This window comes from Ursus maritimus, unplaced genomic scaffold (genome assembly GCF_017311325.1).
Source record: "Ursus maritimus isolate PB19 unplaced genomic scaffold, ASM1731132v1 scaffold_6, whole genome shotgun sequence".
Taxonomy (NCBI): domain Eukaryota; kingdom Metazoa; phylum Chordata; class Mammalia; order Carnivora; family Ursidae; genus Ursus; species Ursus maritimus.
In genome coordinates this window covers 69,367,173-69,511,351 of record NW_024426774.1, presented here as the reverse complement: position 1 = coordinate 69,511,351, position 144,179 = coordinate 69,367,173, and the positions used below count along the sequence as shown (strand labels likewise).

Below are 144,179 nucleotides of genomic sequence, written 5' to 3'. Positions count from 1 at the left end.
TCTCAGATCAGGTCACTCCCTGCTCAGATCCTTCCCATGACTTCCTGTCCAAAGTCTGCCCCTGTTCTCATCTGTTGCCTCTCAGTCTCATTTCCCAATACTCTTTCCCTCACTCACTCTACCGTAGGGATGCTGACTTTGTTCTTCCTCAAGTTCCTCCAGGCATTTTGTCCTTCAGGGCCTGTGTGCTTGCTGTTCCCTCTGCCATATTGTCCATGGCATTCCCATAGATGTTAAGACCTAGATATCTCACTCTTTAGATATTAAGCATCACCTTCTCAGTGAGACCTTCTCATCTACAATTTCAAATCTGCGTTTGCGGTTTAATTTTTCTTCCTTAGCACTTTTCAATAGTTAGATAAATACATCATGTATTTACTTGTCTTCATTATTGTCTACACAATAATGTAAGTTCACGGGGACAGGGATTTTCATCTGTTTCATTCACTACTGTATTCCTATTACCCAATGCCTGACGCATAGAGAGTACAGTAAGTATTTGTAGCATGAGTGTATGGATGAAAACATCCAGCTCAAGGGCCAGTATCAAGAACCCAACCTGGATGCTGGGTCCTTTCTTCTCTGGGCTAGTGAACATCTTTGATTGTATTTACTACACTCTAGAACAATTACTTGTTTGACAAATCTGTTTCCTCTACTAAAGTGAGCTTGATTCATTTTTGTATCCCAGTGCCTAGCACACTTCCTGGCATAGAACAAATTCTCATTTAATGTTTCCTAAATGAATGAATAATTCTTTACTTTTCAAGAAGATACTTCTCAGAGATTTATTTATTTATTTATTTATTTATTTATTTATTTATTTTGAGGGGGTGGCAGGGGGGGCAGAAGGAGAGGGAGAATCTTAAGCAGGCTCCATGCCCAGTGGAGAGCCTGATGCAGGGCTCATCTCACAACCCTGAGACCATGACCTGAGCCAAAATCAAGAGTTGGATGCTTAACCCACTGAGCCACTCAGGCACCTCAGATATTTATTTAAATAGTGAATGATACTTAAATTGGAATAGGATTTTTTTTTTTAAACCCACAGAGGTATTTAGGATCATGCTTGCTTTTGATTCTGAAACCACTGGAGGCAAGCTGGAGGTTTTAATGAGATGTAGAACCATATTCTACGTATTATAGAGCATGATACTAGAGACGGGCAGCTTAAAAATCAAGGTGCGGTTCCTTGCCTGGGGGTGTTGTGGCTTACATCATTGCTTATGCCTTAAGTTAAGACTATTGGTACGTGGAGAAAATACTTTTATTTGTTTGTTTTCAATCAAGACCTGTAAGACCTGCTAATTGGTGAAGTGGAAAGGATTAACGATCCCTGATCACTGTTAGAATGAAAAATGCCCTTATTGTTTTCCTGTCTCTAAATAACCTTTTTCCATCTGTGTTCAGGAAACAGTCACAAGTCAGCTAAGTAAAAATCTTTCAGTTGTTCTTTAAAAACAAGCATTTACTGGGAGATCATTGACTCCAGTCTGGCTGCCACACTCAGCGAGAGCTGACTGTGGGGGTGAGGGTGGGGGTGGCGGAGCGGTGAATTTGCAGGAAGGTTGGGCAAGCACAGTAGCCTGGGAGAGAGCCTGACCTCAGGCACTTTGATATTCTAGTCTGGGGTCACTAGTAAGATGAGATTTGGATTTATCATTTTGCATTCTCCTCCTGGTGATTTCATGTACATTTCCTTATTTGGGTCTCTCATATACATGCGAGGTAGTGAAGGCATTAACTCTGAGAAAGAAAAGTGGAGAAAGTGAGGGCAAAAGGCGAAGTGACTTGGCTTGTCAGTTTACTGACCAGAATGAGAACTCAGGTATTCGTGCAGTGCTCCTTCCATTGGCCCTTTCTTCCAAACTATCTGCTTGCCTCAAGACTTTTTTTAAATTGCATGTATATACGGAAAGAACTAGAAATGTTTTAGATGGCAGTGACATGGAGTGTCTGCTTTGTGCTCAGCACTGAGGTAGACACCAAGAAATGGAAAACACTGTTCTGTCCTCAAAATAGTTACAGCCTAGCCGGAGGGAAAGAACATCTAAACAAAACAAAACAAAAAAATAATAATACTGTAGGGTGAAAAACATCAGGTTACAAAAACGTGTGTGCTAACAATACTTACAAATTTTTATTCCTTTTCCTGTATTTCATTTGCTTAAAATACAACATCTAGAGTGAGGACACTGCTCAGAAGCTTGGGCGGGTGGCTTCTTTACTTGTCTTAACTCCTCTAATCTTCACACACACTCCCACCCTTCCAATTAAAGTTATCTCAGTCTCCTGGAGATTAAATAGTTTCTCAGGGTTTAACAGTCTATTTTGATTTAAAGTGGTCTCTATCAGGCAAATATTCATCAATTCAAAGTCCAATTCCCCCAAACAAGGCTGTTTCTCCCCCTCCCCCAGATGGGGGCTGTGGGAAGATGGCGGTGGGGACACTGGGGAAGCCGGTCTGGTCGAGGCACACTGGCTCCTCCCCAACTAACGCTGAGCTGAGTTTTAGATTTCCCCCTGGAGGGGTCCCTTCTAGGTCACAGTGAAGCGAAGACCAGTTTGGGACTGCTGCTCTGCCTTATCTATCCAGCCACAACCCATTGTTCTGCTCTTGCTCCACCCCCGCCCACAATGGCATGGGATCTCCCTGAGCTGCAGTCTCCTCCCAGGTTTCTTTCGGTGGGCAGGGCAAATCCCCTTGGCCTTTAGTTTACCGGTCGATTTGTCCAACACACTTCCCCTCCAGGAATTCAGTCCAGAGAGCATCGCTCAGAATACACCTGTCTACCTCCTCTTCTCCCAGTTCCTTCTTCCCACCCCCCTACCTAGCCCCCATTAACCTGGAACCAAAGTCGTCCCTCTCCCCCCAGTACATGTCCCTCATCCTTGGAGTTTCCCTACTGTTGGCTTTCAGGAAAACTTTGTATCTCTTAGGCTGATGAGAAATAAAAGCATTTAAAAAAATCTTGTGTGTTCTCATCTTTGGGGTTTCAAAACTCTTCATGTCTAATCAAAAATCTTATTTTAGAAGTCAACAACTGGGGGCGCCTGGGTGACACAGCGGTTAAGCGTCTGCCTTTGGCTCAGGGCGCGATCCCGGCGTTATGGGATTGAGCCCCACATCAGGCTCTTCCGCTATGAGGCTGCTTCTTCCTCTCCCACTCCCCCTGCTTGTGTTCCCTCTCTCGCTGGCTGTCTCTATCTCTGTCGAATAAATAAATAAAATCTTAAAAAAAAAAAAAAGAAGTCAACAATGAACATTGACTCTTTTTCCACTCTTTGCATTCTTGCCGTAAGAATCCAATGGTTTAAGGAAAGAGGATGCTTGGTACAGAATGATGGGTGCTGACATACAAGGAAGTGCACAAGAGAAAAACACATTAATACAGTTCTAAAATATTTTCCCTGTTACATATGCATAGAAAAATAATCTGGAAAAATGCACACCAAAATGTTAATAGTGACCTTCTCTGGGTGGTGGTTTTTTCCAAGTTATTTTATTCTTTATGTCCTCTTGTATTTTCAGAATTTTAAAAAATGCCCATGTATTGCTTTTGTAAACAGAAAAAGCAATAAAAAGATCTCCATTGACGTGGGGGAGAGGATAAAAGCATAGAACTCCACACATGAGAGAGATCTCAAGACTATGCCCCCAAATTAATTATCAAATAAGCGATCAAGCCATAGTTGTGATGAATCCTTTTTGAGTCACATCTTTTCTTTTCCCTTCTTTTAAAAATTAAGATATAATTAACATATCATAAAATCCACCCTTTTAAAGTACACAACTCATTGGTTTTTAGTCTATTTGCAAAGTTTTACAACCATCACCACGATTTAATTCCAAAGTATTTTCATCACCCCAAAAAGAAACCCCATACGCATTAGCAGTCTCTCCCTATCCCTCCTTCCCTCAGCCTCTGGAAACCACTAATCTATTTTCTGTTTCTATGGATTTGCCTATTCTCCACATTTCATGTAAATAGAATCATACAAAATGTGGCCTTTTGTGTTTGGTTTCTTTCATTTAGCATAATGTTTTCAAGGTTCATCCATGATGAGTCATATTTTTCTTGATCTCCTTTTCTGGAAAGCTTTTCTCTCAGTGCTGCAGTAATACTCATACTGGTCCCCAACCCTTGCTGTACAGTCCACACAATGCAAAAAAGTCAGACTACTTCTTGCTCCAAAGTTGCATTTTCTGCTCTATGGATAGGCTCTGTGGAATAGAAAATTAATCACAATTAACCACCAAAAAAACCCCTATATTTGGCTCTGGAATATAGAGCCAAATAATATGGGAGTCGTGTGGGAGGAGGAGGGGAAGCAGGGGTAGGGTGAGGCCCAATAACTTAGCTTCCTTGGAATCTGAGGTTGACATTATTAGAAGTTATTGGGATGGACACCTGGGTGGCTCAGTCAGTTAGGCGTCTGACTTCAGCTTGGGTCATGATCCCTAGGGTCCTGGGATCGAGTCCTGCATCAGGCTCCTTGCTCAGTCGGGAGCCTGCTTCTCCCTCTGCCTGCTGCTCCCCCTGCTTTGTGCTCTCTCTCTCTTTCACTCTGACAAATAAAAAAAGAAAAAAAAAACGCTTATAGGGTAAGGAGCCCTATAGATTGGACTCCATATTTTATTGTAAAAATAAACTTTCTCAGGTGTGTGGGCATTAACAATATTGGACATAGAATATGTATATATCCTCTTGAATCTTTCTTATTTCATATTTGTTAGTACTCCCAGATATTGGTCCTTTCTTCAAGTAGGAATGAAGGCCAAGACTGGGGTTCCTAATCCTGAAGTTTCCTGTAATCCTACAGGGTAGAAACACAAGAGTCACTCCAAGTCAGTGGTCTTTAATCTTTTGGTTTAGTCTTTTGAATCTCTGAGAATTATGGACCCTTTTCTGAAAAACTGTTAGTTATAATTTCCAAGGGTGTGTAAGTCCCTTGAACCATCCAAGGTATCCACAGTGTCTTAGCTTGAGCTGCTCTTGCAAAATCCCATAGACTGGGTGGCTTTAACAACAAAAATTTATTTCCTCGCAGTTCTGGAGACTGGAAAGTCTAAGACGAATGTGCTGGCGGACTTGGTGTCTGGTGAGGGCCTTCTTCCTAAATAGGAAGATGCAGATGTCCACCATCTTTCTGTGACCTCATATTAGGGGGGACATGGTTCTCTTGTTTTACCTCTTATAAGGGCATTAGTCCAATCATGAGGGCTCTGCTTTCGTGACTTACTCTGATTCCAATTACCTGCCAAAGGCCCTACCTCCAAATACCATCACACTAAGGATTAGGGTTTCAACATATGAATTTTGGAGAGACACACACATTTAGTCCACACCACAGAGATAGCCCCCAGATTGAGAACATCTGCCCTAGGAAAATTCCCACTTTATTACTCACTAGAGTTTCAGCCTTAGGTCCCAATCTTGTCTCCTGTTCTGATGAACTGGGTGGGACAACATGGACTTGAAGACCTCTTGGACCTATAGAGAAGCCTGTATGTCTTCTACTGAATCCTGCTCTAGGGATAGGAGGCACTGTTATGTGCCAGTTCTAGATACATAATCCAGAGGAGGAAGTGAGTGAATAACAAAGAGAATGAGAATTTTTATATCACTCCTAATACAGTCCCCATATTATGTTTTACATATATCCTTGATTTCATCCTTGCTCCTCGTCAGAACTTCTCTCCTTTGAGAATGTGGGAAGTAGACAAAAGCATTAGCTCCTTAGTGTGGGTTGGAGAAAGACTTTTGGTAAGCAGTGGATGCCTCCAACCAGATTCATGAATAAATTGAGGGCACATTCAGGGTCAGCAAGAAGGAAGTGACTCTGGAGGATAGGAAGAAACATCTAGAAGACATGGACTTGAACTTGAGCAGCAGATCTTTCTCAATGGATGCCTCAAGTCTTTGAATTTCCTGTTTCAGGGTCTGGCAAAGCTCAAATTTGTTAAGTTTTAAAGCATTACTTAAGTTAAACATTTGTTTGGTGTTTCAGGGAAGAGATGAGGGCATTTTCTCAAATAAAGAGAAAGAGTTCTGTTTTCTTAGTGACTACTCTTCTCTGTCCTTTTATAAGTAGTCCTCTCTGCCTCACTTTGGTTGGTTTCTAGGAGTGGCTGGATGAATTTAATGTCCTTTCTCCTTGGTAATCAAGTTGAAAGATCCTTTTTCACTCCGTCTCAGAGAGGAGGTCCCACATAGTTCAACGTCATCTGCAGGCAGCTCGGTCTGGGACCAAATCACCAACTGACCTTGTTCTGACTATTGAGTCGTGGGTGATGCATGAGCAAGACACAGCAGGATCGAAAACTTCTAATGGGCTCTGCTGTCAAAAGGTGCTATTTTTAACAACTAGACATTATTTTTAATATAAATAAATATGATAGTGCCTATCAATAGAAAAATCTCTCTTTAACACACCTCAAGAAGAGTTGTCAAGGAAAATGAAGAACTACATTTTGCTAAATTTGATGATTTTTCTTTAGTCCTTTTCTTACCTGACCTATCAGTAGTATCTGACAGTTATTATTACTGTCTTCTGGAAATATTTTTTGCACTTGGCTTTGGGGATATTCCACTTGTCTGGTTTCCTACTATTTCCTAGGCTGTTCCTTTCCTCTTTCTTTTATGGTTTCTCCTCATCTTCCCATGTTCTAAACACTTGGTATATTTGTTAAAAATACTGGTGCCCAGTCTCTACCCTAAGAAATTCTCATTCCATTGGTCCAGATTGAAACCCAAGTGTTTTTTTTTAAGATCATTAAGATGACAAATTTTATGTTATGTGCATTTTAGGTGATTCTTATTGGTAGCCAGGACAGAAACTTCTGGCTTATCTGTTAACAATACTCCAATTTGTATCTCTAGCCTGAACCTCCTCCATGCAAGCCTGAATTGTCTGTCCCACTGACAGCCTGACACTCTACCTAGATGTCTAATAAGCTTCTCAAACTTAACTGAACCAAAACCAAATTTCTTATTACCCATCCCACACCTGCTCCTCCCACAGTTCTCCCCCAAATCCTTGGAGTCCTTGTTGACTCTTCCCTTTCTCTCACATTCCACACCCAAACCATCAACAAATCTTGTTGGCTATGTCTTCAAAATACATTCAGAATCTGAAAATCTTTCACCACCTTTATTTCGCATTTAAGCTGGCCAAGCCACCATCATCTCTCGCTTGGATTATTGTAGTAGTTGCCTCTACCCTTGCCCATAAACAGACTCTGTAAAAGTTAGAACCGAAAACATTTTTCCTCTGTGTCACATCCTTTGACTAGCTTCCCTTCTCACTCACAGCAAAACCCAAAAGTACTTAAAATAGTCCACAAAACCCACCTAATCAGCCCCTTAATCTTTACTTCTCTCACCTTTCACCACATTCTGCCTACTCTGTGCTGCGGGGACTGCGGCCACCCTGCCCTTCTCAGCATGCTCCCATCTCAGGGCCTTTGCTCTTCCTGAAGCCGCCGAGGCTTCAAGTGATTGACTTGTGCAATGTCACAGAACTAATAAGTGGTAGACGTGGGATTTGAACCCACTTCTCATTCTAAATTCAGTGTTTTTAGTGTTGTGCCGTGTGGCCTCTCTACTGTGAACAGTATTTACTCAGTCGTTCAGCAAGTGCTTTGGGGATGAGGTATAGCAGCCAACAAGGCAAAGTCCTTAACTTCGTGGAGCTCACGTTCCAACTAGAGGAGATAATAAACAAGTAAATTTAAACATAGTGTGTCCAATGGCGTTAAGTGCTATGGAGAAGCATAAAGCAAGGCAAGGGAGATAGAAAACCCAGGGCAGGAGTTGCTATTTTCTGAATCCATGGGAGGTCTCAGGAAGGCCTCACAATCAAGTGACATTGGAACAGAGACCTAAGCAGGCAAGGAAGGGTAGGGATCAGCCATAGGCATAGAGCAGGGGAAAGCATTCAAGTTAGAGAGTAGTCAAAGGAGTTCACATCTCCTTCTGATTTAAGTTCTTTGCAATGTAACTATTAACATACTGAACTATTTCTAAACTATGGCTCACCTGTGTTTTTGAATGTTTTTGGAAGTGGTATCAATGGATTGCTCTTGTCCAGACGTGCTTGTGGCTGGGCAGCTGGTAGGGGTTTAAGTCTGCTACTGAAACAAAGTCCCTCTGGCTTAAAGAAGCATATATCGAGTTGCTAAGAGGATGGGCTCTAGAGTCAGAAAAATCCCAGCTCTACTCTGTGTACCATTGTATAACCTAAGACAATTTACTATCTTATCCTAAGTCCCAGTTCCCAAATCTATAATGTGGGGATGATCACACGAGGTCATTTTCAACCACTGTGCACCTATTCTTCGTTCTAATTGATTGGTCATATCAGTTGTCAATTATTTTCATTTATTTATTTATTTATTTATTTATTTATTTATTTATTTATTTCGAAGAGCAAGTGTGAGCAGGGGGGCAGGGAAGGACAGAGGGAGAGGGAGAGAGAGAAACTCAAGCAGACTCCCCACTGAGTGTGGAGCCCAAGGTGGAGCTTGATCTCATGACCCTGAGATCACGACTCCAGCTGAAATCAAGAGTTGGTTGCTTAACCAACTGAGATACCCAGTTGTTAAGGATTTTCGATATCATTCTTAGATAAGGGTATTATCTTACTCCATGGGAGACATTGTGATAATTGAATGAGATAAATACTCATTATTATTATATTTATCATTATTATTATAGTCTAAATCAAGAGTCAATGAACTATGGCCCATAGGCCAAACCTAGGCTTTCCATCTTTATAATATGATGTCCCCAATGAATTCTGATGTCAAATTTCCAGAAATAAAAAACTACATATGGGCCCATGATGTTCAGGTAGGCAACGAGATGTGTAAGTGTGTCCACTTTCTGGTTTCTCCTTGCTCCTTAATCTCATATCCTGGTGTTAGCCTTTACCTTGCAATACTAGATTAAGGCAGAGGACAGAGGGGTGCTTCCAGAGAAGGCAGAAGGAGGATATTTTCTTTGCTAACCTGGGTAGGGCTTAGGGTCAGATTTACTTTTCACAGCACCTGGGTCCTTCAAAACATTATTTGGGCTTTACTTTTGACTTTGCTTCTTTAGACCAGTAGGTATTTTAGGAATTTTAGTATTTTTTACCTTTTATTTTTTAATTAAATTAAATTAATTTATTTATTTTAAAGATTTTATTTATTTATTTGACAGAGACAGACAGCGAGAGAGGGAACACAAGCAGGGGGAGTGGGAGAGGGAGAAGCAGGCTTCCCGTCGAGCAGGGAGCCCGATGCGGACTCGATCCCAGGACCCTGGGATCATAACCTGAGCCAAAGGCAGACGCTTAATGGCTGAGCCACCCAGGCACCCCAAGAATTTTAGTTTTTTTTTTTAAGTTAATTTATTTTGGGGCATCTGGGTGGCTCAGTTGGTTAAGCGTCTGCCTTAGGCTCAGGTCATGATCCCGGGGTCCTGGGATCAAGCCCTGTGTCGGGCTCCCTGCTCAGTGGGGAGCCTCCTTTTCCCTCTCCCTCTGCCTGCCCCTCCCCCTTGTGCGTGCTGTCTCTCTTTCTGCCAAACAAATAAATAAAATCTTTAAAAAATAAAGTTAATTTATTTTATCCATATTTCTTTAAAAAGTGGACACAGTTCTAAGCCTTCAAATAAATCACGCTGAGCCCAAAGGAAATCAAACAGCGGTCACAAAATTATAGAGGTCAAAACTCAAAAACACCAGAGGTTCATATACTCCTTTCTATTTTTCTTTAGTTTGATTTGACTCTGGTGGGAATTTATGACTCTGGGAATGCTGAGAGTAACTGAGCTCTGGTAATGGTCTCATTTTACTTCAGCAACATGCAGCAGACTAAGAGGGATGAGTCAATAAACACGGTTAATTGATTACTATTAAGTGACTACCTACTACGCACAAAGCATTGTCTTCACCCAGGTATTTTAGAGGGCCTCAAAGACTTTTTGAACCTATGTGCAAAGTTGTATTACTCTGTGTCCATAATTCAGCTAAACTCAAAAAATCATGACTTCAGTGTTTTGAAAAGAGAAACTTGAAGTGTTTCTTAGTTAATTAATGTTTATTTGGTTTCGGGAGAAGATCAAATATATTTTCCTCTTATTTAGGATATGATTAACTAAATGCCTTTATCTTAGTTTGTAAATATCTAATATCTTGTGATCTTTGTTTTCCAAGAAAGATCTGATTTCTAATCAATTGTTCATAGAAGATCAGTCAGAAAAGGTGAGAGAAATCATTCTTTCTGATGGCTGAGTAATATCCCATTGTATATATGGACCACATCTTCTTAATCCAGTCATCTGTTGAAGGGCAACTCAGCTCCTTCCACGATTTAGCTATTGTGGACAATGCTGCTATGAACATTGGGGTGCATATGGCCCTTCTCTTCACTACATCTGTATCTTTGGGGTAAATACCTAGTAGTGCAATTGCTGGATCACAGGGTAGCTCAATTTTTAACTTTTTAAGGGACCTCCACACTGTTTTCCAAAGTGGCTGTACAAACTTGCATTCCCACCAACAGTGTGAGAGGGATCCCCTTTCTCCACATCCTCTCCAACATTTGTTGTTTCCTGCCTTGTCAATTTTTGCCATTCTAACTGGTGTAAGGTGGTATCTAATATAACAAAATAAAACTTATAAAAAAAAGAAAAAGAAAAGTTGAGAGAACAAGTTTCATGAAAACTCCCCTAACAGTGGAGCAAGTGTATGGGGTGTGCCTTTGCCTGGATCAGAACACAAACTAGGTCCAAACACTTGACCTGCGGCCTGAGGCCTAGGAATTGCTGAACAGCTGAGCGGCTGAGCCAGGGGGAGGTCCTCACACAGGCGCTGGGAGCCTCAGGCTTTCTCTGCAGAGACTGCGCAAGAGAACTTCTCAGTCTCGAGGGACCCTGAGTGTGTCTCCTGCCAGGAAAGGTCTCCTTGTGTCCCATTTCCAGAGTCTTTCCCTTCCCAAAATAGGGGTTTCAATCCTTACCCCAACTTTCTCCTAACAGGAAAAAATCACTTATCCTGTTGGAAGGAGAAAGGAGGCATAAAACAACAGGGTATTTTTGAAGTACGTGAGCCTGCATTGTGCCTTCTTTCTGCTTGTGGCACCGGTTCTGTGCCTTCTCCCTGCTCCTTCCGGCTTCCTTCTCAGCCCCCTCAGGTGAGATTTGCTCCCAGCAGAGTCTGTACCTTTTTCCCGTCAAAACTAGCCCTGGAGAGTAGGCTGGGTAAAGTCATTCGTGCTGAGGTAGCAATGATTAGTATTAACTTTGAAGAATATTTGCATTTTTCCTGGGAAAACCTCATTAAAAGGTGAAACTCTGGTATGAACTTACAGGTTTTAGACAGTAGATGGGGGACTCATCTAAGGGCAATAGAGCTTCCTCCTCACCATTAAGGTAACAGTCGACAAAGGCTGCACCTTACTGCAGTTAATCTCCAATATGAGAGCGTATGTGAATATATGAACATAATTTAACATAATTTGAAGAGGGAAAAAAGCTGTCGCCATCTAAACTGGGTTATTCTAGCTTTTCCAAAAGCTAGATAGAGATGTAGAGTCAAACAGCAGAGCCAAAGGAGATAATCATCTTTTAGTCTTTCAGAAGAAGGTTTCAATCCCTTTTGGCTTTCCTCCAAGGATAACCGAACAGGACATTAAGTGGCTGAAAAGCCAAAGTTTTCAATGTTTCATAACTGCAATCAGTCCTATGAACTAATTTTGGGGAAGGACTAAGTTATGAAAACTTTCATGTTGAGGGGAGCAGCTCTATGACTCCGTGGGTTTTTCTTTTTCTTCTCCTTCTTCTCCTTCTCCTTCTTTTTGTGGGAGGAGATGAAAGATTTTGTTTTAGTTAATGTTTTTGTTTTTGTTTTTAAAATGATGAAAAATAAAATGCTTCACTGGCACACAGCAAACTTTCCCATAAAACTCTCTTTGGCCATGGACTGAGTACACACATACTGCGGGTCAGTGGGTCAGCGGCGGGCGGGCGGTTATGGCTTCCATTTTTTCCCCTGCGAAGAAAAGAAAAACGAGCACAGGATCAAAATAAAGCGAGAATGCAAACCATATTTCAGCCTCATCATTTGGGCTTCTACTCTGCCTCTTAATAATCACTACAAGGATTTGGTTTCGTCAAAAAGAAATCAAATAACCATATTACCTTTCTTTCCGTGCTGGGCTTCCAGAGCAGGTGCAAACACGGGGAATTCTGTGAGCTGAGCTGCCACTGCTGTGTCGGTCAGGCATATTTATAAACCTCTCTGATTTGACCGGTACCTCCCAGGAAGCCTCCCGAGAGCCACATGACGGTCCTTCTGAAGACAAGGACGCTGCTCTGTCCTCGCAGGCTCTTCGTCACCTGAGTGCTGATCACTCAAGGAGCAGCAATCCAACCAGCAATCCACTCTGTGTGTTTTTTTTTTTTTAAGATTTTATTTATTTATTTGAAGAGAGAGAGGGAACACAAGCAGGGGGAGTGGGAGAGGGAGCAGCCGGCTTCCCGCTGAGCAGGGAGCCTGATGTGGGGCTCGATGCGGGGCTCGATCCCAGGAAACGGGGATCATGACTTGAGCAGAAGGCAGACGCTTCATGACTGAGCCACCCAGGCGCCCTGTACTGGTAAGGGATTCTTATATAGCAATAAGAAAAAAATTCCCTAATATCCTGTTGTAAAAGTGGACAAACAGGGCAATCTTGAAAAATATGCCTGAAGGACTTACACCATTGTGATATTGGCTCAATAATACAAAACCAGTCACCCAATGGAACAGAATGGAGAAAGAGAACGACATATATATGGTCGCCTGATTTATGACAAAGGCAATAAATATTATAGACAGAGGGTAAAAGGCGTTCTTTCCATTTCATGATGCTTGGTGAATTGACTATGTGTATGGAATAAACTGTATCTGGACCCATACCTCATACCACACACAAAAATCAATTCCAAATGTATTACAGATCTTAATATGAAAGAGAAAAAAAATAAAACTCTCAGAGGAAAACATAGAAGAACACTCTCATGTTCTTGGAATGGGCAAAGATTATTTAAGCAATCACAAAAAGCATTAACCATTAAAGAAAAAAATTGATAAATTGACCATTTTAAATAAAAAACTTCTGCCATCCAAAGATATTACTGACAGAGCAAAATGGGAATCCACTGACTGACAAAAGCTATTTAGATGCATGTATATATCCAATTTACTGGACAGAAAGAAGAGCAAAGATTTGAAAAGATACTTTGCAAAATAATGTATCTAAATGGCCAATAAACATATGAAAAGGACCTTATATCAGCCATCAGGAAAATTCAAACTAAAACTACAACGAGATTCTGTTACACACCCATCAGAAGAGCTAAAATTGAAAAGACTGATGATACTAAATGTTGGCAAGGATATGAAGCGACTGTAACTCTCATACATGACTGATGGGATATAAATTGGTATGACCACTTTGGAAAACTGTTTGACAATATCTATTAAAACTAAATACACACACACACACATATTCAGCTCTATGTATATCATATACATGTTACATATATGTATAGCAATTCCAGTCCTATGTAACTATCCAGCAGAAATGTGGACATACATTATTCTCCAAAAGACATGTCATAGCAGCACTATTCATAGCAGTAGCAAATGGGAAAATGCCCAAATGCTCACCGATGAATAAACTGTCATATATTTACACAATGGAATTCTATTAGCAATAAGAAAAAACAATTTACAACTCTATGGGACAACATGAATGAATCTCACAAACAGATATTGTGGGAAAGGAGCAGGATGTGAAACAGAACACACCTTGTAATTCCATTTATATAAAATATAGAAACAGGTAAAATAATCTTTTTGTTGTGCTAGTGTGAGTAGAAATCACCCATTCTGAAAGGTGGTTTTGCAAAATAACAGAATGGATCAAGGATCTTAAAAAACTTCCTGCCTGTGGACCTTCTGAACTCCATCCTAAGGAAGGAATTGCAGGTGCCCATGCAGATTTACATTAGAACATATCCATGCTGGAGTTCTTATAATAATAAAAAGTTGAAAACTGATAAATATATATAATAGAGAAGTAATTAAACTTTTGTATATCAACATTGCTGAAGTATTATCCAACCAATAAATATCAGGTTTTTGAAGAATATTTAATATTATCCAATAGTCAATGATTTATTTATTTAAGATTTTATTTATTTATTTGAGATAGAGAGGGAGCACGCACACGTGCCTGTGCATGCACATGTGAGAGGGAGGGACAGCGGGAGCAGGAGAAGCAGGCTCTCTGCTCAGCAGGGAGTCCAAAGTGGAGGGGGGCTCCATCCCAGGATGCTGGGATTAACCTGAGCCGAAGGCAGATGCTTAACGGACGGAGCCACCCAGGTCCCCAGTAGTCATGATTCAGTGTTCAGTAAAAAATGTAGAATAGAAACCTATTCATATAATGCAGCCCCAGCTTTATTATAGATGCACGCACATACATATATACATACATAAAAGAAGGAGGGAAAAATGCCGCCAGGTCAATAATGGTAATTTCTGTGAAGAACTTTTACATTTTCTTCTTTAAAAAATTTTCCCTACTAAGTCCCTAGGGCTAACTCCAAGGTTCTGTCATGGCCTTGAACCTATCACTAAACATGACTCAATACCTCTTCCATTCCCCAGGTGGATTACAATAGGACCAAATGTTGATTTTTACTGAAGATTCCGTAGGAAAGATAGATGAGAGTTTCACACTGCACAGTTCAGAGCAACTCAAAGATACCCTTTGGGTGTGTCTTGGGATGGTTAATTTTATGTATCAACTTGACTGGACCACAGCATACCCAGATAGCTAGTTAACATTATTTCTAGGTGTGTCTATGAGGGTGTTCCAGAAGAGATTAACATCTGAATTTGTAGCCTTTGAGTAAGGCTGCCGGCCCTCCCCAATGTGGGTGGGCTTTATATAATCCATTGACGGTCTGAACAGCAAAAGGTGAAGGAAGGGGGAATTTCTTTTGTCTGCCTGACTACTTGAGCTGGACATGGTATTATCCTGCCCTCTGGAACTCACTCCATTAGATCTCTGGTTCTCGGGCCTTCAAACTTGGACTAAACTAGACCATCAGTTCTTTTGGTTCTCAAGCCTTTTGACTTGGACTGGAACTACATCACCAGCTTTCCTGAGTCTCCAGCTTGCTGATGGCAAGTAATAGGACTTCTCAGGCTCTAGAACCATATGAGTCAAATCCTTATGGCAAGTCTCTTTATATATATCCTACTGGGTAACATACGTATCACTTTACATATATCCTATTGGTTATATATCTCTTTATGTATATATCCTATTGGTTCTAATTTTCTGGGTAACCCTAATACATGCCTCATCTCTCAATTCTCTCCAGCTATAAGCCACACAAGGTTTCCTCTTTGTTGTCTTTCCCTGGGTAGCACCAGACAGGCTGGTTTCTGGCTTCTTCAATTCCAGAGCTTGCCCATCCCAGGCAATTTCTCTCCCTTTCTTAGGCAGAACAATTCACTTCTCCAAATATGCATGCAACCATCACTCACTCGGCAAAAACAAACAAAAATTCTTGTTAGTTTGCAAGTTTTCTACAATAAGTTTGTAGTACTTTCAGAATCGGAAAATTCTGAAATACCCATAGCAGCTCAGTAGGGGGAAATTTTTCTCTAGGAGGCACCAGTATTCATGAAAACATGTAATCTGCAAGATCAAGTCCAACTGGTTAAAATTAATCTTAGGGCCAGAAATTCCTCAACCTAAAAAAATATGCATATCAGGTACAAATTTGTCCGATAATTTGAATTATCTGTGCAGCCACTTCTGGTGGTGACAGCCGAGATTGAAGAACTATTTGTATTAGTATTAGCCTTATATAACATGGATCAATAACCAGATGAATCAGTTAATTCTGGACTCAGAGAAAATAGTGGCATGAGCAAACATAAGAATTAGGTGGTTCAAAGCTGATTCCTGCTTAGTTTTCTTAGTGGTAGCATAATTATCTTCCTGAAATCTCTAGTGTCCTAAGAGGCTTAAATTATTAATCTAGACCTTTCTCCTTTTCTAATATATGAATTCAATGCTATAAATTTCCCTCTTAGCATTGCTTTCACTGCACCCCACAGATTTTGTGAAAGTGTATTTTCATTTAGTTCAAAATATTTAAAACATTGTTTGAGACTTATTCTTTGACCAATGTGTTTTATATAGAAGTGTGTTGTGGGGCACCTGATGGCCCAGTTGGTTGAGTGTCTAACTCCTGATTTCATCTCTCCCTCTGCCTGAAGCTCTGTCTGCTGTGCTTGCGTGTGCTCTCTCTCTCTCTCTCTCTCTGTCAAATGAATAACTAAATAAAATCTTGAAAAAAAATGTTTGCCCTAAAGTTTCCAATATACATTTACAACTATATCTAAGTCTATTTTAAAATAACATTGTATTGCTCATTGGCAGGATGGGTACCTTATAAGAGTATTCCCAGTTCTGCCCTCTTGTCTCTTATAATTTGCTGTCATTCATTTCACTTATTCATAAGCTATGGTCACCCAAAACATTATTGCTAATGTTATTCTTTTAAACAAGCAGCTATATATTAGATTAATTAAGAATAACAAAAATATAAGATTTTATTTTATTTTCGTTAGTTTCTTGCCTAACATCCTCTCTCTTTGTAACGTAGATTCGAGTTTCTGGCCTCTATAGTTCTCCTCCTCTGTGAAGAACTTCTAACATTTTTTCAAGGGCCCATCTACTGGTGACAAATTCCCTAACTTCTCTTTATCTGAAATAGCCTTTATTTCTCCTTCACTTTTGAAGACAATGTCACAGGATACAATTCAGTGGTTTTTAAATGTCAACACACTAATTATTTCATTCCATTCTCTTCTTGTTTGTATGGTTTCTAAGGAGAAGTCTGACGTGATTCTTATCTTGTTCCACTGTAATTAAGGTATCCCCCCCTCCCTTTGGCTTGCTTCAGGAATTTTCTTTTCTAAAGGCGAATATCAGATAGATTTGTCTAAGCAAAAATAATAAAATGTTATATGATCAAGAAGGACAAAGCAAAACGAACACCACAAACAATGATAAAGTTAAAGGACAAACAAAAAAAATAGTTGCAAAGGTGGGAAAAGGGTTAATAGTCTTAAAAAATAAAAAGCTTACTTATAAGATAAAGCTTAATGTTGTAAAAGAAAAGTAGGCAAAGAACATGAAAAGGAAACTTGCAAAAGAAGGAATTAAAATGGACAATAAACATATGTAACAAAAGAAAATCTTTGGTAACTGCAAATGAAATTAATTTAAGAAGAAGATAGATTTTTTTTAACCTCTCAGAGGATTGACAAAGATGTGACAATGTTTGCTGCATCTGGGAGAGGGTACTATCCTAATCAGCTGATGGCATGTATATTGTTATAATTCTGGAGGGCAATTTGGTAAATTTTATTAAATTCTTTCAAAACATCCATTTCTTTTGATTCAGCAATTGCACTTCTAGGAATTTATTCTGAGGAATGAACTGGACAAATAGACAGCAATGTATGTATAGCGCTGTGTATTATAGTAATGTTTGTAATAGTGAAAAATTGACAAAATCTTAAAGGTCTAAAAAGTGTTCAAGTTGATTTAAAAAAACAAAAAGTAAGAGATGAGAGATAAGAGAGAAAAAAAAAACAATTTAAAATAGGCAAACAGGTCCTTATGTCATAAAGCCTTGCCTTCCTAAGTGGCAGTCCTTCGTAGACAGAGAATGGGAGCAGCAGAATGTAATGAGACATCCTGTACGTATGGTGTCCTCCCGTGTCTGGAGGCCCAGAAGGTTGCACCCCCTGACAAGAGGGGGCTTACCGCCTTGGTTCCACAAACACACATCACTCTGTCCTCAGGTTCTTTAAATAGCATTGCCCATCACTCCCTCCGAAGGCTGGAAATGTAGCTCCTTCATTCAAAAACATCCTGTTGAGACCGGAAGAGAGCGTCTCCAGCTTTATCAGTCCTACCTGGGGAAAACTACTCACAGCAGAATGTGACTTCTCTGGGTCAGGAGGTAAGGCAGGGAAATCAGAATATAGGTTACCCAATAAATCCTTGGATGTAGACAAGGCAGCCAGGACACGATGTCAGCATGCCCAGTTCCATCCTGGCCCCACTGAGTGGAATGGACTACCTACAAATGAAGGGCATGGAACTCAGAGCAAGGCTCAAATACCTGGAATTTTCCCATATCACTTCCCATTTTGTACCAATTCCATTACTCATGGCTGTCATGTTCTCAAATCCTCTGACCTTCCTTTGGCTCCTGACCTAGGCTCCTGGGTCTCCTCTCAGGTGCCTTGGCTATGGAGACTGTTTTCAGGAAAGCCACTCCAGCCTGGCTGGACTACCTGGCCTCCTGGCATCCTGGCTCTCTCAGTAACCAGGGAAACTAGGATGTGCCACTTCTGTGCTTCTCCCCAGTCTCAGTGGGCCCGTACACCACATAACAATCTCTCCTCCACCTCAGGAAAGAGGGATCAGAAATGAAGGGATATATTTATTAGATCAAAGAACATCAGTGTTAGAAGGAACGATATTCATCATTTAACTAATCTGACCTCATTTAAGGTGAAATGACTTACTCATGGTCACACACCTAATTCCAATGTAACATGACATCTGGCTACCAGGCTGGGCTTTTTTACTTTATTTTATTTAAAACAAAATCTTATTTATTTATTTATTACCAATTCCTATGATTCCTGAGATCTGTAAGTCCACCTACCTGTGATTCAGCCTAAGTGGAAATGGACCATGGGTCTAGTGCATGTCTGCGATCCTCTTATAAGGAGGAGGGAAATGTGCCGTGTCTTTTTCAAAGCTCTCTGCTCCCTGATTGTTGGACCCTCCTTCCAGGAAGAATGAAGCAGGTCTGGTGGGGTCCCAGCCTGGAAATTGATGCGCAGGGTGGCCAGGAGCAGAGAGAGGCAGAATGAAGGAACACAAACATACCTGAAAGAAAGTTCAGGGTCCAGCCAGCAGAAGCCCCATCTCTTTTTGAAGGGGAAACAGGCCACAAAGGTTAAAGTCCAAGTAAATACAAGAACAGTCTTTGGTTGTTGGGGCTGGGGGTTGTGGAGAGGAGGGATTCGAAAGATGTAAGAGGCGAATTGAAAGGAATTAAGGTGTGGTTGGTGAATGGTTGAATGAGGCCAGAGGACAAATCCTTCATGGATGCTGAATGAAGGTAGGGGTGGGGTACAGCGGACTTAACTGAAGATTACAAAGAGGGGAGGTGTGGAAAACCACCCAGTTATGACCTCCCACCTGCAGTCAGAGAACACAGCCAGTCCTGGTAACCCAACTGAATGTCTCCCAGAGTCCAGTTTTGCAGACAGTCATCAAGTCTGTACAGTCAGTGAAAAAGTTCTCCAGAATTCTTCCCACTACTGTCCCAGCCACATTGCCTTAGACGGGTACAGTTCTCCTATAATCCCTAAGGCATTGTACATCTCACCATACTTTCTGACTCAACCATGGAAAATCTGTAATTATTTTTTCCTGAAAACAGATTCCCTAAATGTCTTTACCACTAGTGTTAAAGTCACCCTGCTCAAACCTTCCGAATCAGCTATGACTTTCTTCCATTCATTCATTCCGCAAATATTATTGAGTCCATCATGTACACTGTGTGTGAGGTTCTGGGGTATCCGATGGTCTATAAAACAAACTGTTATTTGCCTCATGGGACATACACTCAAGCCCTCACCAAACTATATTGAATCTGTCTTCATAATGATGGTCATATTAATTCTTTTCCTCTACCACCATTCCAGTCTAGTATTCCAGCACCCTGAACTTTTCCAGTAGCCTCCTGTCTGTCTCCCTGTTTGCATTATCTCCTGCCCTCTGAGCTATCATATACTTTACCCATTCCTAAGTATGATAGAGCATCTGTAACACATGAGATTTACAAATAGAAATTCCTGGATTCGAGCCCAGACCTACTGAATAAGAAGGGTGGTGGGGTCCCAAGAATCTATAGCATTTTTAAAGCTAACTCTAGGATTCTGATGTACGTCCAAGTTCAGGAGCCATTTTCCACATCACTATCCAATGCAATTCCACTTGCTCAAAATTCTTGAAGAAATTTTTATTGTCTACAGAAGAAACTAACATATTAGCCTGGCATTCAATATTCCAACCTGTCTATTCCAACTTGCTTTTGCTAAAATTCTAGTCTACCTTTAATTACATAACCTTGATAGAAATCACTCAGATTGGCAGGTAAAAAAATCAAGGACCCAGTCTTTATTATCCTGTGCTACAAAAACTCTTCTGCAACTAGTTCAGTAAAAAATTTGAAGTAGTAATGTATTTATGTTCTTTGCCAAATACCATTGTGGTGATGAGTTTCATGCCCCATTCTCTGTTCTTTTCCTCTCCTGTTTCCATTCCTTTCTGCTTATGGTTCTCTTCATGATTTTTTTCTCATTTAAATAGTCATACTCACACTTGCTAAAGCCTACTAGTTCATTCTTAAGTTGTTAATCACAAAGTAATATGTGTTTGTTGTAAAAAAAAAAAATTCTAATTACATGGAGGAAAAACACAAAAAGTAAAAGTGCCCTCTCCCTTCCACTCCAAGCCCACTCTTGAGAGGTATTGCCTATTGACAGCTTGGTGATGCAAAGATCTTTAATTTTACTTGTATTTCCACTTTCCACAGGGATTTTGCACCTGCTCTCTGAAATGCTTTTACCCTCCCCAACACCTCTGTTCCTGTATCGGCTCAGATCAGGTTTTCTCCCTGACTTCAGCACCCATCCAAGTCCTACATGCCCCCTGAGGACACTGAGGACAATTGCTCCTTTCCTGTACCTTCTTTCTGACTACAGCAAAGAGATTGACTAATAATGCACCATTATTTTCCTGGCTTCCTCTCAAAAGCTTCTTAATTGCCATTAAATCTCTTTTTTCTACCATCACCTATTTTGGGGCCTCCTGTTGCGTGCAGGATCGTGCCTTTCCCCAGCACATTTTACCAACTGGCAGACAAGGTGACTAACTACAAGAGATGGTTTCCTGAGTCCTAGAAAGATTTCCCATCACCCTTTCTTGCAAATATTTCTTCCGCTAGAAGCTGAAGTTTGGAATCCCTCCAACAATTTTTTTTAGTAACAGCTTTTATTGAGATATAATTCACACACCATATATCTAAAGTATGCAGTTTGATGGTTTTTAGTATATTTACAAACTTGTGTAACTGTGACTATAATAAATTTTAGAACACTTTCATCACCCCAAAAAGAAACTCATACCCATTAACAGCCACTTCTAATCCTCCACAACCCTTCCAGTCCTAGGTAACCACTGACTAACTGTCTCTCTTTATGGATTTACCTATTCTGGATATTTCACGTAAATGAGAAATCATACAATATGTGTGGGGTTTTTTTTTTTGTTGTTACTGGCTTCTTTCAGTTAGCATAATGTTTCAAGTTTCAGCCACACCATAGTGTGTACATGTATCAGTACTTCATTCTCTTTTTTATGGCTGAATAATATTCGGTTGCATAGACAGATCACATTTTATTTATCCATTCATCAGCTGATGGGACATCTGTGTTGTTTCCACTTTTTGTCTATTATGAATAACGCTGCTGTGAATATTCATGCACGAGTTTGTATATGGACATGCTTTCGTTTCTCTTGGGAATATGCCAAGGAGTGGGGTTGTTGGGTCGTATGGTAACTCTATGTTTAACATCTTGAGGAACTGCCAGACTGCTTTCTAACATGGTTACACCTTTTCACAGTCCCACCAGTGTACAGTGTATGAGGGTTGTAATTTCTCCACATCTTTACCAACACTTGTTATTTCCCATTTTTAAATAGCCATCCCAGCGGGTGTGAAGTCGTATCCCACTGTGGTTCTGATTTGCATTTCCCTAATGACTAATGATGCTGAGCATCTCTTCATAAGCTTATTGGCCATTTTAATATATTCTTCAGAGAAAGGTCCATTCAGATCCTTTGCCCATTTTTTTTTCTTTTAAAGATTTTATTTATTTGAGAGAGAGACAGGGAGCACATAAGCTGGGGGAGGGGCAGAGGGAGAGGGGAGAAGCGGACTCCCCGCTGAGCAGGGAGCCTGACACAGGGCTCAATCTCAGGACCCAAGATCATGACGTGAGCCAAAGGCAGATGCTTAACTTATCGAGCTACCCAGGTGCCCCCATTTGCCCATTTTTAATTGGGTTATTTGTTTTTTGTTATCGAGTTATAGGATTCTTTACATATTCTAGATACAAGTCAATTATTAGTATACTATTTGCAAAATTTTTTTCCATTCTGTCAGTTGTCTTTTTTACTTCCTCAAGGGTGACCTTTGAAGCACACAATTTTACGATTTTGATGATGCCCATTTTATCTATTTTTTCTTTTGTTGCTTGTGCTTTGGTGTCCTATGCAAGAAACCGCTGACAAATCCAAAGTCAAGAAGATTTACACACATTTTTTCTTCTAAGAGTTTTATAATTTAGCTCTTACATTTAGGTCTTTAATTCATTTTGGGTTAGTTTTTGTATATGGGATGAGGTAGGGGGTCCAGCGTCATTCTTTTGCATGTGTCTATCCAGTTGTCTCAGTACCATTTGCTGAAGAGACTTTTCTCCCCATTAAATTGTCTTGACTTTCTAACAATTAAAAGAACAGAACACCATAAAATTCAATGTTTTCAGAGTTGGAGGGTATCTTATGAATCTGCCCTGGTCAGGTGTTTTAGTTGCAGACGGGAGTATGCATCTTAGCTATTACAATTGGGGAGAAATTTATTAAATCATTGTTGGAAGGAAAAGAGGCAGAACCTCTGAATCAGAAGTTCTCAAACATGGCTGCACAGTGGGATTGTCTGGGAGCTCATGGTCACATTATACCCCATGCATGCATCGATATTTTTTTTTTTTTAAAGTCTCCTTAGGTGACTCCAATATACAGCCAAGATTGAAAATCACTACTCTAGACCGAGCTCCTAGGAATAACATCTAGGTCCACACTGCTGAATTTGCCTGGTGAGGGAGCTGTTGCCATCACATACCTCAGAACACACAGCCTCTGCCATAATCTGCTAGCTGGCGGATTGTCACCACTGACAATCTCAGAAATACACTGCCTTTGTGGTTACCCGTGGTAGAAAAACTGGAGCCAGTGCCTAGGCTGTTTCCTTAGGTAGCTCTTTCTGAATCAAAATCTCATGTGGTAGAACCTGTCACATGCTTACATCTAGCAGCAAAGGAATCTGGGAAAACAATTTATTCAGATCTTTTAATGGAAAGGTGGGATTCCCAATGTGGAGAACTATTAAAATATGATAAGTGTTAAAAAAATAAAAATGGAGCAGCCAAGAAAGGAATTGTTCACTACAGGGTCAATTGGTTGGTTACAAATCTGGACATGCATCAGAGCTAGGGAGGTGACTTTGCAATAATAAAGGTTTGCAGGCCACACCACTGGAGAAGCTGATTCAGTAAGTCCATGTGGGTTCTGCATTCTGCCAGGCTTGGGACTTTTGATAATACAACTTTGAGTGTTTGCCCCTCAATCAGAAGCTTTTAACTTCTGATCAGAGATAAGGCACAATCTGCACATAACTCTGGAGAAGCAACGGAGTGACATAGACTCGTACAAAAGTGTAAATGACCAGCAGAGTTTTTGGCTACAATCTTAATCACAGGAATGGTGCACAGAGGAGGGCAGGAAAGGAGTCTAGACTAGTGAGTGTTAGGAATGTGGACTTTCCTGATCCTCTATGATATCCATTATTCACCCTCGGGAGAACTGTATAGTTTGAAAAGTCATTTTCAAAATTGGAAGACATTTTTAATATTTGAGGGCAAATAAAAACAATCTTTTATTATTTTCATAACGAAAACAATTGCAAGTAAAGCTAATAAAATTTCCCAGGCTGCTGAGTGTGTGCAGAAGGTAACGATTTCTAAGTTAGAAATGTGTAGAGGCTGTCAGAATCTCTGTGGGAGGATGTGTATGAGATTTTTACATTTATCTAAATAAGGTGTGTGTTCAAAAAGATTGGGTAATGCTGCCCTACATCAACTTGCTCTTCCTTTTTGGGGAAGAGAGGGTATGAATTCAAAGCAAAGCCAAGAGGGGAGCCCTCTGATGGCCACATACTCCAACAGCTGCCCCTTGTGCCTGGCGAATGAAATTCTTCCAAAGGACTATATATACTTTTAAAGTATTCCCTGGAGTCTTCAACATACAACTTTTAAAAATTACTGGAGCCACCTCCCTGTAACCCAGGTGACCATCGTCTCTTATTTTATGTGCTGTATGTTCACCGTGTCCTGGGTCAAGGCTACTTCAAATCACACCTTCCCGGAAAGCACATTGCTTTTTATCAACAGCTTGATTCATGACCCGCAAAAATCCATAGCCCTGCATGACCCTTCTAAAGAGCCTGCCTTTCACACCATGTCCTCTTCAGAGGGAATAAAACACCCTCATTTCTTCTATCACTGCATTGGCTGGAAACACTACCTGGACTAGTGGTTTATTTGAGAGACTTGTGTTCAGGGGAGAGGCCCCACAGCTAGAGAGCTGATCTCACAGTACAGCTGAGAGCAATATGTTACAGGCTGTTCTCTGCAGAGAAAACGGGAATAGGAGTTTGCACACCATCATGAAGGCAGCTTGGGTTGGCAGATAGCACGTTCTGAGCCTTTCTGGTTCTCATAACCTCTCCCCATCTGTTTTCATAACCTCATGACTGTTATGTCATGGGGGGGGGGACAGGTAAGAGAGGGAAAATTGGCCAGAAGAATAAATCAGGTATTTAATTTGCTGGGGAAAAAACCCCCTAGCAATCTGATAGGTCTTTGCCAACACCTATTAAAACGAATGTTTTAAGAAAGAAAAACAGTTACCTATGGTATGGTGATTCCTCTGTGTTTGGCTAATTGTAAGTCAGGCAGCTAGCAGGAAATCGTAATTGAAAGGAATCCAAATAAAACAGAATCTCCTCTATCACTCATGGCTGGTTGGTAAAGCTCACTTTATACCAAAAAAAAAAAAAAATCAAGTGTTAATTGCAGAATTGGGGTGCAGGAAGGCTTTATTTTATACAGCCAAAACAGGAGCAGTGATGAATTAACTTTTAGCTGCTTGTGATTAAGGCGATGATTTGAATGAGTACTTTCTGAAGCTGGGAGCCGGGCGCTGAGGTGGTGTGCTGGTTTCCTACAGCAGCAGGACAAAGAAAGGGAGAAACTCGCCGGGCCTGCAGCGTCCTGACTCTAAGAGCTAGGAGGTTCAGGTGACTTGTGATAGATCCTGTTCCTCGGAAATGGAGGAAGGAAGCTGCCGCCTCTGGATAAACTTACAACGGAGTTACAGCACCTCTCAGGTACAGAAATGCAAGCATGGCATTACAGGAGACCCTGTGAAAGGTTAGGAAGGACTGATCGGCAAAGACTGAAGTGAACGTGAACTCCCACTTTGGGAAGGATGTAGTGACAAAGGCATTTTCATACAGCGGTAGGGGAGTGTGAATTGCCAGTCTTTCTGGAGGGCACTCAAGCAGCTTTATCAAAACTTTAAATGTACGTTCCCTTTGACCCAGAAATTCCACTTTTAGGATTTTCTTGAACAACTAAACAATGATGTGTGTACAAGGGTGTTCCCCCCAGTATTTTCACAGTAGGAAACTACCCAAGTAAAAAGTATTTAAGTAAATTATAATGCATTCATACAAAGGCATACTGTATAACCATTACAAATGATACCCGAAAAGACATTCAGAGAAAGGTTAAACGAGGGTTTGTCTGGAAGGCAAAATTTGGGGATTTTTTTTTTTTAACAAAAGGAAAGGAAATTTAGGAGGAACCTCTTGCCCTTCAATAATTGCAAAATAAAGCTGCTTTCCTTTTTCAATATTAGGGCCCCACCTCATGAGGCACCTATGACTAGGGATAGAGAGAGATATTTGTTGCCCGTTTCCCATTTGGAGAAGAAACCCTGAGTAACTCCCAACCTTGAAGTGAAGAGGCAGATAGAGAGTTCTGCGGAGGAAAAACTTTCTAGAGATTTTGTGTTAAACAGAGAGGTAGAGTTCTTTGCTAGCTGTAGATGTATAAAGGTTATTCATAGAATAAATATTCATCCAGTGATAGAAGGAACGAGAGAAATAATCTAAACTCTCATTCCACAAATGGGGTGCTCAGAGTCAGCAACTAGAGACAGATGCACACAGCTAATAATTGGTCGAGCTAGGACTAGAGCCCAGGTCTCCTCACCACTGCAAAGACGATTGCGACTTCACAAAATCAAGAGCGATCTGTGATTTCTCAGGTTGCTTCCATATCCAGGAAGAGGTGGTCCCCATGTTGTGTAAGGGCTACTTAGATACAATCACTAACTGTTGGCAAGACACTGTCTAAGGCTGTGATTTCACTTGGAGCTGCCAATAACCACAATATTTTCTGCATGGTTGGCGCCCAGTAAATGTTTGGCCACTCGTAATCGGCTTGAGGATGCTGTTTCCTTTGCCCTGGGAGGGGATACACTGAGTGTCCCCTACCCCATGATTGTAGCTAAGGAAGCAAAGTTTTCTCTCTCTTCCTGAGGGCCCTGCCCCCAGCAAAGTTGTGAACTATGTGATTTTAGACTCCTTTGGTGTTCTCTTCTAGTATTAATCTTCTCCATCTCTGCTTTTCCTTCTCCCTATCTCCTTCTCTTCTTATGTTTGCTAAAAACCTCCCAGGCACCTATCCCATGTCCATCTTGAAGGACCATAAATGGCATTAAATAAATCTATGGTTTCTAAATTAAATTAGATGTATTTCATTGTGGATAATTTTAAAAACACACAAAAGTAGCAATAATGCCCATGTCTCCAGTACTTAGCCTTAATCAATTGTCAAAATTTTACTAATCTTGTTTCAGCTATTTTCCCTCTCAACTTTTTTTTTTTGGAGTATTTTATTTTATTAAATATTTATTTATTTATTTATTTATTTATTTATTTGAGAGAGAGAGTGCCCGTGTGGTCACGTGCAAGCAGGGGGAGGGGCAAAGGGAGAGGGGGAGAGAATCCTCAAGCAGACCCCCCAATGAGTGCAAAGCTCGACTTGGGGGGAGGTGCACAGGGTTCGATCCCAGGACCCTGATATCACCACCCAAGCCAAAATCAAGAGTCCAACATCCAACTGACTGAGCTACCCAGGTGCCGTTTTGGAATATTTTAAAGCACATCCTAGATATCATATTATTTCATTCAGAAACACCTTAGAATGACTCTCTGAGAATGAGTTTTCAAAAACACAATCATAGGGCACATGGGTGGCTCAGTTGTTGGGCATCTGCCTTCGGCTCAGGGCATGATCCCAGGGTCCTGGGATCGAGCCCCGCATGGGCCTCCTCTGCTGGGAGCCTGCTTCTTCCTCTCCCACTCCCCCAGCTTGTGTCCCCTCTCTTGCTGGCTGTCTCTCTCTCTGTCAAATAAACAAATAAAATCTTTAAAAAAATTAATAAAAATAAAAATAAAAACACAACCACTATGCCATTAGTTCACAAAAAAATTACCAATAATCCCTTAATATCATCTATCACTCAATTCCTGTTCAAGTTTCCCCAATTGCCTCAAAAATGTATTCTTATAACTGTTTTGAGGGACTCAGAATCAAACCAAGGACTACACATTTGATTTGGCTGGTATATTTCCAGTCCTTTTTTTTTTTTTTTAAACTTATGTCTCTATATCTATTTATTTGTTTATCTATCAACCTCCCCTTGTTGAGGTAAAATTCACATGGTGCAAAATTAATTATTTTAAAGAGAACAATTCAGTGGCATTTAGTGCAGTCACAATGCTGTGCAGCCACTACCTCTCTCTGTTTCTAAAACATTTCCCTCACTCCAAAAGGACACCCAGAGCCCCACTGAGCAGTGGCTCTCTAGTCCCACCTCCCACCAGCACCTGGCCACCATCAAACAGATTTATCTGTTCTGGATATTTCATAAAATGGAATCATACAATACGTGACATTTTGTGTCTGGCTTTTTACCCTCACCGTAACATTTCCAGGGTCCATCCTCAATCCAGCATGTTATCAGTACTTCATTCCTCTTTATGGAATAAATAATTCCATTGTATGTATACACCACAACTTTTTTACCCATTCATTTGTTGATGGAAATTTGGGATGTTTTTGACTACTGTGAATACTGCTGCTATGGACGTGCCTGTGTATATATTTGTCTGAGTGCCAATTTTCAGTTCCTTTGGATATATACCCAGAAGTGGAATTGCTGGGTCATATGATACATTTATGCTTAAATTTTTGAGGACCTGCCAAACTGGTTTCCACAGGGGCTGCACTATTTCACATTCCCACCAGCCATGCATGTATGGGGGCTGCCATTGTCCCACATCTTGCCAGCACTTGTTACTTTCTACATTGTTTATTACAGCTGTCCTAGCGGGTGTGAAGTGGTATCTTGCGGTGGTTTTGATTTGCATTCCCCTAATGACTAATTACAGCAAACAGCTTGGCCATTTCACATCTCTTTTTAGATAAATGGTGTTCAAGTCCTTTGCCCCTTTTTAAATTGGCTTGTCTTTTCTGGGATTGTTGTCTTTTAAAATCAAATAGTTCCCCTCCCCCACCCCCTTTCAGGTTCTTCATTTGCACAACAAACCAGATCATTTGTCCTGTAGAATTTCCCTCACTCTGTATTTGGCTGTTTCCCCATGGTGTGATTTAACTTGTTTCTCTATCCTCTTACTTCCTGTAAACAGATACTTCAGAACTAGATGTTTGCTTAAGTCCGTCTGTCCTTCCTTCCTTCCTCCCTCCCTCTTTCTCTCTTTCTTTCTTTCTTTCTTTCTTTCTTTCTTTCTTTCTTTCTTTCAAGATACTTCACAGGTGGTATAGCCTTCCTACTGCATTATGTTGAGAAGCTCATAATGCCTATTTTGTCTGGTTTTAATGACCCAAGCTGTATATTAAAGAACTCTAAGCTTCTTCAGGGTTACTTAAGGGGTCCTGCATATGTCCAATTCAGATTTCATTTAAAAAATATACAGATGACTACTGCTTTTCTGGATTTTCTCAGATTAAAAAGGAAGCCATGGAAGTGAGCCCCGGCCCTCCACCTGCTTCAGCCGGAATTACTCTACCTTTTATCTTTTGGGGTCCTAGATAAGATTTCATTAGAAAAATATTACACTAATTAAAAAAATAAAATGAAATGAACCCCTTCTAAAATGTTAGGTGATTGTGTAACCCTTTCCAGAGGTAGTTATATCATAATCGGGGACTCTGGAAGTCGGAAAGGCCTTAAGACGCAATGAATAAAGTTCCTCACGCATGCAGTGGGCACAGCTGATGGGAGACAGCGTGGAGTCTTTCTGGTACCCCTTGAATCATACAGGGAACTGTTATGATCCCCCAAAATCTATGGCTGCCTCCCATTCATATAAAATATCCTTGCCTCATATAAATGAAAGTGGACTTTGAATAACAGCTTTAAAGTAGAGATAAAGCTTTATGAGAGGACCGCGGTTCAAAAATGGAAGGCGTGTGAGGTAGAATAGCTGAGAACCTAGCAAATGCCTCTGGCGTAGTATACAGATGTCCTTCATATGTCTTTTGCTGGAAATATCTCTAATTCTGGTCATAAGAAAAGATCCTCCATCTTTCTGACACAGAATATACACACTGTCTGTGATACCTTAAATCAATACCTGATTGTCCACTAGACTCTTTTTCTGGTATTCATTAAAATTGAGCTTCTCTCTATAACTAAATGTTGAACACATCAAATTGATGGATGGTGCATCAGCCCCTTATCCCTAGGATTTTGGAGGCAAAGTCTTCAGTCTTCTTATGGCTAAAAGGAGATTTATGAACCTTTGCCTCAATTCTAGTTTAATCTTCAAGTGTCTGCTTTTTAATTGTCAAAGAGTTGTCAAGTCTGCCCTTCGTGGAACTAGAACAGCAGGATGGATACACAGCTGGATCCCATTGCAGGTGGATGAAGGGAGCACTGAGACCTCATATTTCCTCTGAGATGAGAAGACACTAAGTTCTGATTATCCTGTTCCTCTGATCTGCAGTATTGTTTCTGGAATAAAATATTTGCCAGTAGATGATCTATTGTGTTATCATTACCATCAATATCATCCTCCTCCTCCTCCTCATGCCTATATTCCAATATAATGTTGAAGAGATGGACAGCTACTGCCTCTCTTGACTTCTAAAGCTCAGAAAAAAGGGCTTACAGAAGCAAAGGAAAAAAAAAGCAGCCAATCAAGGCTCAGATCAGCTATTGGCCTCACAGACTCCAAATTCACTGCAGAAACTCAATTACCTTTCTGATCGTCCAAACAGAATTCTCACGAGTTTTCCATGATGATTTTGGTTAAATCTTACCAGCTTTTATCCAAACTGATAAATAGAGATACATACAATGAAAGTGAATTTTTAGACACAAACGTCAAGGTTTATCAGTTCCCAAGTCCTTTCCGTAAGTCCGTCCCTAACTAATTGGTTTCAGAGTGATAATTACATGCCAAGGACAGAGATGCTGTTGGAAGGAGGCTTGGCTCCAGGCACACACAGAAAATGAAGCTGAATAACAGGCCTTCCTCCCTGTTCATTCATTCCTTATGATATAGAAATCACACTTTGCACGAGTTTAGATATAAGATGTTCATAAGATGAACAACTGGAAAGAAACTAAATGCTCATCAGTGGGAAGAGAAGGAAGTATACCTGAATTTTGAAACTTGAAAAAGGATGCCGCATAAAATTGATTGATGTGGGAAGATGTTCAGGATAAATTAGTTGAAAAATAAGGTGGGGAAAATTTTACATATTTATAATTTTCTTTTAGTTTTGGATATTTTTAGTCTTGAACGAACCATGTGTGCTTTATTTGGGAGTAGAAGGGAGGTTCTATTCTAAGCCTTTTAGTATATTTGCATGGGTTGGCTTATCAGGCTAGCTTACTGTGAAAGGCACAGACATCTTGAACCAATGGAAATGAGGCAGAGAGTGAGAACATTTCAACTTGGGGAGAAGAGGGGAAGGACAAGCCTAGATCATTGTTGGAGCAGCATTGGGACTGTCCCCCATGGGACAATGGGGGAGATGGTAGATGGGAAAAGGAATGAGTAAATGAAGGCTTGGTTTGATGTACCAAACTCTAAGCTTTGAACCTTTCACTGTTTGGGTTAAGTACCTCCAACATGAGGGTGAGTGGAGTAATGTCAGGGCCTGGGCCGCAGCTGACATAAAGTGGGACAGGAGTGATCTTGTGATGTTTCTTTCCTCTACCTTTTTGTTTGTTTGTTTGTTTAGATTTTATTTATTTGAGAGAGAGAGAGTACAAGCAGAGGGAGCAGCAGAGGGAGAGGCAGGCTACCTGCTGAACAGGGAGCCTGATGCAGGACTCGATCCTACAGCTTTGCGATCCTGATCTGAGCTGAAGTCAGATGCTCAACAGACTGAGCCATCCAGGATCCCCTATCCTTTATCTTATTACTTTACCTACTTGGTTCTGGGTGGGGAGGCCGGATGTTTCTCTCTTGCACAGGACAAAGCCCAGGAGTTCAGGAGTGACGATTCCAAAATCAGCTAGACCAAAAACAAAACAAAACAAAACAAAAAACAAAGTGAGTTAAATAGAGAGAGGGTGATAATGGGGAAACCATGCACATGGATCTTCTTTTCAAGTGGCAGTTCACCACCCTAAATGCACGGCCTCAGGTAGAAATGCAGGTTAGAATTCAGAGCCCAACATCAAAGATAGGGTGCTTTGTTTCAGCAGGTTAAAAAGCAACTCATGGTATCACTGTGAATATATCTGGAAGGAGTTGGCAACTTCAAAGGGATTCATTAAGAGATCTCCCCATTAAAGTCCCTGGAAGTTTACTAAACTGCACAAACGTGCTTTTATTAAAAGCTAAAAGCAGGCCTAGGAGGCATTTTAATAAAGATCTCCAGTTAGCTAACTGGACCACGACAGCTGTGTTGAGGGCCTAGAACAGAGAGAAGTCTGTTGTGATGTATCTCTTAGGGCAAAGTTCCTAACATTTCTCACTTCAATTTTTTCTTCTTTAAAACCCAGCCTTACAGGGACACTGAGAAGATTAAATAATATTGTTTGCAAATTAATTCATTAATGTTAATTCCTTTACAGGTAAAACAAAGTGCTCAACATTACATCTGAACCAATGTCTGTGATACTTGCTTTGGAAAGATTCTAGGTTCTTCCCAAGTGTATCATGCCTAAAAGACAAGCAGCAGGAGAGGAAGGTTAAACTCAACCCACTCCTTGAGGTTCAGAAAGAACAAAATGGTGGGATGTTGAAGGAAGGAGGCTGTTGGAAGGTCAGAATTTGAATAAGAATTGAAAGAGGTATTCTCTCATCCCCCTAATGTTTAAATGATCTCGCTTGGTCTTAAGAAGTGAAACCTACAGGGTCTGGTAAAATTTTGAAGCTTTCTGAAAGGTTGCTCAAAAAGATAAGAACACAGAGAAGAGCCATTGTTGGACAGACAAAGTGACATACGCACACTGCCATCTTGAATCCCGGACAAAAAGATTCGCCATGATTACAATTGAGCTTTCAGTCTAGAGGCCAATTCAGCCAAACATTTTGTTCATGCTTTTTAAAACTCAGTGGCGAGTACATAAAAATGTCTGCAACCCAGATGAGGTTGTTAAATTCTTTCTTAAGAACAAGACAGAAAGGAGAAGTGATTTACTAGAGTATGTTGCTGGGTTTGTGTTTTATTTTTATTTTTGCTCTTCTAATCCCCAAGCCCGCAGCAGCCCGTCTCGTTGAATCTTGATTTGTTTTTGTCTTATATGAATGTGAACATCCATCCTCCCAGCAGAAATGGTAAATAGCTATACACATCTATGTCACGAAGTGGTCATAAATAACAATCATTTATGGGGCTGGTGGGAGGGCAACCTTTGGGCTTTGAGAACTGCCTGCAGTAACATTGTTCTATGAAGTTTCCTGTAACTAAAGGGGCAAAAAGCATGGATTCCTGTTGTTACTGTTTAAAATTATTATTTTAAAGTAATACATGCACACAGTAAAAAATTGTTATGTCACAGAGTGGTGGTATTAAATGAAAAAGCTCTATGTCTGCCTCAGTGGTAACCACTTAAAAATGATAAGTTTCACGCTACACAAATCCTATATGAGCACTTTCTTGCAAAAATGTCAAATCACACAGACAAAGCTAGAGTCCTTCTTGACCATCACCTCAATTACATTCCCCTCCTCAGAGGTAGCCACCATTGTTAACAGGGGTGGGTTTCCTCCCAGAGCTTGAGAATTTTCACAGGGATTCTTGTTTTGGTTTTTATTTTACACAAATGGTATCCTACATTTATAATCCAACAACTTGCTTTTTTTTGACTTAATAACATGTCTTGGATAGGGGCACTTGGGTGGCTCAGTCAGTTAAGTGTCCGACTTTTGATTTTGGCTCTGGTCATGATTTCAGGGTTGTGAGAATGAGCCCCATTTTGGGCTTTGTGCTGGGTGTGGAGCCTGCTTAAGATTCTCTCTCTCCCTCTGCCTCTCCCCAGCCTTCCTCTCTAAAAAAAAAGGTAATGAAAAAACATGCCTTGGATATCTTTCCATGTCAGTGCATTTTATATGTACTTCACTCCTTGAAACTGTTGTATGGGGCACCTGGGTGGCTCAGTCAGTTAAGCGTCTGCCTTTGGCTCAGGTCATGATCTCAGGGTCCTGGGATCAAGTCAGGCTCCTTGGTCAGTGGGGAGTCTGCTTCTCCCTCTCCCTCTGTGCGCTCTCTCTGATAAATAAATAAATAAATAAATAAATAAATAAATAAAAACTATTGTATAATATGACTGGGCCATAATTTGTTTATGTGTAGTGAACATTCAGATATTTTCAATTCTTTAATATTACAATACAGAGCTGCACTGAACATCATTGTCCCTACTTCCTGGACACATGTAGAAGTATTTTTCTAGAATAGATAGGAAATACCCATTTTTAGCCATTTCTATTTTTAGTTTTTCTGTTGTTTGTCATGATCATTCAAAATAAGACATTTATCATTTATTTCTTGATTCATCAAATTTAAATCTTATCAATTCACTACTTACTATAAGAGATGGGGAATTCAACTCACTTATATGACCTTTCACTTCCCTTCCACTGCCAACTTTTGTTACATTTTTATTACAGTAATAAAATATATATATAATACAACTTATATAATACACTTGAATATCTAGTTTTTATAACATCAACTTTAGACAATATCTCTTGAGTCTCTATCACGAATGAGGGTATTAGCACTTCCGTCCCCCTCTTCTCTCTTGCCGACCTCTGTCAGTTACAGTATTACTTTCACCTTGTCCAGGTTCATAACCTTTACATTCTATTCTGTAACTGTACAATCCTCTATGGTTTCTCTGTGGACTGATTCCTAAATGTTGGAAACCTTTTGACAATGTTTTAATATCAAGACTCTTTAAATAATATTCTCCTCATACCCAAGCATTGTTGTCGACCCCTTAGAGAAGGAGCGGTATTGTTCAAAGAAAACTGTTCAAGCATCAAGGTCAAAGGGATTGTCTTTTCTTCCTCTTTGTCACATGCTGGAAATCATGCTGCATTTTAGTTTGCTTTACAGATGGAGCTTAACTTTCTAACAACATCCTTCCACCTCTGACATTTCTAATCTTTCTTCCTTCCCTCTTTCCTTTCTTCCTCCCTCCCCCACCCGCCTTATTTCTTATCCAACTCTGCCTTTATCTTCCATGTGCATTGGGGTTACAGTTTTCTTTGCTCTATTTTACCTGTAAATAAGTTCTTATCCATTTTCTCTTTTCCAGAAAATCATCAAATTCTCTGGTCTGTGAACAACTCCTCCTTTCCATTCTCTTTTGTGCATTTTCACTCTTGTTTTAGTAGAGGTTTGGGGGAAGGGAATGTAAATACGCCCACTCTGTCATCCATCCTGGACCCGACAAAGCAGGAATTTTTAAAAGCCACCATTAAAAACCACCGTTTCTTTGAAGGCATTTTCAACATATGGGTGCCAATTTCAGCAAACAAAACAACTCTTGGTTTTCTAATTAGCCAGAGACAGGTGAGAGAATCTATAACCCATACCACAAAACGAAACACTAGAACCTGTCAGAAATGGTGTTCACTACTAATTCCGTTACAAGGCATCTAGTCTAAAAACTTGATCTCTACATCCTTGTTTGTCAGTCCTGGCTAAGAAGGGGAGGGACTGAAGAAGGACTCCAAGGTCCATGTGTGAGCTGTAGGGATAGGTTGTTTAATGGTTCCTCATTTTTCAGTGCTGCTTCCCCAGAGAACCGGTCCTGCCAGCAGCCCAGGGGAAGTCAGGATAACATAATGGATAAGAATTGGGGACCCAGGGGGCACCTGGGTGGCTCAGTTGGTTAAGCGTCTACCTTCAGCTCAGGTCATGATCCCAGTGTCCTGGGATTGAGCCCCTGAGTCAGGTTCCCTGCTCAGTGGGGAGACTGCTTCTCCCTTTCCCCCTCCCCCTGCTTGTGCACTCTCTCTGTCAAATAAATAAATAAAATCTTAAAAATAAAAAAGGAATTGGGGACCCAGGGATTCTGACACTTCATAGCTGTGTGATTTCTTTTACTACTTCATTCCTTAAGCTTCAGTTTCCTCGTCTATAAAGTGGAGGAATAGTTTTCATCTCGTAGGGTTGTTATGCTGATTAAACACAATAATACATGTAAATCACTTGGTGCCAACACCAGCAAGTACCAGTAAATGTTAGCCACTTTTATAAAGAACTTTGCATTTTGAATATACAGTCCTCTGTGCGAAATTGCAGAGGAAGAAAGGCAAATGGTCCCCATCCTCACAGAGTTTCTAGTCTAAGGAATGGCAAATATTTTCACTCTATGATTCTTCACATATGGCAAGAGGTTTAATGGATATCTGCTGGATAAATAATTGAATAACCTAGGTTGCAAAGGCAGACACAACTCTTTCTTTCAAGGAATACTCAAAGAGAAATAAGACACATATTGTATAAACAAATACTGAGTACGTTTAATCCCAGTTCACTAATGTGATAATTCATTCAACCAATATTTGTTACTCATTGACTATGTGAAGAAATTATGTTAGGTCATTTAACAAGGTACAGTCCCTGCCTTCAAGGAGTTTAAAATCTAGTATATAAGATTTATACACAGAGCTAAATACATTAGGATGAGGGCTTTACTGCCAATCGAGGCAAGGGAATTTGCTAAGATGCATTATTCCCACCATCCAAGTCCTCTCTCCCCTCCCTGGCCACCTTCTATCTCTCCCGTGTGTCTATAGCAATGTTTATTTCTGAAGTAATTAAAAAAAAAATCATGTGGACTGTGTCTGAAAAAAAAGGTGATAGGTACATAGTTCCCTATCTTCCTGAATAAACCCATGGATTTAATCTCCCCGCAGGCTAATGAACTTTGCAGAAAGCACACATTTTTCCCACTGACTTCCTAACCCTAGCCACTCAGCGCCTTCTTTCTCTGTGATAGAAACCCTTTCCTCCATTAGTCATCTTATAAGCACATACCTATGGGGAAAGATCTTTCACTTGCAAATTCCACCATTCCCTCCAACTCAGTATATTTCTGGAGGTAGAGAATGGTATGGAGAAAAAAAACCTTTGAAGCCAAACAAACACGAGTGCAAATCTCAGCTCATCTCTTTACTAGATGAGTGACCTCAGGCAAGTTAACTTAAGCTCTCTGAGTCTCAGTTTCCTCCCACATAAAATGAAAATGATAATGCTGTGTCAGAAACTGCTAGTTCTTCCCCTAAATCCAGCCTATCCTTTGCCATAGGAATAGAATTTTTAGCTGGTCACAAGGTTGCCTAGAATAGAACAAGCATTCCTTGGCCATGTGAATAAATTCTGGTTAAAGGGGTGTAGGTGGAAGCAACGGTGTGCTGATAAAGGCTTCACTGGCTCTACACACACACACACACACACAGTGTGTACACATATGCACCTAAGTTTGTTATAAATGTTACTGATATTAAAGACATACAATTTACAAATAATGAAATATACAGTACTGTATTACAAGTTCCATACAGCCAACTGAATCTTACAGAATGTTTTGGTTAATTGTTGGGGAACGAGAAGTTCAACCATGGTTTGACAAACGGAGTTCCGTTTCAATTCCCTCTTTTCCCAATAAATGGATTGCTGTTCTATCTGAAATGTGATCTACTACTAACCTGTTTTTCATCCTCATATAAATTATATTCACTAAACTGAAATCTCTTTCAGCCTTAGCACTACATTGTGTCAAAAGCTCACTCATTTGCCAAGGAGGTAAGTGACTTCTCTGCAGAACTGGAGAATGGTATTCTAATGCTGGAAGGATATTGCCTTAATGTTTTGCGCTATTCATAATGTAGTGACCACACATACACCACACTTTTAAGTTTCGTCTGCATTTTTGACCTTTTTTTCCATCACTTTCCTAAGTTTAGACAAATAACAAAATAATAATTCAAATCCCGACTTGTAGCCTTTGCTGATGTCCGTGGTGTAAACATTCTCATCATGGCTGAGTTTAAACTACCAGCATGAGGTCACTGAACACAAAGTTGGAAAGAAATAAGCAGGGTTTCCTTCATATGAAAGCAACAAATATAATTTTACGTTATGGTTATTTGGAATTCTCTGAGTTGTCAATTTATATTTTCTTACCGTTCTTAACACTATATTCTCTCTCATTTTTGAGAACTTTCTGTATGTTATCAGTCATATGTCCTATCTCTCACTGGAAGGTAAGCGCCATGAATACAGGTACTCAGACAAATGACAAAATAATAAATCAAACCCTGACTTGTGGCATTTGCTGAATGTTTTATTCAGCACTGCCTCTGGTTACACCCATCCTATAAAAGATGTTCAAAGAAATATTTGTTAAATAAATGAATTTGATAAACCAATGTTGCAAATATTTCCCGACTATAATTTGTCTTATTTTATTTATATTTATGCTTTTTGCCATACAAAAGTGTTAAATTGAATGTTGTCTAATATGTCTGCCTTTTCATTTATTGCATTGGAATTTTCTGTTCTATTTAAGAACGCCTCTCTCAACCCAAGGTGGATTATTCTCCTAAAATTTTCTAGAAGTTTTATTTTTTTGTTGTTACATTTAAATCTGGAATCCATCTGGAATATATTTTTGTATATGACATGCATTTCTTCCAGATGGCTAGCCCATTGTGCCACTTCTGTAAATAAATTATTTTTCTCTGCTAAGCTGAAATTCCACCTTTGTGGTACATTAAGTTCCCATGTGTGCTGGACTCTATTTCCGATTCTCTAATCTGTTCCAGTATCTATTTGCCTACTTCTGGGCCTTTATGACACTCTTTTGATACACTGACTTTATCATAATGGTAATATAATAACAGAGCACAATTATAGTGTTTACTATATTCTATTCTAAGCAATTTAGATTTAATCTTCACCAAAACCCTATGAGATAGGTACTATTAATATTCTCATTTTACTGATAATAAAATTAATGGCAGAGAGGTAAATAGACATGCTCTGCCCCGTACCAGCAGCAAGTAGCAGAGCCTGGGTTTGAACCAAGGCACTTGTTCTTAGCCATTAGGTCAAACCACCTTTGTGTAGAACATGTAACCTTTTACTATTCCTTCACAAAATAATTTGCTTATCTATTCCTGGAAATTATTCTTCCGTAGACTTCTTTAAAATAATTTTATTGAGCTTCCAAACAAAAATAAAACCTCTCTATTGGGATTCTAATTAGAACTGTATTAACTTTATGCATTAATTGTGGGAGGCATATGGTTTTGTGAATTAAGTCTTCCCCTTTAGGAACGTGATCAACTTTTCTGTACAGTCAGGTCTCATTTCATGTACTCTTTATTAAGAGTTTCTAGTTTCCCTTCTATAGGTCCTGCATCTTGTAAAATTTTATCCCAAATATTTTGTAAGTTTTGTCATGGTTGTGAATGAAAATTTCCCCCCATTGTTGAAAAACCTATTGTTTTTCTGTTTGTGCGTGTTGTATGTGGTCGTATGTATATATACAGTGTTCAGTCACCTTACCAAATTCTCTTATTAATTCTACAGGTTTTTTTTCACTTGAGTTTTCTAGGAACACAGTTATATCACTTGCAAACTGAGATAATATTCTGTCTCTTCTCCCCTCCTTTCCTCCCTCCCTTTACTCTTTCCTTCCTTCCTTCTTTCCCTCCCTCCCTCCTTTTCTGTAATCTAGTTTTTGATTAATTGTGGAAACATTAATATAAGAAAGATTCTTTCTCTTTTATTTACCAGCTTTTAGGATAATAAATTACTGTCCCCTAGTTCTCTGAAGGTGATCAGTTAGAGTTTTTTCCCAGTGTTTTGTTTTGTTTTGAGAGGGAGAGGGAGAAAGGGGCAGGGAGAGGGACAGAAAGAAAGGGAGAGAGAGAAACTTGCCCAGCACAGAGCCTGACGCAGGGCTCCATCTCACAACCCTGAGATCATGACCTGAGCTGAAATGGAGAGTTGGACGCTTAACTGACTGAGCTGTCCAGGCAGCCCTCTAGGTTTTAAAAGCTGCGGTAAGATGTACTTAACATAAAATTTACCATTAGTGATATTTAGTACATTCGCAGTGTTGTGCAACCATCACCCCATCTAGTTCCAGAACATCTTCATCACTCCAAAAATAAACCCCCTACTCATTAAGTACTCACTCCCTTTTCCTCCCGTCCCCCAGCTCCTGGCAACTACTAATTTGCTCTCTGTCTGTACAGATTTACCTATTCTAGATATTTCATATAAATGAAATCATAGGAGGTGTGGCCTTTGTGTCTGGTTCGATCAATTCGTTTTTAAAAATATTATGGGGGCGCCTGGGTGGCTCAGTCGTTAAGCGTCTGCCTTCAGCTCAGGGCGTGATCCCAGAGTCCTGGGATCGAGCCCCACATCAGGCTTCTCCGCTGGGAGCCTGCTTCTTCCTCTCCCACGCCCCCTGCTTGTGTTCCCTCTCTCTCCGGCTGTCTCTCTCTCTGTCAAACAAATAAATAAAATCTTTAAAAAAAATAAAAAAAATAAAATATTATGAATTCATGGATTTAAACATATTTGATAGGTTTCAATAAATTACAATTATTACGTTTCTGAAGCTCAGATTTTCCTATCTTTGGTTAGTATGAGCCTCTTCTAGTTGGCTTCTGGGTTCTTTTGACACATTCAGACTATTCCTTGCTTAGTATTACAGGACATTCTAGGCTTTTTTGGTACATTTCTTGTGACAGACTTGGAATTGGCCATTTCTCTAAGAAACACAGATTTCTTTTAGTGAGAGATGGTATTTTAAGACCACATTTTGGGTACTTGTTTAGCTCATTGCTATTGGGTTGGTTACTGTTTCTAGGCTTTTTTAGTGGACAAATCTAGGTAGTATATATGTCTATATCTATATTTATATTTTCAAAGGTAAACTATCTCATGAGTTTATAGTGATATTTCTAATTTGAATTCAGGTCCACAAGTTTTTACTTAGCTTCTTCTATATTACAATTGTATGTCCTTTCTTCTGCACTATGAATCTGGTTCTCAAGGAAAAAGGGTATGATAGAGTCAGAATATGCCATGATTACTCATGTACTTAATTCTACATATCAATATACGATAGTCTCAGTAAAACAATACTATTTACTGAGAATAATTAGAATTGTTTTTTGCATTATGCTCTCCTTATACCCCCTCATTTTTTAAATAATTGTATTATATCTATATTGCCTGAGCACATAAACATTACATACTAGACAGACTCTCTTCCTTTTAATACTCATTTAGTTTTGGTTCTACAGTTAATTATATATTCTTTTTTTTTTTTTTTTGGAAATTGGTATTTGTTCATGAGATTTTCATCATTAAGAATTCTACAGAGTAAAATTACACCCAGTGGTCACACACTTGTTTGATCCATCATTTTGCTTCTTTTCTTGAAGGTATCCAAGGAGAATTTCACAACTAAGTCCGTAACATAATACCTCTTACTTAGGATACTGTATTTTTTATTATTTTTATTTTTTTATTATAATAATATGTTTTTTATTATATTATGTTAGTCACCATACAGTACATCCCTGGTTTTTGATGTAAAGTTCGATGATTCATTAGTTGCGTATAACACCCAGTGCACCATGCAATACGTGCCCTCCTTACTACCCATCACCAGTCTATCCCATTCCCCTGCCCCCCTCCCCTCTGAAGGCCTCAGTTTAATTATCATATGGTTTCTCTCATCTATGGAACATAAGAACTAGGAAGATCAGTAGGAGAAGAAAGGGATAAAGAAAGGGGGGGTAATCAGAAGGGGGAATGAAGCATGAGAGACTATGGACTCTGAGAAACAAGATAATTATATATTCTATATTTAATGTTCACCAATAGTCCTTATGTCAATGTCTCCCTAATGCTTTTGATTGTTTGAAGTTCATTCTCTAGTAGATTCCTCAGGAAGGGCTCATGGGTACAATATTCTCTGAATTACTGCATTTTGATGATCGTTGATCTGTGCCCTTTATACTTGAAAGTCAATGTTTCTGGATATAAGATCCTTGGCTCACATGTTCTTCTTTTGCGTATCTTAATTATTTTACTTCCATATCCTCTGTTATATGGTGTTGCCGTTGAAAGGTTTGATGCTAATCTAATTTCCTTAACCTTACACATCACTTTCGGTCTTTGCTTAGATGACCAAACCCTGAGTAGTCCCAGTGGTTCTTTGTCATTGTGAGGCCTTATCCTGCAAGGGAGCCCTAGGAGGCTGGACTGGGCAGTGCACAGGGGCAGAGGGCTTCAGCCTTGCAAGGGACCCCTAGCGTTCACCTGCTATTCAGTTGGGTCAAACTCCTCACAGTTTTACCTGCTCCTCCTTCACTGTCCTTCCATCCTTTCCAGTAAATACCTGTAAGCCATTCTGGGGTCTTCTGTTTGCATATCTATCTGATGCTATGTTGCTTCCCTCTGCTTTCTCCTATGCAAGGTCTGTGATACCATGCGGGTCTGTGGCTCCTGACAGTTTGTCCTCAGCTCCTTGTATTTTGGGACTTGTGTGGATATCCTGTCAATTAGTTTCACTATAAGTGTTATCCACGCACGGGTGTTTCATTCTGCCAACTATTGCTCTGTCTCTTTTTAAATAGGGAATCAGAGAGATTAAAGAATGACACTACCACCACCATCATCACCGGGGAGAAATCTTTTCTCTCTCTTACTCACCTCTACTCAATTATTAGTTGCTATTTCTAATCCCTTTAGAGCTGAAATGTTCCCAGAGGAAGGAGAGAAAAGATGGGTAGAAAGTTCATTTTTGACAGATACTGTTATAAGCTGGCTTCACATTTCCTAGGCCTGTTTTTTTTTTTTCTTCTTCTTCTTCTTTTCTCTCATGGCCACTTGTATAATTTTTTCAGATTTTTCCAGCTGGGTCCTTCTGATAGGAAATCTAGTGATGTGGGCAATGAATTCTATGTATCCTCTCTGCCCTGGATCTCTACTTTCCCTATTACCACTGTATAAACTCTTTCTGTTGGATTCTCATAGCTCTCTCACACTGCGCTCTTGGCAAGAATCAAAAAGGCTGATTTCTCTCCCTCAAGGCTTATGTCTGGTCTAAGGGAAGAAAGTCCAAGCACTGCAGGACAGATCAGTCCCAAAACAGCTAGCTGCCTATGTTCGAGCCACTGGAATAGCCAGTCTCTTGCTCAAGAGATTTCTTAGATGGGACTAAGACCCCAAACAACTGTGCTCTTCTCTCCCTCCCCTATTCCCTCCCAACAATACAAATCAAGCTTTCTGGGTTGTCCAATTGAAATCTTCTGGAATAGACTTGGGGTCAGGAGGTAACATTCCCCTCCTCTCTGGTGGAGGAGAGTAGGAATCACAGCTCGGCTATTTCCAAAGAAAAGACTCCTGACAAATTTCTCTTTAATTTCCAACTCTTGACCCTTTTGTGACTTCAAAGTGGGTGAGAGCTTTAAAAATTATGTAATAAATTATTGCTTTTTGACTTTATAAATTCTGCATGTGCTTTAGTCCTTCCTTTGGGATATAGTGATACAGAGTCTGATGTACTTTGCAGCATGAGCTGAAACTTCAATTTTAATGTAGTGTTATGTTTTAATAAGAAAACATTCATTTCCTCTATATTCTCAAAGCATAGCTATAGAGTTCAATTTAATATTCACTCATCATATTTTCTCATAATATCTTCTCTCTTATTCCCAGTCTTGTGGTTCTCTTTTTTATGTTTGCGCCTTTATTAGGTTTGAGAGAGATTTACCCATTTTATTGGTCCTTTTGAAATATTAAACTTTGAGGATTTAATGGAAGTTCCATAACCTTTTATACATTTCAATAATCCCAACCTTGTCTTTATTATCTCCCATTACTTTCTTTTGGTTTCCTCATTCTTTCACTACTTTCTTAAAAAAAAATTCATTGCAAATAAATGTATTTTTGGTACTCAGGCTATATAGTTTCCTCAGAGTACAGTGTTAGCTGTGACTTATTGGTTTTCCTCTTATTTTTTAAAAAATATTTTATTTATTTATTTGACAGAGAGAGCGTAAGTTGGGAGAGGGGCAGAAGGAGAGGGAGAAGCAGGAGCTGCTGAGCAAGGGGCCTGATGTGGGACTCGATCCCAGGACCCCAGGATCATGACCTGAGCAGAAGGCAGATGCTTAACCAACTGAGCCACCCAGGCACCCTGGTTTTCCTCTTTGATCAAGAAAATTTCATATATGGAGGCACCTGGGTGGCTCAGTCGTTAAGTGTCTGCCTTCAGCTCAGGTCATGATCCCAGGGTTCTGGGATCAAGCCCCGCATCAGGCTCCCTGCTCNNNNAGCAGGAAGCCTGCTTCTCCTTCTCCCACTTCCCCTGCTGGTGTTCGCTCTCTCAGTGTGTCTCTCTCTGTCCAATAAATAAGTAAAAATCTTAAAAAAAAAATTTCATATAAAAATCAATGGAACGAAAGCAATGCAGACAAGCAAAGACAACAAAAAGTGCATTTGACCCCCCCAAATTTGCAGTTAATTAACTAAATGGAAGAGATGCATTTTGAATAGTAGTGATAAATAAACTCCTGTATTGTTTGACAATCCAACTAATGAAAATGAAAAAATCATATGAACATACTGGCAAAAATTTATATGACTTTGCGATTTGGCAGAAAATACTAGATAACAAATAATTATATAAAACGCATGCAAACTTTACAATGAGGGCATTGATGACAAACTGGTCAATGGATATCATCAATTTAAAGATAATTTAAGATTAGTCATTGAATAAGAAACTTTGAAATGACCTGAAATTTTATGGTTTGTATATGAAAGAAATTTAATAGAGATTTCCTCAAATTTGACAACAGTCCTACAAAATTATATGATAATACCAATATCACATTTAATCTGAAGGAAAATTTCTAAACTATCATTAATAAAAAATAAATTTTGATCAACCATGCTAGAGGAAGAACTGAATTCTTTCTAGTTCCTCTATGGAAAGTAATATTATAATACCTTTGCCATATGAAGAGGCAATCAAAAAATGTGCAACCAAAACATTATGGAGGAGTGTCAGAAATTAATAAAAATACTATTAGATTATTTCATTATGTTATTTTTCTGTATTTTCTAATATTTGTAGAAAGTATTCACTTTTCCATTTTTAAATTTGTTATGTAATGTCTCTTTACATTCTAAATAAGTATTCAGATTTATATCCAATTTTGTATTTGTAATTTTATATTATTTCTCTTGAAGAACACTTCTTCCTCTACCTTCTCTACAGATTTATAAGCCTTAGGCCTCCCAAAATTTGTCTGCCCAGATTTGAACTAATTCCAATCACCTTCCTTCACATTCAAACACATTCTACTTATAGTAGCTTATTTCTTAAGGGGTAATGATGTTGCTTTCCATGTAGTGTTTGGGACGGGTTTTACAAGGAATCTGAGGATGAAGGTAACACCAATTTCAGGTTTCTTAGTGTGCTTCTAAAGCATTTTCTTAAAAAAAAAAAGAAATTCAAAATGGTTTTTGAGCCACTTGATGGTCACTAGATCATTAAAAGCAAATTGGATCACTTCCTTTCTTCTTGTATCTAATTAATATAGTCCAGACAGATAAAATATTTAAATATAAATAAGGAAGTCATAAACATATGCAAGAACTCCTATACAACATCAATGTGGGAAGAGGTTTTTAAGTTTGATACAAAAGATTGATAAATTTGAATGAATAAAAATAAGAAAATTCTGCTTGCCAAGAAATAATAAAGCTAAAAGACAAGCAACACATTGAGAAAAAAAAAACTATTAATAACACATATCCCATAGGGTTTATATCCTTAATATAAAGAGTCCTTACGTATTAATAAGAAAAAATATCAACAACCTAATAGAAAAATTGGCAAAGGATATTAATAGGCGCTTTATCAAAAAAAGAAATACAGATGACTTGTGAACATATGAAAAGTTGCCAAATCACCCCTATAATAAGAGAAATGCAAATTAAAACTGACAGATTGGCAAAGATCCAAAAGTTTGCAACACACTATAACTTAAAGTTATAGGTGAAGATACCAAGAAGCAGGCAACTGTTGGTGCAAGTGTAAATTGGCAGAACTTCTGGAAAAGGCAGATTAAATTTGACACAATAGCTTCATTTCTAGATATTAATTTTATAGATATGTCTACATATGTAAATTGTTACATGCAGAAAGGCATTCACTGTAGCATTGTTTCTAATAGCATAACGCTGGAAACAACCTAAATGTCTATCAAAAAGGGACTGGTTAAATACATAATAGTACATCCATCAATGGAATACTATGCAGCCACAAAAAATAGAGAACAGCTCTGTACAGATATGAAAAGTCCCTAAAGACCTATTATTAAAAATGCAATGTTCAGAGCGGGACACTGACATTTCAATGGATTCATTTAATACTTATGCTTTCATGGAATACCTCTTAAAGCCAGTGGTTACTATCAGGTAGAGAACTAGGGCAGGAATGAGTAGGTAGGCAGGAAGACTTACTTTTCAAGTGTTATTCCACGTACCTATCTTACCTATTAAAGTGCTACAATTATTTGTTAAAAATAAGACGTGAACTGTAACTAGGCTAGTGAAATATTTGAGCATTGGTAGTTCTTTCCCTGAAGGCACATTATTGGGTACATGGAGAAAAAGCAAGGTAGTCCAAGGCTTAAGTATAACATTGTCCTCTGCAAATAAGGTTATCACTATACTAGTGATCTGTGAATGGTTGCTGAGGAGTTTCTGAACTATCCAAATCCCAGTCAAGGTCTAACCTCAGGAGAACACAAAAATTTAAAGCTGAAGCCTATTTAGCTGTGTGATAGTTACCAGTCCAAAGGAAGACAGAGCTGATAGATGGGAGCTGGTCAACATGAGGTCTAGAAAAAGGAGGCCAAGAGTAGAATTTGACAGTATTCGTCTAGTACTGACACAGGGAGATGTTCTCTGGAATGCTGTGTCAGTTGTGTATTTTACTTTTTCTATAGAATTAGTAACTACTGTTTAAATGATCTTTGAGTAGTGGCTAAGAACATGGCCTTTGGAGACAAACAGATCTGGGTTCAAATCCCAGTTCTTCTTTTTTTTTTAAAAAATATTATATTTATTTATTTGAGAGAGAGACACAGAGACAGAGTGCGAGCATCAGCAGGGGAAGGAGCAGGAAGAGCAGAGGGAGATGCAGAAGCAGACTCCCCGCTGAGCAGGGAGCCTGACAGGGGTTTGTATCCCGGGACTCCAGGATCATGACCTGAGCCGAAGGCAGACACTTAACTGACTGAGCCACCCAGGTGCCCCCCAGTTCTTTTAATTATCTGGGTGATTTTAGGCACATGTCAATTCAGTTTATATATAGGTAAAATGGGGATAATAATCTTAACTTGAATAATCTTTACGTGAATATTGTCGTGGGTTAAAGAAAGTAACAGGAAAGGTGTAGTACAGTGGCCAGCATATAGTTAGTGCTTACTGAATAGTAACTACTTTTTAAAAAGATTTTATTTATTTATTTGACAGAGAGAGAGACAGCCAGCAGGACAGGGAACATAAGCAGGGGGAGTGGGAGAGGGAGAAGCAGGCTCCCAGCGGAGCAGGGAGCCTGATGCAGGGCTCAATCCCAGGACTCTGGGATCACGCCCTGAGCCGAAGGCAGACTGAGCCACCCAGGCGCCCCAGCAACTTATTTTTATTTATAGATTGCTTTTATCATCTCTGCAACTTAAAATCTTAAGGACTGGTTAATGATAGAAACAAATTAAACTGAGTCAAATGGATAGCATTTTGTCATTAACAAGGTAAAACAGAGCCTTCTAGACAGGGTCTCTCGGTGATGGGTATTAAGGAGGGCACGTTTTGCATGGTGCACTGGGTTTTATACGCAAGTAATGAATCATGGAACTTTACATCAAAAACTAGGAATGTACTGTATGGTGACTAACATAATATAATAAAAAATTATTATTAAAAAAAGAAAATGAGAGAAGCTCAGACCATTTTCTCTCTCTTTTGTTCTTCTATTTTTTATTTTTGAGGCTTTCGGTATTATATAATATAGAATGACAGAATAAGAGATACATGGTTGCAAAAAAATCGTGTGTTTTAAATGTCATTTACATTAAATGTAGAGGGATGTATTTGCATTTTGTGTTATTTGCATAATAATATTTGAGTTGTTAACGTATAGTGCATCACAGGATGGCATGAAAGTTTTTTTACATGGATGTCCTCCTCTTTTTAGTCACAGTGCATCTCTGGGACTGGATGGATGGCCTCCTTTGATGATAACATCAAATGTCTGAACTGGAAGCCCTTCGAGAGTGTGAGAACCAGCCAAATGACGGTCCTGAATCCCAGCCCCAGTGATAGGCAGGCCCTGTTCTAAGGAGGAAGGCAGAACACAAAGGCAAACTCCTCTAATGGTCTGCAAAACTCAGACAGACACACTTCTCTCTTCGAATTGCGCAGCATTTCTAACTTGCCAATGACAAAAGCCAACGTTTGTGTCTTGTGTTTTCCTCTCAGTTGGCGTGACATAGTCTCTAACACTAATCTGGGTGGGTTGTCACTTGGGGGCCTAGATAATGCTCTTTGTAATGCAGGGAAAACTCAATCCACTCACATTTCCCTGTATCATGGGGAGCTGCTTCAGGCCAGTTAAAATCAAGAAATGATATAGTTAAAAGACTTTTCAAGAATCAGAAATTAGCTCCTAAGTGGGGTCTTTAGTTGGACACCAAAGAGAAATGGCCCATTTTCTCCCTGGTTGAGTGAGTTTTTGCTGCTGACCTGTAAATTCTACACTATTTCAAAGTCACCGGCTGGGAAATTAATGGAAACTGAGCTGGGAATTTTTTCTTTCTTAACCCTTATGTGTGATGCCTTATTTAAAATAATTCAGACTCAAAGTGAATTTCTAGCAAATGGTGCTCTGGCTGCTATTAAGTTTATTGATGGCAAATCCATCATCCCTGCTTTTTATGTATGATGTCGCTGATGTGGTGATTTTTTTTTTTTTTAAAGCTCCATGGTGAGACTTTCTTAAAATCCACCTCTTCCTTCTGCCCCATAGTGCTATAAGTGACTTCAGGTTAAGATACTATTTAGCAAATTAATTTGCCATGTTGAGATTTTATGGCAAAGTTTTGCAAAACCATTAAGTAAACCACGCTTCTTTTTTCTATATTAGGATTTTTTTGATGTGCTAAGATTTTATATAAATTTGTTATTTATCTTGATGAAAGCCAGATAAATAAACGCTCCTATCGTGCGTAATAACTCAACTCTTTGCTTTCACAAGGCCAGAGCAAGGCTGAAAGGAAATTCATCTCAAAGCTATTAAGAAAAGCCAGATAGAAAGGAAGCATAAAAATGAAATGAACTATGGTGAAAGGGCCAGACCCTCTTCCAGACCGCCCTACATCATCCCAGCTACCCAGGTGGAACAAAGATTTAGAGCTCCAAATAGAACTCAAGAATGGAAAGAAATGATGTGGGATGGTCTGAGAAAGGGATCAATCTATCCTGTGTTCATGGGAGATACAGGAAGAAAAAGAAATCATTTGGCAAAGTCTCAACAGCCTAAGCTAGAAATAACATGTCCCACCTCCAAACTGCCATCATGGTCCCCATTTGAATACACCTCAAAAGCAGCCCTTTTTTCCACTGCTTTGTTTCCTGCCCAGGCGTGCAAGGGGACAAAACTAAGGAAGTGAAGAAACCACCTGGGTGCCTCCTTCCTGATACTTGGGGGACTGGTTGGTTCTAACTTTCCAGTTGTCACTGAAGCCCCTGGCGACTACAAAGACTACAAAGAAATTCTGACAAGTGATTTGGACCTTGAGGGTTTCCTCTAATAACCCATCTTTGGTGACTTTTCTTTTAAAGTCTCTACAACTGCATAGCACGGAGCTTGATGTCACTCTGCCTTCTCTCTCATTCGTTGACACTGGCATGTCTTATCTTTCCATCATGTTGGAGGACCTTGTGAATCCCTGAAAAACCTAGGCTTTTATTCCCACTCACCCAATGGAATTTCCTTAATTGCAATGTTTTTTTCCTCATTTTTCTGGGTCCAAATCTTGTCCACCCCCCAAAGAGCAGTTAAAGAGGGACACCTAGATGGCTCAGTCAGTTGAATGACTGACTCTTGACTTTGGCTCCATTCATGATCTCAGGGTCGTGAGATTGACCTCTGTGTGAGGCTTCACGCTGGGCAGTGAGCCTGCTTGGGATTCTCTCTCTCCCCCTCCCTCTGCTCTGGCCTCCACCTAAGATAAATAAATAAAATTTTAAAAAAATTCAAAGAGCAGCTAAAACTATTTCCAATTTGAGAAACCTTCTGTAGCACCATTAGTCATTCTTTGTGGTGGCCTCCTTTCTATGTTTGGAGAATTAATTACCCTTATAGGGCACGGTCCATTTTCCCCTACAACCCTGAGAATGCCAGATACTCACTTTCCCAGCCTTCCTTGCAGCTAGGTAGGGTGTGGACAGGTGACCTAGGCTCTTCCGGTGAAATGTCTCTATCCCACACTAGCTGTGAGAAGAAGCAGGGATGGTGCAGAACCCATTCTGGTGGCCAGTGGGGACTACAGCAGTAACAAATAATCTGTCTTCCAGAGGCAGTGAGGGCTGTGCTCCCTGTAGCTGAATTGCTTGTGTCCTCTGGGCAAGCAACTTAGTCTGTGCCCAGCAGCAATGGCTGTGATGCTTTTGCCATTCCAATTGCCCAAATAATTTAGAACATTGTTTCTGCCTGCACAACCTCTAAATCCAGTTCTCCAGTCTCCCTGAGATTCTGTGAGCTACCCACTAGTTTTTTAAACAGTTTTATTGAGATATAATTCACATACCCATTTAAAGTGTACAATTCAATGTTTTAAAGTAAATTTACAGGATTGTGCAATGATCACCACAATCTAATATTAGAACATTTTGTCCTTGCAAAAGAAACCCCATACCTATTAGCAATTACTTTCCATTCTTTCCCCTACTCCTGGATCTAGGCAACCATTACTCTACTTCATACCTCCATAAATTTGCCTATTCTGGCATTTCATATATATGGAATTGTACAGCATGAGTTTTTTTGTGATTGGCTTCTTTCATGTAGGATAATGTTTTTAAATTTCATCCATGTTTAGCATGTATTGGTAATTCATTCCCTTTTATTGTTGAATAATAGTCCATTGTATGGCTAGCCCACATTTTATTTATCCGTTCATCTGTTGATAGGGTATTTGGGTTGTTGATAGATATTTGGATGTCTCTATGAGCATTCATGTATAAGTATAAATGGTTTATCTTCATTTCTCTTGAGTATATACCTAGGAGTAGAACTGCTGGCATGGTAACTATGATTAACCTTTAAGAAACGGATAAACTGTTCTTTAGAGTGGCTGCACTATTTTGTAATGTGTGAGGATTCCAATTTCTCCACATCTTAGTTGCCAAATAATCTTTCGTTATTATGTCTTTATTATTACAACCATTCTAGTGAATATGAAGTAATAAATGATTGTGGTTTCGTCCACTAGCTGTTAAAATAAATTCTTTCCGCTTAAATCTAGTTTCTTGCAACTAGATCCCTGACCGATCCATTCCTGGTTCAGTGCACACTGGCCTGTCCTATTTTTGGACTGAACTACACAATTGAACATTCATCCATTGCCTGAATGCAAGATGCTTTTCTCCTCTCCAAGGTCATAAGCTACTGAAGGTCAAAGAGCCCATTACCTACTTCTCTGTCTCACCTGCAGTGTCTAACTTGAAGCTCGACACTTACGAGGCTCTTAATTGGAAAACTGCCGACTGGTTCATCAAAACAGTCTTTTGCTTCCTACGCAATTCTAGAAATGTGTCTTTTATTCTTTCATTAAGAAGATTCCATCATGGAGACATGTAGCAGGTACTGGGGACATGGATTTTGGAGATTGGTCAGATTTGGGTTCTAATTCTATCATTACTGAGTACTAGCTCTGGAACCCAAGGACCAGTTAATTACCCTCTCTGAGCTGTGGCTTTCCTATTTACAAAGAGAGATAATAACAGATATCTCAGATAAGTATTATGAGAGTTAAACTACATCCTGTATGTAAAACAATAGAACAGGGTGTGTGGAAATCTCACAATAAATATTAGTTTCCTCTGCACCCCCACACTCCACCCTGCAATTCCCACTCCCAGTAATCTGGTTTAGAGATGCATCTTAGTTATGTTTACTGTTATGAATATTATGTTGAGGGGCCAAAGCAATGGAAATCAGGGGAGGAGGGAAAGAAATTGTCCAAACTCAATGGAGAGAACAGAGGGCTGTTGATTTTAGAGAGGTCAAATATGAAATTGCCATTGAGAAGGAAGGAACAGGATGCAAGGATGCCTGGGCTCTGCTGTTTACATGTCCTGTTTCCCCAAAGGACTCTTTTTTTGGGTTATGACCACATAGGCATAGAATCTTTTTAAAGCAAGGTTGATGTTTATTTCAGATGACCTATTTCTAGGGGCATTCTGGGATCTGACTGGAAGAAGCCATGTGTACACCACAAGCTGAAGGATTAATCGTGGGAGAGGCTGGCATGAATGTTGGTGTGTTATGGGAAGATCGCTGTCTGTGGCAGCTGTCTTTATCCTTAGCATATTCAAAGCAAGCTTTCATCCTGGAGGGCTTAAAATAAAGCACCTTGTTGAGTGAAACTTTTTGTAACGTAGTTGTGAAGGGGTTGAGCAGACATCTATATGATAAACTAATGGGAATTGAGTCTGGTTTTTGAATGAATCTTACCTGGAGAACCATATAACTTGCCGTTTACTTAGTGTTAAATTTTTCTTTATCTTTTACTTTTACTAGGTAATTTAAATTCTTTTAGTAGGAGTCAAAGTCCTGCTTTGGTTCTTCAGTGCAAGCTCAGATGCCAAATAAATCTGTAAGGGTTAACAGACTGATTTTTTTTATTAATGTGTAAATTGCTGGATGCACTGCCTTTGTGAGAGTGTTTTAGTGGTGAACTGAGGGAAGTGATCACAAGGGAACCAGCTTCTTAAAAAAGGCACACTATAAAGGAGAAAATGGCATACAGAATGGGGAGGCTGCAGACACACAAATTAACTTCTTGGTTTCCCCAAAGCCAGCCCTATCTGGCTTCATTGTCATTTAGCAAACATTTAGTAAGCATCTCCTATAGACTAGGTTCTGTGCTAAGAACTTGGATGACAAGGCAGGGCCTTTATCGTTAAATCCTTTATGTTGTGTACAGATCTGAACTTAATCTACCTCGTTATAGCTTGGATCCTGGAACTCAAAAGAATGAATTCTAGCCTAGCTCAGTCTGGTTGTAGTCAACCTATGGACTTGTGAACATGAGAATAAGGGACTGTTACTGTGAGCCTCTGATTTGGGGGTTGTTTGTTACATAGTATTGTTATAATAACTGACTAATACATCATGATAAGTTTGGATTGTCTTCTAAGAGATTAGGGAGATACTGAAGAATTTTGATCAAGGGAGAGCTTGATAAATTTGAAAATTTTAGAATGATCTCTCTGGCCACAATAGGCTCATGGGTGGCCATTACTTTTTTAGGTTGGGTGCCAAATGAGACGTATGGAACAATAGTCAAGCCCTAAGTAGCTGCTAGTCCAAAGATAATGAGAGACAAGTAGTGAATATCTGAGCCAACCTGTAGCTTGAAGCCTAAAGAATGAATCAAAGACAGCAAGACTGGATTTAGGGAGACCAGCAAGGAGATTACTGCAATCATGTAGGCTTGAACTTGGAAAGTGACTTTAAGGAAAGAGGGTTATTCAGGTGGTAGAATTGATTTGTCTTGCTGATTGTTTAATTGCATGTGAGAGTTGCAGGAGAAGAAGGTTAAGGGTGACTTGGTTGGTCAACATGGTAGATGAGAATGCCCTTCACTCAAAAAAAGACATTTTTTTCAAGGTGAGATGGCAGCAGAGGCAGACAGGTAGGTTCATTTAAAACATACTGACTTTATGTTTCCAAGTTATGTCCAGAAGACATTTAGATATTCAGATCTGGAGAGCAAGAGAGAGATCTGGCTGGAGACTTGCAGTTGGTTGTTGTCAACAAACAACAGTTAAGAGTTTCCCAGTGAATATATGAATCTTCCCAAGGAGATGATGTGGTTTGAAAATAAAAGAGGGCCAAGAACAGACCTCCAGAGAGTTCGGATATTTAAAGCATGGGTCTTAAAAGAAGGGCCTGGAAAAGAGACACAGTAGTTGTAGAGAGTAGGAGACAATGGATTCATGTAAACTAAAACAGTAAAGAATTGCACAAAGGAGGGAGTGGTAACAGGGTTAAATTTTGCAAAGAGAGAATGTATATGACCTAGACATCCAATCGCTGGTACTAGAGTCAAAAAGAATTGGGTTCAAGTCCTGGCTCAGCAATTTATATCTGTGTGACACATTACTTTACCTCTCCAAGGCTGTTTTCTGACCTGTAAGATGGGAATAATTTTAGTATCTATTTTATATGACTGATGGGACAACAAATGAATTTGTAGTTGTATGAGTACTTACCTAGAGAAGCACTGATGCATAGTGATCCTTCATTAAATCATAACCATTATTATTGTTAGCCATTACCTAGCAAAAGGAAGTCACTGGTGATCAAGGGGACAGCAGTTTTAATGGCGTGGTGGGACAGAAGTCAGGTTGTAGTGGGAAGGGACTGAGCAGAGGAACTGGAGACACCAAGGTAGAAAACTCTGTTGCCTGACTATGAGGGAGAGAAAAAAATATAGAACAATAATTTGAGGAGAAGTACAATAGAAGTCAATTTTAATTGTTCTGTTTCTTTTTTCCATTTATTTATATATTTTTAACAATATAATTTTAACATACATATTTAAGACATACAACATGATGATTTGATAGACATATACATAGTGAAATGATTACTATAGTCCAGCTAATTAACAAGTCATCTCATCACATAGTTACCAATTTTGGTGTGATGAATGCACCTGAAATCTACTCTTTTAGCATATTGTCAATGTCCAGTGCAGTACCATTAGATATAGCAATCAGGCATATATATTAGATCTCTAAATTTTTTCATTCTATGTAACTACAACATTGTACACTTTGACCAACATTTCTGTATTCCCCCAACCAAGCCCCTAGAAGCCATCATTCTTTTTACTCTCTGCTTCCATGAGTTCCTTTTTTTTTTTTTTTTTTTTTTAGATTCCACATGTAAGTCGGATCACACAGTACTTTTTTTTCCCTCTGTCTGGTTTCTTTCACTTAGCATAATGTCCTCCAGGTTTATCCATGTTATCCCCAAAGACAGGATTTCCTTCTTTCTAATTGCTGAATGGTATTCCATTGTGTATAAATATCACTTCTTCTCTATTCATTCATCTGTTGATGGACACTTGGGTGGGTTTCAAATCTTGGTGATTGTGAATAATGTTTCAGTGAACAAGGGGGTGCCGATACCTCTTTGAGATCCTGATTTAATTTCATTCAGGGATATATCCAGAAGTGGGATTGTTGAACCATATGGTAGTTCTATTTTTAATTTTTTGAGGAATTTCCATACCATTTTCCATAATGGATATACCAATTTACAATCAACCAACAGTGTACAAAGATTTCCTTTTCCCTANNNACATTGTCACCAACACTTGTTAGCTCTTGTCTTTTTGATTGTAGACATTCTAACAGGAGGGAGGAGATATCTCATTGTAGTTTTGATTTAGATTTCCTGGATGATTTGTGATATTGAGCACCTTTTCATATGTCTGTTGGCCATATCTATGTCTTCTTTTGAGAAATGTCTATTCAGGTCCTTTGCCCATTTTTTAAATTGAGTTATCATTATTATTATTATTATTATTTGCTGTTGTGTTGTTTGAGTTTCTTATATATTTTGGATATTAGCTCCTTATCGAATGTAGAGTTTGCAAATATTTTCTCCCATTCTATAGGTTGTCTCTTCATTCTGTTGATTGTTTGCTGTGTACAAGTTTTTAAGTTTAATACTGTTTGTCCCTTTTAAGAGGAAATTAGCTTGGCATGTTAGTAGGCTGTGGGGAGAGTTGAAAGAAAGAAAAGAGGTAATTGGTAGAGCAAGGCCTCAGAGGATAATAGAACCCCAAGAATGAGTGGTGAAATAAGGCTTCAACTGTTGAAAAAAATAAAAGATGACCTTTCCACTGAAAATGGAAGCAAAGAAAAGTTTCAAAAAAGATAAGTAAAATGAGATGTTGAAAATTTCATTTTCCAGAATCCCAAAGATCTGAAGATTGGACCTCAAAAGAGAAGCATTAGAAAGTAAGCCACCCTTCAATGGCTCATGGTGTTGAAGGTCATGGATCAGGAGCAGAGGCTTTGGATGGTTTCTGATATAGAAAATAAGGTTTAAAGTCACTGTACTGGTGAAAGGCAGCATGTGTCCCATATGGAACCTCCCCATAACTCCTCAAACCTTCAGTGAAGTTATGAAATTCACAAAACCATTATTGTAATAGGATTTCCTGTGGAAAATAGTGAAGGGGTCAAGTTGAGCATCCTGGCTGTGAGGGGCTCCTTAGAGACAAGACACACTGTACAAAAGGAATAGATAAGGCAAAAGCAATTAAGTGTTGCATTTACATAAACCTTAAGGAGGATCTCCTGACTTACACAGGTAGAGAAATTAAGGGCTGAGGGCTTAGGTTAAATTACTTAGTCTCTGCTAGTCAGAGGGACACCCAAAGTCACATCTCAGTTATATAAGTTTCTTAGGGTGGGGATGTGGGCAGAGTTGAACAAAGCAGCAATTTTGTTGAGGTTGTTCCTATTTTATCCCCCCCCCACACACACTTGCATATTTTTTCCAGCTAAGTGGGAGGTGAAGTAGTCACCATGAGTTCTGGTGGTGGTGATACCACTGGAGAGGTAGTTGAGGAGATTGGTAATGGTGAAATCTATACGGCTATATGGTCCTGAGAGGAGCTCCATGTTTAAGGTTCAGGAGCTCTGACAGCAGAAAGTTGGCTTACTCCATTTGGAGTTTCACCAGGTGGGCTCTGAAGAGAATAAGCAAGAGTCGGGAGGGTACAAATCAGACAAAGAGGGATTTGAATGATGGATCACTGATGGATCTTCTCCATGTTGTTGGAGGATGGTGCAGGAGAAAAGTCTGGATTTATAAATATACAATTAGGGCAGAGTCCTTATTTCAAGTCAATATAATCTGACCCAAGTTTTTTTCTTTTTTTCAAGTTCCTACTGAATATTTAATTTCACAACTGACAGACCCATATCAAACTTTATTTTTTTTTTATTTTTTTTTAAAGATTTTATTTATTTATTCAACAGAGATAGAGACAGCCAGCGAGAGGGGAAACACAAGCAGGGGGAGTGGGAGAGGAAGAAGCAGGCTCCTAGCGGAGGAGCCTGATGTGGGGCTCGATCCCATAACGCCGGGATCACGCCCTGAGCCGAAGGCAGATGCTTAACCGCTGTGCCACCCAGGCACCCCCCATATCAAACTTTAAATGATAAAGTCAAACAATAAATCAGTGGAAACATTTTTCATCCAATTTTTCAGAGCTATGTCACTTGTATAAAGTGAGGCACGCTTGTGCCAAGGCTTTACAGTAAGCTTATATTTAAAGAAATTTATGTCATATGATTAAAAAACTAATAACCACAACAACAAGCTTCTCATCTGCCAGTGTAGCAGAGACTAGCAAGTGTTGTTATCTTGATGCTGCAGTGGGAAATGGAAACGTGCTGAGACAGAATCACTTCTTCAAGGGTTCTTTGTATTCCAGAGCATCCCAGTTTCTGAATATGTGGCATATCATGTAAACTTCCAAACAAGAACAGTGAACAAATAAGCTATCATTTATTAATATTTATGGAGCCCTTGTGTCATGCTTAGCCTGTGGTGAGTGCTATAAATTATTAAGATGAAGATGTGCATTGTATATTCCTGGACTTAAAAATTCTATAATCTGGTTAGAGAGTCCAAACCTCAATATACTAGAAGCTTACAAAGCACATTAGAGATAAATAACTTGAGACAATGACAGGAAAAATCCTGAGGCATGTGTGAGGCGACCAGTGAGTGCAATAGACAGTAAATTGGAGGTCAGAGGAAAGGAGAGGTCAGAATGGGCTGGTGCTGACAGAGAAGACTTCACATAGGGGGTGAGAATTTGACTGGACCTTGGGGAATGGGTAGTGTTTGGTGAGTCATCTTTATCATTATCATCTTGCTTATACAAGAGCAGCTGTATAAATATGAACCCTCACAAGTCTCCATTTTAAAGGACAATTTCAGACAGAAGTCTGAAAATAATTCCCTTTGAGTAAGTATCAAGTCGAGGGGGAGATGGGAGAAAATACACTGAAGACTAATTTTAGTAAAATCACATTTTCCCCCTGAGAACTGGTTCTGCTGGATTAGATTGATTGATTAGATTGATTAGGATTCTCACTACCTCCTATCTGACTTGTGCCTAAAATCTGCATTTGTGACAAGGGTGAACCCTCCCATTGCCCTGGTTCTTAATGCTCTATTATGCCTTATTTCTTCATGAAGGAAAAGTAAGCCAAACCTTGCTGGCTTTCCAGAATGTTCACTTCAGTTTTCTGAGGAATTCTCCTGGGGATGGTAAATATTGTGGCCTGGACAGAATCATGGCAGGGCAGGGTGTTGCTACTCTTCACCTCTCAAGTGAGGTGAGCTTATGGTCAGGAGTTCCGAGAAATACACAGTTTAGAGTTCCTGCCCAACTGATGACTGGATAGTCAGCTGACAAGGATAGAAAGATCATTGAACAGTGACCGTCACTAGAGTCCTGTGCAGACTCTGTGGGGAGCACACTCACACTGGAACAGCTCTTCAAGAACTGGTCCTTGACATCTGTGACCTGAATCCAGCAGGTTCTGAACTTGTCTGTTCTTCAAATACACACCCCTGCCTTCTTTGTCTGTCCACACAAAAGCCTTATTCTCTCATTTTCTCCTAAAATGAGGTTCGGTGATCCATAAAAAAGAGCTTATCTGTTCATTAAATGCAAGCATTCAGCAATCTAAAGCTCTATATTTAGAAACACAGTTGACTTTGGTCAAGATGAGGACCAAGAAAACACGGGAAATCCTCTTTCCACTCCCAACACATAAAGTTGCCAGACACTAAAGACGTTTTTTAAAAAGTGTATAGCTGAGCATGTAAATAAGAAATAGAAATGTCCATGTGTCAGAAATTGAGAATCCATAGAGGTGAGCGCTACTTACGTCTGATGAGTAATCCCAGCATCTTTGGGTATGGATTTTAACAGCTGGAAAGAAAGTCAGTTAAGTCTTTAGTTCTGCACACGGGAGTAGGCTATAGTTAGGCTCCCTACAGATCATGGGCCAGGTTCCCATCTTTGGGCCATGGATATCAAAAGAGTCAGCTAAGAAATAAAGATCCTTATTCCATGCCACCTATGCAGGCTCAAATTCTCATAATAACTTCATCACATAGAAGCCTTGTGCCAAAAATTTAAACTAAGTATTTGTGTATAATCAGTGAATCCCATTGAACCCCCAGCAAAGGCAACCTTGGAAAAGCTTGATGGGTTCTTATCCACAACCCAGGACACCATGCAAAAGGGACTTTAAATGTGCTTAAAAGTATTTTTAAAAAGGAGGTGGGGGAGGAATAGAACTTGTAAGAATAGGACATACTTTTTTTAAAAGGAGGAATATGAAAGAGAATCATGTAACATGGCAGATTGTATCTTCCAAAACTGTTATCCATAGATGGCCACAGCAATATTTCCTATCCTACATGCTTTTCTCTTACAACATGTCCTTTATAATCCTTCCATCAAGAGGTGAGGTCTATGTCACTTCCCTTGAGGGACTCACTTGTAATTAATCTAATGAGGTGTAAGTGACACTGGGTGACTTCTGAGGCTAAGTCAGAAATGTGGGGTAGTTTTTGCCTTGCTAACTGGATCACTTATGCTAGAGTCCTGAGCTGCAACGTAAGAAGTCCGGCGGCCTAGGAATGGTCAGGGGTGAGGAAGCTGAAGTTAGCCCGTGCAAAGTGACCCCATGTAGAGGTCCTATGACTAAAGAGAGATCTCTGGCTATCTACAACTTCTCCAGCACCTGCTGTTCTAGCTCTAAACACTGTCTGACTGCAACTGCATAAGAGACCCTAAGCTAGAACCTCTGATGGAAACGTTTCTGAATTCCTCATCGACAAAAACACAAGCAAAATAAAAAGGTTGTTTTAAGCTGCTAAGTTTTGAGATAGTTTGCTATGTAGCAATCAGTAACTGGAACATACAGAAACCCTAGAAGTTAAAATATACAGAAAACTTATAAGACAGCTGGATTAATTAGTAGTTTAATTAGCTGAAGAGAAAATTACAGAATTAGAATTACAGAATATATATATATAAAGAAATTATACAGAACGCAGAACACAGAGAGAAAAATCAGAAAAATCAAAAGGGAAATTAGGAGACATGGAAGTTGAAATAAGAGGTTACACCAGATATCTGGTAGGGATTGCAGAGAAAGAAAAAAGAGATGAGAGGAGAGCAAATATTTAAAGAGATAATGGCTCAACATTTTCCAGAATCAAGGAAAGATATGAGTCTTCGGGTAAAAATTGTACAAATGAGTTAAGTAGAATAAATAAAAACAAATCTGAATGTAGACATAGTAGAGTGGAAATATAGGTCAAGGTACAAGAGAAAACCCTAAAATATCAAGACTGAAAGAACAGATTATCTATTGGATTAAGCCATGTGTAATAGAGATCAGCTGTAGACCAAAATGACTGAGCAGGGATTCTGCTTCTACCTATGAGGGAGTAACCGCTATGGGAATCGCCCTCGCTATGTAAATAGCTAGAAAGCAAGACAACTGTATTGACCCAAATGTCCACTACTTGTGAACAGATGAACAGACTGTAGTTTATCCATATAGTGGAATTTTAGTCAGCAATAAAAAGGAGCAAACTACTGACAAATATGATAACAAGAATAAATTTCAAAAACATTATGCTAAATGAAAGGAGTGAGATACAAAAGAGCACATACTGTATGATTCCACGTATGTGAAATTCTAGAAATTCCATCTGATCTATAGTGACAAAGAACAAATTAGTGCTTGCCAGGGATGGGAGGAGGGGATAGATTGTAATGGGTAATGAGGGAACATTTTTGGGTGTTGGAAGTGTGTGTGTGTTTTTTTTTAAGGTTTGTTTATTTATTTTAGAGAAAGAGGGAGAGAGAGAGAGTGGGGGAGGGGGCAGAGCGAGAGGGAGACAGAGAATCTCAAGCAGACTCTCTACTGAGCACAGAGCCTGACTTGGGTTTTGATCCCACAACCCTGAGATCGTGATCTGAGCCGATATCAAGAGTCGGACGCTTACCCAACTGAGCCACCCAGGTGCCCTAGGTGTTGGAAATGTTTTATATCTTGACTGTGATGGTAGTTATATTGCTGTACACTTGCCAAAACTCATTTAATTATATACTTTAAACTGGTGAATTTTATTATTAGTAAATTTACCTCAATAAAATATGGCCAGATACTGGAAATTTCAAATGATTCAATAAAACATAAAGACAGAATGGCAGCAGTCTTTTCATCAGTAACAGTAGATGCTAAAAGTTATAATATTTTTAAAACGTTGAGGAAAAAACTTAGTATCAACCTAGGAGTCTTTAATTAGTAAAATCAGTGGTTTTCCAACATTAGTGTATATCAGAATCACCTGGAGGGTTTATGCAACCACATAACCCCCAGAGTTTCTGATTCAGGAGGTCTTAGGTGGGCTGAGAATATACTTTCTAACAAGTTCCTACATGTTTCAGATTCTACTGTTGTAGGGACTATACTCAAGAACCACCATCTGAACCACCACATGAGACATGGTGAAAAAAAGAAAACTTCATTCTTAAACAATGGCTAAGAGAGCTTAGTATCCACAAACCCTCTCTGAAAGAGCTAGTAAGCTATTCTTCAATACCAAGGAGACCAAATCCAAAAGGGGTGAATGGGAGGCAAGAAGCACTTCCTTAAATATTACCAATGCATCTCCCCCCACCAAACTGCCCTCTGGCGGAGTCTCTTTTGTTCCACCCTGTGGAAGGTTTCCTCCCACTTGCCGAGGCTATGTTGGATGACTTCTCATCGCAGTAAAAAAGCAAAGGGGAAAGGAAGTTCTGTTCTACCCTTAACATATTTAATTATTTTAGCTACAAATGTAAGAAGCACCTAATTGTCTGTAGGAGAGACCAGTCAGGGTACACACTGCTGGCCAGATTTTTCATGTAGTAGCAAAGTAAGTGTGAGGAGGTGGAAGAGATCAACCCTGGGTGCAGGCAATAGGGGCTGTGTTTTCCCTCGAGGTGCTAAGAACAATTGTTTAACACGTTAGAGTAGATAAGCTTTTAATTATCACCATGTACGGCAATTCTAAATGATGTCGGTGATAAACTACTCATTCCCCCCAAAATTCTTCTGTTGGTCTAACAGTTGTTGATATTCTCTCAACATTTTAATAATATATGTAAACTTCAAATTCGCACATTTTTATTATTTATCCTTTAACAAATACGGCATTCTACATGAAAATTAATACAGAAAATTCCTAGTTATCCAGTTAGCTTCCTATATACTGAGACTTACCCACATGCTTTTGTTTCTTGAGTAAGTCAGTAATGGGACAGAATTATTTGAGTTTGCTTTCTGTCTCTAATCCCAGAGGTATTATGTATTTCCAAATTTAAATGGTAGATTAGAAATAAACCCTCATACCATAGTGCTTGTAAAAACAAAGAAACAAAACTCGAGTTACCAAAAGTCTGTCTTTCTACAGGACCACTTAGGCTTTTTAACTGTGTTTGAAATTTAAAATGGTAAGACAGAATGTAGAGTTTGAGGTGTAATATATTTGTTTAGTGAGTGCAAATTTTGTTCATTCAAAATGGTTTGTACTGAATATCTTTAAAACTGAAATTTCGGGGTGCCTAGGTGGCTCAGTCGTTAAGCATCTGCCTTGGGCTCAGGGCGTGATCCTGGTGTTCTGGGTTCGAGCCCCACATCAGGCTCCTCTGCTGGGAACCTGCTTCTTCCTCTCCCACTCCCCCTGCTTGTGTTCCCTCTCTCGCTGGCTGTCTGTCTCTCTGTCAAATAAATAAATAAAATCTTTAAAAAACAAAACAAAACAAAAAAACCCCTGAAATTTCTTTTTAGTTTTTTTTTCTGATTTGTTTTTAAACTCTGTTATTCATTATTACAACATACTATATGTAAATATAAGGTTTTTTAGTCTTCTGTTTTAAGATTTATTTGTTTATTTTAGAGAGATGGAGAGAGAGAAAGTGCGCTTGTGTGTGTGAGTGGTGGGGGGGGCGGGCAGAGGGACAGGACTCAAGCAGATTCCCAGCTGAGCGCAGAGCTAGATGGCTCATGACCTGAGCTGAAATCAAGAGTCGGATGCTTAATCAACTGAGCCACACAGAGAACCAAGAGTTTTTAATCTTTGACTCCAAAAATGCATTATCATTAAAAATTATTAATCTATTACCGATTTCCTTTTATGCATTGTAATATTTATATCTATATATTTTTTACTGCCATGTATGCCAGTAAACACACATATTTAAGTAAAATACAGACTTTATTGTCTGTTTTCTTTTCTTGCCATCATGATTATTTGTTTAATTTTATGATTATTACTGAAATAATTTTGTCATCTAGAGGAGGGAATGTTAAGAATGATATGCCCTGTTGCTGGCTGGTAGTGGGTGTTTGTGAATTCTGAAATAATCTGGTGGAGTAAAAAATATACATAAATATAAATATTATGATGTATAAAAGGAAACTGGTAATAGATTAACACTTTTTAATGATAATGCACTTTTGGAGTCAAAGATTAAAACCCCTTATTTTTACATATTAATAAGTATGTTATGAATAATAACAGTTTAAAAACAAATCAGAAAAAATAACAACTAAAAAGAAATTTCAGTTTTAAAGATATTAATATTCAGTAAAAACATTCTGAATGAACTAAAATTTCCACTTACTAAACAAAAAATATTACACCTTAAAATCTACATTCTGTCTTACCATTTTAAATTTCAAACACAATTAAAAAGTCTAAGTTGTTGTGTAGAAAGACAGAATTTTGGCAACTCAAGTTCTGTTTCTTTGTTTTTACAAGCACTATGGTATGAGGGTTTATTTCCAATATACTATTTAAATTTGGAAATACATAATACCTCTGGGATTAGAGACAGAAAGCAAACTCAAATAATTCTGTCCCATTACTAACTTACTCTTGAAACAAAGAGGACAGAAAAGTGGAAAGAAGCTTAACTTTTTGGTTAACAAACTACCGTGGTTGAGAAAGCATTTCCTTAACTCTAGGGAACACAGGGGTGCCAGCAGTGTTGAAGTGGGAGACTGAGAGCTGAAGTTGGAGCAATGACAATGGCATGGTGGCCAGGGAGGTCCTGCAAGGAGAACAGCAACAAGAAACCCATAAACACTGAACAAACCCCATTTTTTTAAGGGGGAATGGATCAGATAAGAGCATAAACCACCTATGATCTCTAGAAGAGAGGACACATGGAGGCTTGGAGAGGAATCAAAGACGATTTCACTTGCCATTTAAGGGTATAATTGCCACTAAACAGATGTGGCTTCAGTAAACAAAGCTTGCCTTGGCTTGAAAGTAGTACTCCCTGACTGTAATCCCATGATATAAATCAATAATATTTTGAGTAACAGTAGCATGAAGGATATATTGTATTTAGCAGTGTATGTGTGTGTGTGAGAGAGAGAGAGAGAGAGAGCGCTTTACAAAAAAAATTTTGCAAGACACCTACAGGGCCACCCCTGGACTTAATTAAGAAGCTGATGACGTTCAACTTCTGTATCTGGCTTTATTCTGGTCCTTTAAACCTCTGGTGTGTGCCCACCTTCTTTTCACAAGGCACCTGGGGTCACCCTGTTCTCCCTGAAGGTTCCTCTAATAAAAATATTTTTTTACACTAAGGTCTAAAAACTGCCAAATGTCATCTCATCCAGTGTATTTACTTTTTTAAACATATGCATTTTATTTTGAGATGATTGTAGATTCACGTGTAGTTGTAAGAATAAAACAGAAATCCCATATACCCTCTGCCCAGTTTTTCCCGATGATAAACATCTTGAAAAACTGGAGCACAATGTCATAATGAGGTCGTTGAAATTGATACTAAAGATTTAGAACATTTCCCTCCCCATAAATATCCCTCATGTTGCCCTTTAATGGCCCTGCCCTATCCACTTCCCTCCCACTTCCTGCTACTTCCTTAACTCCTGGCAACCACAAATGTTTCCCCTTTCTATAATTTTGTCATTTCAGGAATGTTATATAAATGACATCATACAGTATGTAAACTTTAGGAATGGGCTTTTCTTACTAAGCCTACTTCTCTGGAGATTCATTCAAGTTGTTGTTTATATTATAGTTCATTCCTTTTTATTGCTAAGTAGTATTCCATGGCATGAATGTACCACAGTTTGTTTGTTTGTTTGTTTTAAACCATTTACACATTGAAGGACACTTGTGTTCTAGTTTTTGATTATCATGAATAAAGATGCTATGAACATTCATGTGCAGGTTTTTGTGTAAATGTAAATTTTCATTTCTCTGGGATAAATACCCAAGAGTTTAATTGCTTGGTTATATGGTAGTTGCATGTCATCGTTGTTGTTGTTTAGAAGAAACTGCCAAATTATTTTCCTGAGCAGCTTTCCTATTGTGCATTTTTACCAGAAATGTGTGAGGGATCTAGTTTCTCCACATCCTCATCAGCATACGGTGTTGTCGTTATTTTTTGTTTCAGCCATTCCAATAGGTATATAATGATATCTCCTTGTGGTTTTAATTGGCACGTCCCTAATGGCTAACAAATTAGAACATCTTTTCATGTATTATGTGCTATATATCCTTTTCAGTAAAATGTCTTTTGATGTCTTTTTCCCATTTTCTCTTTGGATTGTTTGTTTTTTACTATTGCATTTTGAGAGCTAGTGATATTTTCTAGATGCTAGTCCTTTGTCAGATATGTGTTTTGAAAATAATTTCTCCCAGACCATAGCTTGCTTATCTTTTTATCCACTTAATAGGGTCTTTCACAGAGCAAGAATTTTTAATTTTTTGCTAAGTCTCACTTCTCAATTTTTCCTTTCATGGATTGTGCTTTGGAGGGCCCTAGGCTGGGGCCATGGGTTTTTTTCCTGTTGTATTTGGCTACAGTATAGCAGTTATTGTCTAAAAGTTTTTCACCTTTCAGGTTCTTGGCTAGAGAAAGCAAGCTTTTATTGGGACTTTTATGTCTATGCTTGTTGGCATTTCCATGTTCCCATCTTCTTCCAACACCCAGTCTGGGTATATGAGGCAAAAAAAAAAAAAAAAAAAAAATTCAGATAACTCACCACCATGTCATTCCTTGGGTCCTGAGGTCCCTAGCCTGTCTAATGTTTTCTCTCTACCATTTAGAGTACTTGTGTTTTGAAATATAATGTCCAGAGTTTTTAGTTGTACTTAGTAGGAAGAATAGGGAAAGGTATGGTCCTTCTGTTTCCCTCAAAGCAGAAGTACTTTCTATTAGAGAGTTAGGCACAGAATCTGATGAAAGAAAGTGGGGCATCAAATTTTTATTTTGATTAATTTGTTTGATAGTAAGGCCAGTCCTACTAAACTATGAGAACACAGTCCCTTTAAAATCAAAGACAGAGTCACTGACATGGATATACATATAGAAGATTCACAGTTGGATTTCGCACATTAAGTGAAGCCACAAATAAGTGGACAAATGCATGTATTAACACAGGTCAAAAATGATTGCCTTTTAGGACAGGTTGAACCAAGTTAAATATGCACTAAAGGAAGTAGCTATAGGAGTGTCGTTCTTTCTTTGAATCAATCTGGGAAAAACGCCTAAAGGAAATGATGTTTCAGGAGTTGCTGTACAATATGGGAAAGGGGTTTGTCAATTGGATGGTGAATAAACCACAAGGTGTAATATTTTCCAGTGCGTTTTTTCACCTCCAGAAGTTTAATTGGTGTGTTTTTATATTTTTCCACTACTCTCTCCATTTTGTTAGTGTTTTTTCCCTACCTCCTTAAATGAACAGAGCTTATTTATAATAGCTGTCCTCTGTGGGAAATGGATTATGGAGCAGCTTTGAGGAGAGGTGAGGGAAGTGATTGAGATGCAAAAGATGAGAGAAATGAGGTAAAATCAGAGTCTTACAATTTTTGAGATAGAAGGAACTAAGAGAGGGGTGCCTGGGTGGCTCAGTCAGTCAAGTGTCTGCCTTGGGCTCAGGTCATGGTCCTGGGGTTCTTGGATGGAGCCCTGAGTCAGGCTCCCTGTTCAGAGGGGAGCCTGCTTCTCCCTCTGCCCCTCCCCCCTGCTTGTTCACTCCCCCTCTCTCATATAAATAAATAAGATCTTTAAAAAAAAGAAGAAGAAGAGGGGCACCTGGGTGGCTCAGTCGTTAAGCGCCTGCCTTCGACTCAGGGCTGACCCCGGCATTCTGGGATCGAGCCCCACATCGGGCTCCTCCGCTGGAAGCCTGCTTCTTCCTCTCCCTCTCCCCCTGCTTGTGTTCCCTCTCTCACTGCCTGTCTCTCTCTCTGTCAAATAAATAAATAAAATCTTAAAAAAAAAAAGAATTAGAAGAAACTAAGAGATTATCTAGTCCCATCTCCTCATTGCAAATGGTAAATGTTAGGGTGGTGAGACACGTACATAAAGAGGGTCACTGTGCTTATTGCATTCATATATACATACATATATCTTTTGTAGAACCTTTTAAGAATATCATCTATACGTAATACCCCTTACCCTAAATATTTTAATTTGTCTTTTCTAGGAAAAATGACATCGATATTCTCTTGCATAATTACCATGTGGTCATTAGATTCAGGAATTTAATATTGATACAACGTTATCTAATACTCAGTTCATATTTAAATTTTACCAGTTTCCCCAATAATGTCCTTTAGAGTCATTTTCCTTTCCCTCTGATCCAGTACCTGTCCAGGATCAGGTGTTGCATTTAGTTCTCATATCTTCCTAGTCTTTAAAATAGAGCACAGAATGTCCCTCAATTGGGTTTGTTTGTTTTATCATAATTACATTCAAGTTACATATTTTTGGCATGAGTGCTATATAAGTGATATTGTGTCTTTTTCAGTTTCAGTATGTCACATCAGGAAGTGCCTAGTGTCAAGTTGTGTTCTTGGTGTTGATAATTTTTATCACTTGGTCATGGTGATGTCCACCAGGTTTTTCATCTGAAATGTTACCATTTCTAACTTGTAATTAGTGTGATCATTTCTAGTATTCTTCATTTCCTTGAGTAGATCCAAATTTCCATCTGTTATCATTTTTTATCTCCCTGTGTAACTCCTTTATTATCTTTTTGTAGGAAAGATCTGCTGTAAATAAACTGTCTCAGCTTTGTCTGAAAATGTCTTTAATTCACTTTCATTCTTGAAATGTATTTTTGCTGGTTAAAGAATTCTAGTTTTCAGCTTTCTTCTTTCAGTAAAGAAGTAAAGAGGTAAAGAAGACCATTGTCTTCTGGTTGCATAGTTTTTGACAAGAAGTATGTCATCATTCTTCTCTTGGTTCCACTTTGTATCCCATGTTTTCCTCTGAATTTGTTTACAACTTTTTCAGGCTAGATTTCAGTAATTTGATCAAATTGGCATGGTTTTCTGTAGACTTATTCTGTTTTTTGAAGTGATAGCTTAGATTATTGATTTTAGATCTTTCTGCCTTCTAATATAATTAATTAAAGACAAAAATTTCCCTCTAAGTACCGCTTTATCTGTATTCCATAAATGCTGATGTGTCATGTTTCATTATCATTCAGTCCAAGATACTTTCCAAGTTTCCTTGTGATTTCTTCTTTGATCCATGGGTTATTTAGAAGTGTGTTCTTTATTTTCAATTTCTGATTTCCTCAAATTTCTTTTTGTTGTTGGCTTCTAACTAATTTGATGTGGTCAGAAAATGTACTTTAAAAAATCTCAATCCTTTTAAATTTGTTGAAAATTGTTTTATGATCTAGTATATGGTCTATCCTGGAGAATGTCCTATGGATACTTGAAAAGAATGCGTATTTTGTTGTTTGGAGTATAGTGTTCTGTAAATGTCAGTATGTCAAGTTGGTTGTGTTGTTCGAGTCCTCTATAATCTTGTTTACAATCTAGTTTTATCAATTACTGAGAAAGGAAAATTGAAGTTTCTAACTATAATCGTTGAATTGTGTGTTTTTCTTTTTAATTCTATCAGTTTCTGCTTTATGTGTTTTAGGGCTCTGCTGTTAGGCGCATATATACTTTTATAAACTATCCTCTCGAAATTTAACTCTTTTTATCCTCATGAAATTTCCCCCTTTTCTTCTAGTAGGATTTCTTGTTTGAATGTTTATTGGTCTGATGTTAGTATGGCCACCCCAGCTTTCTTATGGTTACTGCATGCATAATATACCTCTTTGTCATCTGTATTAGTCAGGGTTCTCTACAGAAACGGAACCAACAGCATACACACACACGCACACACACACACACACACATACACACACACGTGCATGCACGCACACAGACACACAGAGACAGAGAGACATTTATTTTTAAGGAATTGGCTCACATGGTAAGTCTAAAATCTGCAGAGTATGCTGGCAGGGTGAGGACCCAGGGGAATTGCAGTTTGATCCAAAGGCCATCAGCTGGGGTGCCTGGATGGCTCAGTCAGTTAAGTGCCTGCCTTCAGCTCAGGTCATGATCTTGGGGTCCTGGGACCGAGCCCCACATCGGTCTCCCTGCTCAGCAGGCATCTGCTTCTCTCTCTCCCTCTGCCTCTCTTCCCCATCACTTGTGTTCTCTCTCTCTCTCAAAAACAAAAACAAAAACCAACCAACCAACCAAACAAACAAACAAAAAAACCCACAAAAAACCCAAACAAACAAACAAACAAAAAAATAAAGGCCATCTACTGGCAGAATTTCTTGTTGCTCAGGGGAGGTCAGCTTCTGCTCTATGAAGACCTTCAACTAATTTGGATAAGGCCCACCCATATTATGAAGGGTAATCTGCTTTACTCAAAGTCCATCCACTTAAATGTTAATTTCATCTGAAAAACACTTTCACAGAAACGTGCATAATAATGTTTGACTAAATGTCTGGGCACTATGGCCCAGTTAAGTTGACACATGAAATTAATAATCACACCATCCTTTTACTTTCAATCCATTTGCATCTTTGAATCTAAACTTTTTCTCTTGTAGACAGCATATCATTGGATCTTGTTTTTCCATCCAGTCTGACACTCTCTGCTGTTTGATTTAGTCTATTCACATTTCACATAATATTTAACATGGTTGGATTTACATACACCATGTTCCTATCTGTCTTCAGCATGTCTCGTGGCTTTTTTGTTTCTGTGTTCCTCCTTTGTTGTATTTTTTTGTGTCAAACAAACATTTTAGTATGCAATCATTATTTCTATTTTGATTTTTTAATCACTATTTTTATTTTATTATTTTTATTTATTTATTTATTTATTTTTTTAATAATGATTTTTTATTATATTATGTTAGTCACCATACAGTACATCCCCGGTTTCCGATGTAAGGCTCGATGATTCATTAGTTGGGTATAACACCCAGTGCACCATGCAATATGTGCCCTCCTTACTACCCATCACTGGTCTATCCCATTCCCCCACCCCCCTCCCCTCTGAGGCCCTCAGTTTGTTTCTCATAGTCCATAGTCTCTCATGTTTCATTCCCCCTTCTGATTACCCCCCCCTTTCTTTATCCCTTTCTTCCCCTACTGATCATTCTAGTTCTTATGTTCCATAGATGAGAGAAATCATATGATAGTTGTCTTTCTCTGCTTGACTTATTTCACTTAGCATTATCTCCTCCAGTGCTGTCCATGTTGTAGCAAATGTTGAGAACTCGTTCTTTCTGATAGCTGAGTAATATTCCATTGTATATATGGACCACAACTTCTTAATCCAGTCATCTGTTGAAGGGCATCTCGGCTCCTTCCACGATTTAGCTATTGTGGACATTGCTGCTATGAACATTGGGGTGCATATGGCCCTTCTCTTCACTACGTCTGTATCTTTGGGGTAAACACCCAGTAGTGCAATGGCTGGATCATAGGGTAGCTCAATTTTTAACTTTTTAAGGGACCTCCACACTGTTTTCCAGAGTGGCTGTACCAACTTGCATTCCCACCAACAATGTAGGAGGGATCCCCTTTCTCCACATCCTCTCCAACAATTGTTTCTTGCCTTGTCAATTTTTTCCGTTCTAACTGGCGTAAGGTGGTATCTCAGTGTGGTTTTGATTTGAATTTCCTTGATGGCTAATGATTTTGAACATTTTTTCATGTGTCTGTTAGCCATTTGTATGTCTTCATTGGAAAAGTGTCTGTTCATATCTTCTGCCCATTTTTTGATTTGTTTATTTGTTTCTCGTGTATTGAGTTTGAGAAGTTCTTTGTAGATCTTGGATACCAGTCCTTTATCTGTAGTGTCATTTGCAAATATCTTCTCCCATTCCGTGGGCTGCCTCTTAGTTTTTCTGACTGTTTCCTTGGCTGTGCAGAAACTTTTAATCTTGATGAAGTCCCATAAATTCATTTTATCTTTTGTTTCTCTTGCCTTTGGGGATGTATCATGAAAAAGGTTGCTTTGGGTAATCACTATTTTTAAAGCTTTTTGTTTGTTTGTTTTTCTAGGGAGTATAATGTACATCTTAATTACCACAAGCTACTGCAGGTTAATCCCAACTTAACTCCAGGAAAATGTAGCAACATTACTCTAATATAACTCTATTTCCACCTCCTTCCTTTGTGATATTATTGTCATATAATTTTTTCCTAAGATTTATTTATTTACTTTAGAGGAAGAGACAGAGAGAGACAGAATGCAAGTGGGGGGAGGGGCAGAGAGGAGAGAAAGAATCTCAAGCAGACTCCTGGCTGAGCATGGAGTCCAACATAGGGCTTAATCTCATGACTCTGCGATCATGACCTGAGCCAAAATCAAGAGTCAGACACTTAACTGACTGAGCCACCCAGGCACCCTGTCTTACAATTTAATATATGTGTTATAAACCCAACAATATAGTGTTATAATTATTATTTTATACAATCCCATGTTTTTAAAGGAAGTTAAGAGAAAAAAGAGAAAATATATTTACTTATAAACTGTATATTATATTTTTATAAATACATATTTCTTTTATATATCTGTTTATCTGTTCTATTTACCCACACATTTATTATTTCGTGCTTTTCATTTCTCTCTGTGGATTATATTTACCATCTGGTATTACTTTCTTTCAGCCCAAAGGACTTCTTTTAGTATTTCCTGTATGACAGGTTGACTAGTAACACATTCTCTGAATTTTTGACCATCAGAAATGTTCTTATTTTTAGTTTCGATGGTTATGGAATTCTTGATTAAAAGGTTTTTCTTATAGCACTTTGAATATGTCATTCTTCTGCCTTTTGGACTCCATTATTTCTGATGAGAACTTAGCTATTAATCATATTTTTGTTCCCTTGTACATGATGAGTCATTTTTCTCTTACTGATTTTGAGATCTTCTTCTTTTTTTTGGTTTTCAACTTTTTGACTATGATGTGTTTGGGGGTGGAGCTCATAAGTTTATCATTCTTGGAGTTTGTTGAACTTCTTGGGTTTAAAGATTAATGTTTGTCATGGAACTTGGAGAATTTTTAGGTTTTGTCTTTTCAAATGTTTTTTTCTAACTCTTTCTCTCTCTTCACTTTCTAGTGCTCCTATTATAGGTACGTGGGTATGTTTGATGCTGTCTCACAAGTCTTTGAGGCTTTGTTCATTTTTTTCTTCATTCTTTTTTCTATTTTTCAGATTGGAAAATTTCTACTAATATATCTTCAAATTCACTGATTTGCTCTTCTGCCAATCTGCTTTTGAGCCCACTTAGGGAATTTTTCATTTTTCATTTTATTTATTGTACTTTTCAACTCTAGAATTTCCATTTGGTTCTTTTTAATAGTTTCTATTTCTGTGCTGACATTCCTTACTTATTAGACATTTTCATATTTTATTTTTATTCTTTGAACAAAGTTTTCTTTAATTATTTAAATATATTTATAATAGCTGCTTTGAAGTGTTTGTCTGCTCAATCTAAAATCTGGGCTTATGGAGTTAGTTTCTATTGACTGATTTTTTTTTCCTGAATGTGAATCACACTTCACTGTTTCTCTGCATTTCTCATAATTTTTGGTTGACACCAGGCATTTTCAATAATACATTGTAGCAAGTCCGCATTCGGATATTTCTCCCTTGATTAAAAAAAAAATTGTCTGGACTTTAGTGGTGGAATCTTTCTCCCTCATGAGTTGCAGACCATGGCTGATGTCTCTGCCCAGATGATTTTTTTTTTTGGCCTGACTTACTAGGAGTCATCTCTGTGTCAGAATAGCCTAGTGGTCAGCCAGTGATTTGAGCAGAGATTTTGCTCAAACACCTTGAATCCATAAGGCTTTAACTCGATCTGCTAACTTACCTATATGTAGACCAAATAGTGCATTCAAAATTTAGCTAGTTCTCAAATATGCCTAGGTTTTTGCTTTCCACTGGGCTCTTTCTCTTTGGTACATCTTTGTAGTTTCCCAGTCAGCCAGGAATAGGTGGAGGGCTAATCTAGCCTTCCATGGCTCTGTCATTTTCAGGATCTCTTTGTTAAATTTCTGTCTAGTCAGGCCGCTTGCCCTAGCTGTGATCATAAACTCAGGCTAGCAGGGTTGTGAGTTTTACTGGTTTATTTCATACAAAAAAAAATTTTTTTTTAACGGATAATGCTGCCATAGCTATTTGGTTCCTGCTCCACGTCTGGTTTGCCTCTTCTTGCAGCAAAGCTGTTGGTTTTCACACCAGCCTCACTTTTTTACAACTACCATTTTCAGTAACTAACCTGGGGATGGGAGGGTGAGTGTGAACCCAGACAAGAAGGCCATAGACTCCTGTTGTTCTTATCTGAGGTTTTAATTTCTAAAAAAATTAATAATTGCTTCTCAATTTGGTGTTTGCCTTTGGTCATTTTTCCAAGGTTCTGAAATGGTTATTTTTGACAATTTTGTCCAGTTTATACTTATTTTTTAAAGAGAGGATTCACATACTTCTTCATTCTGTCATAGCCAAAAGTCCTGTCTGCATGCTTAGTAATTTTTTGGATGCCAGACATTGTGACTCTTATATTGTTTTGCTGGATTTTGTTCTATATCTTTAACTACAGTTGGATTTTATTCTAGTGCACAGTTAAATTACTTGGGATCATTTGGTTTATTTCAAGGCTTACTTTTAAGCTTTGCTAGAGGAGGTCTGGAGCAATCTTTAATCTAGGGCTGAATTAGGGCTACTACAAAGGACTCTTTATTTTTTTTTTTAAGACTCTACCCAACATCGCATGTATTAGGAGTTCTTTCTACTCTGGTTAGTAGGAACATGAACTATTCACAGGTCTATGAACTGCTCTGCCTACTCCTTTCAGGTGATTCTTTCTCTGACCTAGAGTAGATTCCTCTTACAAATCAGTGCCTAGTCAGAGACCTGATGGGATCTCTCTGCAGACCTTTGGAGCACTGTCTCTCATCCCCACCCCCCCACCCCCCACCACACACAGCTGCTCACTCTTATCCAGCACTCTGCTTCACAAATTCTAGCCACCCTAGCCTCCCCTAGCTAGGTCTCTATCTCTGCAACTCATAGGGATTTGTTTAGTTTACCCCTTTCAGTGATGTGGACTGAAAATTTCCTCCAAGAAGTAAGTTCATGCAATTGTAGGGCTCACCTTGTTTCTTTTCTCTCAAGGATCATAGTCCTGTACTACCTGTCTGAAAAATAGCTAGATAGATATAGATACAGATTTTTTGTTGTTGTCCATTTTCCTAATTACTTAGAGAAGGAAGATAGATGTCATCTGTTAGTCCATCCTGACTGAAAGTGAAAGCTGAAGAATTTTAATCAGGGGACAGAAGTTATTTTGTTCATCATTTAAGATTACTGTGGTTGCTTTGCAGACAATGAATTATATGGGATAAGACTGGAAAAAGAGAGATCAATTAGGAGGTTTAGCAGTCTTCTAGGGCAGAGATGATGGTTGCCTTGTTATTGGAATTACCACAATAAATTCAATAAGTTTCAATAAGTTGTGGTTTTTTAAATTTAAAAGAATAGATTTGAGATGTATTTTGAACATAAAATGGATAAGATCTGCTGATTTTTTTAGACGTAAGGAAAATGAGGATACAAGGATGATTCCTGACTAGCACACCCAGCCAACTTTCATTTCCTTTATCCTTTTTAAACCCATAATTTGGCCTCTCATCCTGCCCGTACCATTCTGCCCTTTGAGCTCAATCTCCTTCCCTGTTTCTTGCTTCCTTCTCTGAAAACATAAAATGTATAATAGTTAAGCCAGCAACAACGGAAAGGATAACTTACTGATTATGTACCTGGAGGGTGTTAAGCCCCAGTAAAGACAACTTACTTAGTGGCCTACAACAAGGAGTTCCCAAGAATAGAGGAGGACCTGACAGAACCAAGTCAGGCAGGCTGTGTTGGATCTACTGTTATAATCCAATTAGTAAGATTTTGGGCAAACAAGGAAGATTCAAAATAGGTCTCATAAGACAGAGTTCTCTGGTTGGTTGAGGCTCTGGTTTGGTGAAGCTCGGAGCCACATGGTTGGCCTCATCTCAGGGCTGACAGTCCCAGCAAGTATAACTTTCCTAGATGTGAAGGGTTGTCCTGTTTAATCTCTGGAGCTCATGGCATTTGTGTTGAAAAGAAGAGTCACTTCCTTTGGGAGGACTGACCTTTAGCTGGAGGCTTTGTCGTGTGAGATCCTAGAGCACAGGGCCCAAAAGGCCAAGGAGATATAAACCACCTTGTGTCAATGCTATGAATAAAGTAATCCAGTCACCCCTGAGACTGGGCAAGAGGCTGGGTCTGGGAGTCTCTGGATCTTTTGCAGTTCCCTTTAGTGCCACACAGTTTAACAGTGCATTACTCTAGAGCTGCTTTGTGATGTCTGAGTTTTTACATCTTTAACCAGACTACTCTGTTTGTTTCCCAGGGCTGTCGTTACAGAGTACCACAAACTTGTTGGCTTAAAATAATAAATTTGTTGTCTTGGAGTTCTGGGGGCTAAATGTTCAAAAACAAGGTGCTGACAGGGCCATGCTCCAAGACTACTCAGAGACTGCCATAATTACTTTATTGGACCAATTATGAATGTAAGGCCACATTTTTTAATGAAATATATGGGGGAGAATCTTTCTTTGCCTCTTCTAGCTTCTGGTGTTTGCTGGCAATCCTTGGAGTTCCTTGGCTCACAGATACATCACTCCAAACTCTGCCTCTGTCACCACATGGCCATCTTTTCCCTATGTCTCTGTCTCTATGTCTCTTCTCTTCTTATCGGGACACAGTATGATCTCCATCTTAACTAATTGCATTTGCAACTACCAGATTTCCAACTAAAGTCACATTCTGAAGTACAGGGAATTAGGACTTCAACGTATTTCTTTCAGGAACACAATTCAACCCATAACAATCTTCCTTAAGGAAAAGGACAGTGTCTCATCCTTTTTTTTTCACTCCATGGAGAACTAACTCAGGAAATTCAGCTAGTTTCTTGTTTGGGCAGATGTGAAATAAAAGGAAGGACTGTGATTTTAAAAATGACACGAATTTTATGTAAGGCAGGAAAATGTATTTAATTGTAGTGAAATAATATTTTGATATTAATTGATATGTATTTTCCTATAATTCTTTTTTATTTATCCTATAGCTTTTCCCCCATTCTTGAGATACGGATTGTCTTAGGGAAGGTTGTTACAGAAAAATCAGAGAACAAGAGTGAAATATTACCTATTGAGTTTTAAAAGCTCAGGTCTAGGAAGAAGACAAAAAGATTTAAAATAATATTTGGTTAGTCAAAGCCAGTTTGTCCCCTCTTCCTTATGTTGACCTGAGATTAAAATCTACAGAACTAACCAGAGAAGAAGAGGAGCATCTGAGAGAAAGCAAGACATTATTGGTTACTGAGCAGGAGTCCTGTGGCTTACCCTCAGGGCCAATTCCTGGGGCCAACGAAGGAAGTAGAATCTTCCCCAGAAAGATATAGGGATTTAGGAGAAGAGAAAGTTTGTACCTTGTTTCCAGGGAGATTACAAGATTTGTAGGATTTTCCTGTCCAGGAGGGGTAGAAGTACAGCTGAATGTTTTCTGTATCTTTGAGAGGGGTGCAGGAGTACCTGAGACAGAGTCAGGCTGGAGGGGCCTGTGGTCAGGTGCAAGGGGCTGAGAATGAATTTAGGACTGGGGCGCAACGGAAGACAGACATCTCAATAGATGCACATATAGGCAGATAATAACTAAAGGCCAAAGTCCTCTTCTCCACCCCACCCCCAACGCACCCACATCTCGTAAATCGCTAAGGATGGCTCCCTGCATTGACATACTATGTTTCTACTCCTATGCGGAATGAGACTCATAAAATAAATTATGCTTGGTTATTAAATGATAAAGTCTATTTCTTTCAACCTTTAATTTGTGGTCTGAGATTTATTTCAGCTACATAAAGAAAATGATGATTCTAAATGCACAATTTGCTTCTTCTTTGTGAGGTGGGCAGTGGGAACTGAAACTGTCCTCTGAGCAGCCAGGTACTCCCAAGTGTGACCTGGCATTTTCCCAGACTACAGAAATTATTGCTGAAATCTCACTCATTGGGCCTCTAGGAGGGAAGGAAAGGGAAGTGGAAGAAGTGGGTGGGGAGGCAGGCGTGTGATTAAACCATTCAAGTTATATTTTAAACTTTGGATATATTGTTCTGGGAGTGACTCTGGACCTTTTAGAGGGGAAGTTCTGAGCAGCTCTGAAACTGGAGGTACCTGGAGGAAACTTAGTTGTTACCAAGGAGCAAGTGTGCTGAAATTGTGGTGTCAGTGTCACCAGCCCCTGCTCAGAAAGCATCAGAAGAGAAGAGATAGTTCTGTGTGATAGGTCATGGGTTATCATTTAAAATCATCTCTTCTCTGAAAAACTATGACCTCACATTTGGGGGTATCTTATAATTGGTCCAATAAGGTAAAATATGCCAGTTCCTGAATAGTCATTCAGTTTCGGGGAAGAGAAATGGAGAGAAAAGGAGGCGGAAAGAGAAGAGAAGGAAGGGAAGAGAAGCCATCTGAAATTAAATGATCTCATTAAAGGGTATTTTGGAGGAGAAGTCAGAGTCAGAATGAGCCTTTGGAATTAGACTAAGATTTGACTGTCTGTTTTGACACTCACTAAATGACCTTGAGCAAATATTTTTAACCACTCTATGCCTTGAGTTTCCAATTTGTGGAATGGGATGTGTTATGGGAAAACCTGATGAATTTTGCTACTTTGGCTCTGAATATTTATTTCTAAATAAATTGTTCATCATTTTCATTTTTATTTTAATAACCCAGTGTGGTTGACAGCCTCTGATGTGGTCCCCGATGACCCCTATTTCCTGGTAGTCACAGCCTTGTGTAATCCCTTCTCCTTGAATGTGGGTTGGACCTAGTGACTTGTTTCTAATGAACAGAATATGGAAGAAATAATGGGATAATACTTCCTATATTAGGTTATAAAATGACTGGCTTCTGTCTTTCATTCATTCTCTTTGTCTTTTTTTCTCTCCCTCTCTCCTTCTCTTGGATTACTTGCACTGAGAAAGCATGCTGCCACGTGGTGAGCAACTCTGTGGAGATGGCCACATGGTGTGTGGGGGAACTGAGACCCTCAGAGCAACAACACAGAGAAACTGAAGCCTGCCAACGGACCAGGTGAGTGAGCTTAGGAGGGGGTCCTTCATTCCTGATCAAGTCTTGAGATGACTGGAGCCTCAGGAAACAGCTTGGTTGTAATGTCATGAGAGTCCTTGAGCTGGAGGCACTCAGCTAAGCTGTACAATACTTGTGTCCCACTTTGATGATCTTATGCTTATTGGACATGGTGAGCAGAAAGTAGCAACTATTCCAGACACATCAATAAGACATTTGTGTGCCAGAGTGGGAGATAAGTTCCACAGAAATTCAAGGCCCTGCCACATTGGTGAAAGTTCTAGAGGTCTAGTTATCTGAGATATAAAGAGATTTCTCATCTAAGGTGAAAGGCAAATTGCTGCACCTGGTTCCTGACCCATAGATAATGTGTGAGATCATGTTTGTTGTTTTCGGCTTCTAAGTTTTAGAATACTTTGTTATGCAGCAATATATAACTGATACATGACTCCGGTCCATCTTATAGTGGGCCCAGTGTGTTTCCAGATTCACCGTGTAGTTATTTTTCCAGTTCCCAAATATATAATTAGAATAAATACACTCAGCAACTATCAGAGACACCATAGTGGATCTCTGACACATGGAATGAGAGCTATTATGGTAGGAAAGACCAAGTGGAAGCCACTAAAACTGTCTCTGCCTACAAAAACAGTTAACCAAAAGCAATACTGCATTCTTGGAGGAACTGCAGAGACTGATGCCACTTGGAAGGACTTACAAGATGCAGGGGTTGAGATTCAACCAGAATGACAATGGACTGTCATAAAATTACTAGGTGGTGGCACCAATTGTCATTGCTTTTTCGGATGTGGTTTTGTTGCTGGAGCAAATCAACACATCTCTGGCACACAGCTATTGATCTGGTAAATGCTTTTATTTTTGTACCTGTTGATAACAACCATCAGAAGCAGGTGGTATCATCTGGCGATGCAGCAACACACCCTCTCTGTCTTACTTCAGGGGTCTATCAACTGGTACTATATGTCACAATCTAGTCTGCAAGGACCTTGATTGCCCTCCTCCATAGGACATCACACTAGTCCGTTACTTTGATGATTTTATGCTTATTGGGCATGGTGAGCAGAAAGTAGCAACTATTCTAGACACATCAATAAGACATTTGTGCGCCAGAGAGTGGGAGAGAAATTCCACAGAAGTTCAAGGACCTGCCACTTTGGTGAAAGTTCTAGAGGTCCAGTTATCTGAGATATGAAGAGATTTCTCATCTAAGGTGAAAGGCAAATTGCTGCACCTGGTTCCTGTTACCATCAAGAAAGAGGCACAATGCCTACTGGTCTTCTTTGAATTTTTGAGGCAATATATGTCTCATTTGGACATGCTACTTTGACCCATTTGCTGAGTGACCTGAAAAGCTGCCTGTTTTTAGTGAGTCCAAGAATAAGAGCAAGCTCTGCAACAGGTCAAGCTGCTATGCAAGCTGTTCTGCTAATTGGGCCATATGACTCAGAAGATATGATAGTACTTGAAGTATTAGTGTCACATAGAAATGCGACTGGAGCATTTAGCAGGACCTATCATACAACACAGACCCTAAGAATTTTTTTTACCAAAGCCATGCTTTCTCCTTTTGAGAAACAGTTTTTGGCTTGTTATTGGGACTTAGTAGAAACTGAATACTTGACCATGAGTCATCAAGTTACTATGATCTCATCATGAACTGGGTATCATCAGGGGCAGCACTGCATCATCAAAGGAAGTAGTATGTATGAGACTGGACTTAAGCAAGCCCTGGAGTCACAAGTAAATTTCATGAGGTAGCAGCCCAGATGCCCGTGCCCCCACTCCTGCTACATTTCCTTCTTTCTCTCAACCACACCGATGGCTTCATGGTGAGTTCCCTAGGATGAGTTGACTGAGGATGAAAGCACTTGAAATTGGTTTACAGAAAATTCGTCATGATTTGCAGGCACTATCTGAAAATGGACAGCTGTAACTACAGCCCCACTTTGGGACAGCCCAGAAAAACAGTTTTGAAGGGAAATCCTTCCTGTGGGTAGGACTTTGGACAGGGCATATAGTTGTTCATTTTGCCTGGATTGATAAATGGCCAGACATATGGGTCTACATCAACTTGTGGGCTGGGGCTAATGATTTGGCTAGATGGTCAGGGACTTGGAAGGAACACATTGGAAAATTGGTGACAAGGAAATCTGGGGAAGAGATATGTGGATAAATCTCTCCAAATGGACAAGGAATATGAAAATACTTGTGTCCCATATGAATGTTCACCAAAGAAAGATTTAAATAATCAGGTAAATAAGATGACCTCTTCTGTGGATGTCAATCAGCCTTCTCCGGTCACTCTTGTTATTGCTTATTGGGTTCATGAGCAAAAGGCCATGGAATCAGAATGGAGGTTATGCTTGCTCAGCAACATGAATTTTCACACTTTCAACATGAACTTGTTTGGATGAAGCCACTGCTGAATGCCCAATCTGCCAATAGCAGAGGCTAACAAGGAGACCCTAAAATGGCATTTCCTGGGGGATTAGCCAGTCACCTGATTGCAGGTTAATTACATTGGTCTGCTTCCATTATGGACTGGATAGCATTTTGCCCTTATTGCATATGGATTTGCTTTTTCTGCTTGTCTTCTTGCAATGCTTCTGCCAAAGGTACTATTTGTGAACTGATCAAATATTTTATCCAAAAACAAGGTAGTCTACACAGCATCACTTCTAACCAAGGAATTCACTTTATAGCAAATGAAATTAGGCAATCGGTCCCTGCTCATGGGATTCACTGGTCCTATCATATGACTCATAATTCCGAAGCAACTGATGTGGTAGAATGGTGTAATCAGTTTTTGGAAGTTCATTTATGGCATCAAGTAGGTGGCAACACTTTGTGGGGCTGGAGCAAGGTCCTCCAGATTGCAAACAATGTTCTAAATCAATATCCATTATATTGCTGTTTCTCCCATAGCAGAATTCACAAATCTAGGAATCAAGGGGGTAGAAAGTGAAGTTGTTGCTCTCCTTATTACCTCTAATGATCTTCTAGTACAATTTTTGTTTCCCATTCCCACAACTTTAGGCTCTGCTCCTCTGGAAGTCTCAGTTCCAAAGAGAGGAATATTTCTACCAGGAGATGCAACAATGATTCCAATGAATTGGAAGTTGAGATTGCCACCTGGCCACTTTGGGCTCCTAAGGCCACTGAATCAATAGGCAAACAAGGGATTTACTAGATAGCTATGAGGACTGATCCTGACTATCAAGAGGAAATTGAGTTGCCATCACACTATGAGTATTTCTGAAATGCGGAAGATCGTCTAGGGCAACTTACCAATACTTTGTTATTATTAACTCAATGGAAAACTACAACAACCTCCAATTCAGGTAGGATTGCTAATGGCCCAGACTCCTCAGGAATAAAATTTGGAACCAAAGAAATGTGACCAATTGCAGAAAAAAGACTGTAATCATTATGAGTATTTTTTCTTTATTTAGGTATGCATATGTTTGTGTATATATATTGAGCAAATATTTTTGTTTTCCTCCTCTTTTATCTTCTTATCTAAGATATGCTGTGTGTAAATAACATCATATCTCAATATTTAAGCTATAGAATATCAAAGAGTGATATATGAATTGATAGCAGGAGAATAAAGATTACTCAACACAAAAAGGATTTTCATTCTCCTTTGGTGAAAGGAATAACACAGGGATTAGCAAACTATGGCCCAAGGGCTGGCCATCTGCTTTTGTAAATAATGTTTATTTGGCATACAGCCACATTCATTCAGTTACATATTGTCTATGGCTACTTTTATGCTACCATGTTATCATTGAATAGTTCCAACAGAAACCATATGGCCTGCAAAACCAAAAATATTTACTATTTGACCCTTTAAGAAAGAGTTTTCTGACCTCTGGGTCAGAATGTTACTGGTTTTATGGGGATAGTTGTATTATGTTAGGCAGAAGCATGACTTTGCTTTTATCTTTATTTGGAGATTAAATATGGAGGAGATAAGCATGGGTCCCAAGTTGACAAAGGTTGGATTGTGGTGGCTTTGTAAGGTGTCACCTTGACCAGGCTGAACTACATTTCTCAGAATTTCCTTTATTGTATGTTTCCAGTTAGGCTGGACCACAAGAGAGACTCTCGTGGGCAATTTGGAGCGTGTTAAGTGAAGCAATAGCTCACTTTTTTGTCGTTTACATACATTGTCTGCTGGCTCTCCTTGGGGTGGGACAGTGGCCAAGGCTGGAACTGCTCCATCTTCTGGATCCTCTTTCAGCTTCTCTTTCATTTAAAGGAATACTAGATGTCTTCACTCCTGTCGTGAGATTCACTATTGATTGCTAATATGTACTCATATTAGCGTGTGTGCGTGTGTGTGTTTGTGCATGCGCATGTGTGCATGCATCTGTATGTGTGTGTTTATCTCCATGACAAAAGGCCGAGGCTTCTGCACCAGCAAGGTCAGAAGCAAGAACTGATGTAGGTTTTTTGGGCCAACTTGTGCTCTCCCCGCTTTACATCCTGACTGCCTTTCCTGAGGACTTCAAGTTCCAGTGTCAGATGCAATGACAACAACCTTAGAGAGACTGTATAGCCAGATTCTACACCTGTATCAGATCAAATCTCTGAATATATGGATGACCAACCCATTATGTGTAGATATTTCATAGAGGAACAATGTCTCTGACTAAACCCTGACTGATATGCCCAATAGTCATTTATAAAGGTGTTTAAAATATTCAAGTAGGTAGATTTATTTTTTTACTATACTTCTATTGTTAATTTCTTTCTTTTTTAAAAAAGATTTTATTTTTAATTAATTTCTACACCCAATGTGGGGCTCAAGCTTAAAACCCTGAGATCAAGAGCCGCATGCTCTACCAACTGAGCCAGGCAGGGACCCCTTCCGTTGTTAATTTCTAAGTCTTATCACATTTTGTTCAATGAAAGTGCTTGTATGAGTACTGCCTTTTAGAGTTTGTGAAGAGTTTAAAGTATTGCCTTTAGAGTTTTTCTTCATGACCTAATACACGGTCAGTTCTTTTTTTTAACTATTTCCACATATGTTTCAGAACAATGTGTAGTCTCTGTTGCATGCAAAGTTCTATATAACTTGTTACTATGCTATATAAATTCCGAATATACTTAATTTTGTCTGTTTGATTTATCTCAAAGAGAAGCGTGTTAACATCTTCTAATACAACTGTGGCCCTGTCAGTTTCTCTTTGTATTTCTAGTATTTTTGTTTTATACATTTTTGAAACTATATTGTTAGGTACATAAAAGTTCATGACTGGTATAACTTCTTGAAGGACCATACATTTTATCAACATGGAATATCTATTTTTATCCCTTTTAATGTTTTTATACCATCTTATTATCCGCCACTACTACTTAGTTAGTAATTGACATAATATGTAAAGTGCTTAGTGTCATGCCTGAACAGTAGTACACAGGCAATAAATGGTAGCTGCTGCTATTATTGTTATCATTATAATAATCATTATTCTGGGTCCCACTGTATACAGGTTGTCTGGTTTCTTCGGGGGACAAAGAGGAAAAGAAAGGACCGAAGGACTTAAGAAAAAGAGCAACTGCCTTGCCGGCGCTGCATAGTGATGCTTAGGGCTCCTTCTCCCCTGAAGAAGGTGATGGAAACTCCAGGGAAGAGAGGCCCCAGGCTTGGACAAATCACCAGAAAGCCTGCCAAGAGAGGTCTCCTAAGCAGCCAAGAGAAAATAGCAGAAACAGATTTTCTTGTTGGATTTTGGCCTTTCTGCTTTTAAGGCCCAGCTGAAACCAAGAATAGAAAAAAGCAAAACAAGGTCAGACCCAGTAGTAGGCATGTTGCTGTGCTTGGAAGGTCAGATTGATTTCTTCTGAGATCCCCTCATATTCTGGCACATACAGGCCTATAAAAGCAATGCCCACAGCAGTTATAATTCTCCACCCTCAGTGAAATTCTCAACTCTGCCAAACTTGGATGTATTTAAGATTCTGGTCTCACCGCCTCATTCCCCACATCATCATCTCTTAGGTCTGCCCTGCAGTTGGACCCATTTTTATTTTATTAGATGTTCTGTTTCTGTTGTGATGCTCACTATCGACTGCTAACATGCCCTCAGTATGTATGTATGCTTATGCATGTGTATGTCTGCCTGTGTCTGGGTGTGTCTGTGTGTGTGTGTCTGTCTGTCTTTGGAGTAAATCAGGGTAGCCTTGCTAACTGGACACTTGATTGCTTAAAATCCCTTGCCCCAAATCCCTCCACCTGCCTGAAATTCTTCACTTCTCTTTACCTTGCTGCCTGAAATTCATAGATTCACAAAAGATTAAAGCTTAAAGGAGCTTAGAGATTAAGTAGTCCAAGCATCTCATTTCACTAAAGGGGGAAGTGGAATCCAGAGAGGTGAAGTAATTTGCCCCAAATGACACAACTAGTAAGAGGCAGCATGGAATGTTCATTCCAGGAGATAGGAACAAATACAACAGAGGCTGAGAGGCACATGGCCTCTGCTGTTCTGGCCCTACTACTAACAACACAACATACTTTAAAAAGAAAACCCCACATACAATAGCAGCACAGCAGCAACAACTACAACTCATCTGTATACTGTTTAAAATCCTTCCATATACATTATCTCAAGTAAGTTTACTCCATGAGAAGTAGCTATTATCCCTGGTATAGTGAAGATAAAATTGGAGCCAAGAAAATTGGAAAATAGATAACGTATCCTTGGGAATGTGCTGGATATGCTGGTTGTCTGTCTGTCACTATCCCCCCCCCCCCCCCCCCCCCCCCCGCCTTTCCCCTTTCTAAGAAAACTGCCATTTTGTCAGGTTTCTCTGTTCCTCCCACATCCAGATGACCACACCCCCAAGTTCTAGGGACGGCTTTGATTGGCTAAAGGGTAACTCCATCTCCTTGGAAGTAAGTGATATGGGAATGGGCATGTGAGGTTAATTGGGCCATTTTGATGGGATGAGAAGCTGCGTGTACAGTATAGTGTTCAGGAAAAGCTTTCTTTACTCTTTTGAAAGAGCGCTGGAACCTCTTCTCCTTTCCCAGTAGAAGCGAATGAAGAATCACGTGGTTCCAATTGCTACAGACCACGAGGCCAGCCAGCTCAGGATGAAGCTGACAGATGACAGCAAGCCAGAGAAGCAGAAAGAATCTGAGTCTTTTAGGATCTCACTGAGTTGCTAGAGCAACCAACCCTACAGCTTGCCTTACTTTTGGACTTACAGTTAAGTGAGCCAATATATCTCCTCTAGAGACTGGTTTGGGAGAATGTGCTATTACCTTTAGCATCTTACAGCAAGGACAAAGGAATGGACCTCATGGCTGAGCATAAATTCAGTTTACTTCTATAAGGAACGACTCTGCTGGTTTTTCTGGTGCATTTAAACATCTCTCTCTTCAATAAATATAAAGTACAATATGAAGAAGCTGGAAAAATATAAAATATTTTTCTTACAGATCCCTTAAATCCACCATTAGAGTAAGCATTCCTGTATGGCCTCTAAAGTGTGCCAGCTTTGAGCCAGACTGTATTCAAACCCGGCTCCATGGCTTCCCGGTGTGCGACCTTAGGTAATTTAATCGGCCTCTCTGTACCACAGTATTCTCAACTGCAACACTGGGTTAGCCATAATGCCCACCTTACAGAATTTTGGAGAAGTAAATAAATTAATATATGTAAAGAGTTTAAAAGTATAACTACAGGGGCTCCTGGGTGGCACAGCGGTTAAGCGCCTGCCTTCGGCTCAGGGCGTGATCCCGGCGTTGTGGGATTGAGCCCCACATCAGGCTCCTCTGCTGTGAGCCTGCTTCTTCCTCTCCCACTCCCCCTGCTTGTGTTCCCTCTCTCGCTGGCTATCTCTGTCAAATAAATAAATAAAATCTTAAAAAAAAAAGTATAACTACAGAGTAAGGGCTCAAAACATTTAAATATTTTTATGGTGAAAAGCAGAAAGAATAAGCCAGAGACCTAATTATTATCAATAATACATGCTACTAATAATACATACTAATGTGGTTCTGGTATATTTATTAATATATTACCTATCATGTGCCAAGCATCTGGGTAGGTATTTTACACATTTTCTCTAATTCTGATAATAACTCTCTGAGGTAGGATTGATTCACTTCATTTTTAGATGAGGAAACTGGTGTTCACAGAGCCTAAGGGATGTGGCCAAAGTTACATGGCTAGTGACTGCAGAGCCAAGGTTTGAACCCAGGTGTAACTCCAGAGCCCATTCTCTTTCCCCTACCATGCAGCTTCCCAAAGCACCTTTTAGTCAATCATCCTGGTGGGGAACAATGAATTTAGGGTCAGGAACAACCCTAAGAAAGAGCAGAGAAACAAGCATGCAAACAGAAAGTCAGGCACAAGAGAAATAGACATGTTTGGAGATGGGAAAAGGCTCAGATCCATACTAAAGCCATCCCCTGAGCTCTGTGCCTTTTTCCAAATGACCAGAATTGCAGTAGAAGGTACTTTTTCCTCTGAACGATGTTTCCCAAGTCTGAGAAGATGGGATGCACTAGAGATTCTTTTAGCGTTGCCATTTGAGAATGGAAAAGCAGGGAAGAAGTGAAGGGGGTGGAATTAGAAATTCAAATGGCATCTGATGAAATCACTTTGGACTCCACAGTTATTAATCCCACGTTGGCTCATTCCTCTAAATCTTGAGCTCCCTCTCAAGTGTACTATACATTAAGTGCAAGAAATTATTGATCCCTCTCTTCATACAGCTAGTACATCTCCCTATCACTGAAATGCAAAGAAGCAATAAATGCTGAATAGATGTTTCTTCTGGGAAGACCAATAGTGAACACGTTCTCAAGATGAGGCAGTGAAAAGTATCTTTCTGAAAAATGGAGACTAGCTATAGGAAGACCCACCTGGAGGATCTGCTAGGGAATTTTTTTACTAGGGGGAATCACTCCAAGCACATTCACTCAAATAATAAAATGATAGTGGTGTTTGAAAGAATTTAGAAAGGTCTCTAAACTCCTTTTTTGTCAGAATAGATTGTTACAAAATGTTCCAGATAGTTCCATAGAGCTTCATTTGAAGACCTTGACATAGTCCAAAGCAAATCTCTGCCTTAAAGTTCTATTGGTAGAGTGCTTAAGAGTTACATGGTATTCTTTGCAGAGAGGTGTTCATTTGATGAGGAATTGGGGAAAGCTATTTCCTAACATTATGCAGCTTTTTTGCAAGGACTTTAGTAAATTCTGGCTTCTGTCCTTGGTCAGAAGTTAACCACCTCTACTTAAGATAATTAGTAGTACGTAGGACAATGCTTGAGGTTTAACTCAACAGAGGGTGGGAATGGAAGGATGCAGGGGAGGCAGAGGCCAAGTCCCAGACTTAATTGCCAGAAGCAAAGTGAGTGTGGTTGGTTTCTGAATAGGCCACAGGCCAGACAGTAATCGGAATGATCTGATCTACAGAGATGTTGGTGTTGGTTCATTGTTCAGGGGATTCCTGGGATAGAAAGAGATGTGCAGCCTACTAAAGCCCTAACTGATTTGCAATTTTTAATTCTTTTTAAAGATTTATTTATTTGAGAGTGGGGGAGTGGCAGAGGGAGAGGATCTTCAAGCAGATTCCCTGCTGAATGCGGAGCCGGACGTGGGGCTTGATCTCAGGATTCATGAGATCATGATCTGAGCTGAAACCAAGCGTTGGATGCTTAACCGACTGAGCCACCAGGTGCCCTTGATTGCAATTTTTAAAAACATAGGTCTGGGGAAAAAGAACTTGGCTTATATTACCCTTAAAGTGAGTCACAGAACCTCACTCAATAACTAGACCTAGATGAATTCACAATGCAGAACCCCTAGAGTGCAGATGTGATCAAATATACCTGAGGATGGAGTTTACACCAATGTCACAAAAACAAACTGTGAATCTTCCCCCTATAGATCTGAAACCACTTAATGGGTAAATGTGATCAAAAGAAAAGCACACACTCAAAACATTCACAGGCTCTTCAACACCGATCCTGGACTTACACTAATTTATTGGGGCCCTGACTATTAGTAATGAGCCTTACGAGGAACAGGTACTAAATGGAATTTTGACCCAGTGCAACTCATAGTTGGCCCTGTGGGAACTCAAACTCTTTTCCCATGGCTATTTCCCCATGATCTAAAGATACAGACAGAATTAGACAACCTCAGCAACTGGAAGCATCCTCACATAGACTTGTTGACTCAGGGAATATGAGCTATTATAACAGAGGGCCAAGTGTAAGTTCTTGGAATACCCTCTCATTAGCAAAATACAGAAGAGCAATGTTACTGCATGACACCTATTATCACCTAGCAATATATTGTAAAATTGTTTGCTTGTGTATGGTCTTTTTCCCTCCCTAGAATATAATCTCCTTGAGGGCAGATATTTTACCTGTCATTGTTCATCTTCAGTGTCTAGGAGAATGACTGGCACCTAATAGGTGCTCAATTAATATTTATTGACAAGATAGATGACTAAATTCCTGAAGGAAAATTCAGAAGTCAATGCCATCATCAAAGATTTGAAAGATACAGGTATAGTGATTCCTACCACATTTCTATGTAAGTAAATATGGATGGGTCTTGGAGTATAAAAGTGAACAATCATAAGCTTAATCATCTGGCATTTCAAACTGCAACTTTTGTTCCAAATGCAGTGTTCTTACTGGAAAAAAATAAATATTATGAACACCTGGAACACAACTAATCATCTAATAAATGCTTTTATTTTTACCCCTAGTCTAATAAAATATTAACACTGAGACAGGTTGATCTTACTTGGCAATGACAACACTACAACTTCACTGCTACCTCAGCTATACATCAATTTTTTGCTACTGTACTATATTTGTAAAACCAAACTTGACCATCTCATTATCCCACAGGAGATCATTATGGTTTGCTCTATTGATGACAGCATGCTTATAAGACTGTGTATTAATTAACTACTGTTGCATATTAAACTACCCCAAAATTTAGTGGCTTAAAACAAAAATAAATATTTATTTCTTACAGTTTTTATGGATCAAAAATTCAAATAGGAAAGGATAGGGAGGGCTTACCTCTACTGTGATGAAGCGAGCCTCAGCTAGAAGACTCTAAGGCTGGAATTGGAATAATATGAAGGCTTCTTCACTTGTGTGTCTGGCAGTTGATACCAGCTGTTACCTAGCTAGGTTCCAAGGGCAAGTGTTGGGAGAGAAAGAAAGAGGGGCCAGGGAGAGAGAGAAAGACATAAGCGGCATCCTTTTTATTTATAACTTAGTCTTAGAAAGCACATAGCATTACTCAACTGTATTTCTTTGGTTGGAGTAGGCACAAGATCCCATCCAGGTTAAAGAGCGGAGGAAACATCACCCACCTCTTAGTGGGAGCAGTGACAATCACATTGTAAGAAGAACATGTGGGATGGGATAAATATAAAGTGTGGATATATATTTGGAAAATACAATCTGCCACAGATTCAGAAGTAGCAGGTACTCTAGATACATATGCATGCCAAGAATTGGGAGATGAAGCCTTTGAAAATGCAGCAGTCTATTAGTGATCAATTGCAATTAATGAACTATGGCTGGATTCTGGTTTGAAAAAAACAGCTATAAAACAATGTAGTCTCCATCCATAATTCCCAACTTGAATATAAAACAAATTCCCTGTTCTTTCACTGTTCTATATAGGTGTGTTTATGGTGTTTAAATTCAAAATTTAGTCCATAGGTTGTAGAATATCAATATTAGGTCATATTGGACTAAAAAAGAAATGGACAACACTCAGAAATTCTGCATGCAGTGTCTAATGAAACTTTGGATTGTCTCCCTTCAGAGAGGAGGTGAGTACATTTTTGGTTATTATGAAGAAGAGATGCATTATATTTAGTAGGGATTTGTGTGTGTGTGTGTGTGTGTGTGTGTGTGTGTGTCTAAGTATGGAAACAAGGGTGCATGTGGATATTGAATATTCAAAGGGCTGAGTAGTAGTACCTAATATTACACAGGAAAATTAATTTCTTAGTTAAAATAACCTGAGTCCATTTCTGCTGCTCGTAACCACAAAACCCAATGGATAGACCTCCCCATGTCAGAGAGAGTAACAGCAACCACAGGATGAGAAGTAAACTCCATCATCCAGACCAACAGATGGGAGAGAAACAGCAATGGCATTCAGTGATGATGGAGGTTTTTGCTACCAACTGAAGACACCAGGAAAACTGTACCAGCAACCATCATAAGGATTAAATGAACCTTTGAAAACCATTTACAACAGGCTATGTAGTAAGGACCATACAAGTGGCGTTCAACAATAACAAATTAAATGGTGCTAGCAAGAAAAATTAAACAGCATATAAGTTTGGGGGGGGGGGTCCACAAGGAAAAAGAGGGAATTTAAGAGGTTAAATGTCCCAGTCATTCTATGATGGTGGTTCAGAGCCAAAGATACTTTCGCTACCTTTGAAATAGTTGTCCACCTCAGTCTACCTACCATTCTCTCTGCCTAGATGATTGCAGTATCCTACTAATTGCTCCCCATAAATTCCACTCTCAACCTCCCTACAGCTCATTCTTCACAGTGCAATCAGGATGATGTAATTGAAAGTCCAATTATGTCATTCTCCAGATGAAAATCCTCCATCATTCCTGCACTACTGATGCCTGCCAATGTCTCAATGTTATTTCAATTCTCCCTCTAATTTTGTAAAGTTCTCTTCAAGTGATCATGCTAAAAGAATAGTAAGCTCTAAACATTGAGCATATCTCTAGAGAGCTTACTATTCCTAGTGAAAAACAACATCAATAAAATTAATCTAACATCCATTGATGATATATGTTACTATGCAGTATGCAGTCAAATATAATCAGCGTATGAATGCATCAGGATATCAGGACTCAACCAGAGAAGCAGACCACCTTGAATATTATAGAAATAAGGATCTATTATAGAAACAAGACCTATCACAATTAGGGAGAAATTTCAAGAAGTAAAGCCTAACATACAGAGTTAGAGGATGAGAGAAAATTGCTAGCCAACCCTCCTGACACATTGGCATGACTGGACAAGTTACGTCCTGCTGGGGAATTTGAGAAGCCACGTACATCAACTGCTGGAGTGGGTCTGTGAGGAGCTAGTGGAGAAATCTACGGTAAGCTATTGCCTTTGCATTTGAGGGCAGGCCTGGGGTTGCTGTTGGTCAGCAGTACCAGCTGCTGGAAAGAAGAGCTAGACACCCAGGGGGAAGAGCCAGGCTTATCTAGAACACATCAGCACTTACATCATTTCCGCCTTCTAAATCTCATGTACATTTTTGTTTGGACAACTTTAACATTGAACCAGCCAGTGAAGGAGATTCTGGACAAAACTGTCCTAGGTTAGTTAGGTTCATACAATATGAATTCATTACAATCAATAAACATTTAGGTAAATTACTCATTTATATCTCTTTTAAACCATTTAACCAAATTGCTAGGTTTTGCTTTCTCATTCTGTTGGTTCATGGACTCTTTAGGTAGGAAAATTTTTATTGTTTTCTCTGATTTTAGATATTCTTTCATCATCACCACCATCATACTAATGCACACTGTCTTAGTCAACTTCAGCTGCTATAACAAAATACCACAGACCAGGTGGCTTAAAAAGCAAACATTTATTCCTAACAGTCTGGAGGCTGGGAAGTCCAACATGATGGTGCTGGCAGATTTGGTGTCTGTTGAGAGCTTTCTTCCTGGTTTGCAGATGGCTGCCTTCTTGCTGTGTCATCACACAGTGGAGAGAAAGAGGACTCTGGTCTCTTTCTCTTCTTATAAGGACACAAATCCCATTTTGGGAGCTCTATCCTCATAACCTCGTTGACACCTAATTCCCTCTCAAATGCCCCAATTCCAAATATTATCACGCTAGAGATTAGGGTTTCAACATATGAATTTGGGGGGACACAAACATTCAGACCATAACATGCATGCACATATGTAGATGCACATAGACACACATATACACACACATACCAGAAAGCACTAGATGTCTTTAAGGTGTGTTGTAGTTTGGGTTCCCTAGAAGCAGATCCTGAAATGGGGATTCTTGTTCAAGTGATTTATTGCAGTACTCTTAGGAAAGAGGAGTGAGGGAAGCAGGTTAGGGTAAGGGGAGAAATGTAGTCTCAACAAGATTCTAGCTTAAATTTGATCCCCTGGAAAAGCTCTAGAGCATAAATTGCAGCAGTTAGCTCCATCTCAAGGCAAGGACACTAGCTCTTTGTAACCTCATGCCAGTTAGTCACTGGTTGAGATCTGTTGGTGGGGTGATGGATGGGTGAAAGCATTTGGCTGAGGGCAGTTCTCCAGACAGCAGGCGGCTTCAAGAGTTACCAGCTAACACTTAATTAATAAAGGGGATGGGGTGGGGCCCAACCTCATCCACTGCAAGGTGTGTTAGGAGCAGAAACGTCTATATGGAGAGTGTGTGGGAACTCAGCCAGCTGAAGCAGAAGGCCCACAACAGAATCTTCTGTTTCTACTCCCCTTGTTTCTGTTGTAACTTCAGACATGCTATTGATTCTACAGCAGTTTGGTGTCTTGGCTCCTACTTTTAGATATCCTTTTGTGGTTCAGTGCTTGGTTATGGATGCTACATTTGCCATTGAATTCATGGTTCCTGTCTCTTCTCTTGTGTTACCAGCCTTAGGTTGTCTGGGGCTCATGTTTGGATGCCCACTTCTTTTTTTTTTTTTTAAGATTTTATTTTATTTATTTGACAGAGAGAGAGACAGCCAGAGAGAGAGGGAACACAAGCAGGGGGAGTGGGAGAGGAAGAAGCAGGCTCCCAGCAGAGGAGCCTGATGCAGGGCTCGATCTCAGAATGCCAGGATCATGCCCCAAGCTGAAGGCAGACGCTTAACGACTGAGCCACCCAGGCGCCCCATGGATGCCCACTTCTATTTCATTGTCTAACAGGGTTCCCAGGCCTCTCCCACCCTAGTACCCTCCCTCCCACTTCAGCATTGTTATATACAACATAACATAATCACACACATAAAAAGAAAAGGGTTCCCACACATAACTGGTTTTCCCCTCATTCCAAAGAACTGCCTCTATGGTTTGCTTATTTGCTCTATCCTACCATTGTTCTCCTTTTTACTCAGTATTTGTTATTTATTGCTGTGTAACAAATGATCCCCAAATGTGCCAGCTGAAAACAACAAACATTATCTCATCGTTTCTGTGAGTTGAAAATTTGGGAGCAGCCTAGCTGGGTAGTTATAGTTCAGAGGGTCTCATGAGGTTGCAGTCAAGATGGTGGCCATGATCGCAGTCACCTGAAGGCTGACTGCGCTGGAAGATCTGATTCCAAGATGGCGCCTGCATACAGCCCATTTGGCAGAGGCCTCAATTCCTTGCTGGCTATGGGAAAGAGGCTGTGGTTTCTCACTACATGGAATTGTCCATGGGGCTGCTTGATTGTCTCCATGACATGGCAGTTTACTTCCCCCAGAGTGAATGATCCAAAAGCAAGTGATCCAATATCTTTTAAGACCTAGTCTCAGAACTTACGGACAGTCACTTTTGCCAAAATTATTTGTTAGACATGAGTTACTAAGTCCAGTCTATACCCAAGGGGAGTGGAATTAAGCTCCACTTCTTCAAAAGAGAAATATTAAAGAATTTGTGGACATATATATTTTTTAAGAATTTGTGGACATATTTTAAAACCAACACATACCTACCACATTAGCAGGGTCCCTGGGCAGCTGTTCCCTGGTCCTCACCTACCTGGGATACTTGCAGGACTGAGGTAACAGATTCTGAACCCAGAGAATGAGATCTACCTCCACAAAGGGATGATCACATGACCACTATTCCAGGGCATCTAAGAATTGGTGAGGTGACAGGGATGCACAGTGAGGGAAAAAAGGTAAGAGAAAATGGGCTTAGGGGTCAGATAGATTGGGGTTCAAGTCTTCACCTTGACATTTCTAACCTGGCTTGGGAAAGTCATTTAATTCAAGCCAATAATTTTTTTTATTTTGAGTATTAATTGTGTGTTACTCGGTGCACTAGATAGTGGGGACAGAGTGCTGAAAAAATTCACTTTTGTGGTGCTTATAGTCTGGTTAATCAAACAGACATTAAATAAGGCATTTCAATTGTGATGGGGATTACGTCTATCAGAGCATATCCCAAGGAGATTTAGCCTTATGTAAGGAATAAAGGAAAACCTCCTTGGGGAAGGGACATTTTAAGTTAAATTCAGAGGATGATTAAGAGTTAGCCAGGTGAGGGGTGCCTGGATGGCTCAGTCAGTTAAGTATCTCCCTTTGGCTCAGGTCATGATCCAGGGTCCTGGGATCAAGCCCCACACAGAGCTCCCTGCTCAGGGGGTAGTCTGCTTCTCCCTCTCCCTCTGCCCCTCCACCCCCCAACACTCTCTCTCTAAGTAAATAAATAAAATCTTAAAAAAAAAAAAGAGAGAGAGAGTTACCCAGGTGACAGGAACAGATAGTGCAAAGGTTGTGAGGTACCAAGACCCTTAAACTTCTAAGGAGACAAAAGAAATCAGCGGGGCAGGAGTGTTGATGTTGAAGGAGACAGTGGGGAGAGATGAGACTAGAAACCCGGCTAGAAACCATACTTCTCTGAGTTTCAAAGGCCATATTAAGGATAGGGACCCACACCTACAGGTGCCCAAAAATGGTCAGGCCAACTACTGACTTTTTAATATTCCACCAATAACTTGGAGCAGGTCATTTAATCATGGATTCATTTTTAAAGTTTTTAATTTTAATTCCAGTATAGTTAACACACAGTGTTATATTAGTTTCAGGTGTATAATATAGTGATTCAACAATTCTGTACATTATTCAGTCCTCATCAGATAAATGTGCTCTTTAATTCCCATTGCCTATTTTCCCCATCCTCCTACCCATCCCCCCTCTGGTAACCATCCCGTTTGTTCTCTATAGTTAAGAGTCTCTTTCGTGGTATGTCTCTCTCTCTTTTTTCCCTTTATTCATGTGTTCTGTTTCTTAAATTCCACTTATGACTGAAATCATATGGCATTTGTCTTTCTTTCACTGACTTATTTCACTTAGCATTATACTCTCTAGCTCTGTCCATGTTGTTGCAAATGGCAAGATTTAATTCTTTTTGTGGCTGAATACTATTCCTGTGTGTGTGTGTGTGTGTGTACGCATGCGTGTGTGTATGCCACATCTTTTTTACCCATTCGTCTATCAGTGGACAGTTGGGTTGTTTCCTTAATTTGACTATTGAAAATAATGCTGCAGTAAGTATAGAAGTGCATATATCCCTTTGAATTAGTATTTTCATAATCTTTGGATAAATACCCAGTAGTGCAATTACTGGATCATATGGTAGTTCTATTTTTAATTTTTTGAGGAACCTCCATACTGTTTTCCACAGTGGCTGCCCCAGTTTGCACACCCACCAAAAAACAGTGCATGTAGGTTTCCCTTTCTCCACATCCTCGCCACCTCTCGTTGGTTCTTGTGTTTTTTATTTTAGGCAATCTGACAGGTGGGAGGTGATATCTTATTGTGGTTTTGATTTGCATTTCCCTGATGACGAGTGATGTTGAGCATCTTTTCATGTGTCTCTTGGCCATCTGGATGTCTTCTTTGGAGAAATGTCTGTTCATGTCTTCTGCCCATTTTTTAGAAAGATGTTATTTATTTATTTGACAGAGAGAGAGGCAGAGAGCCAGCGAGCACAAGCAGGGGTGGTGGCAGAGGCAGAGGAGGAGCAGGTTCCCTGCTGAGCAGGGAGGCTTAATCCCAGGATCATGCCCTGAGCCAAAGGCAGGCACTTAACCAACTGAGTCACCCAGGCGCCCCTCTTCTGCCCATTTTTAAGTTGGCTTATTTGTTTTTTGGGTGTTAGGTTGTATAAGTTCTTTGCATATTTTGGATACTTACTAACCCTTTATCAGGTATGTGATTTGCAAATATCTTCTCCCATTTCAACTACTGACTGTTTAAGTAGAGGTGTGGCTTGATAAGAATTGTACAAAACCTGAAAAATGAGTTAAAGAGGGACAAAGTGGATGTAAGGGGCTCTTTTGGGGGGGCACTACAGGAACCTAAGTGTGGAGGCAATGGTAGAGTAACAGATAGGACTTGGCCAATGACTATGGGCTGGAGACAGGAATCAATGAACACTGTCTAAAGGGCAGATTTTCAGTGGTGATGGTGGGTGATGGGTGGGTGGGGGCAGACTTTGCATTCTGCTTTAGACATACAGAGTTCTAGGGACTTGTGAGATATGAAGCAGAAGTGTTGGAAAGGCTTGGAGTTCAGGGAGGGCTGGGCTCTGAAGGCAGCTGTGAGAGTCTAGATATGCATGTTGCAGTATCTTCCTGAAGGAGTGAGAGATGGTCAGGGTGAGAGTGTAGCAAAAGTCCAGGGAACCCTTGCATTTAATGAGCAGGGAGAAATGGAGCCTGTAAAGGTCTCTGAGGAGAAATAGAGCTGGGAAGAGAAGGAAAACCTGGAGGGTGTAGCACCTGAGCTAAGGAAATGGTGTTTCTAGAGGAAGCGTTAAATGGAATTACTGTTTTAATTAGGATAATTATAATCCTTATCTCTTAGGACTCTTGGGAGGATTAAATGAGATAACATATACAAAAATTATTTTAGTAATTCATAGAGGTTTACAATGTTGGGTGTTCTCTTTAGCAGAGAATGGGAGTGTACGGGGTAGGGTTGGGGGAGGGGAGAAGAAGGCCAGAATGTTCCTTCTGAAGTTACTTCCCAGCGCCTGATGCATCTAAAGTAAACTTGCAGTCAATTACTGACATTTGGGGCCAGCCAGCCTTTGATACAGTGCAGTGTGATTTTGGAAACCAGGAAAAACTACCCTGCTTTAAAAAAAAAAAAAATCTTTACCTGCTTAATAGTCCTTAAAAATCCCTTCCAGGGAAGACCTACAAAGCCATTTCATTCTATAATAAAAGGTTTTAAAATGCAAATACCTGGGGCAGTTACCAAGCAATGTGAACAAGACAGTTAAGTATAATTATGCTATCAGATCCTTTAAAAAACAAAAACAAAAAAAACTTCATAAAGGCACCCAGAACCAGGAAGGAGCAGGGAGGGGAGGGAATGTTTGGTCACTGAGGGAGAAATAGGAGGTGGGAGACACCCAAGGCAAATTTCACTGACTTCTCAGTTTCACAATTTTGCTTCAGGCAGGATCTGTTTATCTTCACATCTGTCCAGAAAAAATACAACTTGCATCTCTCTGGGTAGCTAGTGCGGACCCTTACCTCAGCAGGAGGAATGCACCTCTCCTGTGTGTTCCACACGAGTGCATTTTTCTCTGGCAGGTGTTGGTGACCTAATGTCTAGAATCTAAATACAGATTCCCAACCCTGCCCAATTTAGGGTGCCAGTGGTGTGGAGTGGATCCTTCTGGGGGGTTGCCATATTGAACCAGTGCAGGAATCACTAACGTGGGCCCTTTAGGAATGGAGCACCTGGGGACTGATCCTGGGAAACTGACCTCCCCTTCACCTTTCCAGTAAGCACTCAGGAATGCGCCCGGTTGTCAGGTTCACTTGTGCCTGGTGGGCAGGCATGTCCTAAACTAGAGTCTCCAGAACAGAGCAGTGGGCTAAGAGAGTAAGGAGCCCCACTTCCCTCCCAAGGAAACGGGGAAAAGGAACTTCTGAATGCATGGATGGGCTCCTCAGACGAGCTGGTGGCATCATAGCATGGGCAACAGGGCTTGGGGGCAGAGGCCAAGGAAGCCTCTCTGAAGACGGGAAGATTGCCGGGTCTCCGTTTGTGGAATCTGTGTAATTGGCAGTGTCCTTTGTCAGGGCCTCTGAGGTTAGTTCTGTCAATCACGGTCATCTGCACAATCAGGCTGTTACTCTATGCAACTGTTCCTTTTCTGGGGACCATCTATGTCTTGCAGTTCATTACATCCAGGAGGCTGTTTGTTCCCATGAGATTCTGAGTAATTAACTGAAGATGGCCCTTTAATTCAGCTCCATTGTATCTACACCTAGGAAGCATCCATTAAACACTCCAGTTGGAGGCCAGAGGAGCAGGACAGTCCTTGCCCTCAAGGGGGCTTGTCTCAGTCCGGGTGGGAGACGTCAGGCTCAACTGGCCACCTCACCCTTGACGCCACACTTCTCTCCCCACATGCCTGTCTTCTTTATTTCTCCCCCCCAACCCCCCAACCCCAGCTTCTGGACTTGAGGCAGACGTGCTGAAGAAGCTCCATGGAGACTTAGGCTCACCCTGGCTGCTGGTGTGCTTGCTGCCTGAGCCCAGCACTGATAACCAGATACGGGCACCATCTCCTCTGTGCCTCACTACTGCTTTGGACTCTGCCTTGTATCTGCAGTACAAGCTTCTGATTTTTCCTCATCAGGAGCAATGTCATCATCTCCCCAAACCACTTAGGCATGAACCACCCCAGTACACATTACATCCTGGGGTGCTAATGTCGACCTGGCCCACTCCTGTCTGTCCCACTCTTGCTCTGCACGCAGACCGAACTGACATCCATAGCTGGGTCGAGACTCTTAGCATATGACTTGCCCTCCTGTTCCCAATTCCAGTGAACAGACCTAATTCTAGAATTTACTCCTTTAATAATCAGTCCTACCCCATTTCAGTTAATCATAGATGTGCAGCTGTTTCTTGAGCTATGTCAGGGAAAAGTGAGTTTAAAAAAAGAAAACAAAGGCAAGACAATGCGCACACAATGTACAGTGGTGTGGTACAGGGAACACACAACACGGACGATTCCAAATGGGAATACAGCACGTCTTGTGCTGGGACGGACCTGTGTACTCCAGTCGAGAAGTCAATCATTCAGCCATGAAGGCACACTGTTTCTCAAGATACTCCAGTAAAGTAAGAGAAAAGAGAGAAAGAACAGCAAAACGCCGAGGTATTCAGCTAAAAACCAAACCAACGACCGGAAATCAAAGTGGCTGGCAAGCTGTGCACTAAATTCCCAATATGTAAAAGATAATTCCATACACTGATTTGAAGAATTTCGGTTCCACGAACACTTCAAACACAAAATCAGAATCGGAATTTATTAGCTTTTCTCCGAGTTTCCTGACTTGGTTGACCATCACCCAGCCATCCAGACTAGAAATCTGGTCTTAGAACAAAAATGAAGACTCAGACTCCAAAGATTGAGAATGGAGTGGAAGGCACTGTTGCCAGGCAGGGGACTGACCCAGCAGAGCTGAGACTCTGGGGAATGAAGTTCTTTTTTTTTTTTTTTTAAGATTTTATTTATTTATTTGACAGAGATAGAGACAGCCAGCGAGAGAGGGAACACAAGCAGGGGGAGTGGGAGAGGAAGAAGCAGGCTCCCAGCGGAGGAGCCTGACGTGGGGCTCGATTGCATAACGCCGGGATCACACCCTGAGCCGAAGGCAGACGCTTAACCGCTGTGCCACCCAGGCGCCCCTGGGGAATGAAGTTCTAACAGGTCACAGAGCTTCCTGTATTGTGAAGGCAAAATCTCTGGGAGTTGCTGACAAGGCTGACAGAGGTGGATTCTGTTGGGTGCATGAAGCACCTTGTTTGGGATAATGACTCTTGGCTGCTTCCGTTGTGAGTCTCAGAGGCTGAGGAGAGACTCCAACACCCCCAGCAGGACTGGACTGCTGTCAATATCCTAGGTGTGGGTTCGGATGTGTTGCTCTTGTCTTCCTCTTCCACGGACCCTGATATCCAACTGATAACCAAGTCATTTAATCACCTGTGTCTTTTCATTTCTCATTTGTCTCTTCCTTTCCATCCTACTTGTGTGGACTTAGTCTAATCTCTTCAGATTCCAGCGCACGTCAGTACCCCCTGCATCCCATTGTTTACACATTCTCCCATCCAATGCTTGGTTTGTGGCTCTCCTCTGTTTATGAGTCTGTCTTCCTCTTTTGGACTGTGAGAGCATGGATGTTCCCATATCTTATTTTTCCTTATATGTTCAGAAACTATTATAATCTTGACGTCCAGTAGGCACTTAATAACTGAAAGTGAATAAATGAAGACCTATTGGCATTTCTTCACAAATTACATCATGTTGACATCATATATGTGAATAAAAGTAGTATGTGTTTTAAACTGAGTCAGTGATCTCATGTATATGACTCAGCTCATCAATATAACCCTGGATGGTGATGGTGGGAAGATTTTGCTACAGGGTGAATAAAGATTATTTTTCCTCTTTAGCCCTATTGCAGCCTGTCCTTTTTATCAAATAGTTTGGGCATTCGATTCTTGTAATTTATGAGTTCCTATATATTCATCTTCTGGGAAAATTCACAGAACGTACTTGCAAATGGAAAATAATTTGCTGGTATTTTTTCCCCTTTTTGGCACACGAATAAACGGAATGTTCTGACAACTTCAGTATCTCTTGCTTTGCCGACTGCCTTGCCCAATATTTGTCTTCAGCAATTTCACTGCAGTTATTTTTTTCTCACAAAGAAATACGTTTCTTCACATTTAAGAGGCACAAATTGTTGCTCCCACTTTTCAAAGGAGATGTGGTGTTTCCAGATTTAGAAAGACACTTCCAGCTGCCAAGCTCTGTCAGACCCTGCCTTGGCTTAACGAGGAATGTTTCTGTTTTTCTTAGGCACAGAAAAGAAAAAGTAAAGCCCCCAAATTATTTAAGTATCTTTCAGTTTAGTTTAGAGGCCAAGAGAGGCAGTTACATGAAAATCTGAACGAATCAGCTTGGGTTGAAGACTTGGACTCAACTGCCTAATGCCATGCCTGGCTTTGCACAGATGGGTTAAGCCTCTGGTCTCTGCTTCGTGGCTGGTATAATGGAGAGGTTGACCTATATGGTTTTTGGAGTCTGTCCTAGTTCTGAAGGTCTATGACTTGGTGTATTAGTCTCCTCTATTGCTACATAAGTTTTGGTTGTGTATACCCTCTCCAAGTGAGGGAGATGATGTTTTATTGTAATGAGGTAGCCAGGGACAAAGGGAATGTATTGTTTGATAATTTTTGACTCCCTGTTGAGGAAATGGGGCATGACAAATGGGTCATACTGGGACAAGAAATGAGGAAGGCATAGACTGGGACTTTCTCTCCTCTCTGGCAAACAGATCTGATTGTTCATGGAAGAGGTCTAGTTTGGGGGTCTATCTTGTGGCTACTTTGGAATCTCTACTGACTTGTTCACCCAAGTTCTATGGCATTCCTTAGCAGGGGTGGACTTTTGGTATGTGGAGGTTTCCCTAAAGATCTAGAACCCTGGTCTCTGAAACACCTGAAGTTGACAAGGCATTGAGAGAGAGAAGTGTTCTCATCCTCCTTCAACTTCCAGGAACCACTGCTAAATGGCAGTGAACTTCAGATTAAATAGTGATTCCTCAAGGCACAGGACTAGTATTGGACCACTGGTTCTGGTGGCAAAGTAGTCACACTAACCTCAACTGTTTCTGCCATGGACCTTGGCCACTGTAGCACTTCTTCTGGCTAAGGAATTGAGGGACTCCCTGTTTTCAGCAGCTCTACAGTAAAGCCACAGCCACAGCAATGGTGGTGGAGAATGGTTTCTTCTGGCAGACAAATGGATTTTCTTTGAAGTGATCTGGGTAAGCACTCATGGGTTTCTGGAATGTATCACAGACAGGAAACCCCGGGAGAGGAGACTAGATTTCCTGCCCTTGGAATTGGAGTGCAGAATTTTATTGATTTGATTATGAAAAAGGAAGATCTCATTTTGAGCTGCAAATGGGTGAAATAGGACATTTAAATTGTGCCATATTTAGTTTCTCTCACAGATGATGATTATTCAATAAGTGCTTACTGACTGACTGGATAAATGAAACTGCTGTTGAGAAGAAACTGAGGATAAAGGAGTTCTGCCGGCCATTAGCTGTTGGTCTTGATTCATCCCGTAAGGTGTAGATGATGCTAAACAACGGGCAGAGCTTCCAAAGAGCAGATGAGAGTTGGCCCATTTCTTCACCTAGAGGTTTTTACTTCATTCCTTCATTCCTGAGCAAATGCCAACCAATCTGAAACCTCCTCTTCCTTTTCTTCCCATTTTCTCCCTTTTCTATACTTCATTCTTTCCTCTTTCTCTCTACAACCTTGGTCTTCCATATTGAAAAACTGGTCAAGAGGAAGGAGTGTTTAGGGTTGAAGGAAACCAATCAATTTCTAGACTGAGCCTGGAAGCATTCTTTGGCATATCCCTGAATACATATACCTTGAGCCCTGAGATGGTGAACAGGCAACAAATTCTAAGCCCCTTGAAATCTCAGTCTAATCAAGCCTTCAGGGTGCCGAGTCATTTCAAGTCCTTAGGGTTGCCTGGGCACCATACAAAGCAAGTTCCAAGGTAAGACTCTTTCCTCAGGGTTATCTATTCCTGTACAATGAACTACTACAGAATTTAGTGGCTTGGAACAACAACCATTTTATATTTCACTATTTTGTCAGTTGGAAATTAGGCAGTTCTTGGTTGGGTGATTCTTCTGCTCTACTTGGAGTTGCCTGGATTTGCTCAGGGTATCCAGCCACAGCTGGTCTGATCTGAAGGGTTCAAGATGGCTTTTCTCACATTCAAGGCACCTTAATGGAAATGGCACTGACTGGAAGGTTGGCTTGTCCATCCCCTCTTCACACGATCTCAGGGACTTTCCACATGGTCTCTCCAGCAAGGCAGCCAGACTTTTTATGCAGCTACTCAGGGCTCCAAAAGAGCAAGGAGGAAGTAGCTGGTTCTCTTAAAGGTTAGTCCCAGAACAAGCACAACTTCTCTTTCAGTGTACCCTAATGGTTAGTATTATGTATCAACGTGGCTGGGCCATGGGATGCCCAGATATTTGTTTACACATTATTGCTGGATGTGTCCTATGAGAGTGTTTCTGGATAAGTGGATCTGAACTGGTAGATTGGGTAAAGCAGATTGCTCTTCCTAATGTGAATGGGTATCAATCAATCCACTGAGGGCCTGAATCAAACAAAGAGGCAGAAGAAGGGAGAATTTGTACTCTCCGCCTAACTACTTGAGCTGAGACACTAGTCTTTTCTTGCCTTCAGACTGGGACTTACACCACCAGTGCTCCTGGTCCTCAGGTCTTTGGATTCAGAATAGAACCCAACACCACTGGCTTTCCTGGCCTCCAACTTGCAGATGGTAAATATTGAGACTTCTCAGCCTCCATAATCATGTTAGCCAATTCCTTATAACAAATCTCTTTCTCTCTTAGGTATATGTACTCTCTTGCTTCTGTTTCTGTGAATACTCTAATACAACTGTTCTAGTTTAGAATCAAGGAGAGGGGAAATAGAGCCCACCTCTTAATGGGAGGAGTGTCAAAGAATTTGCAGCCATCTTCGACCCACTCCAGGGGTTTATAGGTTGCACGCTAGTACACACACAACTGGGACTGGCATCTACTGGGAATCAGCAGAATGAGGACCTAATTCTATGTGCCAAGGGATACCTGGCATGAGAACATCTGGGTCCACCGAATCAAAACTGTGACTAGATAGAATGCAGCAGAGGCTCGTGTGCTATTAGATGTGACACTAATATTTGCAGAAGGTTCTGGCCCTAATAGCCAAAGTTAAGAAGAATTTTGAAAGTGTAATCCTGAGAATTAGGCTGTTGGATGATTTTCATTTTGATCTCTGAACTGTGTTTCCTCATGTTGGCAATAATAGAGAGGAACATTGGATTCTTAGCCTAAATTACTCTTCAGTGTGACCTCGACTTCTTCATTTCATTTTATACTGCTAAACTCAACCCGCTTTTGGATAAAACTAACAGATGCAAGAACTCCCAATGATAGACTTGCTGACCTCCAGGACATGGACAGGGAGGGGGCTCCAGGTGGGACTCCAGACTTTATCTCCAATCCTCCCAGTAACTACACATGTTCCATGTGCTAGCCCCATTTTGCAGATGAGGGAAGAGCAGCTCAGAAAGTTTATTCAGAAAGTGGTACACTTGTTATTTGAACCAAGACTTGCTTGGTTCCAAAGCCTCTTTCCACTACCCCATGTGATCTCTGGAAAATCAGAGAACCTTAGAAAACATCCATAGTGTACTGCCCAAGAAAGCACAAAGCCAATGAGGCTGGACTGAGCAGCCAGCGAGAGGCCCGAAGCTCAGTACTGCGCTCAGCCACCACTCCATGGAGTCTGCTCCTGGGCCACCAGTGTGTTTTCATTCCACCTGCATCCCTCTTTGAGTAATCTTGATATACACAAAAACATAAAGGTGCAAAGTGATCTGTTCTTTTTCAGAATTTTTTTTAAATAAAATATCTCTTTGCTAAATTCCTTTGAACAGAGCCCTACTAGGGTATTTAAAGAGATTCAGTATGCAAAGAACTGTAAAGAAGAATCACCTGGATATTATTCCCTCCTCATAGTACCTAATAGCTTTAGTCTGGGTCCTTAGAAAAGCTGATGTGAAAGAACCTGGGGAGGTTGTTAGTAAGTCTAGAAGAGTCAGGCTGCGATGTTATCTAACCCTCTAATCAGTGAAGGTGAGTGAAGGGAGGATGCATGGAAAAGTGCTAGCAGGCTATGTAGTCTCAGGAAGGTTCAGCATAGCTGCTAAGGAGTACATGAGCCAAAACTGGTCATCAACTAAGTCTGTATCTTCTCAGGGAATGGGCCTCTCTCAGAATTCCTGTCCTGCTCAGTTATTGGCTGGGAGTGGCCTGTGGATTGCAGAGTCTGGCAGTTGGGTCCTTGGTCCATTAAACTCCCCAGAGCTGGAGGTCTTTGAGGCATGTTCTCATGGCTGCCATACTAACAATGTTCTGAGCATATAGAAGATGCTTAATAAATATATGTGGCAACATGGTGTCCAAAGCAGTCTTCTAAGACTCTGTGCACTTCCTATATCTGTGCTTTTGCTCAAATTTTCCTGTTTTGCTTGCTCTGCTCTTCTCTTCTCTATCTACATCCAGAAATCAGTTCAGATCTCATCTCCAAAATGTCTTCTCCAATCCCCACTGCCAGAATTAATCTTGTGAATTCTTCTAGGCACCTATGGTACCATCTCTATACTTCTATTATTGCATCTAATATAGACTAAAGCACACTGGAATTATTCATTTGTATATATGAGGTCTTCGGGATCCAGGGTAATGTCTTATTTACTTTTTGTGTCTCCCCACAACCCCCAGAGCAATCTAGGTCAGGGCTTTGCATATAGTAGGTGCTTAATAATTAGTTGTTGAATTTAATGAGATTCTTGCAATAGGGTGTACCTGAATATATCTTTAGGAAGAAATGGTAGTATAGTTCTGCCCAGAGTCTCTTATAAGAACTTGAAACAGTGTGTCCCAAACTGATCACCTTATCAGCTTCCTGAACCTACTTCATGTCTGCTGTTTCAGTGCTCACTGCCCATGCTCCAGTACCTAAGCCAGTCAACCTCAGCCTCCTGGGCTTCTGCCCTAGGTCACATGCTGGCTTATGGTGCTACTTTGGAAGGGTCTCCCTGATCCTGAAGGAAGGGCCTCCACCCCTGAAGCCTCCAACCTCTCTTACCTGGACTGTCATACTGGCTTCCTTGTGGCCTGTTCTGATGTATGTCCTCCCCCTCTCCAAGTCCTTCCACTGTCCCCACATCAGGGCTGGGACTAACATGCAGTGAGTAAGGTGCCAAAGGCATGGGATTTAAGGAGACCCTACTCTCAGGATCACGGAAGAGCTGAGAGTGAAGGCTCCTTAAATTTTGCTCGCTACATGCCTCACTCACCTCACTCTGGTCCTGGGCCTACCTCAGAGTCCAACTGTGATAATGACTTTCCTTTACCAAAAGTTCTTCCGGCAATCTTCACTGCAGTATATCCCAACCATGGCTGTGCATTGCCTGCAGACCTCGGTGAAAAGAGACTCTTTGATCTCAGCCCAGATTGAATCCGACTGGTAGTGGACAGGACTCAGGAATCTGCATGGCCAGGTTTGGGAACTGCTGGCTTACAGCACCAAGTCTAGACTTTGGAATAACATTCACACTTCCTCCCAGTTTGGCATCTGCCTGTTTCTGGCTTTATTTTCAGTCGGTTTCCTCTTGGCAGACACTCAATTGGCCAATCGTACCAAACCACTCATTGGACCCAGGTATGCCCTGCATCTTTGTGTCTTTGTGCCTTTGCTCGGGTTGCTCCCTCTGGCCAGAATGTTCCTCTTGCCCATTCTCCAAGGCAAAATTCTACTTGTTCTTCAGGATCCACTTCAAATGCTGTCTCAGCTCTGAAACCGTTTGGGATCTTTCTTCTTGACCTTTGCCAGGGCATCTCCATCTCTGCTTTCATGTATTTTACTCATAACACCAGCAGCACCTCTCACGCTGTGTCACATGGGTTCTGTGAGGGACCCCCTCCCTGCCCAGGTCCTGGAAGTCAGCAATTACTTATTTCTATTGGATATGTAGCACCTCATGCTTTGCCCGGAGCACAGCAAGCATCTATTAGTTGTTTGTTGAGTTGAATGGAAATAAATACTAACTAGTTAAATTTAACTTTTCGTAGTACTTAACACAATGCCTTGAACATTAGTCTTTAAAAATATTTGTTGAATAAATAAATGAACAAAAGACTAAATAGGGGCCAGACTTTGCCATCACCACTGAGTCACTTCTAGGGAACTTGTGTATGTTTTGATGTCACACAGTAGAGCTCAAATGTCAGTATGTATAAATAAGAGTCATCTAGAATGTTATCAAATATGCAGACTCCTGGCCACACTCCCAGCGATGGTGATTCAGTAGGTCTGGGTGGGGCCTCGGAATTTACATTTGTATTAACTATCTCAGGTTATTTTGAGACAGGTGGCCCACAGACCGCATTGAGAAACACTGCAGGGGACACTGGCTGTTCAGCAGGTGGTGTTCACTCTCTGGAGGGATTCTCAGACCAGCTGTATTGAAGTTCAACCCTTAAGGTTGAAGGTCTTGTGGAGTTTTGTCAGGAGGATGTGGTAAAAGCAACACGTCCGATGTGGCATCTGATGGGTTTCAGATTCTGGGCAGGCCATTCTTAGGAGAGTCACTGAATTCTGCAATAGCAGGAAGAATGGCAGGTTCTGCAAGCTTCACTTTGGTTGCAGAGACCCTGGTTTCTGGCTTGTGGCTCTGTTTGAAAGCCTCCAGTTCCTGATGCTGACTGGATCTGGGTGACTCCCTGGCTTGCTTCTATTCCCTAGGCATGGCTTCTGCGGTGGTTCCCACAAAGCTCTTGCCTTCATCACCATTTACTTCCTCCAGCCTCACCTCCAAAGGGGTAATTGGTGGGTCTGGTGGGTCTGAGCGAGGCCAGAAAGATGAGCCTACAGCTCTCGTCCTGGTCTGAACTCTGCCACTAACCATCCACCAGAATTGCCGCAGGCCAGTTAACACAATCAGCAGGCACTTAACGAGCACCTGCTGTGTGAAAAGCATGGTCTGCAGATCCTCTAGGACCCTAGCTAGATTCCTCAGGTGTGAAGTCCCTTGCAGTCCTTAACTACTGCTCACCATTGAACACAATCTCACAGGGAGTCCATCTTTCCACTTGACCAACCTGGCACTGCTCTTGGTGCCAAAATCACCTCTCACCTTTTTTTACCCTTTCTCTTCATACTAAGTGTTAAAACATTTTAATTATATACTGCACTATTATTTGACATCATATGAAAAACAGTTGTTCCCATAGTCTCTAAAAAATGAGAAGGAAGGGATGATCTTCAAAGAAATTTTTATTGAAATTGACTCACAAGGGGATTTTTAAGAAACCTAAATCATGGAAGAAATTGACAATGCTACCAAAAACTACTTAACCCCAATCATTTAACAAGTTAGTTATTTTGTTTTATTTTATTTTATTATTTTATTTTTTAAAAGATTTTATTTATTTATTTGAGAGAGAGAAAGCGTGAGTGTGAGAGAGAGAGATCATGAGCAGGGGGGATGTCTAGAGGGAGAAGCAGACTCCTTGCTGAGCAGGGAGCCTTTGTGGGACTCGATTCCAGGACCCTGGGATCATAACCAGAGTCGAAGGCAAACACTTAATCAACCGAGCCACCCAGGGACCCACAAGTTAGCTATTTTAAACCTTTAAGGGAGAGATGATTCTGATGGTATTTAACTCATTCAGGGCATAAAGGAAAAAGTCTCCTTCTTATTTTATGAAGTCAACACATGATTGGTACCAAAACCTCATAGTGATCACATATATGTACCACACACTTCATACAAGCATTGCCCAATACACACACGCACACACCACATATCCCGCACCACACACACACTGTACGAATACAAACATATCACATGTACACACCATATAGCACATACTACACTCTACTCAAATATAAACATGTCACACACAGATACACCACCCACACACTATAACACCACACCACACAGACTCACATCATACTTACACCATGCACATATCACACACACACACACACCCCCCCACACACTAAGTTATTCTCACATTTAAATATATTAAAATTCTAATCAAAACACTAACAAGTAGAATTCAGTAGTCCATGAAACAAATGCACTGTGACAAAGTGGGGTTCATTTCAGGGTGATTCAATTTTAGAAAATCTATTAGTGTAATTCACTCTATTAATAGTCAAAGGAGAAAAGCCATGATTACCTTTGAAGATACAGAGAAGGAATGTAAGAAAATTGAACATTCATTTATAGTAAAACAATAATAATAAGAGCTAACATTTATTTTGCTCTCCTTATGTCCTGAGTCCTGTCTGACATGCTCTGCATGCATTTTCTCATTTAGAGAAATGAGAAGGTACCAACGATAAAGGTACTATCATGCTCACTTTACAGATAAGGAAACTAAAGCTCAGCAAGGTTAAAGATCTTGCCTCAGGTCACAGAGCTAGGAAGTGGGTTGTATATAGCTGGCAGATGGCATATTCTTAACCACTGTATCAAACTGGAATGTAGAAATACTTCCATCATATAATAGACATATGTACGCCAAATCATAATTCAGCATCCTAATTAGTAGGAAAACAAAGGAAACATTTCCACTATAATCAAAAATAAGACAAGCATGTCCTCTATCATGGTTATTATTTAACATTTTACTGGAAGACCTAGCTAATGCAATTACAAAAGAGAACCAATAAAAGATATAAACACTGTAAGAAAGGAGGCAAAACTCTATTTACTGCAGATGATATGGCAATACACCTGACACCTAAGAGAAACGACAGAAAAACCACTAGAAACAATATGAGAATTCAGGGAGATAGCCAGTCACATATTTTTTTTTTAAGATTTTATTCATTTATTTGAGAGGCAGAGTGCACGCATGCGTGCGTGCAAGGAAGTGAGAGAGAGAGAGCGCGCATGCACGAGCTGGCAGGGGGTAGCAGAGGGAGAGGGAGAAGCAGATTCCCCGCTGAGCCAGGAGCCCAATGTGGCACTCGATCCCAGGACCCTGGGATCATAATCCAAGCCGAAGGCAGACGCTCAACCGACTGAGCCACACAGGTGCCCACCTGTCACGTATTAATATTTTAAAAAATCAGCAAGTTTCTTGCATACAGTGACCAGGTAGAAAATGCAATGGAAGAAAAGATCTTACTCACAAAAGCAACAGGAAATGAAATAATTAAGAATAAGTTAACAAGGGGCGCCTGGGTGGTGCAGTCTGTTAATCGTCTAACTCTTGGTTTCGGCTCAGGTCATGATCTCAGGGTTGTGAGATCAAGTCCTGCGTTGGGAACTGCACTCAGTGTGGAGTCTGCTTGAGATTCTCTCTCCTTCTCCCTCTGCCCCTCCCCCCAACTTGTTCTCTCTCTCTCTAAAATAAGTAAATAAATCTTAAAAAAAAAAAAAAGAAATAGAAATAGAAAAATGGGCTAAAGATAATACAGGCAAATCTCAGGAAAAATGCAAGTATTCAGTAAAGCAAGTAAAAATTTGCTCATTTCACTAATAAAGAAATGCTAAATAAAATAATGAGTTATAAGTGTTCGTACAGATATTTAAAATAATTTAAAAAGTAATATCCAGTGGGTGAGAAGGTGGGAAACTAACACTCTCATCAATTATTGGTGAGAATCTAAATTGGCATGATATTTTTGGAAGAAAATTTGGCAGCATGTACTAAAATTTTGAAAGCCCTAAAGATGTTCTGGGTTAAATTGTGTCCCCTCTCCACACACAAAAAAGAGATATATGTTAAAGTCCTAACCCCCAGAACCTCAGAATATGACCTTATTCTGAAATAAAGTGGTTACAGATGTCATCAGTTAAGATGATGTCATAGTGGAGTGGGATGCTGACATAGTGATTTGGGATTTGAACTTTCAAAACTGTGAGACAGTATATTTCTATTATTTCCAGCTACTCAGTTTGCGGTCCTTTGTTACAGCAGCCCTAGGAAACTAATACGAAGGAAAACTCCACAAGAATTTTATTTTCCCACAGTATGGAGGTTCCTCAAAAAGTTGAAAATAGAACGACCCAGCAATTGCCCTACTGGGTATTTACCGCAAAGATACAAATGTAGTGATCCAAAGGGGCACCTGTACCCCAATGTTTATAGCAGCAATGTCCACAATAGCTACAATAACCAAATGATGGAAAGAGCCCAGATGTCCATCAACAGACGAATGGATAGAGAAGATGTGGTATAAATATACCATGGAATACTACTCAGCCGTCGAAAAAATGAAATCTTGCCATTTGCAACAATGTGGATGGAACGAGAGGATATTATGCAAAGCAAAATAAGTCAATCAGATAATTATCATATGATCTCACTCATATGTGGAATTTAAGAAACAAGGCAGAGGATCATAGGGGAAGAGAGGAAAAAATAAAACAAGACGAAATTAGAGCGGGAGATAAACCATAAAAGACTCTCAATCATAGAAAACAAACTAAGGGTTACTAGAGGGGAGAGGGTGGGGGGATGGGGCAACTGGGTGATGGACATTAAGGAGGGCTCGTGATATAATAGCACCGGGTATTATATAAGACTGATGAATCACTTACTGCTACCTCTGAAACTAATAATACATTATATGTTAAGTAATTGAATTTAAATTAGAAAAAAGAAAAATACTGAAAGAAATCACAAAAAAAAGAATGGTGGAAGAGTGGGGGAAGGGTGAAATGATGGTCAAAGGCAAGCATTCAGTTGAAAGGTGAATAAGCCCTGGGGATCTAATGTACAGCATGGTGACTAGTTAATAGTACTGTGTTGTGTACTTGACTTCGCTAAGATAGTAGACTTTAAGCATTCTCACACACACAAAAAGTAGCTTTATATAAGTTGATAGATGTGTTAACCTAATTGTGGTAATCCTTTCATGAAGTATATGTATGTCAAATACTCACATTATATTATGCCTAAATAAAGCTGAGAAAAATTAGTAAAAAAAAAGAATTTATTTTCCCCCAAATACTTACTCAATTATATGTATTCAAAGATGTCCATTTCATCGTTGCCTGCAATGTTGAGACACTGGGTACTCTCCAGATATTCACCAGCAGAGACCTGTTTAAGGAAATTATGATATTTCTTTAATGGAATACTAAGCTGTGATTCAAAGCAATAAAGTAACTAAAAATGTATGAATTCATGGGGCTCCTGGGCAGCTCAGTTGGTTAAGTGTCTGACTTTGGTTCAGGTCATGATCTCAGGGTCCTAGGATTGAGCCCCGTGTGTGGGCTCCCCACTCAGTGGGGAATCTGTTTCTCCCTCTCCCGCTGCCCCTCTCCCTGCTCTCTCTCTCGAATAAATAAATAAAATATTTTTAAAAAATGTGTGAATTCAGGGGGCGCCTGGATGGGTCAGTCATTAAATGTCTTCCTTCAGCTCAGGGCATGATCCCAGGGTCCAGGGATTCAGCCCCGCATCGGGCTCCCTGCTCTGCTGGGAGCCTGCCTCTTCCTCTCCCACTCCCCCTGCTTGTGTTCCCTCTTTTGCTGGCTCTCTCTCTCTCTGTCAAATAAATAAATAAATAAAATCTTTAAAAAAAATGCATGAATTCAGGAGATAGTCAAGACAAACTGGTAAGCTGAGAGATAAAGTTGTAAAGTACAAGTAGTATATGACACTAAACATATCTTTTTAAAAAGTCATAATAATATGCTAGTATGTGGATAGAAAAAAACATTGATGTATTTTACACAAGTGGTGGAGGTGGAGATAATATGAGGGACTTTGCTTTTTCACATTGTATATAGCTATAAGATTTAAATATTTTAAACTTGGCACATGCTGCTTTTGTCTTCAGAAAAAAAACATTGTTATTATAAATTCTGTGAGGGAGATTCATATGTCAACTTAGCCTCCCTCTGAGTTTTCAAATCAGCTTCCTGGAGCAGCCTCAGTGATCTCTCACTTTTCCAGAATTCAGCTTTCTGACAATCTCCCTATCCAGAAGGTACCATACAGAGAACTGAATGAGGAAATTTGGCAGAAAGTCCTATTTGCTGTGCCTATGTCCTCCATCAAAATCTATTTATCTTTACACCCAAGATAGACACCCTAGTTATTCTAATTTCTAGAATGCAGCAATTTCAAAGAGGGGTAACAAGAACTGCTCATGGTAAGGGCTCTGACCAGAGAGAGGGAGGTTTCACAAAAACTACAAAAAGCCATGGCAAGGACTTACATATGTACAAATCTGGGTCATTTAATATGGGAATAAACCATCATACATGGCTCAGCAACCTCTGACATCGTCTTTCTATTGTATTTCTATTACAAGTCAATGTATAATTGTTGTGACTCAGTCAAGAAAATGTTAAATTATGTCCATTGTTTAAAAACCAGGGAAAAGTGACACATTTGATGTAGATCGACATTTGAAATGGTTAATATGAAAACTTCAGGCCTTAAAGAAGCAAATGCTCAGTTATCTGGGAAATTTCCACCACCCAGAAAGCCTCATTATCCAAGTGTTCTGGACAGTCAAGATTTTCCTCTCTCTTCCTTTCTTCGTAGAGCATTTAATCAAGGCCACCCACAGCCTAGAGGTTTTAGAAGTCTCTAGTTGAGCCATTTGTTCAATAGCAGAGTAAACAGAAAGGAGATGGACCAGGAGGATAAGGTGCTAGGTGAGGCTTCCCTTGCAGGCCCTCCCCTGAGACAGATGGGCAGTGAGGGGCTGCAGGGGAGAGCTCCACAATGGGAATTCTCCACCCTCCTCTTGGACTTCTCTCCCCTAGTCAAGCCCAGAAATGGTTGGTGAGGTTCCAAAATAAATAATGCTTGTTAAGCTTAATTAGCATGTAATGCAAAAACAATTAGACAAATCATTTTAAAAGATCAACTTTGTTATAAGTGCTTCTTAACGTCAGGAGTGGCTCTTCTTTCCAGTATGCTCAGCTTTCAGAATTCATTGTTTTCCAGTCATCTAGGCTACTTTAACCAGCTCCCTCCATGAGAGGAGAGAGAGAACATTGTCCATAAGAACATTTCCTTATCAGAAGGGATCTGCACAAAAGTAGGGCCCTGGCAGCATGGTTGCAATTGCTATAATTACACCAAAATGCATGTGCCACATTCCATTACCTCCTTGTTCTAGAACTAGAGCTAAGATTTAAGCTAGGCTGAAATTCAGTGTGCAATTCACTTTTTGCTTCTCTCTCATCTCTTTTTAAAAAGCTGGTAACCAGCATTAAAGACAATGTGGTCAGTATCCTTATAACTAAAATATAGCTTCATTTCTGCTCATGGAAATATGTAGTCAATTAGCCATAATGTGGTCCAGGCTTCCTTTGATATTCTAAAATAAAAACATTCCAAGTTATTTACTTGAGAAGAGTTATTTCCAAGCACGCCCAGTAGCTGCTGTTTTTAATAATGCTGCTTTTAATGGGTGTGGGGCATTCTGCATAAAGGGGGGATATGTGGCTCAAAGTTCTGAACTATTATCACTGGATTTTTTAGAGTAATAATCATGAAAGTTTACATTTAGATAGAACTATTACTGAACTGTATCTATTCACATATATTTAACAACTTTTGTAATCCTTTCTCTTTTCAGGCCAGGGAAGAGAAGCAGGTGGGGAGATCCCTGATGAGGATGCCTTGCCTTGGAAATACTCCCCACAAGAGCAAAGAAAGGAGCTGCCCCCTACATAGCATTGTCTGAGAAGTAGTTCCCAAATTGTTTATTATTGAACATGGCAAGGCAAGATGCTCAAGTATCTCCTGGAGAACATTAATTATGAAAACAAAGCAAAACAAAACCCCTGGTTCCACCTTGGTTAGAAGTAGGGATGGGGTGTGACAGAGGTACAGGGGACAACCACAGATTTGGAAAACAAGGCTTCTCATTGTTGCATAGATGGTCAGGCTCTTTAGCATTTCCCTGATGTGTGAGTTCAAGCAAATCAATCAACTTCTCTGAGCCTCACACTGGCCATTTATAAAGTGATGATGATATCAGTAAGTCCTACCTCAAAGGGTTGTCTTGAGAATCAATTGAGATTAGGTATGCAAAAGCACTTATTAATCTGTCAAATACTTTGCAATTTTGGCTAAACTTAGATATTGAAATCCTAGTAGAATTTGTGCTAAGTAATTTGAGAGACAAAAAATGAACCAACACAAACAAATGGCAAGATATTCTATATTCACAAATTGGAAAAATTAATATTGTTAAAATGTTCATACTACCCAAAGCAATCTACAGGTTCAATGCAATCCTTATAAAAACACCAATAGCATTTTTCACAGAACTAGACCAATACTAAAATTTGTATGGAACCACAAAAAACCCCAAACAAGATTGCCAAAGCAATCTTGAGAAAGAAAAATAAAACTGAAGGTATCACAGATACAGATCTGTATCTGTAAGATCTGTAATACAGATTTTAAGATACAGTACAAAGCTGTAGTAATCAAAACAGTATGGTGCTGGCACACAACAGTTAAATAGATCAACAGAACAGAACAGACAGCCCAGAGATAAACCCATGCTTATACGGCAAACAAAGGGCAAGGGGCAAGAATATGCAATGGAGAAAAGATCGTCTCTTCAATAAATGGTACTGGAAAAACTGGACAGCTACATACAAAAGAATGAAACTGGGCCACTTTCTTACACCATACACAAAAACTCAATATGGTTTAAAGACCTAGTTGTGAGACCTGAAACCACTAAAATCCTAGAAGAGAACACAGGCAGTAATCTCTCTGACATCAGCCAAAGAACATTTTTCTAGATATGTCTCCTCAGACAAGGGGAAAAAAAGCAAAAATAAACTATTGAGACTACACCAAAATAAAAAGCTTTTGCACAGTCAAGGAAACCATCAACAAAAGAAAGACAACTTACTAAACAGAAGATTTTTTTCAAATGACATATCCAATAAGAGGTTAATATCCAAAATATATAAAGAAGCTATAAACTCAACACCAAAAAAACCCAAATAATCTGATTTAAAATGGGCAGAGGACCTGAACAGACATTTTTCTAAAGAAGACATCCAGATGGCAAACAGACACATGAAAAGATGCTCATCATCACTAATCATCAGGGAAAGGCAAATCAAAACCACTATGAGGTATCACCTTACCCCTGTCAGAATGGCTAGAATAAAAAAAAACAAATAATAAATGCTGACAAGGATGTAGAGAAAAAGAAACCCTCGTGCACTATTGGTAGGAATGTAACTTGATATAGCCACTGTGGAATACAGTGTGGAGGTTCCTCAAAAAGTTAAAAATAGAACTACTAGCAATTCCCTACTGAGTATTTACCCAAAGAAAATGAAAACACTAATTTGAAAAGATAAATGCACCCCTATGTTTATTACAACATTACTTATAATAGTCAAGATATGGAAGCAGTCTAATTGTCCATCAACCAACGAATGGATAAAGAAGATACAGTATATACACACAATGGAATGTTACTCAGTTATTTAAAAAATGAGATCTTGTCATTTGCAACAAAATGGATGGACCTAGGGTATTATGCTAAGTGAAATAAAGCAGAGAAAGATAAATATGATAAGATTTCATTTATATGTGTAATCTAAAAAACAAAACAAAGGAACAAACAAAAAGCAGGAACAAACTCATAAATACACAGAATAAATTGATGGTTGCCATGGGGATGGGGGGCACAATGAGTGAAGGGAAGAGGGAGATACAGGTGTCCAGTTATGGAATGAATACGTCATAAGGATAAAAGGTATAGCATAGAGAATATAGTCAGTGGTGCTGTCAGGGTTCACTGGTATCAGATGGCAGCTGCACTTGTGGAGAGCATAGCATGAAGTATAGACTTGCTGAATCATTATGTTGTACAACTGAAACTAACGTAACACTGTGTGTCAACTATACTTCAATTAAAAAAAAAGAGAACCAATGTATAGTTTGGGAGGAGTTTTCAATCTATCTGGAGAGACAAGGTAAAAGGGAAATGGAATAAATAGTATAAATGGTAAAAACAAACAAACAAACAAAAACAACAACAAACTACATCTAACAGCCTATTAAGCCACTAAAAAGCATTTTTAGTGTGTACTGTGTGTTCTGTGCTACAGTAAGTCATATGGTTGACTGACAAGTATTATACCTAACCTGGATATTTTTCTAAAAGGGCTTCCAGTTTTGATGGAGAGAAGAGTTTCCTCTATAACAGCCAAATAATACAAAGATAATATAATCAAAGTAAATTCTAAATTTTATGGTCCCATCTATAAAGGGTTACTTAGAAAGCTGTGAGTAAGGGCAATAGGAACTGCTGTAGTCCAGAAAGAGATGAAACTGTAGTGGGCTTGGAGTTAGAACAGCAAAGGGGAAAGAGAGAGGATCATTAGGGGAATAGCAAAGGCCAAGCAGAGAGGCAGAAATACACATGGGGTAAGGAGCACGAGCAAGACTAGCCTGGCTGGAATGGTGGAGCCTATTAGAGAGGGCCTTAAAAGCTCAGCTGAGAAGTTTGTACTTGATCTATCTGGACATATTTTGGATATGTGGGAGAGGCCTATTTATATACCTACCCTTGAAACTCTAGGACTGTATTGTCTAATATGACAGCAACTAGCACTTGAAATGTGGCTAGTTTGAACTGAGATATTCTGTAAATATAAAACACATACTAGATGTCAAAGGGATTTATTATTTTAAAACCTCACTAAGTTTTTTTATATTGACCATTTGTTGCTATGATAGTATTTTAAATATTAACATTATTTCACTTGTTCCTTTTCTTTTTAATGTGGTTGCTAGAAAATGTAAAGTTACATGTGGGTGTTGCATTACATTTCTATTAGACAGCCCTGTTCTAGAATGTCAGGACTGGCTTTGAAGAATTTTATTTGCATGAAGATCCAACAGACACAGGAACCCTGGGAGAAACAGGGAGGCTTTGAAGGAGATAGTTTGGGAGATGCCCAGGAAAGCTGGAATTAACAGTATTATATTCCTCCACCCACACTCTACACACCAAAGAGAGCCATGGATGACACTGAATTAGGAGAGAGTCAAGGCAGTGGGATTTGGCCTTGGAATAGTGCATATAGGTTGGTATTAAGGGCTATCTTTGTGTTTGACACTGAGGGATATACTTCAAAGAAAAGAACCATTAAGAAATTGAGAAAGCAAGCAATGTACAAGAGTTGTAGCAGGAGGGCCTATGTTTAAGGACCAGAGCCACAAAAGTCCTAAGCCTCAATGAGAGACAGAGACTTCCCCTACATCAAGAAAATATCCCTCGCTACATGGGCCACATGGTCTACCACTGGACAGGTCCCAGGGAGCAGGATGGCCCTTGGTCAGAAGAAAGACGTATAGGTGGCTCCAGCTATCACATAGCAGAGTGCAGTAGCTCTGACCAAAAAAAAAGAGCAGTATTCTCCAAGGAAAAGAAGCAAACTCCTAGAAAAGACAGAGGCTTACAGGAGTTTGTTTGTTTGGGCCCAGAGTCAAAAAGTGATTTCTACTGTTACTCACAAGATACACATATATATATATCCTGATTTTGGGGGAAAGATTTGCCATCTGGAATAGGACTGTGCTCTAAAAAGAGTGAATTGTGTTGATGAAGAGGCATTAGTTTTTCTGAGCATGTCCACAGATACGTTTATATAAATTTGGCGTAGAATCTAGCCGTAACTCCTTTCCTGCCTTCCCCTCAACCACCCCACCCTCATGCAGGGTTGGATGTCAGTTAGCACTACAAGAGAGAGAGAAGAATTTAGAGGGGGTTGTGGGCAGACAGGAGGGAGAGCAGAGGGGAGGAGATAAGACTCCTCATCTTGTGATGTGATCATCTTCTTGTAACTCCACCAAATCTTGTGAAAATTTTGACCAAATCCACCAAAATTTGGCATGAGTGGATTTCTTGGAAAAACCAGCAGAGACTGAGTTTTGCCTCTGGGGTAATCTAAGGAGAAACACACAGCATGTTCAAAGGGCCAGCCAGACCTCAAAATATAAGTCCCTCTCTTCCATTTCATATTAGTGAGTGAGACAGAGAAAACAGGAAGAGAAAGAAAGAAAGAAAGAAAGAAAGAAAGAAAGAAAGAAAGAAAGAAAGAAAGAANAGGAAGAAAGGAAGAAAGAAAGAAAGAAAGAAAGAAAGAAAGAAAGAAAGAAAGAAAGAAAGAAAGGAAGGAAGAAAGAAAGGAAGAAAGGAAGAAAGAAAGAAGAAGAAAGAGAAAAGAAGAAAAGGGAGAGAGGGACAGAGAGAGAGGAGGGAAAGAAAAAAGAAAAGAAAAGAAAGGAAAGGAAAAGAAAAGAAAAAAGGAAAAGAAAAGGAAAGGAAAGGGAAAGGAAAGGAAAGGGAAGAAATGAGAGAAGAAATTAAAGATTTGGAGTTTAGAGATACACAAATTGTGCCCAGGGATGGCATGTGAGAGGAGCTGGCCCTGTTGGCCTCCCTTCTTGTCCTGGTCACCTGGGCCAGACCAGAGGGGCTCACAGGGAGGCCCTGGCTCTGTAGACTGTGCTGTTTTAAGGCACTGCTGTCTTTCTGGGAAAGTACACTAAACTTTTCCAAAGCTCTTTTATCACATCCTTTTCTAAAAATTGCTTTTGGTTTTAGTATAGCCCTCATTGGCTTGAAGACCATATGTTGAAAGGCTGAAAAGTGAAAGATGCCGGGTCTCCAGCCTGAAGGATCAGAGTTGCTTCAGATGCAGGAATTGGGGGAAGAGGAGGAGGCTGGGAGGGTCTGAAGAGGGAGCCAGGGAAAATGGGAGGGGTGGGATCATGACACTTGCCTTCCTGTTCTCCTACTCATCTGTTAGTATTGGAATGAGTAGGCTTCTGGAATTCAGCTGAGCATTGAGATTTTTTTCCTGTTGCTTTTTGGGCTCCATGTGTTAACTGAGGATTCCCACACACAGCTCCTCAGACCCTGAGCCAGCTCTGCAGCTGGCAGTGTGCATTTCTGCCTGGCATTGGGGAGGGAGTGGGCAGGAAGAAGGACCTCAGGAAAGGGGAGGGCTTCCAACAGAGGACTTGAAGTGTCCTAAATGAAGCTCTGTCTGAGTTGACCAGCAAAACTGTGTTTACTCCAGCAAGGATCACCTTGGCAACCAGCAGAGCCAAAGGAGTCCTAGTTTTTAGGAGTGTGTTATGATGGGGCAGCTTAGAGATACAAAGATAAATATGAATTCTGAATGTGCCTGTTGCGTATACAGAGATAATACTGCGTGTGCATTTTTCTGTCTGTGTGCTTGGCTCCACCTGTTTTCATACTAAAGAAGTCACCAGTCTGACATAATGAGATATTCTCAGATTATTTCTTGATTGCCTGTATTGTAGCCATGCTGCCTATCTTTTGATGATATATTGGATAACACTGAAAGCACAGTGAATTCTGTTTAGAATCTGGCACTATCATCAAAGTGGCAGAGGGAGAGGGAGAGAGGAGGAACAGTTGCATTTCCCCAGAGCATCAGAGCTTCCTGGGGTCATCATGGACTTAGGACCTGGGCCTCAACTCATCAGGTCAAACAGATACAGTTCTCTCAACAGTCATAAGTTTCCATGGTTTCCAATCATTAGACCTATTGCTTATTTTTCAATAATAGTTGCCAATAGTACAATGCAGGCTCTTCTCAGAAGGAAGGAAAGTGAGAAATAACATTCATTCCAGGAAATTCTTTGATAAGCACAGAAGATCAGGATGAAAGGAACGAGTTATCCCAAGAAATACTGTTATTTTGCTGTAACAACCATCTATTAGAGGATATCAGCCAAATGACCAGGCATGCTCACACTGGGGCATATTCTCCTCGTCAGGACTGACACATAAAGGCAAATGCTCACTTTGGGACTTTCTCCCACACTTCGATTACAATCTCTTTTTTTTCAAATGGTCCAAGGAAGAGGGCTAGGTCTAAAATGGTATTGGTGGATATTTGTCCAGGAGATATTTAGAATATGACAATTAGTTAGACCTGATGTACAATTGGATGAGAGCGTGAGGAAAAAAGAGAAATGTAGAGTGACATACTGATTTCTGGCAGGTGGGAAGAGTGGTTAATTATGACACTAACTGAGAGGGAAATTAAATAAAGACTCAAAAACAAAGAGGAAGAGGAGACATTAGCGCACGAGAGATTCCACCAATTCCTTGCAAGTTAGAAAGCTAATGGAGGAAACATAATTGATTACAGAGTGCAGATAGTTATGAATCACAAAAGGGAACACTGAGGAGAAGGGGATTAAGAACTTGGAAATCCAGGGGCACCTGAATGGCTCAGTCGGTTAAGAGCCCTACTCTTGACTTCCTCAGGTCATCATCTCAGGGTCGTGAGATGGGCCCGCATGTTGCGCTCCATGCTTAGCAGGGAGTCTGCTTGAGATTCTTTCTCTCCCTCTCCCTCTGCCCCTTCCCTGCTTGTGCACATGTGCGTGCTCCAAACAAACAAACAAACAAACAAACAAATAAAATCTTTTTTAAAACCCTTGGAAATCTGCAAGAAACCTGAAGCACAGGTGTGAGGTGTGATGATGAAAACAAGCGGACAAATTGAAAGAGTAGTTGGACCCTCGGTTCCATTCCTTCCTCTTCCTTTCAAAACTGTGAAAGCTGGCATAATGCCATCTTGATGGGAGCTTGGAGGATTCTTTTCTGGAGAAACTGACTATAGAGACACCCCACAGATTGATAGCTAAGGAGTCCCAGAGAAATAGCTGGCTCCCCCCACCTGATCCATGTATAATGAAGCTGATGAAGCCTGCCAGGCAGTAAGTGTTATACGTGCCTTTATTTTTTAGAACAGTTTTAGGTTCACAGCAAAATTGAGCAGAAGGTATACAGATTTCCCATATACTCCTCTGCCCTCAAACATGCTTAACCTCCCCCCATTAACATTCCCCCCCAGAGGGGCACATTTGTTACTACTGATGAACCTACACTGACATATCATGATCACCCAAAGTCCATAGCTTACATTAGGGTTCACTCCTGGTGTTGTATATTCTACGCATTTGAACAAATCTGTAAGGACATGTATCACCAATTACAGCATAATACAGAGTTGTATCACTGTCCTAAAAATTCTCTGTGCCCCACCTATTCATTTCTCCCTTCCTGCAAACCCCTGGCAACCACTCATTTTTTTTTTTTTTTGCGATTTTATTTATTTGACAGAGAAAGAGTGAGCACAAGCAGGGGGAGCAGCAGACTCCCCACCGAGCAGAGAGCCCAACGTGGAGCTTGATCCCAGGACCCTGCGATCATGACCTGAGCTGAAGGAGGACGCTTAACCAACTGAGCCACCCAGGGGTCCCACCACTCATCTTAATGTCTCCATAGTTTTGCCTTTTCTAGAATGTATTGTAGTTGAAATCATACAGTATGCAGCCTTTTCAGATTGGCTTCTTTCACTTAATAATATGTATTTAAGTTTCCTCCCTGTCTTCCCATGGCTTCATAACCATTTTTTTCTAGCTTAAATAATATTCCATTGTCTGATGTACCAGTTTGTTTATCCACTCACCTACTGAGAGACATCTTGGTTGCTTCTAAGTTTTGGCAATTATGAATAAATCTGCTATAAACACTCATGTACAGGTTTTTGTATAAGCCTAAGTTTTCAACTCCTTTGGGTAAATATCAAGAAGTATGATTGTTGGATTCTATGGTAAGAGTATGTTTAGTTTTGTAAGAAACCACCAAACTAAATTGTCTTTTCAAAATGGCTGTACCAGTTTGCATTACTACCAGTAACTAATGAGAGTTCCTGTTGTTCCACACCCCTGCCAGAATTTAGTGTCAGTGTTCTGTTAGTTATTCTTTCTTTTTTTTCCACCCATTTCTCCCATCCTCTACCCATACCTCTGGCAACAACAAATCTGTTCTCTGTATTTATCAGTTCATGTTTTTTAGATTCTATCTATAAGTAAGATCATACGTATTTGTCTTTGTTTGACTTATTTCATTTAGCATAATGTCTTCAAGGTCCATCAATGTTGTTTTAAATGGCAGGATTTCTTCTTTTTTATGGGTGAATAATATTCCATTATATGTATATATCACATTTACTTTATTCATCCATAGATGAACACTTAGGTTGTTCCCATGGCTTGGCTATTGCACATAATGCTGCAATGAACTTGGGATGTGCATACATCTTTTTGAGATAGTGATTTCATTTTCTTTGGATAAATACCCAGAAGTAGAATTGCTGAATCATGTGGTAGTTCTATTCTTAATTTTTTGAGGAACCTCCATACTATTTTCCATAGTGGCTGCAACAATTTACATTCCCACCAACAGTGCACAAAGGTTCCCTTTTCTCCACATCCTTGCCAACACTTGTTATTCCTTGTCTTTTTGATAATAGCCATTCTGACAGGTATGGGGTGATAATTTCATTGTGGTTTCAATTTGCATATTCCTGCTGATTAGTAGTGTTAAGCATCTTTTTATGTACCTGCTGACCACCTGTATGTCTTTGGAAAAATGTCTATTCAGATCTTCTGCCTATTTTTTACAGATTTTATTTATTTATTTATTTGAGAGAGTGAGCAAGCAAGAGCAGGAGGAGCAAGGGAGAGGGAGCAAGAGAATCTCGAGCAGACTCTGCTGAGTGGAACCCAAAGCAGGGCTCGATTTCACAACCCTGAGATCATGACCTCAGCCAAAACTAAGAATTGGATCCTTAACCAAGTAAGCCACCTAGGCACTCTAGTCTTCTGCCTATTTTTAATACATTTTTTTTCTACTGAGTTGTATGAGTTCTTTTTTTAAAAAAATTTTTTTTACTTATTTATTTTGAGAGAGAGACCATGAGAGAGGGGGTGGGGCAGAGGGAGAAGGACAAGCTGATTCCCTGCTGAGCAGGGAGCCCAACGCCAGGCTTGATCCCAGGACCCCAGGATCATGACCTGAGCCGAAGGCAGACTCTTAACCAACTGAGTCACTTAGGAGCCCTGAGTTGTATGACTTCTCTATTTATTTTGGATATCAGCCCCTTATCAGATATATGATTTGCAAATATTTTTCTCCCATTCTAAAAGTTGCCCTTTTATTTGTTGATGGTTTTCTTTGCTGTGCAGAAGCTTTATAGTTTGGTGTAGTCCCACTTATTTATTTTTGCTTTCATGCCTTTGTATTTGGTGTCAAATCCAAACAATCATTGCCAGTCATGTCAAGGAGCCTATCACCTATGTTTTCTTCTAGGAGTTTTACAGTTTCAGGCCTTACATTTAAGTCTTTAATTCATTTTGAGTTTATTTTTGTATATGCTGTAAGATAGGGATCCAGTTGTATTCTTTTGCATGTGGCTGTCCAGTTTTCCCAACACTATTTATCGAAGAGACTGTCCTTTCCCCCACTGTATATTCTTGGCTACTTTGTCATAAATTAATTGACCATATATGCATGGGTTTATCTCTGGGCTCTCTATTCTGTTCCATTGATCTATGTATCTGTTTTTATGTCAATATCATACTGTTTTGATTTCCATAGCTTTGTAATATAGTTTAGGCCAGTTTCTAACTGGAGTAAGGTGGTATCTCAATGTGGTTTTGATTTGAATTTCCCTGATGGCTAATGATTTTGAACATTTTTTCATGTGTCTGTTAGCCATTTGTATGTCTTCATTGGAAAAGTGTCTGTTCATATCTTCTGCCCATTTTTTGATTTGATTATTTGTTTCTCATGTATTGAGTTTGAGAAGTTCTTTGTAGATCTTGGATACCAGTCTTTTTTCTGTAGTGTCACTTGCAAATATCTTCTCCCATTCTGTGGGCTGCCTCTTAGTTTTTTTTGACTGTTTCCTTGGCTGTGCAGAAGCTTTTTATCTTGATGAAGTCCCACAAGTTCATTTTTTCTTTTGTTTCTCTTGCCTTTGGAGATGTGTCATAAAAAAAGTTGCTGTGGCCGATGTCAAAGAGGTTGCAGCCTATGTTCTTCTCTATGATTTTGATGCATTCCTGTTTCACATCAAGGTCTTTCATCCATTTGGAGTTTATCTTTGTGTATGGTGTGAGAGAGTGGTCAAGCTTCATTCTTTTGCATATAGCTGTCCAATTTTCCCAGCACCATTTATTGAAGAGACTGTCTTTTTTCCACTGGGTGTTTTTTCCTGCTTTGTCAAACATTAGTTGCCCAAAGAGCCAAGGGGCCATTTTTGGGTTCTCTTTTCATGTGATAATTCCAACAGGAGTATAGTGGTATCTCATTGTTGTTTCCATTTGCATTTTCCCTGATGACACATGCTGTGGAACATTTTTTCATATTCTTATTTGCCATCTGTACATCTTGGGTGATGTGTCTTCCAAGATATTTGGCCCATTAAAAAAATGAGGTTGTTACTTTTCTTTTTGTTGCATTTTAAGAATAATTTTTATGTTTTGAGTAATAACCCTTTATTAGATGTCTTTTGCAATCATTTTCTCCCAGTCTGTGGCTTCTCTACTTATTCTCTTGAGAATATCTGTCACAGAGCAAACCTTTTTTTTTTTTTTAACTCTAATGAAATACAGCTTATCATTTCTTTCTTTCATAGAGCACACCTTCAGTGTTGTATCTAGAAAGTTGTTGCCAAACCCTAGGTCATCTGGGTTTTCTCCTAGGTTATCTTCTAGGAGTTTTATAGTTGTATGTTTCATGTATAGGTCTGTGATCCTTCTTGAATTAATTTTATATGAAGGGTGTAAAGTCTGCATCTAGATTCATGTTTTTTATATGTGGATATCCAGTCATTCCAGCGCCATTTTTTGAAAAGACTATCTTTGCTCCATTGTATTGTCTTTGCTCTTTGCCAAAAATCAATTGACTATGTTTGTGTGGAACTATTTCTGGGATCTCTATTCTGTTCCACTGATCAATTTGTTTGTTTTTTCACCAATACCACATTGTGTCAATTACTGTAGCTTTATAGATAGTCTTAAATTTGGGTCTTGTCAGTCTTCCGCCTTTGTTTTTCTCCCACAGTACTGTGTCGGCTATTTTGGGTCTTGGTTTCTCCATATAAACTTTAGAATCAATTTGTCAATATCCACAAAGTAACTTGCTGGGATTTTGATTGGGATTGCATTGAATCTATAGATCTAGTAGGGAAGAACTGATATCTTGACAATATTGAGTCTTCTTACCCATGAATATAGAATATTTCTCCATTTATTTAGCCCTTCTTTGATTTCTTCCATCAGATTTTCATAATTTTCCTCATATAGATCTTGTACATATTTTGTTAGTTAACAACTAAGTATTTCATTTTGAGAGATACTAATGTAAATGGTATTGTGTTTTTAATTTCAAATTTCACTATTTCACTTCTGGTATATAGGAAAGTAACTTTTGTAAATTAACCTTGTATCCTAAAAGCTTGTTATAATCACTTATTAGTTCCAGGATTTTTTTTGATGATTTCTCCAGATTTTCTACATAGACAATCATGTCATCTGCAAACAAAGACAGTTTTATTTCTTCCTTCCATATATATATGTGTGTGTGTATATATATATATCTTGTCTTGTCTTGTCGCATTAACTAGGACTTCCAGTATGATGTCGAAAATGAGTGGGTGAGAGGGTACAACCTTGCTTTGTTCCTGATCTTAGTGGGAAAGCTTTGAGTTTCTTACCATAAAGTATGATGTTAGCTATAGGTTTTTTGTGGCTATTCTTTATCAAGTTGAGGAAGTTTCCTTCTATTTCTAATTTACTGAAAGCTTTTATCATGAACGTGTTTGATTTTGTCATATGCTTTTTCTGCGTCTATTGATATAGTCCTGTGGTTTATTCTTCTTTAACCTATTAATCTGATTTATTACATTCACTGATTTTTGAATGTTTAATCAGTTTTGCACACCTGATATAAAACACACTTCGTTGTGGAATATTTTTCTTTTTTATATTGTTGGATTTGACTTGCCACTATTTGGTTGAGGATTTTTGCATCTATGTTCATGAGAGATATTCGTCTAACAGCTACTGTGTCTATAAAAGAAATGAGTATAAATGCTCACCAAAAGACAGATACTAGACCACTTTTATGAGGTATTCAGATAATCAAAATCATGGAGACAGAAAGCAGAATGGTGGCCGCCAGAGACTGGGGGGAGGAGGGGATACAGAGTTAGTGTTTAATGGGTACAGAGTTTCAGTTTTATAAGATGAAAAAGAGTTACGGAGATGGATTTTGGTGATGGCTGCACAAAATTATGAATGCATTTAATACCACTGAACTGCACACTTAAAAATGGGTAAGGTGGTAAATTTCATGTTAACCATGATAAAAAAAATTTGAAAAAAAAGAGAGATACTAGAATGTTTATAATAGCCCTCCAACAGGCAATTACCTAAATATCCAACTGTAGAGTGAATAAATTGTTGTATATTCACACAATGAAACACTATACAGCAAGTAGAAAGAACAAACTATTGTTACACGTAAAAACATGTTTAGTGAAAGAAGCCAGAAATGAAAGAGTACATATTTTATTATTCCACTTCCATTAAGTATAAAAATAGGCAAAAATGAATTTGTGCTCTGACAAGTCAGGCTAGTTGTACCCTGGTGGGAAGGTGAGAAGGTTAGTAACTGGAGGAGGGCATGAGGGGCTCTGGGATACTGTCAGTGTTCTGTTCTTGGTCTGGGTGTTGGGATGGTTAGACTGAAAATTCAATGGGCTATACGCTGATGATAATGTGCACTTTGCGGTATATAAATTAAACCTCAACAAAAAAATCAAAACAACAAATTTAAAAATAAAAAATTGGTTTCTATAAAACCTCTACTTTACAGATGTGGAAAATGAGGCTTGGAAAGGTTAAATGATGTATGAGTTGTCACATGATTGTCAAGAAACAGAACTGAAAATGACCAAGGTGTGGGGGCTGCAAGTTCTGTGCACTTTCGCCTACACCTCAGAGTAACTGTTGGTTATTTCCCTAGGAGATTTAGAGGTTTTCAGTTTGTTTGTGTTGTTTCTCAGGGGCAGGGTGGGAGTGAGGAGTGGGAACCAGGGCAGAGGAAGTGGACCCATGAGCAACATATGTAAAGCACCTGGGTCAGAGCTGGGCACATAGTAGAGCCTTAATAAACACTAGGTTTCCCTCACACAGCCCCCTTTCCAGGGCAATGAAATGGAGAGAATGTTGAGGAGTGCTGGTGGCTTTGGAGCAGACACTGGTCACTCCAGGACAGAGCGACTGGACTGGAGTCTTGGGTTTGTGCTGAAACCTCTCCACTTCCAGGGCAAACTCTCCTGGGGATGAGCAAGGGAAGGGAGGGCTTCTGATTTAGGCTAATATTCCTTGATTATTTGTAGGGCAAATGAGAAGCTGACCTGAGGGGTAGAGACCAAGCGTGGGAAGGGAGTGTCCCCATACCTTGATGTCCAAAAACTGTGTGTGTGTGTGTGTGTGTGTGTGTGTGTGTGTAAGGAGGTGGGCTCCTTTATTCTGCACTGACATTCTTGCTCGTCACTTCTTTTGTGACCTCTGAGCCAACTTGAGCAGGGCACTGCTTTCTGCTTAGACAAAAGACGACCCTGTGCTCTGAGCTCCTCATAACCCTTAGAAACCTGTTTTTAGGTCTGGAAGCCAGTGGTGTCCCTTTACCCAGATGGGCAGCAAAGATTTTCCCAGGAAGCATCCCTGCCAGCCATGGATTTCACATCATGACAGCGACACCTTGTGGCCAAGCGTGAAAGTCCAGCCCGCCCCCCTCCGTATTGGCTCCTGGAGCGAGGGGAGGAGTTTAGGGAGGGTCCAGACCCTGCCCTTTACACACAGCTTCCAGGAGTTCTTAATCCCCAGACTGCCAGTTCCGCCCAACTCAGACCTTAATCACATCCTGTCCTGGGTTGCCCTCTGTTTCATGTGTAATCATTTAAAATCATTTTGTCTACCAAATTAGCCCAAGGTTTTGAGGCTAGGACTATTGGAATCACAGACCTTTTTAAAGTTGGATGGGAATTTAGGGTCTTCTAATCTGACTCATGGGTTTTTTGGATGGGGAACAAAGATGCTGGGGGGTGACGGGAATTGCCCAGCTACTTAAAAGTGAAGTTTGGAACAGAGCCCAGATCTCCTGAACACTCCCAGCCCAGTGCTTTCCATGGCACCATCCTCTTTCTTTGTGTCACCCACAGTGCTTGCACACAGTAGGGGGCCTGGCACACAGTGGGTGCTCCATAAATACCACCTGACTGACGGATCATTGCCCTTGGCACCAAAGTGAGTTTTCAACTGTCATCTGGGCCATCTCCCACTTCTGGGCCTCTTGAGAGTTCTGATCAATTAAAGTGGCCACTTTTGCCATAGTAGGCCCCTGTCTTTTCCATTTATAAAGCACACAGTGTGGATTCAAGGAAAGAAGAAATGAAAGAGAGATATACAATCTGAAGTAAGAGTCCCAATCTCCACATCCATTCAGACCTCGCGTCTACAGTGGACTCCATAGGCTCTAGCTCAGTGCGTCTCAAACTTTTTGTGCATCTAAATCCCTGGAAATCTTGTTAAAACACAGGCTATGATTCAGTAGGTCTCGAGTGGGACCTGAACTGCATTTTTTTATAAAAAGACTTATTTATTTATTTGAGAGAGAGAGAGTGGGGGAGGGGGGCGAGGGAGAGAGTCTTTTAAAGCACATATATCTTCATCAGGGCTTGATCTTGCAACCCCGAGATCAGGACCTGAGCTGAAACCAAGAGTTAGATGCTCAACCGACTGTGCCACCCAGGTGCCCCAAGCCTCCGCATTTCTAACAAGCTCCTAGATGTTGCTGATTCTGTCTTTTGAGGAACAGGGATGCTGGTAACTACCCCACCCTGGCTCAGGCCTTCTGAGGGGGCCACTGGCCCAACCTGAGCCTCTCCTTCCACCCCAGCCCGGCTGACCTTGGCTTCAGGGAAAAAGGAAAGGAGCTGAAGCAATGGTGAACATCATAGCTCTTCAGTGAGTCATTTCAAGTCCCTCTCCTCATCCTACGCCTCCCTCCTCCCCAAGATCCTGCTATCAGACAATCTGGAGAGAAGGCAAAGTTGAACCTGACCAAACACTGCATCCAAAAGGAGAGACAGACTTGCTGTTGACATCCCTTCCAATTTTCTGGAGGAACAGCCCTGCTTGGTTGCCATTTTGTATCTGGGTGCTATGACATCCCTATAAAGCACAGAGTTCCCTTTTTTATTATAAAATATATTTTAATTTATATAGCTTAATTATAAGATATATTTATAGATTATGCATATTTTCATTTTTACTATTCTTTCCCACTACTAACCCCCCCACACGCCCATTAATGCAAAATTGAAGAAAGGAAGGAAATGGGAATTTACCAAACCACTACTTGTGACCAAAAGAATGAGTATTTTTATGCATAACTCACTTAATCCTCACAATGCCCTCACAAGAGGGTGTTATGACCCTACGCTATAGCAGAGGACAGTGAAGCTCTGGGAGGTTATGCACATTCCTCAGGACCACCCCGCAGTGTTAGGCACACAGATAAGTTTGGTTGAAAAGCTTCTTTCCACCATAATGATAATAGATATTAATATTTGCACTGTGTTTACCGTGGACCAGACACTGCTCTAAGCATATACGTTAATTCATACAATCTTCACATCAACCTTAGAAGGCAGATACTATCATCACTCCTGTTTTACAGATAAAGAAACCAAAGCATAGAAAAGGCCAGATTGGGGCACCTGGGTGGCTCAGTGGTTAAGCTTCTGCCTTTGGCTCAGGTCATGATCCCAGGGTCCTGGTATCAAGCCCCGCATCAGGTTGTTTGCTTTTCCTTCTCTCTCTCTGCCCCTCCCCCAATCCGTGCACAGGAGTTCTCTCTCTCTCTCTCTCTCTCTCTCTCCCTCAAATAAATAATAAAATCTTAAAGAAAAGAAAAAAAGAAAAGGCTCAATTACTGGCCCAAGTTCACACAGCCAATAAATGATGGAGCTAGGATTTCGATCCAGACAGCCTGGCTCCAGAACGCTACTCTCAAACACCATTCTATATTGCCTATCAAGTTCCTATCAATTTCTTAAATCTCACAATTGAGTGGAAATCTCCTCCCCCATTGCTATGTCACCCTTTCTTACTCAGTGTATCCTGTACCCCGTGGAAAAATCCCATTTACCTCACTAGTAAACCCTATGTATTTGTTTTTCAACTGGGACTGCCTAGGGCTTTGGATTCTCTCTCTATCTGGCAAAGGCTGGGATCTCCTTGAAGAATCTTCCTCCCCACCAGCTAGAAGTTGAAGGAATAGGAAAGACTTTGGAGAGTCATGTGCTTCTCCGCTGACTAACCACCCTATCCCACCTAGTTTGGCTGGCCTAAGACAGAAAACAGAAAGATGAGGTTGGCTGGCAAACTGAGCTAACTCCTACAGGCTAGCCCCATAGGAGTCCACTCTATACACATGGTACACAGACGTTGGGTGTGCACACACACCTACTGACTGTGAATGTTTTGTCCCTCTGTATTATTTTTTAACTTATCTCCTATTTACCTAGCATACTCCTGCGTCTTCTTTTTGCACCTGAAAGAGTCCTACCTGTGCAGGTACCTTCATATTTCTGTGGGCACTGCAGTTGCAGCCTTGTATACCTATCCCAGCGCTTCCCTTGCTGTGTGACTATGGGCAGGTTACCTGAGCTTTTCTGAACTTTAGTTTCCTTACCGGTAAAGTGGGGATAATGAGAATCTACTTCAAAGGATGGCTGCCTAGGACTAAGAACTTATCATAGGTCCATAAAGAGGAGCTATTTATTAATACAATTCATAAACGCATTCCTTCTGAGTGAATGAACCAGCTGAATGATCATAAAGAGAGGTTGAGAAGGCTGACCTGATACACCCGAAACCAACAAATAACTCCCTTAACTTCTTTAAAAACACACATTCAGAAATTTATTGTTTTGGGTAAGAACCGGGTAAAAAGAGAACACTAAAGGTTGTATGGGAAGGCTCCCAGGACAAACTTCCTCAACTTTGTAGCTTTGCTGGAGGCTAGGCTAGGTCAGCAACTGAGGTAGGGACAAGCCTCTCAAAACCTCATTCGCCTCAACCCTGACCCAGCTCTGAATTCAAACCTAGGCTTCCATTGGAGACTTCTAGATGACAGGATGTTTTTTTCTCTCTTTGTTTGAGGGGGTGGGGGGGAAGAAGAGGAGTACTTTGTATGAGCAAAGCAAAGTAACTTATTTTGTTGATGCTTTTGGAGAGAAAGCTGTTATTGAAGGAACTTAAGGTGCTGTGGTAATAGGAGTGTGCCTACTGATAAGACTGAAAACTTCTTAGAAGAAACAAAATCTGAAAGCAGAAAATAGTTTTTCTTGTCTCTGAAAGGATAACAGACACTAAAATAAGATGATTGTTTTTTTATTGGTCTTTTTTATGCTTGTTGTGGCTAATGAATGGGGTATTTGTCTTGAAAACCGATCTATTCTCCAAATCAAGACACATCTGGTTTATTGATTGTAACACCCCTGCTTTTTTTTTTTAATGGGTTGTGTTTGACTTGTAAAAATAAAATAAGATACAGTTAACATCATCCATATGCTCAATGCAATGAGCACATGATTTGTAAGTTTTAAACTCCAGGAACTGAGTTTCTAATGTGATTACAATGGGTCGTAAAAGTGGGTGAGAGAACTAGTTTCCCAAGTTAGGGTGTCTATTTACCATCTACTGGCATCTCTGACACTTTGGAATGAGACAATAATCATCCAGGAAGAAATGACTACTGGTGACTCATCGATCTATGAACTTTGCACTAATTACAGTGCCTCAGTTTCCCTATTTTATAAAACGAAGCCTGCCTCTATGGAGTGTTTGGAAAGCTGAGGGAGATAATAGTCTTTGAGTGCTTTGGAAATACAGAATATATTATAAATGCTAAATAATAATAACAATAATAATAGGGAGTCTTTAATAACAGGGGTCCTTTAATAATACTCATCAAGTATAATAACATTACTAACCAGTGGGAACAAGACAGAGTGCGTCTCTGTCTTCTTAATCATTAGTTTGTATCATGGGAAATTGGTGGGGGATTGGCGCCTTGTTCAAGTTGCTCATGGTGCCTCAGGAGGCAGAGCCGATCAGGAAGGCCCCTGCTCCCTCCTGGACCCTCCAGTTAACACTTGGTTGCCTTTAGGAAGACACAAGCACCTGTGACTGGGAGGTGGTGGACAGAGGCATTACAGTTCAACTCCTATGCCCAGGGAACATGATTTTTAAATGTCCATTGCTAGCTGGTTGGGGAAAGATGGAAACGTACTTGACTCAAAGTTGTAGGCCTGGTGGTCTGGCCGAGGCGCCAGTGTGGCCACCCAATCCTGCCACGAGATGGCGACAATCCAGCTGGAAACGCTTGTCCGGGGGTGGCCCTGCCGGTTTCCAAGCGGGGAAGGGCTTCCTCCCTCAGACACAAAGAAGGGATCTTTCGAGCCAGGAAGAGGTATTTGGGGGGACTACGAGCTGGGACTAGGAGACTTTCACGACTAAGTCTTCCGGGAGAAGAAGTACGCAGCTTCCTTTTCACACCCCCCCCTTGGACTTCTACTTCACTGGGCTGAAACGCCTGGGGGGATGTTGTGCAAAAGCGCCCAAGAAATTCCAGGTTCGACCTCTCCCTCTGCCCAGAGGCGGTCCAGCTGCTTCCCCGGACCGGCGACATTCCCGGGATTCCGGCAGGGGGAGCGGGTGCTTCCCGAGGCGGAGCGCAGCCAAGTCCGGTCGTGCGCCCGCCTTCCCCGGCCTCGACCCAGGCCCCGGCCCCGGCTGGACACTTGGTTCGGACCTGGGCTGGGTAGGGCGAACCCCGCCGGCCCCACCCCGGCAGACCCGGTGCCTTGGAGGCTCAAGACCCCGGGCACCTAGAGGGCTCTGTTCCTAGGCTCTGGATTCAGGCAGCAGCCGCAGAGGCGCGGGCTCACTCCTCTCCCGCTGCACATTCTGCTTGGGAAAGGTCCGCAGGCCTTCCTGGGTTTGGGGCGGGGGTTCTCTTTGTTTTCTTTTCTTTTGTTTCATTTTGAATGTAAGGAACCGCCACACCTGCGTTTGTCTCAAGCTCGAGTAAACTTGCTTTGAAACGTCTAGCTATTAGGAAACACAGATTCGGATGTCCAGGTTCCAGAGAATGACGTTACAAGTGCGGTGTGTGGAGCCCTACTGGTTTGCAGAGCCTGGGCCTGGCCAGCCTGGCCTCCATCTACCAACCTTGGGCTTGACTGTCGCAGCCATGGTGAGACCACTGCTCCTCCAGCCCAGGACTTGGCCAGCACTGGCCAGCGTGGGAAGGAAGCCCAGAACAACAGGGTCGCTGATCCCTGCCTGGCCCCAGCCCACCACTTATCGGCTCACCCTTCTGGGGTTGGGGTGGAAGTAGGAGTAACAGTGAGCATTAATTGAGCAGGTGCCACACACAATTACCTCATTTAAACCTCACACACCATTATTATCTCCATTTCATAGATGAGAAAACCAAGGCTTAGAGTTGCTGAGTAATCTGCCCAAAGCGGTACAACTCTTGAATAGTGGGGTTGGGATTTGAATCCAGATCTACATTTCTCTGAAACACCAGGCTGTTAGCTCCTACAGCCGCACTGGGAGACAGTGCATCAAGTATAAAGACCTACTTGGTGCTATGATTACACAACTGGGGTGGACAACCAGGGACATTTTGGACTCTTTTTGCCTTTAAATGTGTGCTGTAGAACTGGGCTAGTCTAGCCTGCCTTCTTTCCTTCCTTACAAAAATGTTTACTGAGCGCATATTATATACTAGCGACTTTCCTAGGCACTGAGACATTGCAGTGAACAAGACAGACCACACTTACTGTGTGACCTTGGGCAAGGTGCTTAATATCCTAGTTACTAAGTTCTTAGTTCCCAACCCACCTTCTGAATGCAGCTTTGAAAGGCTGCAGCTGGGACTCTGCAAACCCTTTCTCCTTTGCCACCGCTCCTGTTAAGTTTTGCCAATAGGGGCGCTAGAGGGGGACTGGAGGCAGGAGAAGGAAAGACACTCATTGTGGCTTGCTATCCCTGTCAACCTCACCACAGCGCTAGTGGTCGATTCTGGCCTCCAGTTTCCATCAGCACCCCCATGCAGTATCATCGTGTCCCCTCCTCTGCAGTCTGAGCCCAGCTTCTGAGCCCCTCTGCGCTCCCAGATTTTCATAGCCCTGCCTCTTTCCTTTGTTTCCCAGTCCTGGGGTGGTAGCTGCTTTCTCCATTCACTATCTCTGTGTTACTCTAATGTTCCCTTTTTTCCCCAGTCCTCCAATACCTATAACCAGGGGTATGCTGGTAAATATTTAATGACCAGGTTTCCAGAAATACAAAAACAAAAAGAAACATGATTTGTAACATGTGATGATTTTTCATAATATAAATCATTTGCCATGGATAATTTTCAACTACCAACATGACATCACTGAAGTTAAGCTGGTATTGGTGAAGGATAGAAGCAGAAAAATGTTCACCTTTAGCCCACAAGGCTGACCTATATATAGCCTGCAGAGCTCCGATAAGGATCAAATAGGTGCCGGCAGCTACATTCTTAAAGGGTCTCGTGACTGCCTCACCCACAGTGAATATCAAGCTGAGTGATAAGCACCAGAGAAATCTTGTGAAAGTAGTTTTACAAGTAGAAATTTGAAGAAGACATTTATGATCTAATACTCCCCGCATTATTCCCCCCACACCCTTAAGCACTAAGCATATAACCACGAGCTGCATACAACAAAAGTGCAGCTCCTTCTGCCCACGGGTCCTGTCCCTGTGCTATAATAAAACATCTTTTTGCACCAAAAACTTCTCAAGAATTCTTACTTGACCATTCGCTCCCAAACCCACATCAGTATGAGCAGTTCTAGTATACGAACACCTGCAACCAATTCCCTATAATAAATTCTCTCTGTTGAAGGACCTAGTTTGCTTTCTGTTTTTATGACTGGGTCCCAACTTAAGCTTCTGAGCATCAATTTTTTAAAAATAGAACTACTGCCATTTCTTTCATCTATCTCACAGAGTTGTTGGCATTATCTGAGACAATACAAATAAGACACTCTGAAAACTACTTTTGAGAATTTGGTACTATATAACACAGTTACTGGACATTTCTGCCAGAAGGATATAAAGCTGAGATGATGAAAGTCATCCAGTAAGCAGCCAAGTATTTTCATGACAGCTCAGAGAAGTGTCCCAGGTGCTTTAGAACCTAAGGTGACCTCAGACCAGGTGTGGAGCTCGGTGACTCAGAAAGCAGTGGTCATGGCAGTAACTGGGTTGTGATATTACAATGTGTGTGTGTGGATACTTTGTTTTTCGAGGACCCTGGGACTGAATATTGTACAAATCAAGAAAGTACACAAAGCCAATGGGAAAACAACTGAAATTATCCAACAACACCACATATGTGGGGCAGCAAATGAGGTATACACGTTGTATTACTCAATTGTAGAAAGGAAAGAAAACTTCTTTATTTTTCCATAACTGATCTTATTTTCCCAGGAAGCACTCAACCCATGAATAGTGAGAAAAGGAAACAATCTTTTAACTTGTAAATCACCAGTGGCTCTATTTGTGCTATCTAAATAATCTCTTCTAAATGACCCAGAGTTTGCATAAATGCTCAGTTCTTCACTTGTTCTCTTGGAAAGATGATGTTTCAGGTAAGTGGGAGGTTATCTGACCTCATGGCACCAGGAGAGAAGAAGACTTAGATCCCTGTGACCTCTGCTTCCTAGCCTGGCCCCTGGACTGGCCTCATATATGGTCTTTTGTTTCTCACTGGCACTCGTACCTGAAGTCTGATTTTTTTCTTTTTTAAGATTTTATTTATTTATTTGAGAGAAAGAGAGTGAGTGAGCAAGTGAGAGAGTAGGAGCCAGGGGCTGGGGGTGGGAGGTAGGCAGAGAGAGAGGGAGAAGCAGACTCCCTGATGAGGGGGGAGCCTGAAGCAGGGCTCAATCCAATGACTCCAGAATAATGACCTAAGCCGGAGCCAGATGCTTAACCAACTGAGCCACCCAGGCAACCCTGGAGTCTGATTTTTAAAAGCACTACATGCTGAGACATATTCATCCTGACTTGAGACTGGTTATTCCATCAGGCCTCTGCCTCTTCGTGTCACCTTGCTAAGGTGCTTGGGAACTCCTAGATACTATGTATGCCATATGCAAGCCATAGGGAGCCAAGTAAGCTGCCCCTGCTCTCCTGCCTTCTCTGAGACCACACTGTCACTCCCCCCCCATCAGATGCAGAGAAGTTGCTGTGCTCCAAGAGGTCTGTGGCTTCCCTGTATCATGCCTAAGGAATGGAGTAATCGAATCCTATTGACTTGGACACCTCAGTGCCTAAGCAGCTGTCTCTACAGTCTCCTCACCTTGAGGCTCAGCTGGGAAGGAGAGCTGAGATTCCCGGTATTGGCATCTGACCATCTCTATCTTCCTCTGGATCTACTGTCTCTCCTTTCCCACACTTTCACCTCTTCAGAATGAGCCATCCTTATCATAGCCTCCTACCCGAGCTATTATCCATAGCCAATAGTAATGTGCCCTGGGGGCACCACGCTTCATGGCTAAATGGCTGAAGGAGTATCTGTCTTCTCTACACTATGGAAGAAACTGGTTGATATGGGGACCTCATAAAGCTAGGAACTGTGGGTTATAAAGTGGGTTATAACTGTGGGTTATATTTTATAAATATAAAATATTCTCAAAATATTTCCATAATTATATATGTGTACTTCAATACAATAATAATAAAAAAAAGAATACAATAACATTCTGACCAATGCTCTACCAATATAATAAAGTTTATTTTTATAGTTAAAAATCCCTGGTTCCTCTGCTTCCTTAAGTCATGTATGCTTATTGTAAAACAAATAAACAAAACAACCCAAAAATATATTTCTAAATGTTCGGTGAAGGGAGGAAAGCTCCTCAGTTCTGGTTTGGCCAAGGGCCACTGTTCATGGAACAGCACAGCTTATAATGAGATTCTCCCCTCAGAAAGTGCCAGAGTCTGTTCAGGGGCTAACTGAGCATTATTCCTTTTAAGCCACTTGGGACTCTTCTCTCTTTCTTTTGAGAGTCAGGGTTCAGCAAGGATATTTTTGCTTGAGTTTGGGAATTACGAGCTAAAAAAAAAAAGAATGTGGCCTGGGGCCCAGGCTGGAAGGTGGGTTATGTATGAGGCCTAGAGGAATCATGGATGCAAAGTGCATACAAAATGTGTGTTTCTGGCTGTTTTACTTATTCATTCATTCATTCATTCATTCATTCATTCCACAAATAGTGAGCATCTCCTATGCCAGACCCTACACTTCTTCCTATACCAAGATGAAAGAGAAGTAGTCAGTGGCCTCAAGAAAGACCTCAAAACACATTTCAGTACATCAGTGGGAGCCCAAGGTGGCTGGGGGAAGGGGTGGGTCTCACCGCATTGATTCCAACTTCTATTGTTTGACAACAGCAAATGCTGACAGGATTGTGGAGCCACAGGAATTCTCATTCATAGCTGGTGAGAATACAAAATTGTACTGTCACTTTGGAAGACAGTTTGGCAGGGTTTTTTGTTTTTGTTTGTTTGTTTTACAAAACTAAACACACTCTCGGGGGGCACCTGGGTGGCTCAGTCATTAAGCATCTGCCTTCAGCTCAGGGTGTGATCCCAGGGTTCTGGGATCGAGTCCTGCATCAGGCTCTTCTGCTGGGATCCTGCTTCTTCCTCTCCCACTCCCCCTGCTTGTGTTCCCTCTCTCGCTGGCTGTCTCTCTCTCTCTGTCAAATGAATAAATAAAATCTTAAAAAAAAAATAAACAAATAAACACACTCTCACTATTTGATCCAGTAATCACACTCCTTGATATTTACCCAAATGAGCTGAAAACTTATGTTTATGCAAAAATCTACACACAGCTGTTGCAGAAGCATTCTTGAAAGCAACCAAGATGTCCTTCAGTATGGGAGTGGATAAATAAACTGCAGTACGTCAATACGATGGAATATTATCCAGCAATGAAAAGAAATGAGCTGCCGACATTTCTCCAAGGAAGATATGCAAATGGACAAGTACATGAAAAGATGCTCAATGTCACTAATTATTAAGGAAATGCAAATCAAAACCATGAGGAGAGATCACCTCATACCCACTAGGATGCTTACTATTAAGAGAAAAGCTCAGAGAAAATAACAAGTGTCAATGAGGATGTGGAGAAATTGGAACCCTTGTGCACTTTTGGCAGGAAGGTAAAATAGTGCTGTGGAAGGCAATATGGGAGTTCCTCAAGAAATTAAAAATAGAACGACTGTATGATCCGGCAGTTAGACTTCTGGGTATATACCCAAAAGAACTGAAAGCAGGGTCTCAAGGCGATACTTTACACCCATGTTCATCACAGCATTATTTACAATAGCAAAACGGTGGAAGCAGCCCGAGTGTCTACTGATGGATGAATGGGTAAACAAAATGGTGTGTGTACATATAATGGAATATTATCCAGCCTTAAAAATGAAGAAAATTCTGACACATGCTACACCATGGACGAACTTCAAGGACGTTATATCAAGTGAAATAAGTCGGTCACAAAAAGACAAACACTATAGGATTCCACTTACATGAGGTACCCAGAGGGGTCAGATTCATAGAGTCAGAAAGTACAACTGTGGTTGCCAGGAACTGGGGGGAGGGGAGAATGAGAAGATCGTGTTTAACCCGTACAGAGTTTCAGTTTCCCAAGATAAAAAGAGCTCTGGAGATTGGTTGCACACCATTGTGAATGTATTTAACACTACTGAACTGTACACCGAAAAATGGTTAAAATAGTACATTTGTTTGTATACAATTTTTAAAAATTCAGTGGCAACTGTCAAGGTGGTAGATGCATTAGTAGTCATACTAGGTACCAAAAGCCTCTGGGCTTTGTTCAAGAAATGAAAAAAAGAAACTGGGATCGAGCTGACTGAAAGGTGATGCATGAACCATGCCATTTGCTATTTAGGTTTTTTTACACCCACAGACCATTTTCGCTGGCTTCTGGATTTGCCTAGGGTGACAAGAATAGGATCATCTGTATTAAAATTGCCAATGCTAAAGGAGAAAGCCTTTAGAAAGAACTAAAATAAGGAACCTGACATATGCCACGTAACAAGAAAGGACTTGCACAGAGGTGCTGAAAGGCCAGAGGGCCACAAGCCCCAAGGAAAAATGGACTCTCAAATCTATAATTGGGAAGTATATCCACGGCAAGAGAAAGTAGCAAGAATATCCTTCCTGGGTAGGAGGAAGGAATGAGCCAGCTCTAGGACACTTTCCCAGGACCCACCCGTTCCTCTGTATTGTTTTCGAACAACTTCTGAGTGAGACACAATGCTCAGCTGAGCTAAAATATAACCACCACCAGCACCACCAGCGACAACAAACAGACGTATATACTCGAGAACCAGAGGGGGAAATGATGAAAATAGAAGGAATGGCTATAAAATATTATAACTCCTTTTCTCTCTATAAAGAAATCAGAATGTTATGTACCCAAATGAACATGGTCCTTTTTTAAAGAAGTCAATCTGACCTTCTGGGATGCATTTGCCACTCACTCCAAAGATTCTACTCCCGTGTCCAACTTTCTCGGACACTCTAACACTGGCATTTGCTTCTGACTACTTTCAATGGTGGCAAACCGTCTCTTGGAGGTCAGCTTGAGTTTTATAACCGTGCTGTTCACGTGCTCCATCAACTTGCTAAGCTGAACTACATTTCCCAGAATGGCTTTCCATGCACACTGCTGGTGTGGGGTTGGTCATGAGAGAATTTGCAGGTTGGTATAGGGTATCCAGTGTCACTGTAGCTCGCACACATTGTTGTTGATCCCGGGACTCGCCTTATGGGTCTGGTGCAGTATCAGGGTTCGAAGGAGCTGCTGCAGCATTGCGGGCCCCAGCCCTCAGACTCTGGGGTCAGATACCAGACACGGGTACAGCTGTGCAGCAAAGCTTTTCTGCAGGTCATGTGTGTTGTCAGTGATGGCGGCAGTGAGAGACCCATGCGGGGTTCAGTTTGTCCTCGCTCTGCCAGACTTCACGTCAGATTTTCTTCCTGACTGCTGACCCTGCTGGTCTAAAGAGACCTCAGGCCCATCCCAGATGCACGGACAACAGGCATCTTTTGCAGCTCTCCCAACTGTGGAAAGTCTGATCCATAAAACAAATCCCTCAATCCATATCACTTATAGTGGCTCTGCTTTTCTGATTGAACATGCTGTTACGATTACATACAAAAGTCATTTGGAGGCAAGTCTGAAAAATAAGGTGGGTAAGCAAGCTGAGTAAATATGTTTGGGGCCAAAAATACAGGGTTATAATAAAGAACAAATCTATTTCTTATATAGTTCATAAGATAAATCTAAAGCCCTTCCCAAAGAAGAGTTCTACAACTATTTTGAATAAGGATTATTTGGAAGGATGATATTCATTTGGACACTCTCTGCAATGTTTGTGTACATGATCTCCTTTTTTATTTGCTTAAAGTCACTCTCGCTTATATTCTGATTTACAGAAGGCTGATGTGACCCACAGTAAATGACAGCACACAGTGAAACAGAGAATGCAATCAAGGAACAGACTATGTAGTATCGGCTCAGAACACTGTAGAATCTTAGGGAAACGGGGAGTCTGGACGAGCCAGGGAAAGCTTCAGAGAGCAGGTGAGGTGTGACTGAAACAGGAATGGAATTTTAGGCAGGGGATCAACACAAGCCGAAGTCCAGAGGTGATGTGGCACAGGGAGATAAACCAACTGACTTTCTTGAATGAGTGTGAATTTGGGGAGTAAAACTTATCCACCTCCCTCTCACTGACAGAATCAAAATCAAACTTTTGCCTGAGAGGTGATCTCTTCTATGTCTGGGTCCTGCTTATTCTTTAATCTCATTTTCCCTTCCCCATCCCTAAGCCTGCCTCATATATATTAAAGAACTTGAAGTGCTCTGACATTCACTTGTTCATTCAATAAATACAAATCCCCACTATGTGCCAGGCACTGGCTAGAAGGTGAGGGTACAGGTCCTGCCTTCATAAAGCTTATGATGTGGGCGCCTGGGTGGCCCTGTCAGTTAAGCATCTGCCTTCAGCACAGGTCATGATCCAGAGGTCCTGGGATTGAGTCCCAGTCCCACGTGGGGCTCCCTGCTCAGCGGGGAGCCTGCTTCTCCCTCTCTCTCTCTGCCCCTCCCCCCATGCTCTCTCTCCCTCTCATAAATAAATAAAATCTTAAAAAAAAAAAAAAGAAGCTTATGCTCTAATGAGAGGGACAGATAAGTAAACAGGCAATCATAATGCAGCATGATAGTTTGATGGGAGCAGTTAGGGGGCTCAGGTAAAGGAAGGTTTCCACAGAAGAGACTTTAAAGTTGAGATCTGAATGATGAGTAAGAGTCAACCATGTTGAGAAGGGGGCAGGGAGGCCAGAAGAAGAGTGATGGGCAGAGAGAACAGCCCACACAAGGGCACGAAGACTCAGAGAGCCTGTGAGATCACTGAGGGATCTCCTGTGGTTGGAGGCTGAGGCCTAAGGGCAGATCACAAAGGGTCTCGTGAACCATATTAAGAAGTCTAGGCTTTAACCCCAGAAGAATGGGGACATGGGAAGCACCTGCAACCAATTTTTGTTTTAGAAGGATCATTATGGCTATAAAGTAGAAAGAAGACTGGGTTGGTGGGGAGAAGGAGGGCCAACATGAGAAGCAGATGACCGATTAGGTCAGTGGGGGAGAAAGGATGTGGCCTAAATCAGCCCAGAGGCTGGGAAAATGGAGGGAAACAAATGATTTCAAGAGATATTTAGGAAATTGAATGGACAGGGCTGGGGACTTTGCTGATGGGGGGATAGTGAATGTAGGAAGCAAAAGGGAGGAGTTAGGGACATGGCCAGGCTTCTTGTCTCACAGCTGAGTGGTACCATTCCTCAAGAGAGAGAACACAGGAGGAGGAGGTTTGGGAGGAGGGGATGATAATGACCCTGGGTTTGGACATGTGAGTCTGAGGCACTTGTAGTTCATGCAAGTAGTAGGCAGGGAGCTAAGTGGGTCTGGAGCTCAGAGGACTGGTGATAGCTGGGTACCTCCACATAAAGATGACAAGTGGAATGCCTGAGATTGGGAGTGGTGAAATGAAAACATGGAAGGAGCAGAGACAAACCTGAGGAACAGCATATTTTGGAGAGAAGCAGGAGAGGATCCAGCATGGAAGACTATGAAGATGTGACTGGAGCAGTAGGAAACCCAGCAGGGGGGACTCATCCACATACAAAGAAGAAAGTAGTCAAAAAGTACTGAGTCCTTATCAGGAACCAACTCTTCCAAGAAGCTGAGAGAAGCAAGGGTGGTAGTGATTAGGATTCTTTGGCTGCAGGGAACAGAAAACAACTTGTGTTAGCTGAAGAAAAAGGAGAGGACAGATTATAAGAGAACAGGAGTGTCACAAGGACTCAAGAGCAGGAAGGTCTGCAGGCAAGAACTTAAAGCTTCTAGCACCTTTGCAGCTTTTCTCTGCATATCTGCTGTCTTCGCTTTTCGCAGATATCCTTCCTTGGCTCATGAGGCTACAGAGGAACTGGAAGATGGTCACCGTATGGTTTTGAGGGAATTGCTTGTCTAGTTAAAAGACTTGCCCAGACTAAACTAGAATTTCAATTCCCGAGAGAGAATAGGGAAGAGGGGAGAGAGAAAAAAGGAAGGAAGGAGAGAGGCAGGGAAGAGGAGAAAGTAGGAGGTGGGGAAGGAGATACAGAGAGGGAGAGGAAAGGAAAGACAGAAAGAAAGAGAGAATCCAATTTTCCTAGATTAGATTCAGGTGGCCATCCCTGGTCCAGTCATCTGCAGCCAGAAGGAAGGATCTCAAAGTATAAACTAGGCTCTAGGGGTCCATCCTGATTAGAAAAGAGGGCGGTTAAAGGAGATATTATAAGACAGGCAAAAAATCAAAATAAGGTTTCTATTATAAGAACTAAAAAATATCCCGGGATTTTGAAGCTAAAATGTGCTTGTTGACCTTGGCAAGAGCAGTTTCTGTGGAATGACTTCAAGTTTGCAGTGGGTTGAGGGGTGGATGGAAGAAAA

General features: G+C 40.4%; 1 long non-coding RNA gene across 1 annotated transcript; it reads right to left on the bottom strand.

The window, feature by feature from the left end:
• Positions 1-31,572: 31,572 nt before the first annotated feature.
• Positions 31,573-112,180, bottom strand: LOC103671245. The gene is made up of 3 exons (XR_570789.2): positions 112,072-112,180; positions 89,725-89,834; positions 31,573-31,680 (listed from the first exon to the last, which is right to left on the bottom strand). It is a non-coding gene; the product is annotated as an uncharacterized LOC103671245 (long non-coding RNA).
• Between the last annotated feature and the right edge of the window lie 31,999 nt (positions 112,181-144,179).